Source organism: Nuphar pumila, chromosome 6 (genome assembly GCF_984573655.1).
Source record: "Nuphar pumila chromosome 6, dmNupPumi1.hap1.1, whole genome shotgun sequence".
NCBI classification, from domain to species: Eukaryota; Viridiplantae; Streptophyta; class Magnoliopsida; order Nymphaeales; family Nymphaeaceae; genus Nuphar; species Nuphar pumila.
This window is the reverse complement of record NC_143254.1, coordinates 28,755,900-28,900,078: the sequence shown is the minus strand read 5'-3', so window position 1 is coordinate 28,900,078 and position 144,179 is coordinate 28,755,900. Positions and strand designations below refer to the sequence as shown.

Below are 144,179 nucleotides of genomic sequence, written 5' to 3'. Positions count from 1 at the left end.
GATCTCCAATGTGTAGCAGCTGCAAAAGGTGCTGTTTTTGGTGAAGTCCAGCATCCTCGAACCGTTTGGGACGTCAAGATCAAGCCACGGTCCGCTCTTCTTCATCCCCCCGGTCGTCGGATCTTCCAAGAGGTAGGTCTTCTTCTTCCTTCTCTTCTAGCTAAAACCGAAATTGTGTGTTTGATTTTAATTTTTTATTTTCTGTGTGTTTCTTCTTTTTCTTTTTGTTTCAACCTTAGAATAGATTTCGTGCATAGGCCAGCACGTTAGCTTAGGTTTATTTGTTTGATTGATTCATTTGAATCTTGTTGTTTTTGGATTTTTTTTTACCCAAATCATTAAAATCGGCTAGATCTTTATCTAGCCGATTCTTCCAATCTGTCATAGGCGTGTTCTTGGGTCTGTGCGACTGAAAATCCAATAAAAATTTTCATTTTGATTCATCTTAGTCGTTTGGTGGTGTGTTGTGGTTTTTATTTCAATTGAAAAGCAAAATACAAAAATCGGCTAGACTATTTCTAGCCGATTCTTGGTTTTTACAAAAATATTCTTGTTTTTTTTTTCTGTAGTGTTGCTATGTGTTGTGTGTGAGTTTTGTTTATTTCACTACTTATTACTTTTCGTTTTAGGGAAAATGGATTTCTTACATGTTGCATGAGAGTTTTTTGCCAAAAATCATGAATGAAGTTTGAAATCATGCAAGTGTAGGTGAGTCTTTCGTGTTATTCGTGTGATTTTCTGTTTGTGTGTTTGTTAACATTCTCCTAGAGTTAGGTGTGTCAAATTCATCGTTTTAAAAGTGTCTTAACACTTATTTTCTTGGGGTTTTCAAGTTTTAGGAATTTCTTTGTATTGAAAGAAAAAAAAATTATAAAATCGAGTTTTGTTTTCTTGGTGTATTGATGGATGTATTCATTCGGCTGCATGTGGGATCATTAGTTTAGTTGTGTTATTGTGTTCGTGATGTATTTTGGTCTTGAAGTTAGATAGATTTAAAAAGAGATTTAGTCGTTTGCAAAATTTTTTGTTTTGTTTATTAGAATAATGTTCATGTAATTTAGTGTGTTCGGTATTTCATGAATTTCAGCATAGTGTTATTCGTGTTTGCAATTATGTAATTAGGAGTTGTCGATTTCATATTAATTTAGTTTTATCAAAATATTGGGTACTTAGTTTAATCGGTTTTTTTTTTTAGTCTTCTTCTTCCCCAAGGAGGGGCGGCAGCCATTAGAGCTCCAATTGAGCTCTAGGTCGATTTTTTTTGAAAGTATTAATTGCAATTAGGTAGGTTAGGAAGGTGTCTAGGTTCAATGTATTAGGGTTTATTGCCTTAGTCGTTTTTAGGGGTCATTTAAGTAAGTTTTGGGAATCAGGGTAGCATTTAATCCTAGAAAATCATTTTTCTATTTAATTCCTTTTATTCCCTAGGTAGTTTTAACTGCATTAGTTTAGAAAGTAGCACCATTAGGGTTGGCGATTTTTGAGAAGGAAGGTAATTAAACTAATTGAATTTGAAAAGTTTTTGGAAAGAGTAGTTTCTTCAAAAATCGTGTGAGGCATTTAAGGGAGATTTAAATTTTGAGTTTGCATTAAAGAAGGAGTTACTATTTAGCTTTGGAAAGTGTTTTTGAAACTTAATTAAACCTCCAATCTAGGCTCCACGATTTCCATAAAGCATTAAAAGCAATTTAATTCTATCTTGAAAAGCAAACAATCGTGGGTTTCTAGATTGAACTTTTCATTTTTTCCATAGTGAGCTTTAAAGATAATTCAAGAGTGTAACTCCCTCATTAAGTGGGGCGATTTTTGAGAATCCAAATCATTTCAAAGTTTGAGCATTGATAATTATTACTTTATTTCCCCAACCTTCTACATTAAAATTGTTAGCTTTGAGTTAATTTTAGGATAATTAATAGGTTACTAATTTAGTTGACCTAATTAAGTGAGTCAAACCCTAGTCTACAAACCACCTGAGTCTAGTCAAAACCGAGCCTAGCCTAAGTCAAGTCATAGACCAAGACCTAACCCTAGTCAAGTCTTAGTCCAACCCGGGGTAAGTCAAGACCGAGCCTAGGTCGAGTCAACCTTAGTCCAAGTCAAACCTAATCTAGGTCAAATCTAGGTTAAGTCAACCGAATCTACCTATTGAACCTAACCTAACCTAGTCAACCTAGTTGACTTAGTTAGGTGTGCCGTGTGTCTAAGTCCACTCGAACCTTAGCCCATGTCAAAACCCTAGGTTAAGCCTAGTTGAGTCAAACCTAATCCCTACTTAACCTTAGTCCGAGCCTACCCAAGCTAACCCAAACCGAGCCTACCCAAGCTAACCTAACCTTAGCTAAGTCAAAACCAATTCCACCTAAGTCAACCGAGCCTAGTCGAGTCGACCCTAGTCCTAGTTCAACCCCGTATTTGATTGTTCACTATTAGTCTCATTCTTTTTAGATTTAATCCATAGTGATTTTAGAATAGCTAGTATAGTTATTTATTTAATTGTTTTAGTTAAATTTTATATTTGTTGATTTGATGTGTGCTTGTTGATTTGTCGTATGTTAATAATTTAGTTAGTATAGTGCATTTAGTTTATATTTGGTGCAGCACTTAGTCATATAGTTAAATGCATGATTTAGTGCCTTAGTTGTAATTGCATTATTATTTCATTTAGCTTATAGTTATAAAATGCATGTCATACTTCATTTAGATTTCATTTAGCTTCATCATAGTTAATATCAGCATATAATCAGTCATATAGGATCATTTAAGTTTGCATTACATTTAGATTGTATTCTTAGTGTGTAAAATAGATTCATAGAGTGAATAGTGAGTTGAAAGAAAAGACTGATTTTTGCTGCATCACACTGTCGTAATTTCATAGGCATAAATTCTGCGTTTTTAGCAAATTTTTGTTCTATTCACTTTATCAATGTGTTATCTGACTTCAGACCAAATTTCAGCTCTTTCGGAGTTGATTTGGTCTGATTTTTAAGCGTTTTGCGAAAACCGCTTTTTCTGGTTTTTAAATTACAGGACTTTCGATATCCTGATTTTTCCCAGTTTTGAAATGCTTATATCTGGAGTTCTAGATATCTTTTTTCCATTCTGTAAAAACTGTCAGATTTTTTAATCTGTCAGTTACAGAACAGAACAAGTTTCGGGAAAATCGGATCTCGTTTGCTCTGTCAAACAGTGGTTTTCCAATAACCTGTCAGAAATCTATTTTACACTAGTTAGGGGCATTTTCGTAATTTCCTTAGTTTCGGCATTTTAGACCTGTTTTCAGTAGTTTCTGCATTTTAGGAGCTGCATAATCATCATACAGCAGTAGTAGAATTAATTTCGCTAATTTTAGAATTAGTTTAGTATTTTATTTAATTATTGTCTGATACTTAGCATTTGTTTTATTAAATTCGTAAAATTAGACTTAGTTTTATTTATCATTTTCATTGTTAGAATAGAATACTAACTTTGTATTTTTCTGCATTTTAGGTTGAAAAGCATCTTCATTTTTTCCAGGATTCTTTGTTCAAGTGCAAATATCGTTTAAGTGGTGAAAAGACCAAAATACCCCCTGGCGTGCAACTGAAGACTGAAGTGCTATTTCAAGTTGTTTTTAGTGTAATTTAATTAGTTGTGTAATTGTATATTGATATTTGTAAGTAATAAATTAAATTTTAAGAAATACTCTCATTAATTCTCGTTCCCTGAGGATTCGACCCGTACTTACCACTTTGTGGAAAGTCGGTTTTATACTTTTGGTTGACGATTTTCCAAAGTTTTATTGAAAATAATTGTTTTAAAAAGATCATTTCAAAATATCAACCAACATGGTATCAGAGCAAGGTCGGTGGATGTGTATTGGGAAGCGTGCCATGCAACTACTCTTCAAGAAAGTGAAGTCTCTTTGAAGGAGTGCTCGTGTGTAGCCTTGAAGGGCGTGGAAGGCTACTTATTTTCGATCTTTGTGGTTAAAAATATTTCTCTTCCCATTTGCTTTTCTTCTTCCCCTCTCATTCCCAAGCTTGTAAAATGGATGACAATGGTTTGGGATTTAGGTTTTAGGGTTTTATATTGTAGGGTTTAGGGTTTAGGTTTTGGGTTTTGGAGTTTGGGGTTTAGGTTTGAAGTTTTGGATCTATCTAAATTTCAAATGGATCGTCTTAAATAAATAGAATTTGGGTTCATTTGATAACCAAATAAATTTAATTAAAATATATATGTAGATATATATCTCTATATATTTATACATAATAGTTTAGATTGGGTTTGGATTTCATGAGAGCTTAATGGGTCTCACAACCAACCCAATCCAATCACTCCTCACCTAAACCCATCACACAATCGAATACATCCCATCCCACCAAATCTTAAACCCATCACACAATCGATTTACATAATGACTGATTCATAAAAGGCATAAAAGAAAAACAATAAACAAATAGAGATGATGTTTAGACTAGATAAATTAAAAATCTAGGTAACTTGTTATCATTGCAAAATTTTACTTTTGCAAGTCAAACTGACCTTTGAATTTTTTTTTTAAATAGCTCGCCTCCATTTTAAAATGCAGGATAATTTCGAAGAATGATACTCACCTGTCGGTATGAGGTTCAACCGTTCCTGGCACCATAACCAGGGGTAATCGAACCAGAAATCAATCTTATGCTTTGCTTTGCTCAACTTGTCTAAATCGATGTTCTATTCCTAAATGCACAAAGAATCAGGCATATGCTATGAATTTCAGAAAATGCAGATTTGAAAGTATGATGTTTGCTTGAAATAATTGGAAATATTTGAAAAAAGAGACACTTTGAAATCTTGAATTGCATTGGAAAATACTTTTGAAGAAAATGAAAATCGGTTTCTGAAGAAATCCTGAGGTTTTGAGAAAATCGATTTTGAAGAAATTAAAATAACTTTGAGAAAATTGATTTCTTTGAATTCTGAAATTAAAAAGTTATTGAAACTTGGAAAATCGATTTTGGGACATAGAAAAGCATTTGTAAATCCCTTGAAAATCATTTTTAATGAAAAAGAAACCTTAATGTTTTGAGAAAAATCAATTTCTGAAGAAATTTTAGGATAACTTTGAGTAATCGATTTTCTTGAAATTGGTTTCTTGATTTTATCAAAAGTGGGGTGCGTAGCCTTGTGAAATCCTTTTCATGATGCATTCTAATGTTTTCTTAACAAAAAGAGCAGTGTCAGTATAGCAAGAAGTAAATCCTAAATTGATTAATACATTACTAAACTTATCATACCAAGCTTTAGGAGCTTGCTTAAGTCCATATAAAGCCTTTTTTAATTTCAAAATTTTACCATTTAAATTCATACCCAAAGGTGGTTCCATGTAAACTTCTTCATTTAAATTTCCATTTAAAAAGGCAGTTTTGACATCTAGTTGAAAAATTGGCCATTTTTTAGCAAAGGCTATTGCAATAAGTGCTCGAACACTAGTCATTCGAGCAACAAGGGCAAAGGTTTCATTATAATCTACCCCATACTCTTGGGCATATCCCTTGGCCACTAACCTGGCTTATATCTTTCTAAAGATCCATCGCACTTAGTTTTAACTTTAAAAACCCATCGACATCCAATGGGTTTCTTACCATTGGCTGGATCAACGATTTCCCAAGTTTGAGCCCTCTTAAGTGCATTAAGTTTCAGTTCCATTGCTTCATTCTAATAAGCATATTGTCTAGCCTCTTGGCACTGTTAAAAAGTGTATATACACATAAATATAATTATATATAATAATTATATTCATTTATTTTTCCTTCTTTTTTCGGTATTTTTAGGATTGTCTAGTTTATATTGAACTAGACTCAAAACTAGTCAAGTTTGACTAGTTTTGAATAGTTGTCGGAGCTAGTCCGTTGGACTAGCTCCAACGACTCTCTTGAGTCCTCTAAAAGCTCCTCTTTCTCTCCCTCTCTCAATGTATATAAATAGGGGTAACTTCGCTCTCCTTGTAACAATGCTTCTTATGCATTTTATGTGAATGAAATAAAGTTTATTATGTTTTTCTTTTGAGTTCTCTAGTTTATACCCTTTTGTGGGTTATGATTAAAGTGTCTTTAATAGACACTTATTACAAGCATTTGTACTTTCATAGAAGATTTGCATTTCCTTACATGGTATCAAAGTTTGGAAGCTTATAGATCTTGGAGATTTGCCACCTCATTTTCAATGTCATTCTAGCAAAAGTCGATTTGTCTTCTTGTTCATGATTAAAATGCTCTTATGCCAACATAGTTAAAGAAAGAAGTCGTTTGAAGGATCGTTCACTACTCAAAGATAATGATTGTGTTCTTGCTCTTTTTTCTTTCATATTTTCCTTTTTTTCCTTCTCATCTTCTCTCTTTCTTCTTCACCCTTGTAAGAATGGATGACAATAATAAAGTCACCATCATGCCCATAAAACTAAATGATAACAATTATGTGACGTGGGTTTCAATTATGAAGCATCACATTTGGGGAAAGGGGTTGTGGGGGTTAGTAGATGGTTCTGATTCGGAACCAAAACTAATTCTGATAAAGATTGAAAATGAGAAAGTGGTACCTCTCACGGAAGAAGAGAAAACTAAAGTATTAGTTACCTATGAGAAAAAATGAAAAGAATGGAGGATGGGGCATGCCAAGATCATGTTTTAGCTAATTAATAGCGTAGACATCAAGAAATGCTCTAGTCTTGCAAAATTTGAGCATGCCAATAAGGCTTGAAAATATCTTACAAATATGTATTCCCTTAAAGACATTGCACATGTGTGCAATTTACAAGATAAGCTGTGAACTATGACCCAAAGGAACAAAAGTATTAGAGAATATTATAATGAGTTGTCCGAACTTTGAGAAGAGTTGGCTCTTCTTGATCTAAAGTGGCATTGTCTTGAAGATATCAAGCTTTGTCAAAAACAACTCGATATGGAACACTTTTACCAATTTATAAATGGTTTGAGTCCAAAATTTGAAACAGCCAAATCGGCCCTTCTACATAGAGAAAAAGTTTTTTCTATTGTTGACACTATTGAAGAATTAACTACGAAGGAAAATAGGCTAAAAAAGAATACTTTAAAGAATGAAGAGGATTTCTTTCTAGCCGTATCTAAACCGAGGAATTATATGCATACTTATAGGCCGCCTTATTTCTATAGACAAGGCAATGATTATCACAAAAGGAAAGTCATTTGTCACCATTGTTATGAACCGAGTGTTTCACAAAGATGTAATTTTTTGCAAACTTTACTTTTGACATTCTTTATCTTTTGAAACAGACAGCAGCTTTTGCCAACATTTGACATGCGATTTTCTTGAATCTCATCCGCTATCGGGGTATCTACACGCCTCGCATGACTCGATACCAGCCTCGATAGACAGGATACAGGTTTCTCAACAGAACCCCAACTCGTCTGCAAGTCTGCGTACTCGAAGAGCCAGGATCCTTGCGAGGTATCCCTCTCCTTAGATGAGGATATAACGCTAGCTCCCAACTCAACTCTCGTCGTAAAAGAGAGAGTGGTGAATGCCCGAGGATGCCTTTAAGGCATATGCAAAGAGCGAAAACCTGCGCGACATCTGCAATAGCAAAGCAGTAACAACACATATACAAAAGCAATAGTCTAGGCGCAAAGTGCGACGGCAGGTAAAAACTGTAAGCAGGATTGCAACGCAAAACCTCAATGCGATACGCGACGGCAAGTAAAGACTGTCTGAAGGTAAAGGACACAACAGGAAGTAAAGGGCAAGGATCGCGAAACCGCGTCTTTGAGTTAGGTGCATACCCGTATATATATATATATATATATATATATATATATATATATATATATATATATATATATATATATATATATATATATATATATATATATATGGTCGCTTTTAGTTAATTAAACTTAATTCAATTGTCCAAGTCTTCCGTGCTTACTAGGAATTCCTCATTGAAGACCAACAATTGTAATGATCTATCCCCATCACGATGTAGTTTTCGAAGATTACTCGGGCCTATCGGCCAAGGGTATAAACTCGTGCACAAAGGGCAAGGGGGCATCGGCCCCTGCTGGAACAGAAAAAAGAAGCAACGGCCTTCGGCCCCTGCTGAAACAATAAAAAGGGCAAACAGAAAAAGGAACAGGGGCCTTCGGCCCCTGCTAGAACAACAAAAAGGGCAGGGGCCTTCAGCCCCTGCTAGAATCATCAAAAAGGGGCAGGGACTGATGGCCCCTGCCAAGAAAATGAGCAACAGGAGAGAGGCGCAGGGGCCAACAGCCCCCCTGCGGCTTTTGGAAGCGGAGGCAGGGGCCAAGGCCCCCGATCGGCGTGCTAAGTAGGGAAACGAGACAGGCCCATGTCGGTTTCTCAGAAGAACAAGAAGCAGAGAGGAGGGGCTCGCCCCCTCCCCTGCCGTAACGGAAGCAGGGAGGGGGCTCAGCCCCTCCTCTGCCATAACGGAACCAGGGAGGAGGCTCAGCCCCCTCCCTTGCTAAAAGGGGGTCACAGGGAGGAGGCTTTGCCCCTCCCCTGCAACCTAAGGCAGCAGGGAGGTGGCTCAGCCCTCCCCTCCCTGCGTAATGGAGAAACGAGGGGGAAAAAGAGAGAGAAAGAGAGACGAACGAAAGAGGAGAAGAAGAGGAGGAGCGTACCTGTGGGTCGCCGGAGGAATTCGTCGGAAGGAAGGGGGTCGCGGGTGGCGGCGCTCGGCAACGCAGAGGGAGATGGGAGTCGAGGAGAGACGAGAGGGCGAGAGGCGGTAAGGGGGTTTTGTAACCCTCCTACCGCCTGCCTCGTTGTCTTTAATGACAGCGAGAGGCGGTGGTCTCGGGTCGGGTCCGAATCCGGCCCGAAGCAAAACAATTTTTTTTCTATTGCGTTTTACATCCTACCCTCCTTAAAATAATTTCGTCCATGAAATTTCTATTGCATATATTGGTCAAAATACAAGTCAGGGTATTTCTCCCTGATATCAGGCCCAGGCTCCCATGTACATTCATTTATTCCATGGTGTTGCCAACGTACTTTTACAAGAGAAATCATATTCGATCTGAGCACTTGGTCTCGATGATCAACGATTGCCACAGGTCTTTCCTTGAACGTTAAGTCTTTTTGGATATCCACATCATCATAATGAATGATGTCAATTGGTCGTGAACATATCTTCTCAACATAGATACCTGAAAGACGTTGTGGATCTGAGCGTACTGAGGCGGCAACGCAACACGATAAGCCACCTCACCGATCCGATCTAGGATCTCAAAAGGTCCGACGAACCAGAGACTCAGCTTTCCCTTCTTCCCAAACTGGAAAACGCTCTTTGTAGGAGATACCTTAACAAAAACCATATTTTTCGTTGAGAACACGAGCTCTCTACGTCGACGATCGGCATAGCACTTCTGTCGACTTTGCGCGGTACACAAACGTTCCCTGATTATCTGCACTTGCTGAGTATAGTGCTGCAACACTATAGGTGAATCTAGCATTCGCTCACCAACCTCGTCCTAGTAAACAGGTGATCTACAAGGCTTCCCGTATAAGGCTTCGTACGGGGCCATATCGATGCTCGCATGATAACTATTATTGTACGTAAATTCTGCCAGCCCAGTATGAGAGTCTCATTCTCCCTTCCAATCTATCATGCACGCTCGCAGCATGTCCTTCAAAGTCTGAATCGTGTGTTCAGATTGTCCGTCGGTCTGAGGGTGGAAAGCGGTGTTGAATTTCAGTTTCGTGCCTAAGGCCAACTGGAGCTGCCCCTAAAACCTGGAGGTGAACCTCGGGTCATGATCGAAGATGATTGACACAGGAACACCATGCAATCTCACAATCTCTGTCAAGTTGTCCAATGACTGCCTGAGCCGTATAGGGAGGAAATGCGCCGATTTAGTGAGTCAATCCACAATCACCCAAATCGCATTGTGTTTCCTCCGCGTCCTCGATAAACCGACGTTGAAGTCCATCGTGACGTCCTCCCACTTCCATTGGGGAATCTCCATCTGCTGCATCACTCCGCCTAGTCGTTGGTGCTCGATCTTAACCTGTCGGCAAGTCAAGCACTTTGAAACATACTCGGCTACGTCTCGCTTCATTCCGCTCCACCAATATCTGCGCTGCAAATCTTTGAACATCTTCATGCCGCCCGGGTGAATCGTGTACTTAGACTTGTGGGCTTCTGCGAGAATTTCATCTCTCAAAATAAGATCTTCTGGTACCCAGAGACGATCCTTATGTCATACACCTCCTCCCTCACTTAGACGGAAGGGGGTATCGGCCCGCTGTGCTGAAGCCTTCAGCTTTTTGTATCGCTCATCGATCTTCTGACTGACAAAGATCTTTGACAATATCTCTGGTTGAGCTACCATGATGGAAAGACTGATCAAATCTTGAGTGACCGCAAACAGTTCCTACGATATCAGATCCTCGATCAGCTTTCACCCAGCGAATAACAAGATAACGAAAATGTTGGGAGACTTGCGACTCAGAGCGTCGGCCATGACGTTCACCTTTTCTAGGTGGTAGGACAAGGTAAAGTCGTAATCCTTGAGAAATTCCAGCCAACGTCGCTGCCTCATATTCAGCTCCTACGAAAATAAATCTTTTAGGCTTTTGTGATCTGTAAAAGCCTCGAACCGCTCCTCGTACAAATAGTGCCACCAAATCTTCAATGCAAAGACCACCACAGCTAACTCCAAATCATGAGTCGGATAATTCTTCTCATGAATTTTAAGTTGGCAAGATGCATAGGCGATCACTCTATCGTTCTGCATTAAGACGCAACCCAAGCCTGTCCCGGAAGCGTCGATGTAAATCACGAAACCACTTTGACCCGAAGGTAAGGCCAAAATAGGAGCTGTGGTAAGACGTTCTTTCAACATCTGAAAAGTCGATGAGGACGACATTGAGCAGACAAATAAGAATGCAAAGCCTGATGGTTCCAAGAAGAAAGGGTGGTTTTCGTCCATGTTCCAAAGGTAGATACAGTAATTCACTAGGTCTGATATTTCTACACGAAAAAAATTTCTTTCAAGGTAGTCACGGTAATTGTTCTTTTTGGTTTCAGTAGCATCTTAAAGATTTAATTGCAGTTAAACTATTCCTTGAGGAGAATCTAGGATCTTTGTGTTATATCATATGTCTTGTTGACAACATATTTGTGCATCACAGGATGCTGGTTTAAATTTTTTGTCTGAAAGAAGTATGTCTTACATCAGATTGGGTTTTCTTCCTTTGAGATCTTAAAATTGGGATTCCTTTCCATCCTGAACATATGTTGGAGTCTTAATGTAATGCCTTAAAAAAAAAAAAAAAAAACGTTGTCAGACACGTGTCTGACACATGTCTGGGTCGGCCAACCTTACCGGATCCGAGCCAGACCTGGATCCGGTTTCGTTACACCCCCCTCTTTTTAAAGGGTTCGGATGTATCGAGCGAGGGCATTTGCCCTCGTCCGATCTCTCTCTCTCTCTCTCTCCCCGACGCCGGTGTTTCCACCCTCCGACATCCTCACCTCGCTTCTCCGACGACTCGCCGCCGGCCACCAGGTAGGTACCCTGATCCCTCTCTCTCTCTCCCTCTCCCCGTAGCTCTGGGTGTTGGCAGGGGGTTCGGCCCCATGTCGACGGAGGTTGGTCGGCAGGGGTTTCGGCCCCCTGTCGACAGAGGTTGGTCGGCAGGGGTTTCGGCCCCCTGTCGACGGAAGTTGGTCGGCAGGGGGTTCGGCCCCCTGTCGGCGGTGCTTGGGTCGGCAGGGGGCTCGGCCCCCTGTCGACGGAGGTTGGTTGGCAGGAGGTTTGGCCCCCTGTCGGCGGTGCTTTGGTCGACAGGGGGCCCTGTCGACGGAGGTTCGTCGGCAGGGGGCTCGGCCCCCTGTCGCCGGTGTTTTCGTCGGCAGGGGGCCTGGCCCCCTGTCGTCGGCGTGTGCCGACAGGGGGTTCAGCCCCCTGTCGACGGCGCTTCGTCGGTAGGGAGCCTGGCCCCTTGTCGCTGACGTGGGTCGGCAGGGGATTCATCCCCCTGTCGACGGTGCTTCTTCGGCAGGGGGCCAGGCCCGTGGAGTACCTAATCATCACCTGTACCCATAGAATCAGTTAGTTCGCAAAAAAACTAGTAGATGCACAAGAGAGACTACAGAAAACTGAATTATGTACATTTAATCTAATAGGTTACGCAGTTTAAAGCAAATATGCAGTTAAACAGGTAAACAATGCAGAACGTAAGCAGTGTAAAAGGGAAGTAGCGCAAGCGAGTAAGCAGTGCAACTGTCAAACACAGCATGACGATTCATTTGATCGTAAGTTGTGTACTATTATGCAAAAAGTAAGTCTCTCGACCAAGCAACCAGTGTGAACAAACCTTATGTTTCGATATTACTGTCCTGCGGGTACGCGCAGGCAAAACGTAGAAACAACTGAGACTAGTTCGGGCATCTGTTATTCTATGTATTTTCAATAACCCGAATAGCTAGTTGAGTCCACTCCAAAGAGGACGACTTTAGCCGAGAGAGGATTCCCCAGTGGCAGGTAAGCAGTGTCACGGATGCATCCAACTTCTGCAAAAGTGTTGAGCTAACTAATGTAGCCCCTTTCCTTTAACTCCAATGACCAGGGAGGCCGGATCATTGCCCGTGAGGTGGTTGTTAACAACCTGTCCATTGGAGTTTTGTACCGCTCTGTCCTCTCCTTTGACAGACAACAAGAAGCGAATGGGTGCGTTAGGGGTTGCTTAACTAACGACCCATCCTATGCTGTGGTCTTTAAATCAATCAAGCATCTAGCCTGTGAAGGCGATCAGTCACCATTTAAGTGATTACAGCATTGTGCATTTAGCACTATTCGAGGTCGCACGACCGTCTCATCCGATCACCGCAGTACTAGCATGTAGTGCACGACTACAAGTACTCTAGGATGAAAGGGTATAGCTCCTCAATAGAAGCCTCAACAGAAGTGTTTCACAAAGATGTAATGTTTCACAAGCTTTACTTTTCACATTCTTTATCTTTTGAAACAACCAGCAATTTTTGCCAACATTTGGCATGCAATTTTCTTGAATCTCATCCGCTATCGGGGTATCTACATGCCTCGCATGACTCGATACCGGCCTCAATAGACAGGATACAGGTTTCTCAACAGAACCCCAACTCGTTTGCAAGTTTGCGTACTCGAAGAGCCAGGATCCTTGTGAGGTATCCCTCTCCTTAGACGAGGATGTAACGCTAGCTTCCAACTCAACTCTCGTCGTAAGAGAGAGAGTGGTGAATGCCCGAGGATACCTTTAAGGCATATGCAAAGAGCGAAAACCTGCGTGGCATCTGCAATAGCAAAGTAGTAACAACACATATACAAAAGCAAGAGTTTAGGCACAAAGCGCGATGACAGGTAAAAACTGTAAGCAGGAGTGCAACGCAAAACCTCGACGCGATGCGCGACGGCAAGTAAAGACTGTCTGAAGGTAAAGGATACAACAGGAAGTAAAGAGCAAGCATCACGAAACCGCGTCCTTGAGTTAGGTGCATACCCGTATAGATATATATATTTGTATATATATATATATATATATATATATATATATATATATATATATATATATATATATATATATATATATATATATATAATGGTCGCTTTTAGTTAATTGAACTTAATTCAATTGTCCAAGTCTTCCATGCAATCTTCCCCTACCTTGGAGAGTTGCGAGCTTGCTGACGTTTGCGGGTATAAGCGATAGACGTCTCGGGTCGCGGAGCGCGAACGGGATCCATCGTACAAGTTGCAAATATGCAATATTAACATGCAACCCAGACAAAAGCAAAAGTAAAAGCAAGGAGAAGACTCGACTTCTCTGATACATAAGGTTGGAGCTAACCGTTCCAATTGACTCTAAAAAAGGATAGGGCAGGGACAAATGACCCTTGCTGCCAAAAGAGGAACGTAGTCAATGCGAGCTGATGACTCACTCTTACTAGGAATTCCTCGTTGAAGACCAACAATTGCAATGATCTATCCCCATCACGATGTAGTTTCTGAAGATTACTTGGGCCTATCAGCTAAGGGTATAAACTCGTGCATAAAGGGAAGGGGCCATCGGCCCCTGTTGGCAAGCAAAAAGGGCAGGGGCCTTTGGCCCCTGCTGGAACAGAAAAAAGGAGCAAGGGCCTTCGGCCCCTGTTGAAACAATAAAAAGGGCAAGGGCCCCTTGCTTGAACAGAAAAAAGGGGCAGGGGCCTTCGGCCCCTGCTAGAACAACAAAAAGGGCAGGGGCCTTCAACCCCTCCTGAAATAAATAGGGTAGGGGCCTCCAACCCCTCCTGAAATAAATAGGGTAGGGGCCTTCAGCCCCTGTTGGAATCATTAAAAATGGGCAGGGGCCGATGGCCCCTGCCAAGAAAACGAGCAACTGGAGAGAGGCGCAGGGGCCAACAGCCCCCTGCGGCTTTTGAAAGCGGAGATAGGGGCCAAGGCCCCCGATCGGCGTGCTAAGCAGGAAAACAAGATAGGGGCCAAAGGCCCCTGTCGGTCTCTCAGAAGAATAGGAAGCAGAGAGGAGGGGCTCGACCCCTCCTCTGCCGTAACGGAAGCAGGGAGGGGGCTCAGCCCCTCCATTGTCGTAACGGAAGCAAGGAGGAGGCTCAGTCTCCTCCCTCGCTAAAAGGGGTCGCAGGGAGGTGGCTCGGCCCTCCCCTCTCTGCGTAACAAAGAGAGAGAGAGAGAGAGAGAGAGAGAGAGAGAGAGAGAGAGAGAGAGAGAGAGAGAGAGAGAGACGAACAAAAGAGGAGAAGAAGAGGAGGAGCGTACATGTGGGTCGTCGGAGGAATTCGCCGGAAGGAAGGGGGTCGTGGGAGATGGGAGTCGAGGAGAGACGAGAGGGCGAGAGGCGGTGAGGGGGGTTTCGTAACCCTCTTACCGCCTGACTCGCTGTCTTTAATGACAGCGAGAGGCGGTGGTCTCGGGTTGGGTCCGAATCCGGCCCGAAGCAAAACAAATTTTTTTTTCTCTTGCGTTTTACAATAGGCCTCGAGTCTTCTCAATTTCAGGCATTGCTTATGTTTGTTTTTTTTGGATAACAGGAGAAAACAACCCTGTTCACTGATTTCACTGGTGTAAAACCTCGAGTCCTCCTTGCCCACCAGGGAATGCACATAGCCGTAGCCTCGGGGCAAGGGATACACACCCATGTGTTTCAAATTCGTGACGTCACATCAACTTGGTGATGTTCATGAGTCTCTCCTACTGTACGATTCTTACCCTTGTGGGCACTGCTCATGAACTTTGAGGATAGGTGTGTATGAATCCTGTATACTCTTGGACGAACAAGCGGAAACCTTGATGTTAAGTTGATCCTTTGCAGTATTGTTTAAGACCATTGTTGGCTTGTTGGTTGCAGGATGAATCAAGTGAATAGAATTGACCAGTACGTGGAAATGCATAAGCATTGAGCACAAGCAATGCTCTGACCAAATTTGTCATACAATGTTGTGCTGAATGTGGTCGACTGCTGTTAAATTGAGATCTGTAGGGAGCGTTTGTTTCATGCCTTTTCCTATGAAAGTGTCTTTTTTTCTTAGAAATAGTGAAACAAACATCTCTATAGAGAATATGTAAGGGATCCGTGTGACAAATGTAAAAAGACTATCTTTTTTGTCAAAATGGGTTCATACCTCCCCTTATGGGGAAACACTTGCTCCCAAGCATTCTTTCTTTCAAGGGAAAGTAGCTTCCCTTGGGCAGGTGTATAACAAATGACCCTTTGGATGTCTTTGGATTCAGAGAATTGGGTGGGATTGGATTCCGGTTCCACTAAATTCATTGGCTATTCAGCCACAAAGAAAAGAATCTGGAAGTTCTACAGAATTTTCCGAATTTAAACAAGGTTACTATTGTGACATAGCGTCATAGCTGCCACCAACATGGCAGCACAGTGACTAGTTGACTTGTTTTCAATCAAGGAGGATTTGACATTTTTAATCAAATGTACACAGATTGGGTCGGATACCCGATCCGTATTACAAAATCAGATAATAATTCTGTTGGGTCGGTTATCCGACCAGACTTTATATGTAACATATTCTGCACCCGACCGGGTTTCAAAAGACAATCCCAGATCAGACCATTCTCATGTTCGGGTCTCTTTCAATTTTTCCAGAACTGGTAATTTGATATCGGGTCGGGAGGGTATCAGGACCAAGACTCGACCCGTTGACCGATAATGCCTGTCTTAAGCACAAGCACATCCTAAAATTTCCAAAGTACAAAATCCGATATGAAACCGTAAATACTTGAGTTTAGAACCAAAAAGAAAGCACGACATAAAGATTGGTAGATACCGCGTTTTCATATAGGAACGTCGTCGCCGCCGGTACTCTCTCTCTCTTTCTCTCTCAAGCGGGAAAAGGAGGCCCTTTTCTGGCTTAGTAGTGTGGCTGGAGAACCTTCTCTAACCGCCGTTCCTTCATCTCTTCCGGCGAGAATATGTCCCATTTTCATGGGGATTGGTGTGTTTGCTGAGGTTTTGATGGATCAATGTGGGTTTTTGTCTATTGAGATGTCTATATTCATGCGTTTGGGGATGGATCAGATGGGATTTAGTTGTGGAACGAATGATCGGTGATTATAATTTTCTTCGTAGTTTTGGTTGCCAAATTGTGTGTGTTCATACGTTTCTTTTGTAAAATGAAAGTCTTCTTGATGCAATGCTACGATGGGCTCGGTACACACCGATCCACGATCCACGATCCAAGATCCAAACGCACGCAAAAGCTGAAATGATATAGAGTCTGAACAAAACTCTGGAAAACTGATTTTCGGGATCTATGCGCTCTGTTTTGACAGAGGAGATCCAAATGAAAGTTGCGCGCGATTCGCACAGCTTTCCAACAAATCCAAAAATACTAGATTCGGAGCAGGAACGACCGCTCCACGGACTCGACACCGAGACTGCTAAACAAGGCCAACAAAGATTATCAAAATTCAGGGGTAGACTGTTTGAAGGGAATTTTGACCCTTCAAACGTTGGAGTTTGCAAAAACTCACAACTGACGAAAGGAAGATCAAATCCCATTCTTTCCAGAACCCATATCTTCTTCTCAATAATATCGGGTTCGCGATGTTGGAGCAACTTTTGATCTTCACCCGAGGGGGATTGATCCTGTGGGCGTACAGGGAGATGGGTAACGCCCTCAAGGGTTCTCTCGTCGACGCCTTGATCCTCTACGAATTCTCTATAATTTTTGGAATTCCTCTACGAATTTTTGAATTTCGGAATGGTATGAGTTATTGTTTCAGAAAATAAAATTCAAAGATTCGACAGTAGCATAAAAGATCAATATTTTTGAAGCAACTAAGCAACGATTCAATCAAAACCAAAAACATGAAAGTTGTAGGTCTAGATTATAACTTTCCACAGAATCAAAAAAATCGAAATTTCATTTAGGGAATCTCCAGATAATCAGAAAATACCGAACACTATTTCAAAAGTTCTGTAACAGAAATGCAATAATGGACTTCTGTCAGTCCGACACCTTGACAGACAATTTCCGAGATCGAAATGGACGAATCTTAGAAAAGTTTAAACTACAAAGTTGTAGACAATTGTCTCAGCTTTGCAGGAAGCTAAAGAACGCAAAAATCCGCTCAGTATTGAGTCCGACACTGATGTTTTATCAGGGACTTTTCTGTTATCTCGTAACAGCGTTTTGGTCCTTTTAAAAGAATCTGAGTTCATTCACACACATCAACAACCCGAAATAATTTAAGATCAAATGAGACAAGTTTTAACATGAAAAAAATACTTCTAACATGCCTTCGCAACTCTTTAATGGTCTAATACAATTTAGTAATATCAAATCATGAACAATCGCAACAAATGCGAATAAAAGTAGCTAAAGAAATAGAACGAAGAACCGATAGAGATATCCGGACTGAAATCGATAATGGTCGTCGTTGGGAAGCAACCGATGCCACGAGAGAGATACGAACAGTAGGGATGGATGAGTAACCACCACGAACAAACTTAAAGCAACCACCACGAATAGAACCTCTTCACAAGAGCACCTTCAACCCAAAAATGAAGTTCGGTTTTTCTTTCACACCAAGATAGCTTTCTTTTTAGCACCAATCACACCAAAAACTTGATTTTTCTCACTTTAGAACCAACAACACTACCAATTTCGAAATTGAACAAGACCCCTCACCCCTTGGTGTACCTCCCTAGTTAAGGGCTTAGGTTGCTTGGGAAGAGCCACAATAAAGAGACCTTGGCCTTCCCAAGCCTTGCACAAAAAATGTGTGTGCAAGTCTTGTTTTTGTCAAAAGCTAATAACTCTACCAACAGTCCATTTTTTACTTTGGGCTGGTCAACATGAATTCAAATGAGGTCCAAGATGGACCATACTAAAGTGGTGCCACCTAGGACCACCCTCATGAAGACGGATCAAGATCTGGATCCAAATAGGTTGTGAATTGGATCATGCACCAATAATAAGAGAGAAGCGAATTTGCGAAAAAATAGACCCAGGTCTAAGTGACCCGCCGCAACCAACTGGTTTGATGATCTTCAACAGGAGAATGATGCAGCCGTCGTTGCGAAGGAGCAACAGCAGCAAGATGAGGACACCAGCATCCTCGACGACATCCCCATCACAATCGGGAAGGAACTTACCCAGAGACGATTCAAGGCACTCAGGCGGGGAAGAGAGAGGCTTATCGGCTGGAGACCTCTCCGAAATCCATGGGCAGAGCGTGGAGGAAGGGGGGAATCACCGGCGGCACAATGAACTAGGGGGAAGGAGAACCAGCATTCACACGACTCTCCGTCCACGGATTTTTTTCAAGAGAGTTTGCAAAGAGGTAGCTTAGACGGAGGCATGCTGTTTGCAGAGAGGGAAAGAAGAAGACCCGTGCATTTTAAAGGAAAATCAGCATTCACGCGACTCCCGAGCCCAGCATTCAAAGAGAATTTGCAGAGAGGGAGAGAGTTTGCAGAAAGGGAAAGAAGACTCGTACATTTTAATTTTTTTTTTAATATTTTTTCATTCAAAATCGACGGAAAACCAGCTCCGTTAAATGCCATGTGTCATTCACCCGAAAAGTATAAGGGGGACGGTCTGCTAATTTCCAGCATGACCTGATCTGCTTCCCTCACTCTTGTTAGTCTTAACTCTAATTACCTAATATGATATTTTAGAATTTAGATTCATTTTATTCTCTATTCTATTGCAACTGAGTTTTGTTGGCGAAAACCGAGTTTCACTAAAACCTATAGGCGAAACTCAGTTTTGCTGGCAGCCTAGTTTAGCTGAAATGTTAAGTTTAGACAAAACTATACAGGCTAATCTTAGTTTCACTGGTGACGAGTTTTGCTGAAATGGTGAGTTTCGCTAAAAAATAGTATAGGTAAATCTCAGTTTCGCTGAAATAGTGAATTTCATTGTTTCATGTTTTGCCAAAGGGTAAAATTCATTAGAAATGCCCTTATATTTAGCTAAAATGGGTGGATATTCAAGGAATATTGCGATATCTTGAATCTATTATGTAAAATAACTTTATTCTTAAAGGTAGTATGGTTATTTTTCATCAAATCAATTACTCATGATACAAGTTACACGAGTTAAACCAAGTTTTATACTTTATAACTAAAAAGAATATATGGCACTTATAAAAAACTGGATGAGCGTTACAACTAATGTACAGATAGTGAGTAACATAACATCATGCGCCCCATTACTAAGTGTTCAAAATGATGACAACAGACAAAGGGAAATTACAGACGGCTTCCTTAACAACTTTGGATACCAAAAACCAAGAACTCATACTTTTGCTAGTAGGCTTTTGAAAACAAGAAAACGAATCCATTATAAGACATGAGAAAAAGCAATATTCTTGCAACCCACGGAAGAAAGTTGAGAGTACCAACTTGTTTCATGGATCTGATGTGATGAGAAAAGTTGTGATACACTCTCAGCAGAAGTGTGTTTTTATCCTACAGTCTTAAATTGTGTGAACTTCTAATGATTCATGTTACCAAGTATAGACTCACAAAGGCTCTGTTCCTCTGGTAGGGGCGACTCATAAAGATCATCAAGTTGACAGGATGCCACGAGTTCGAAACTCACAGGTGGTTTTGTCTTTTGTCACGAGGTTGAAGCTGAGTGTACTTCCTCGTGGGAAAGGAGGACCATCTAAGATTTTTTAAAGCATAAAAACAGTAAAATTAACTTATTTGAAATGCCCTCATTCTATATAATTCTAAGCATTTGAAGTTCATAAACCAGTCTTTTATCCTCCTGGGTTCCCCATTTAAGGATAGCCAAGTGCAGGAGGGTTTGAACCTGGCACCCCTCAGTGTGACTAGTCCAGCTATCTTGTTTAATTAAACCTCAAGTGGGCTGCAAAATGAAAACACACATTGTATTTGGTCAGACTTCCGATCTGAATCTGACACATTATTTTCAGATATGGATTACTAACGCAAGATCCAAAAGGGTGTTCAAGTTGAATTCAGATTTACCCATTCAGATTGCTTTCAAAATAGGTTCAGATTCAGATAAATGTTTTAAGTTGGATCTATGTTCGGATTCTGATCTAATCTAATATGTCCGCATTTTACCTACTGAAACCTTGATTTTGGTCCTTTTTACTGGATTCAGTACATATTTTGGAACCAGATTCAGCTTTACATCTTCCGGACTCACCCAAAATCCAGTTCAACTCATGTTTAGACAACATTTGGACTCAGAGTATGATCAGGCAGGACCCGACCCACGATCTGTTTTGCAGCCCCAGCTTCAAGGCAGCACATTTTCTTGAAACAAGTAAAAAAACTAGTATGCTCCAGTGTTGATCAGGATTTGCATTTATTTTTCCTCTTTTTTTGTTTTTGTTCCCTGTCTTTTCTTCTTACAGCATTCCTTGCAGCTTGCCTCTCTTGTCTTTTTCATGGTGATTACCATGAAAAGGATACTGAGAATTACAAATATGATATAAGCCACTTGTGGTATATCAATAAATTAGGCATCGTTGGTATTCATTTGCTGAGGCCATCTGACAGGATCCAGCTAATTTTTAACACAAAAAAGTACTAGTAGGACCCAAGAAGATTGAGCCGAATCTAGTACTAAATCTATTGGGTTTGGCCTTTTTCATAGTCCTAGATCCAAGGGCACATGCACTATGGTGTGCTTATAAAAATCAAGAAGGGATGCTTAACATCAAGGCCAATAAGTCTCTCACTGTCTCTCTCACATCTATGTTATAGGCCAGACCATTTATCTTCCATCTGTCTCATTACCTTTTAAAAAACAAACTTGGATATGCTTTTTGCTTAATCTAAACCCATAGATGTGATCTCTAAGCTGGTAGAAAACAATTATTAGTTTAAATATTTTTTTGTTTTTAGATGTGCTTTTATCTCAACAAAAACATCAACGCTTCATATTATACCAAGAAATTCATTAACTGAAAATCAAGAATTCTTGCTAAATTGATTTAATCTAAAGCATAGTTTTTAATAAGTAATGATAAACATAATTTAAAAAAAAAACACATTCAAGTATGTTTTTTTATAAGGGGTTGGGATGGATTAGAAGATAAATAATATAAAGCTACACATTCTCTCTTACTGTATATGTATGTATATATACATACATAGAGAGAGATGGTCTACCCCTTGTCCTCCCTTTCAAATATGCAAGTTAAATAGTTTTTTTGGAAAATCAGATTCTATGGAAACATATGAATAAACTCTTGGATCAAAGTTTTTTGATGTGTAGGTAAGATTTTATAGCATAAATTTTTTATAAAATTTCAGAACAATTGATTTTGAAACCTTATAAAATCCTATGTATATATTAAAAAAGTATGATCCAAGAGCCTATTTATATGTTTTCAACCACAGCTATCACATCCATCACATCCTTATGAACAGATTTACCAAAAAACAGATTTAACATACAGATTTCGAAAGGGACGAGAAGGGTTCGACCATCCCCCTTCTCATATATATGTGTGTGTTCGCAAGTGCGCATGTGTGTGCATGCGCTACATTCGATTGTACCTACAATTTAGTTGGTATCACATGATGCAAGTCATTTTGGCACGACCTAACCATCGTAGGTAGGTTCGAGATAGTTGATTTACTGGAAAGTGTCTCTTGTATTGTTTTTTTTTTTGATAAAAAAAGACATGCTTTTTTAGTCAAAGATTTGATGGGTTTATGGTAGGGGTGTCAACCGGCCTAGTTTACCTGGAACCAAACCCTATAAGGTCCGGGTATGGTGATAAATAAGAAGACCCGATTAAGACCCAGGTCCGAACCCGAAGGTCCAAATTAATACATAGATCCGGGTATAATTTGTAACATTTTATACTAGACCCGGATCCGACCTGAGTTCGATTAAGACCCGCAATTTTTCAATGTACAAATAATAAAAAATATGGTTTTACCGGGTATGGTCTCGACCCGACTTGAGTTTGGGAATGTTTGATGGCTCGTTCCACGCATCACGCGGGATGATAAAGACCAGAGAACAGTTATGGAAGCAGTGAATGGCGGAAGGTCATCTATCGTGTTAAAAAGTAAGGGTTATTTTCGTTTCACCCCCTCCTCCCACCCAACCCCTGTTAAAAAAATATGAACACGAGGAACATTAAAAAAAAAAAGGATTCCTCGATGGTAATGCCCGATAGGGGACTCTCTCTTGTGCAATGGCTAAAGGGGCGACTGGCGGGAGGGTGACAGCGAGGCCAGCAGAGGCAAGGGCCGGTGGAGTGTCTTTCATCGAGCTTTCTCCCCACCTTTTCTTCCTCCATTCTTCTTCGTTCTTCTCTCTTTTTCTTCCCCCTTCTTCGTTCTCCCCCTTTCCTCTTCTTCTTCTTCCCCAGAGCGATCACTCCCCTCACCAGAATTCGTTGTCGATTTGGCGGCCATCCTCCCTTTGGTGAAGCGATTGAAGGCATCAGTACACTCTTTCCCTTCTTTTCATCCACGCTTGACATGAGTTAGAGTTTAATGGAGGGTAGGTGTTAAGGACTCTCATATGAACGGACGTCTCAGGATTATCAAAACTCTCGTCGTTAAGGACTCTCATCGTCAAGGTCGTCTCAACATTTTAGATAACCTTGTAGTGTTTTAGATAAACCAATATTGTGTTTTAGATAAACCAATATTGCACAATGTTTTAGTTTTTCCTAATCTCTTTATGTATAAATACCTGTATGTATATGATGTATGACATAAGTGAAAGAAGCAAGTTTTCCTCAATCTTTTCTCTTCTTTGGGCACCAATTTTCTCATGGTATCAGAGAAGGATTGGTTCTGATTGAAATCAAAGGTCTCTATGATCTCATTTTTCATTCAGGTGAAGCTTCATCAGCTCGTTGTACGAGATCGCCTGGTGAAACCTCACGTAAGCCTGTTGTTTTTGTCGCTTGATCACTTGCTGCTCAGCCCATAGGCCGCCTTCTTCGCATCCTTCGAGTCCACCGAGTATAGTTGTTGTGTGCAGACGTCTTTGTACAGCATCTCTGTTGTGTGCAACTTACTGCATTATTAATCTAGTTGGCTGGATAGTTGCAGTTGCACTCAAAGTTTTTTTTTTGTTGATTGGTTCAATCGCCTCTAATCTACAACACACAGATTTTCCAACATCAGAGTGTGCATTTTGCTCTAAGACTAAGATCACACTCGATTCTTCATCAACCACTAAGTTCAGTCTTCTTCATCAGCCGAGGAGTATTCAGGCTGATCTGCTTCCAACATTGGTGCTTCCTGCATTTCTCGCTATCCTTGTTGCTTAAGCCTCATTGTCGTGAGGAGCGACATTACCAAAACTGAGTTTTTTTTTTTCATTATGTCAATGGCGTAAGAAGAAGGAAGTTCAAAAGATATGTTTCTCAAGACAGAATCAGGTTAGAATGCTTCTAGTCTTTTTTTTATTCATCACTCTGATAACCCCAGCAACGTTCTGTTCTCCCAACAGTTGATCAGGGATAACTATGACACTTGGAGTAGAGCCATGATGATGGCTCTTAGTGCAAAAAATAAACTTAGTTTTATTGATGGCGCTATCATCAAACCTGAAGAAAGAACAATTGATCACCCATCTTGGGTTCGCTGTAATAACATAATATTATCCTGGATTTTGAATTCGGTAAGTAAAGAGATTGTCAATAGTGTAATCTACATAGATCACGAGGTATGGAAAGAGCTGCAGGAAAGGTACACTCAAAGTCTAGCACCATAGATCTATCAGATCCAAAGCTCTATTTGTCGCCTGCAACAAGAAACCATGTCAGTTGCTACTTATTTCACCAAAATAAAATCTCTATGGGACAAACTGAGTTCGTACTCCCAAGTGTCAATGTGCAAATGTGGCTCAATGAAGATATTTTCTGATCAGTTACAAAGGGAAAGGGTTATTCAATTTTTCATGGGACTAAATGATTCCTATAATGCAATAAGAGGGTAGATCCTCCTACTCGAACCCTTACCCAACATGACTAAGGTATATACACTAGTGCTTCAAGAAGAAAAACAACATGAAGACATGTTCACAATGTTGATCAATGGCCAGATAGGTACGACCTTAGTCATACCCTATAGAAATAACTTCAACCAAAAACCATCAAATGGGGTCAGACGAGAACTGACAACCCGATTTCAAAAATTCAGAGGCAGTCATCGAAATCGACTCGTGTGTAGTTATTGCAATGATGTCGGTCACCTCAAAGAAAAGTGTTTCAAGTTGATAGGCTATCCTCCAGGTCATTGGCTATATGACCCAAATTTTAAACCCAACACTGTTGTTGTATCTTTTTGTAAGGACCTCCAGGTCACTTCAATGGATATACATAATGTTACTGGTAAGGATGATAGGTTAAGTAATATTGCTCCTGCATTCACTGTGGATGAGTATCATAAAATCATATCACTTGTAAAAAATCAGCCAACGTCGGGCAACTTTACAGGTATGACTTCTCCTTTCACGATTTCTTCTAATCATGTTTAGGTAATTGACATTGTTGCTAGTCAACATATGGGAACCAAATCTCTGAATTTTCATAATCTGGTTCCTTGCAATATACCTATTTCACTACCTAACGGTAAACATATTTTTGTGTCATATCAAGGGTCAATTTCTCTTTCTCAGTTTAACATGGATCATGTTCTCTGTATTCTTTCATTCAAAATGAATCTACTATTAGTAAGTTAATTGACTAAATCTCTGAATTGTTCAATAACTTTTTATCCTAATTATTGTGTTATTCAGGACATGAAATCGAAGATGATGATTGGACAAGGTGAAGAAAGAAACAGGTTGTACTTCCTACAACCAAACAATAATATTCAAGCATGTCTTAACATCAGAACCGACCATAAACTATGGCATAGACGATTTGGACATCCTTCATCCTCAAGAATGAAATTAGTAAAATCACATTTGAATTTAGCTTTTAAATTTGATGAATCTCAATATTGTGATACCTGTCATAAAGCCAAACAAACTAGATTGAAGTTTCCTTTAAGTAAAATTAACACAGAAAATGCTTTTGATATGATTCATTGTGATACATGGGGACCCTATTCGAAGTCCACTTTTTCTGGTGCACACTATTTTTTAAGCATAGTAGACAATTTTACAAGAACAACCTGGGTTTGTCTTACGAGACATAAGTATAAAACTTTTGCCATTATAAAAGATTTTTTTAATCTTGTCAAGACCCAATTTTGTAAACAAATCAAGATCCTTCGTTCCGATAATGGGTCTGTTTTTTTTTCACATGAGATTCAAGATTTTCTTAAAAGCAATGGTGTGATACATCAACATAGTTGCGTTTATACTTCTCAACAAAAAGGGGTAGTTGAACGTAAACATCAGCACCTTCTTGAAGTAGCTCAGACTCACTGTTTTTAATCAAACTTACCTATACAGTTTTGGAGTGAGTGTGTTCTAGCTGCAATTTATCTAATCAATCAAACACCAACACCTAAACTTGAGGAAAAAACTCCTTTTGAAAAAATGTTTTATAAACAACCAAATTACAAACAACTTCGCGTGTTTGGTTCATTATGTTATGCAACTGACACAGGCCAAAATAAAAGCAAATTTGACTCGAGAGCCCGATGTTGTGTATTTCTTGGGTATTCAAAAGTGCAAAAGGCATATAAAGTGTACGATTTAGAAAATCATCAAAGTTTTACCAGTAGAGATGTGATTTTTCATGAAAACATATTTTCTTATAAATCTATTAAAGAAAAGGAGAATAAAACTGTGTTACCTAAGTCTATAGATCATGCCAAAGACCAAGGAACCATTTCCATCTCACATCTATTACAGGACCCAGTACCTGAAGTACTAACCCACAAAACTTTGGATTCTTTCATGGAGCTTCAATCAGAAACCGTGAATGAAAATTTTAATAATGTTGAACTCGCATCTTCTGTACCTCCTCTCTAGAGTGGCTTTAGAAGATCAATTCATCCCAGAAAACCCAATATGTGGTTAAAGGAATTCTACTGCTCATTGATTTCTTCACCAAGTCCAAACACGTCTTCCATACAAGGGTCCAAGTTAAGTACTCGATTTCTATTGTCAATGTTTGTCTCCTTAAAAAAAAATTCAAGTAAGCATTCTTCTTTTCTAGCCTATGTTGCCTCTACTCATGAATCTGATTCATTTGAAGAAGCAGTTCAGTATAAAGTTTGACAGGATGCTATGCACTCAGAAATATGTGTTTTGCAAGAGAATAATACTTGGATCATCGCCACTTTACCTAACAACGTGAAACTTATAGGTTATAAGTGGGTGTATAAAGTGAAACATAAATCTGATGGGTTGATTGAACATTATAAGGCACGACTAGTCACTAAAGAATACTCACAACGAGAGGGCCTCAACTATAGTGAGACTTTTGCTCCGGTGGCAAAGATGGTCACAGTAAGAACTTTACTCGCTATTGCAGCTGCCCACAATTGAGTACTTTGTCAAATAGATGTTCAAAACATGTTTCTTCATGGAGATTTGCAAGAGGAGGTTTATATAGAGATCCCTTTGGGATATGCCCAACAGGGGGAGAACCATGTGTGTAAACTACAAAAATCCTTATATGGTTTGAAACAATCATCGCAGAACTAGTACCACAAACTTTTCGATACTCTTGAAAGTTTCGGGTTCAAACAGTCTCATACAGATTACTCCATATTTACTTATATCCAATGCCATATCTTTGTGGCAATTTTAATCTACGTGGATGATCTAGTCATTGCAGGCAACAATCTAGGAGAACTTGATAAGCTAAAGTTATATCTCTCACAATTGTTTCACATGAAAGATTTCGATGTTCTTAAGTATTTTTTGGGCATTAAGGTTGTTCGCTCAGGTAAAGGAATATACTTATCCCAACAAAAGTATGTCTTAGATATCATAATCGAGATTGGCCTTCTCGATGCCAAACCAGTTTCCTTTCCTATAGAGCCAAAACATGGACTAAGTTCAGAACAATGATCCCTTGTACATGATCCTCGTCACTATCGTCGTCTAGTTGGATGATTAATATATTTAAGCGTTACATGATCGGACAGCCAATTTGCAGTGCATGTTTTGAGTTGGTTCATGCAACAACCTCGACTCCCACACTTTCAAGCTGCTCTTCGAGTAGTTCAATATTTGAAGTTACAACCCGAACAAAGAATATTGTTGCAAAACAACAATCCTCTCCATCTTAGCGTATTTTGTGATTCAGATTGGGCAGCATGTCCCCAAACATGACACTTTGTAACCGGGTATTGCATATTTTTTGGCCCTTCTCCTATCTTCTGGAAAACAAAGAAGCAAGCCACAGTTTCTCCTTCATCAACCGAGTCAGAGTATCGAGCTATGACAAATGTTGTATGTGAGGTTATATGGATTAAGTTATTATTAACCGACTTATGTGTCGAGCACACACAACCAGTTATTGTATTCTGTGACAATCAAGTGGCTTTGCATATCGCTGCAAAACCGATGTTTCATGAGTGCACTAAACACATAGACATTGACTGTCATGTTGTGCAGGAAAAGTTGGCACAAAAAATTATTCAGACCTGTTACCTTCGCAGTCAAGATCAGGTGGCAGACCTCTTTACCAAGGCATTGAGAAAAGAAGTGTTTCTCCATCTTCTCGACAAACTTGGTGTGTGCAATCTCCACGCACCGGTTTGAGGGGGGATGTTAAGGACTCTCATCTGGACGGACATCTCAAGATTATCAGAACTCTCATCGTTAAGGACTCTCATCGTCAAGGACGTCTCAATATTTTAGATAACCTTGTAGTGTTTTAGATAAACCGGGATTGTGTTTTAGATAAACCAATGTTTTAGTTTTTTCTGTTCTCCTCATGTATAAATACTTGTATGTATATGCTGTATGACATAAGAGAAAGAAGCAAGTTTTCCTCAATCTTTTCTCTTCTCTGGCCGCCGATTTTCTCAGTAGGGTTGGGGTTTGGAGGATGGTTACAAACAAGGGCAAGTGGTCCAAGGCCTCTGAACCTGTCGAGGAGGATGGCCACAAGCACATTGACAAGGAGCACATCCTCTCCATCAAGAAGCTGCAGGAGATACAATATGAGTTGGAGAAGGCAACCTCTCTCTCTCTCTCTCTCTCTCTCTCTCTCCCTTACTGTTGATAAATGTATGTGGCCATTGCCAGTAGTTATTTTTTCTTATTCATTGTGTTGCCACAACACAAAAATCGCAATTGTTTGTTTGTACTTGGCTTTGCACATTTCTGAAGTGTCTACATAAGTTTCTTTATTCGTTTGGCACTTTGATGATCAAGTGCGAGTATTTGGTAAATTTTGAGCTTGTTTTTGGAGAATTTCTGCATTATTTGTGGAGGAAATCAATTCAGATGTAATGGGTTTTTACATAGGATGATTATGTGCAAACCCGTCTAATTCGTCATCTTTGTGAATGCCCGTCGATTCTTAGTGTGGTGCTCCATTGTGTGAAATTTGAGAAGTTGGTATATTATTGGTTGCACATATTCACGTAGCATAATTCACATAGTGTGATGCCAATTGTAGCTTCTCCGGCTGGACACTCTCACCGAAAAACCATCAAGACGAGGACATGAGGCTGGCAAGGCACGGCAACATCAAGCGGTTCCTCTGTATCGCTGGTCCAAACCCGCGGATGGGTCAGAAAATCGTCGGAGCGAGAATTTTATCATTTTTGTTGGTAAATGATTTGGTGGTTTTATTTTTTAAATTTCTCAATATTTTGTTGATAAATGATTTTAAACATTTTTATTCATGACTGTCCAAATTGTCCACATATAGTCATCAAACAACCAACATTTGAAACACAACATCCGAAGTTTGATCCAAACAAACATTTGACTTGAAACAGTTGTAACCAAATGAACAAAACTATGTTCAATCCGTTCTTCTGTTCCGCAATGTCATGGACAAGCCATCAAACAAACCCTTGCGGAGCTGACTCCTACAAGCTCATTAAGTAGTGAAAAATATATTTTAGTTATATTTTACTATAACATATTATTGAACTATTTGATTTGCAGAAAATAGGTTTAATGGTAAAATCTTATTACTTCTAGCTCCCAAACAATGCATTTTTCCTAATCCTATTTCTTCCAGTTCTAAAACAAGTATATATTTTTTGTAATCAAGCCATCTTAAACTCGGCTCAGGCTCATTATGAGCTCAAACTCGACTTGGATTGCCACAAAAACTTATCTAAGTCTGAACACTTCAATCTCAGCTCATTTACCAGCCCAAACTAACTAGGGTATCACTGGTGGGGCCTTTGAATAACCTGGTGGTCCAGGGACACGCGGATCAATTAGGTGCAGGCTCCATGCTTTGATCCGGCTCGATCCATCTTAAATGAGGGATCTCATATCTGTTTGTCTTAACCTAAAAAAGTTCCCAAATCTGTGGACTTGTCAATCGGCATATATATATATATATATATATAAAGAACCCAAGTGAGACCCATGACCACCTTGCCTTACGTGGCTCACTTTCCACACACCGGTGTGCCAACGGGGTTTGATCCGGTACCTTGAACTCAGCACTCTCACAACCAACCTGCTGGCCATGCAGGCGCCCCAGTGGTGGTTGGTCTGATATTTAGCGACTCTAAAAGTATGACAGCAGCCAAACAGTCGTTTAGCACACCTATCTACCGGCATCATATTGTAACATTGACTTCCTTTTCTTTCTCTTATTGACTTCCCTTTCTTTCCTTCTTTTCCCTATAAAATAAGCAAAAGAAGAAGGGTGGATAAGTTTGCTCCCTATAAACAGTCGTTTGTCATGTTGAATGAAGAAAAAGAAGGGTCCCATGATGTGGACAATAAGAGAGAAAGGGTCCCAGTATTTTAAATTTACATGTAAAATTGTCAAAACCAGTATTACCAGTATGGGTGCGGCCTGAATCGGTCGATACATATAGTATCGCCAGAAAAATCGATACGATACTGACCTGAATCGGCTACTTTTTACTAAATATAAAAAACAATTAAATTTAATTTTTATATATTATTTTAATAACTTTAACATGTGTCACATTCTGATTGACACTTAATATTTTTTAATTCTTTTTGGCCAATATTCAGAACGATTCACTTGAGAATCGGCGGTATCCGAAGACACACTTGAATCGTTGGCCAAACGAAACTATACATGTCTGATTCGGATACTGACAATATTGGTCAAAACTATTGGTGAACTATGAACTCTTTAGAAAGAAGATTTGTTGGGGACAACAGAAAGAAACCATTGTTATGGTTCAAACATCCTGTTGTAGGTTGGGAAGTGTCATGTTGACCACATGGTTCTGTTTGAGTGTCTGCAGTGTAAAAACTCCATGAGTACTCCTCTCCTCACTCATTGCTCATTGGCTTCCATGGCAAGGAAGGCGCTCTTTGGGTATCAAACTGACTTATGTCTACCCACTACCCAGACCTCAATTCAAACCCTAATTAAAACCATGGGCATAGTTTAAAGGAGCATGACAAGGTCCAATCATAGTGGAAAAAGTTTAAAGCAGCAAAATAATGGCAACCAACTTTTTTTTTTTTGCATTTTTATTAACTAAATTAAAAAAAAAAATTAAAGACAACCAAATATATTTATAAGAAAATTAAAAAATGCAAAGAATAAGTCAGTATTTTTCCACTGAATAACCCATATAACAGTATCACAACAAAAACGTTTTATGAAAACATATTGTGATATTTTGACTATTTAACCAACAACTAAAATAAAAAAATTTGTGTTTTTTTTTCTTAAATATCACCGATACATTTTTTTCACTATGGGTCCAATAGGGTTGGAAATAGACAAAGGCATGCTTTGGTTTTGCCAAAATGAAACTTCTTAGTGCTTATTTGGAAGACAAGGTTCAAAACCAAGTTTTTGAGAAACTTGGTTTTTCCCTAAAACCAGGTTTAAGGGATTTTAGATGTTTGGTTTTCCAGGCTTTTTGGTTTACAAAAATTCAAAAAAATAAAAAATAAAAAAAAATCCTAACCATTTTCTTGTCACACTGGCCGGAAAATGGTCAAGATGGTTCTGCCCTACAAGGTCAGATCCTTCCTAGCCATTTTCTAGGTGAGTGCGCAGAAAATATTCAAGAAGGAAATTAAAGGAAAAGGTTTCCAAAATGGACCATTTTTCAGCGACCCACCAGTTGGTTTCAACCTACAATTTATGGCCACTTATTGATTGGAAAATAGTTGGGAATGGGCCGGATGGCTCTGCCATGAAAGGGCTTGAGCCATCTTGGCCATTTTTTGGTCAGTGGGTGGCTAGAAAATGGTCAGCCATAGAAGAAAATAAAAAAAGAAAAAGGTTTCAAAAGTTGGTAATTTTTGGGGCGGAAAATGGCCAGCCATGGCAAAGCAACAAGAACAAAAAAAACCTTAATTCTCGCTTATCACCGATTGGAAAATGTAGAAACTAATATATATATATATATATATATATATATATATATATATATATATATATATATATATATATATATATATATATATATATATATATATATATATATATATAGGGGTGGGGAGGTTTGAGAGAGAGAGAGAGAGAGAGATTTTTCCTAACCAAGTTTTCACTGAAAACCTGGTTTTGGCCTCAGCTAAACATGGCTTGGATTTACGCCCATAAAGCAGTTTTATCAAACAGTCCGTTTAGGGTTGTCATGTAGATTAAGACCCCAAACCTAAACTACATTGTACTGCACACTGATCTAAGGGACAATAATTTACTGTTGAAAATCAATGTGAATTAACATAAAGAAGCAAAATAAAAGACTATATTCAATGGCCAATTTCTGTCCCAAATCCATCTAATCCTTTATTTGCAGAGAAAATGACCTAGACAAAACATGATTCTAAATATGGATCTCATATATATAGTATCCAAATACAATCCAAAAAATGGAATAAAAATCTGAATATAAAAAATGGATCCGCATGGATGTGCTACCTCAAGTCAGGCCTTGTATGTGATCTATATCAGGTTGCGAATGGCTGCACTGAGTTTGATATAACTAACCTTATCCAATGTGGTTAGGCCGGTTGGGGTTTCCAATTCACCAATTTTTGTGATTTTCATAGACCACATACATATGAGTAGGAACTGGATTCAAATAGCATATGCTTAACTATATATACACTTTGTCCCTATGTCACAGGGACACGATTAGACATGCTTGGACACGACGTAGACAGTAACACGTATGGATATTATTTTAATATTTTTAGATAATTGTAATTATTTTAATAATATTTCATTAAAAATACTTTTATGTATAAATTATTACAAACATTGTTTAATCATATCCTTTTTTTTTGGAAAAAGTTCTCAAATTTGTGCTTCATACTTGTGTTGCCTAGGGCTAAACAAACACGACCTTGACGTGCTTGAAGTGTTCAAGTTTGGCTCATTCGTGTGGCAAGTGAAGCTGAGTTCTAGCTGGCTTGTTTATTGAAAAATACAATGTTTAATAAGATTTTACCACTAAACCCATTTTTTGCAAATCAAATAGTTCAGTCTTATGTCTTATGATGTAAAATATATCTAAAATATATTTTTTACTATTTAATGAGTTTATACAAGTTCAGCCAAGCAGAGTACCTATTGTTCATATTGAGCTTGCTGAGCCTATTTTATGAGTTTGAACGAGCTCTTTATGAGCCAAACATGAGCCTAGCTACGAGCGGTTAGACTTGTTTTCCAGCCCTAGTCGTACCTATATCTCTGTGACATAGCTTTGTCCGATTAGGGTAGACATGTTTGTCCAATCCATAGCCAACGGCATAATTACCAGAATATGAGAAGCATTATGTGAAGCGGAAGCAGTGAAGTGTTAGAAAATATGAAGAAAGCCAACAGGAAATGACATGAAAGCAAGTAAAAAACCATGAAGACAAGTAACAATTGATATAAAAATAATACACAAACAAGCATGTTCTAGTAAAAAGAAAAAACATAATAAGCTGGAGAAACGAGAGGGAAACGAAGAAGTGATGGTGGAAGCGAGAAAGAAGCTACTAAAAAGTGAGACAAAATCGAGTTGGGAAGCAAAGGAAGAGCACATTGTCCTAGAGGGAATTGAATTGCATACTTCATTGTGCTTCTCCTACACTATGCCACAATGATTTGTGAGAGGGTGTTGCGTGTGCACCCCCGAACATGCACTGCCCCTGGAACAAGCACTGTAGCTACAGTACATATTTCGGGGGTCCCCATTGAGTGCCGCGTGGTATTCAATGGAGTGTATGGGAGAGTCTAACACTGCCGTACATCAGGTTGTACGGCGGTATATGACTTTCTCGTACATCAGCCTGCAGGGTGTATTGTTCTCCCGTACACCCTATTGAGCGTCATGAGGCGCTCAGTGGGGACCCAAGAACACGCACTGTTAGCTACAGTGTGTTCCTGGCGGAACATATAACCTGCCCGCATGATTTGTGGACTGGAGGATGTGAGATTAGGATTTGACTGAAAAAGTTTGAAATTTTTTGAAAAATGGGACATGAGGAAACAAAATTTTTAATCAATAAAATTTTATTTTTTTGAATATTTTAATATTAAATATAGTTTTTTATTGAACTAAAATTAAATATAATAAATTATTATTTAAAATTACTAAAATAATGTTGTAGGTGTTGGTGTTTGTGTCAGCACGTCGGAGCTTGTTATTAGGGGACACATCCTATTTCAAAGTACACTTCTCTCTCAATTCCTAGGCACCTCCAGTTAGGGGTGGGCATCTGGCTGGGCTCTTTTTAGAGCTTGGCCCACTGGGCTTTAAGTGCAGCCTGGCCAGGAGACCATTCAGCCGCCCAGTGCTTAACGGGGTCGGGTTTGAAGGGCAGCCCATGACTCGGCCCATTAGCCTCAATGTGAAGCGGGCTCGGCTTTGCCCAAACCCAACTAATCAGTGTAGCTAATTAAGTAAATAATAAATAATTAACAGTTCTCATGTACCCAACTAATTATCATTTTAGTTTTCATAAAATTAATGCAATTAATTAGGTAGACAATAATAGTTACCAAGTTACTATATAATTAATTGTTTTTTTTATTTTATATTATTAAAAATTAATAAATAGCTCAGGCTCATCTAGCCAGTTTGATAGCCCGCAAGTCGACCCTGATCTGGCCCACGTATATAACGGGTCGGGTTTCAACCCGATAGCTAATGAGCTCAAGCTTAATTAAAACCCTGATCCAAATCCGCCCCAGCCGGGTGAGCTTAGCTCATCGGACCATCCCCACCTCCAGTGATATATATATATATATATATATATATATATATATATATAGGGAGGGGGTTTTTATGGGCTGTTGACCACGAAGCTTATTTTAAAGAAAACACTGTTTATATCTCTACAAAACAGTGGGCCCCATTGTCCTTTTTCATGGTCAAGTCAAGGGATATGGATAGATCACTAGTCATGACTTTTATAATAAAAACAGAATACTGACCCCATGGCATGATGTGATGACGATGATGATGAAAATTAAACACCCAACGGTCACGTCTCTCTCTTAATTTGAGCGCTGGGAAGTTCCCATTTTGCATCTTCAAAAAACGCCTATTTTTTAAATTAAATGCAAGAGGTTGGCCCTTAAATAAAAAATTTCAAACAAAAAACAAAAGTTGAATGTTTTTTTTTTTGGTATTTTAAAGGATTTATTCTCCAGTAATGCCTAAAAACAAGGGTATTTTTTCCATGTCGGGCCCACTCAAGATGGTGACCAAAAGTCAAGGCTGCCAATGGAATAGGTTCATGAATGTTAGGTAGGGCTAACCCAAACAACCAAGTATTGACCCCAACTCGACCATAGTAACATATGAGTCGGGTTATGTATCCAACCTAACCAGGCTGATTAGAGTATTTATATATACTTTTAAGTAAAAGTTCTTATACAAAGAATAGTTAGATTATATGGGTTAAGGGTTGTTTTTCTTTTTACTCCGAGAAACCGCTCCGGACGCAGAGACCTAGCCATGCTGGATCAACCTGCCCTACTATAGTCATTGCCCATGTCGGCATAAAACTCCGAAGGCTTACCCCTCGACTTGGCTCACGCAGGGGGTGACGCCCATGAAATTTGTACCTAAACTGCTCATCAAACCGTCTAGGCCCCCATCCCACTACGCCAAACCCCTTGGGTCTGTGTTTTCTTTTTTCTTCAATAACCACATGAGCCACCTCATTTGGCCGCGAGCTTAATAGTGTAAAAATTCCAACTCTTTCTCATCCACTATGAAGTATATCCAGATTTGGCCATGCAACAATGGATACACTTGTGGGTTTCGAACTTGTGACAGTCCTCCCTTTGTTTGAATTCATGGGTCGCTCCTACCAAATGAGCAGAACCATATATAGTTGACTTTCAGTTTGAACTTCTATTTTATCTGCTCAATATAACCTAAATCTGGCTTATTGTTTGAGTGGGTCTGGACTCACTCTGATCGTGGGTCAAATACCAAACCTATTGACAGCCTTATGAACATGCATAAAGTAACGACAAGCCAAGTCCAAATCCAATAATAAATAATCTGGCCTAATTATATATAAAACACATCTGATTAGCTAATTGGATCTGGATTAAGCATTACTTTTTATCATTCGAATCCGAATTTAATTAGACAAGTTCTAACTAAATTGGATTCAATAATCCTTACATCCAAACTCTTTGACCCGCTGACATCCTGTGTGTGTGTGAGAGAGAGTTTATGCGTTTCCTTGCATTTCAAGCATTCATGGGTGATCTAAAATGCCAGAAAATATTGAAGAGAACCAACTATAAAGTAATGCCTTTCACTATGGCATGTATTTATGCAGTGCTGTAGATGGATCAGATGTGGTGGATCCAGGTCCGAATCCCTTCCGAACTGGAATTTGACCAGATCCACTTTTTTTTTTCATAAAGAAACAAAACGTTTGAACAGTTTCTGTGCCAGCTCTTTCAAACACAAAGAGCTTTAACAAAAGAAGGAATAATTCCAAGCCCATAGCCCTATGGAGTTTGGTGCAGTGGAATGGGCCTTGGCCACTAAACGGGTGGTCATGGTTCCATTTCCATGAGTATCAGCCCTTTGCATTAACTCCTTTGGGGCAAGGGGTGTGCCATGGGTTTACACCGTCGAGACCGCGACCATAAATATGGCAAGCTTAGCCAGTGTGACTAGGTCTCTGATTTTGAGGGTGATTTCCCCATCTTTCATGGAAGAGATTTCGGGGCCCTGGTTCATAAAATAAAAATTGGGATTGGACCTGAGCATCAACCTGAAGTGTATAACCTACCATTAATATATTTAGCTGGATATATGACTGATCCAAATCCACCTTAGTCATATCTGGTATGCCCCTACTAGATATGCTTACATAAATGCATGGATTATATATGCACGACCGTCAACAGGTCATACCTTCACAGGATCCAGTTGGGTTCAGACACAGATCTGACTCTGAGGTATTCGTATTGGGTCTGGACCTGGGTCTGACCGGATCTATCATAACAAATATTTAATCGAGTCCTTTAAGGATTACATAAACCAGTCCCAGTCCAGATCCAGTAAAGTAATATTTTTTTATGTTTTTTGTTTTACATTGAAAATTTGTGAATTGGACCCCCTCTTTTGTTGCCAAACAATAAACCTGCTAGATCTAGTACAGGTCGGGTCGGCTAGAACCATTGACACCCTTACTGATGACCATGATTCAAAATGGGTTTGTAGGTAAGATGAGACCAAGTTCACGTGAATCATCCATGACGTAATCTGAGCCATTCAATCAAATTTATTACGAATATTAATGTAGATGGCATTAATTTTTTATTACAAATACCATAGTGGATCAGGAAAACGGGGCTCTGCCCCACCTTGCCCCGTTTGGACCCTAGATGTTGGACATGAAACAGCGGTGGAGGTTAAAATCAAAACCGGTGCGGGGATGGAGGTGGAGATGGACTTACACTTTCCCCCACCCTACCCCACCCCACCCCATCCCATCCCCGATCTCCGTTGGTAAAATAACTAAAATACCTTTAATGATTTAATAAAATTTCATATAACTCCATTATATATATTCTTAATTTCTAACCTTAAAGCTAAAATGACCCTCTCCTTCTTTGGGTTGACGCTTCTCTGGTAAGCTCTCCTTCTAGTCAGTGTGATCGACCTTTAATTTTAGAGAGGATCTTGTTCAACCTTGTGCTGTAATTTTCTGTAGTGTTGTAGAGTTTACTAAGTGTGTTTTTGCTAAGTGTCCGTAATTCAGTCAATTGTGGCTCAAAACTTTCAAAGAGTCTGTACTATTGGTGTTCATAATTGTCTAATGCTCAAAACAAACAAGGAGGCCAGAAATCAGAGGAAAAATTGAGTGATAAGCATGGGCTTGGAAGTTAACATACAAGCTGCTCTCGAGAGAAAAGGTAACCAAGTGACGGCTTTCCTTTTTTTGTCAAGTAAAAGTTTGACATTTATTCTCTTCTTTAGTGTATATACCTTGCTTGCATTGCCGCCTTAAGCCCATCTCTCTTTTTAGCTTCACTGGCCTAACTTAGTCTGTCTTTTAGTAAATATATATAAGAAAAAATATATGCTATTAATGAAGGTAATGAGCCAGAAATCATAGGTTCCAAAGTTGTATCGACTCAATCTAACTACATGGTTTGTTTGCTAAGGATTAAGCCTTGGTGCTTTTTTGATGTAAAAATGTGATCTTTTGAGTTACCAAATGTTGGCACATTGGACGCTGTTGATTTTTGGAACCCTTTAAAAACCTAATTACTTGTTATAATCACATGATTTAAAACAAGTTTTCCGCTAAACAAACCATGTGGTCAGTAACATTTGGTTTACAAAAAAAATTGATTTTTTTTGAAGAAAAAGTGATTTAAGCTCATTAGTTTCTTACCTTTATTAGTAGCCAATATTTTATATAAGATTTTCACATAAAAAAGAGAAAGAAGTGGGAAACACTAGGAGCACGTTTGTAAGCGAGAAAGATATAGAAAAGTGATGCAAAATGGAAAAATCTGTACAGATTTTGCGACCCTTCCAAACGAAAAAGACTTTAGCTAAGAGAGTTTTTTTCTAAAAAATATATTTTTTGATAGGAAACATTCCTCCATGGAGAAGAAATGCTTCATACCCAGATAAAATTTATTTTTACACTCCCCACCACCCATTTCACCACATCTCACCACCACCCACCATTTTACCATCACCACCACCACCCTCCTCTCTCTCTTTTTTTCACATATTCTCACTCTGTATTTCACTCACGTGTTACACAAACAAGCAAAAAACTTTGTTTTGGAGAACTTTTCATATAAAAAACTCTTATAGGCAAAACTTTCTTTTCCTATGAGAGTTTTTCTCTCTTTTAAGTCAGACCTATATGGGTGCTTGTTTCACCTATGGTGGGGAGCACTTTCCGGCATCGCACTTTTCTCTGAAAACCATCTGAAACAAGTGGGCCCTAAGTAAATGAAGAAGTTAGCAAATGAGATGATCTTCCTTAAACTTTTGGGCAAGCTCACTGTCTCATTCACACCAAACACAAGTTTCTGACCATTCTATTTCATAGATCTTGCACCACCCTTGGTGATAAGTTTGAAAAAGACATGTAATTCCCATTTAGGTCCGACTCGAATCTCTTAGTTGTTTCCTTTTCCTCCCTCACCCCTTTACTTGAAGTAAGAAAAAAAGATGGCACACTTGAATCATATGGTTATTATTTTCCAAATATTTTTACCCTTACAATTACAATTGGTGATGGCAATTGCCGTACAATTTGATTGATTGATATGGAAAGGTTAGGTTAAAAAATTAATTATAGCTCTTGGTCCTGACTCTTTCACTTGATATTTACTCTTGTTCAGTTCTTTGTATGAATGACAGCAGTGGTTCTAACAACTTGCAAAATCCAACCATAAAACTTATGCAACTTTTCTTTAACTTCTCCAAATTTGATAATAAAGACCTAAATCAAGCTCTGTGTACCTGACCTCAAATGCAACCTATTGTGCAACGTATGTTCCCTAGTTGGTAAGTAGAAGGCTTCTCCGAGAAAGTGTTGAGATGTGTTTTCTCGTTTCCACTAGAAAGTGAGATGTGTTTCCTCAAAGACAATTGTCTGCAATGCCTTTGATTCTTGAATTTTCTCGAGATCCTATGAATGTAAATCACAATCACTACACTTTCTCAAGGTTAGTGAAACATGAGAAAAATACTTGTGATTGCAATTGCCAGCTGTCATTATCTTTGCTTTGAATCTTGTGAAAGTATTGTCACAAGATTGACCTTGTCACCAACAATCTCAGCTTTTACTTTCTCAGTTGTGATTATTCATCCCCCAACTGTAACCAAAACAAACATGTCCCAAGAGTAAAGAATAGTTTAACATGTATACTCTCACCTATGAAAATCGCTTGTGCTCTTTTGGTCATTTTGCATTGCCAAAACGAATCACATATTTGTAGGAATGGGTTGGGTTTGACCCAGACTTGATGGTACCAAACCCTATAGGGACATGGTTTGGTGATAAAAAGAAGGCCCGATTAAAATCTGGATCAGACCAAAAGTGTTCGATTAATATATGGAGCCAGGCATGGTTTGTGAAATTTCATACCAGACTCAGGCCCAACCTGAGTTCCAAATAAGATATGCAATTTTTCAATGTAAAAATGATAAAAAAAAATATTATTTTACTGGGTATGGTCTAGGTCTGGTTCATGTAATCTTTATAGGATCCGAGTATGGTTTCTCTTACGTTGGGTTTGATCATACCTGGGTCTGAACTCGTTTCCATCATCGCAAATCAGGTTTGGGTCTGGTTTCACCTGAGTCCAAACCAAACCTGACCCGATGATACTCCAAAGTATTTGCAGAGCATTGGAGAACGTTTTCACATTAGAGAAAATGGCCAACTATCTCAAATGAGAAAAGAGAGCTTGCAAATGTGCCAAATATTTCTTCTTGGGAAATGGTTTCATGGTTATTTGAGAAGAAAAACAAGTCCTCACAATTTCCTATTACCACGTATAAGAGCAATGAGGATAAGTGTTGTGATCAAACAGTGGATGTAATGCCCCAAAATTTTGAACTTTATGATTCCTTTGAAATAGTTGAAAATTTTCTTTTCTTTATAGAGTTTATTTTTAAAATCAGCGGAAACGATTTCTATAAGAGAAAAAAGGACAAGTTTGACAATTTTGGACACGTTAGCAAGATGACAAGGATTTACCATGGACGATCTACAATAATACTTAGGAAACCATTTCTTCTATTAAAAGAGAGTGTTAGGTTTGTACAAAATTTGGATTTCCTCTAGGAAAACTGTAACAAAAACCAAAATGTCCAGGAGAAGAACTACGAGTAGAAATAGTGGATCCTGAATTCATCTCACAGTCGCGTCATCGCCAGTGATGCACCTATTCATCACCTGTACCCATGAAATGGGTTAGTTTTGCGAAAAACTAGTAGGTGAGAACAAAAACAAAAAAAACTAAATTAGGCATAAATAATTAATGCAACAGGTAGTAACGAGCAAACTAGGCAAATAAGCTAATTAAGAAGGTTTAAATAAGCATTTTATGTAAGCAAGCTAAGCAGATCAACCGGAGAAACAAGCGAGGCAACTACGTCTAGCATGAAAGCTAACATATGAGATATCTGCATGCAAGCTAAAAGCTAGAAAGCTAAGTGCAACAAATTGAAAGGTGAGCATGTTCAATTTAGTTATTACTTGTTAACCGACCATGCGGGTACATATATGGCACGTGAGTCGAAACAGTTGAGACCAAACCGAGAGTTCATTATGTTATGTATTTTAAAATACCTCGGTTGTCTGACTGAATCCTATTCCTATGGAGACGACCGATAGTCGAGAGAGTAAGTCCCCAAGGCCTGATAGGGATGTATCCAACTTCTGCAGAAGTGTTAGGCTAACTTATGTAACCCCTATCCCCCTAACCTCCGATGACTGAGGAAGACAGGTCTTTTGCCTGTAAAAAGCCATAAATGGTCTGTCTATCGGAGTTGATACCCTTCGTTCTTTCTCTTGACGAAGCCAGGTTGAATCGAGCGCAATGGGGTTTCTTAGTCGTTGCCTCATTTTTCATGCTCTAGTCCATTAGACCAAACGAGCATCTTCCCTATGAAGGCGATCCCATTTTTATATGTGTTTTCAACAATGTGCACAAAGCACTAATCGAGGTCATAAGACCATCTCATCCAATCGTCATAGTACTAACATGCCTCGCATGTTCAAGAGTACACTACGAGGAAAGGGTATAGGTCCTCAATAGGAACCTCAGGAGTGTGTTTCGCAAAGATATAATATTTTAAAAAGTTATTTTAACGTTCTAAATATTTCGAAACGATCATCAACTTGCTTACATATGGCATGTGATTTTCTCGAATCTCGTATCTGATAACGCAGTGTCTGGGTGCTACGCAAGTCTCAACACTGGTCTTGGTAAATGGGCTTCGCAAAAGAACTCATCACCCAACAACTTGATCTTGTCCTAGATCAAAGATTTTTCCGAAACATATCGGGTAAACAAAAAATACTGGAAAAGGTATTCCTCCCGAATACATTGAGTCGGGGGCTTAGATGCAATTGCGCATTACCCCGAAAAAAGGGGGGGGGGGGGAAACTTGACCGACAAAACTATGCAATCGAAGAATGAGGAACCTCGTTAAAGACCCAATTAACTTCAAGGTTGCACCATTTAAGCCTCGAAACCACCATAGTTGCGAGAGCGAGAGTGGTGGAGGCCGAAGCACATTCCATGAGGTCGAAACCATGGAATTCTATGTGGAGAATGCAACAGGGAAAAAAGCATGTGCGATGGCAAGGCAAAAAATGAAAGATGGCAAAGCGAAATGACATAAATAAGAAGTGCAACAACAAAAGACAAAGATCGCGAAACCGCGTCCTTGAGCAAAAGACATTAAGTAATAAATACGAAAGCAAAAGTCTGGGCGCAAAACGCGACGACACACAGAAACGGGAAATGTGAAAGCAAAGGACAAGGATCGTGAAACCGCGTCCTTGAGCAAAAGGCAATAAGTAGTAAATACGAAAACAAAAGCTTGGGCGCAAAGCGCGACGACAAATAGAAACAGGAAATGCGAAAGCAAAAGACAATGATCGTGAAACCGCGTCCTTGAATTAAAAGTGTACTTATATACGTATATATACATAAATATGTAATTAAGTCATTTCAATCTTTAATTATTTAAGCTCGGTTTAATTATTTAAGTCCTTGTGCAACTTCCCCCACCTTGGGATATTGTAAGGAAGAAGTCGTCTACGAGCGTAGGTGATCGTTGGTTTAGTTCGCGGGGCGTGAATGAGCTCTATTGCGTAAACTGCAAAAGATATGACTTTTTAGAGGGCATATAAACGAGCAAAGGTAGAGAGGAGACTCAGCTTCTCTGCAATACAAGGCAGGGATCAAAGGTCCCTGCCGACTAGAAACAGAACGGGGTAGGGTTCAATGACCCATGTCGCCAAAGGAGACAGGTGCAGGGGCCATCAGCCCCTGCCAGATTTTTAAAAAGAGGGACAGGGGCCTTCAGCCCCTGCCAGACAGATAAGACAGGGGGCAGGGGCCATCGGCCCCTGCTAGGTTTTTCAAAAAGGGAGGCAGGAGTCGAATGCTCCTGCTTAGTTTTAAAGGAAGGGCAGGGGCTATCGGCCCCTACCAAAAAGAGAAGGGCAAGGGTCGATGGCCCCTGCCGAAAAAGTAAAAAGGGCAGGGAGCCGATGGCCCTTTCCGGGAAAATGAGCAGAGAGAGAGAGAGTGTAGGGGCCAAAGGCCCCCTGCGGCTTTCAAAAGAGGAGGCAGGGCCAATGGCCCCTGTCGTTCATGGAGAAAAAGGGTAGGGGCCATCGGCCCCTACTGGACTTTGAAAAGAAGAGGGACAGGGGTCGATGGTCCCTGCCAGAAAGTAAACAAAGAGAAAGAGAGTCACAGGGGCCTTTGGCCCCTGTCTACCGTTATCGAGAGAGTAGACAGCGAGAGGGAGGGGACTCACCTGAGGCTGTCAGAGAGAAGGGAGGTCACCAGGGAGGTGGAAGATCATCGGGTGGTGGTTGCCGAGATGGGAGCTCATCGAAGAGGAGGAATGTCACCGGCGGGGCTCGTCGGAGAGAGTGAGGGAACGAGGGAGAGATGGAGTCAGGGAGGGAGAGCAGAGACAGAGGGGGAGAGACGAGAAACGAGAGAGAGAGAGAGAGAGAGTCAGGGGATCAAGGGAGAGGCTCGTAAGCCCTCCCCTCTCGCCCTTTTATAAGGGGAGGCGCACATAGGGCCCGCCCCCTATGTCGTCAGCGATCCCCAATTAACTTCAAGGTTGCACCATTTAAGCCTCGAAACCACCATAGTTGCGAGAGCGAGAGTGGTGGAGGCCGAAGCACATTCCATGAGGTCGAAACCATGGAATTCTATGTGGAGAATGCAACAGAGAAAAAAGCATGTGCGATGGCAATACAAAAAATGAAAGATGGCAAAGCGAAATGACATAAATAGGAAGTGCAACAACAAAAGATAAAGATCGCGAAACCGCGTCCTTGAGCAAAAGACATTAAGTAGTAAATACGAAAGCAAAAGTCTGAGCGCAAAACGCGACGACACACAGAAACTAGAAATGTGAAAGCAAAGGACAATGATCGTGAAACCGCGTCCTTGAGCAAAAGACAATAAGTAGTAAATACGAAAACAAAAGCTTGGGCGCAAAGCGCGACGACAAATAGAAACAGGAAATGCGAAAGCAAAAGACAAGGATTGTGAAACCGCGTCCTTGAATTAAAAATGTACTTATATACGTATATATACATAAATATGTAATTAAGTCATTTCAATCTTTAATTATTTAAGCTCGGTTTAATTATTTAAGTCCTTGTGCAACTTCCTCTACCTTGGGATATTGCAAAGAATAAGTCGTCTACGAGCGTAGGTGATCGTTGGTTTAGTTCGCGGGGCATGAATAGACTCTATTTCGTAAACTGCAAAAGATATGACTTTTTAGAGAGCATATAAACGAGCCAAGGTAAAGAATCAAAACACTAGTTGCAACCTCCCCCACTTAAAATTAGGTACAGAAAACCTGCTTTGTTTTTTCAAACACAACCAAGTCACAATCAAATTCACCTTTTTTTTTAATGCAAAGGAAGGAGATAGGAACGTTCCCACAAGCCTCTTGACTTTTAGAGAGAGAGAGAGATGGGGGACAGCATCATCAATCGTGAGAGAGAGAGAAATGGGGACGACAGCATCATCAATCATCCACCAGCTCTCTCGTGCTTTCTCACCTCAGCCCCTGAAGATACCGTGACGTTACCAAACACGTCACCAGCGCATCATCACCACCCCCCTCTCACCTCAACGACACCAAACCATACGTGTGCGCCTGTGCCCCCCTGACCCCATCCCCTCCCCCCCCTCGCGATGTTTATTGAATAAAATATTGAAAATATTGCAGACTCGGTGTTGATTTCGTACAAGAACATGCACACACACGCAACAAATTAAAAATTATTGCTTCCGTTCAATCCATTGCCGTGGCTACGAGTTCGCCTTTATATCCTTTTTCTTCTCTCTCCCAACCTTTTCAAACCCTACGATTTGACCCTAGATCAACGGACCAAGTCCTTTTCCTTCCTTTATTTTTATTTTTTATTTGTTTTTCGTTGTGTTCATACTTCCCAACAATTAGATCTGAGGATGGTTTTGGACTGTGAATATAGAGGCCGTCCTTGGTCCTTTTGGTCTTCTCTTTTGTAAAGTCGTGAGATATTTTCTTTCTTCTGATTGGATAAGTTGGTGGTTTCTTTCACCCTTACTGTCTGAATGAAATGTTTTTTTCCACCTTGAAAAAAAAAGTATTTGATGACCTTTCCTGGATTTTTATGTGAGAATTCCTGATTTTGTGAGGTGGATATGTTGGGAATCTTGATGGGTGCGCGTTCCTTCCCTTTTGTGTTTTTGGGTTGTGGATGTTGAGAATTGGCGCAGAAAAGAGGTGGGTTTTGCTGAAATCTGAATTCTAAGAAATTTTGGTTTTAATTTTTGTTTTGGTATGTAATTGATTCTTGTTTGGTGGGGGGTTTCTTCTATTTTTGTGTTTTATGCATTTGATTTTGATTTTAGTAATGATTTTTTAAAATTAGCAACACGAAAAGGCAAAGAAAGAGGTACAGAATCCTGATATCAGGACTTCTTTTGGGCCCTTTTCTCTGCAAAGTGTCTTAGGAACAGTTTGCTGATTACTTGTTTTTTTTTTGGCTGCGATTGTTGGATTATAAGAAAGAGGCGAGTTTAGTTCAGATTCTGTTTTTCAGAATTTTTTTTGCTTGTAATCGTTCTGGGTTTTCAGTTTGATCATGTTATGGTTATTGACGTATAAGCAGAACCAGGGTATTTATCCAGAGATTCAAGGCCTTTTGATCTTGAGTTTAGTTGTATAGCAGCACCAACAAATGATTTTTCGGCCGCAGCTTCATCGTTCCGGATCGGACTCGATCTGTACCAAGTTTAAATTTATTGCTGATTGGTTTCTATGATTTGGGTTGCTCGATTGTGATCAATGAGCCAGAGTTGCTTGTTCTTTCCATATGTTTTTGCTGTGAATTGACTTGATCTGCATGAGCTTCGATCAATCGAGGCCTATGTTACACTTAATTGGAAGTAGAAGCTTCTTGGTCTATAATTTATAGAAAAGAATTAAGGCTTCTACAGATGGATGATATAGCAGAGCCAGCGAGTCCTTTGAATTTTGCTTCATCGTCCTACGTGTCCAATGGCAGTGGTAGCTATAGCGTGTCGATGTCCAGTAGCTCCGAGCAGGGAATCCACTCAAACCCTCGTTTTCTGACTGCCAATATGGAAGCCATCAGTTTGTTCCGGCTTAGCTCCAATTTGGAACAGCTCTTGCTGGATACAGAATTCAATTGCAGTGATGTTGAGATAATTGTTGAAGGAATCCCTGTTGGTGCCCACAGATGTATTTTGGCCTCGCGAAGCCCGTTCTTTCATCGCCGTTTCTCTCAAGGGAATTCTTCGTCCCGGAAAGAAGGGAAGCTGAAATATGATATTAAGGAATTGGTCCCTAGCGGCAACGTGGGGCATAATGCCTTTATGATCTTCTTGAATTATTTGTATACTGGCAAGCTGAAGCCATCTCCTGTGGAGGTTTCCACCTGTGTGGATGCTGCCTGCAACCATGATTCTTGCCGTCCTGCTATTGATTCTGCAGTGGAGCTGATGTATGCATCGTCTACCTTTGAGATAAAGGAGATGGTTTCACTATGGCAGGTTGCTAATCTTCTCTAATGGTGCTGTTTCTTTTGCTTTCCTTGAAATGTTTTTGTATTTCGGTTTCCAATTTATGCTTGGTGATGGAACTAATATAGCTGCTATGGTAAGTATAACACTTGAATTCACTGGGTCACTCAAAATAGTTTTGTGTATCATTGAATTTCAGACCATTAACTAATATACGGTAAAATATACCATGGGCAAAGTTCTTTTGGATTATCTTCTATTGGTCATCGTTGTTCTAGGAAATTATCAAGAAGTGATAGCATTTCAGAATAGGTATTAGGGTTTGCATCTGCGTGATTATTCTGGTGGAGAAGAATAAGGAGAAGAAGGAGAAGAGTGAAGGTTGTAGTAAATGGGCATATGCATGTATAATAGAAATGGATATGGAATTGCGAGTTGTTTGGGGTTTAAGTTTCCTGCTGAACCATTAGATCACCATGTTGTGGTTGTGGTTTTCCCTTATCATTTGTTTTCTGGGTTGCCTGATAGCTGAGGTGTCTCCTGTGCTTCCAGTTGGATTCGCTTCTCAGTTTTGTTTATAATTTTGTATGTTCAAAATGGTTGATTGTCCCTTGTATGGAGGTCCAACTGGGCTTATAAAAGTTAGATGTGATCATTAAATGCTTACCAAAAGCTAGGCATATTTACTTGTTAGAAAATATATCTTTAAAATGGTATTCGTTTATATTTGCACATACAGTATATGTTTTGTTATACAACATAATAAAGAAGATGTATAGAGTTTCTGTCAAATTCTCACATAAAAAATAATGTTCTTGTGGTACTTAGGTGGGTTTGCATGAGGAACTCAAGGATTCAATTGTTATAGTCCTTTTCTTTTCTTTTCTCTTCTTTCTTTAATTTAGTATGTTTGATAAATTTTTAAGTATAAGTTGGCTCAAGCTCAAAGTGCCAAAGATGAAAATAACTGTACTATGTTTATGCGAAGTTTGGGCCAGATTGAAGCTTTAACAACCAGACTCTAGCTTTTGGCTCGGTGAGTATCAAACCAAGCTTGAAGAGCCCATGCTTGTGCTTGGCATAACTTGTTTATACGTCTAGACATTTCACTAGTGCCAAAAAGAAAAAAACAAGGATCCTTATTGTAAGTGAAGCAGAATCCCTACAATTACTGAGTCCTGTTTCTGGCAATTTAATGTCTCCTCACAATAAAAAAACACACATGGAAAGAAGGCTTCCAAAAATTGTCATATTTATCACTTTAATGTACAATTTACACTGCTCTAAAGCAAATAATGTAAAAGCTGGTATTATGGTTGCGAAAATTAATAAGTAAATAGAAAAATATATGCTTTTCAGATCCCATGTAGTTACTCTGAGATGCGTGTTTCTATGTAGTTCCGTTTGCTGAAGTGATTAGTAGGTAGTCAATGCTAATTCCTCTTCCCCCTTCCAAGAAGCTTGAATGTGGTCTCCCCTTCTTTAAAATTTACTTGTATCTGATGCATTTCCAAAGCCATTGATTGACTGATTTCACAGATTTTCTTCCTGTGCTTCCTTGAATTGCTTTTATAGCAATTTTCTGCATGGCAGAAAACTACTAATGTTGTTGTGGGGCTTGGTAAATCTTATACTGTGATATTCAAAATGTTTATAGGCTCAAGCATGGACATTCTAAAAAAAATTCAGAACACAAAAGTGAAGTTAATTTTACTCAGTCTCTTTGTAGATATATGTTCTGGATACCTTGTATTATGCTGCCAAATACCATCATGCATTTTGTGTTCCATGACCGAAACACGAATTCTTCCATAAAGAGTATTTTACTTTTTTCTATCTCAAATCCTCTTCACATGTTGCAGTTTCATGTTGTGAGCTCAAGTCACTTTTTTTGGGTTCATTGCTATATATGTTAGTTTTAGTTGCTATATAACAATAAGCTAATGCATTACTGGCTAAGCATTGCTGTTTTTCACCTGCCTTCCGTTACCTGTTTCTTCTTTTCTTTATGGTTACAATGTTCAATGGAAGTTTTATTATGTGCAGAGGCACCTATTCAACTTTGTTGAAAAAGCATTAATTGAGGATGTCATACCTATTCTTTGTGTTGCTTGCTCCTGCAAACTGGGCCTTCTACTCACTAAATGTATACAGCGGGTTGCACAATCTGATCTTGACCGGGTATCAATTGAAAAGGAGCTTCCATGTGAAGCAGCTGATGAGATCACATCACTCCGTCACAAGCTTCAGCCAGGAGGACCTGATGCTCCTACTGTGGACCATGTTCGAGAGAAAAATATTAGGAGAATCCACAAGGCATTGGATTCTGATGATGTCGAATTGGTGAGACTTCTCTTAAAAGAAGGAAATATCACTCTGGACGATGCACTTGCCCTTCACTATGCAGCAGCTTACTGTGACTCTAAGATTGTTGCTGAGTTGCTGGAACTCAAGCTTGCTGATGTTAATTTGAGAAACAGCAGAGGATATTCAGTGATACATGTGGCAGCAATGCGTCGGGAACCTGCTATTTTAGTGTCGCTGCTTACGAAGGGTGCTTGTGCATCAGCAATCACAACGGATGGCAGGAGCGCAGTCCAGATATGTCAGAGGCTCACTAGGGCAAAGGACTATTATGCACGAATTGAGCAGGGAATGGAGTCAAATAAAAACCGGATATGCATTGACATTCTTGGGCGAGAGGAGGGACGAAGCCCACTTGTAGGTGATTCGACTGTCTCCTTGATGGAAATGACTGAAGATTTCCACATGAGGCTGCTCCATTTGGAGAACAGAGGTGAGTTTTGGCAGATTTTCTCTGTATGCTGAAATATGTGTATATTATGTATATGCAGGGTAATTGAATTTATGGCTAAACTGTTATTTATTTTTAACTGGGTAAATATTTGATACTAAAGGTACGGAACTATTGAAATGAAAACCAAAGGTGAAAGCTGTATAATTGCAATCTGGCCATGTAGAAGTCTTCAACATGGTTTGTTTACCAAGGATTGGACCTTAGATTGTGTTTTCCTGACGTAGAAACAATAAATTTTGGGTCATGAATTTTTTGTGCATTGTGGGCTGTTTATTTTTTAAGTTCTTGAAAAACTTGTTTACACATCATAATCACATGATTAAAGATTCATTTCCTAGTAACAAACCATGTAGATCACATCTGTAAGGTTCAATCTAAAAAGAACGAAAAAATTGTGAAAAGGAGATGATTTCTACTCAATAGTTCCATATCTTCATTATACCAAATATTTACCCTTTTTAAGTAGTCGCTTATATAAATGCTTCATATGGATGTTGCTGAAGTTTGGGCTGTTATGAAAAAGGTGCAGACAATCCATGAATCTTTGACATGATGCTCGAGCCCGTACATGTTTTAGCTTGATTTTCACAAAGTTGTGACAAGTATAAGCCAAGCTTTAGGGAACTTTATTCAATTTATAGAAAACAAAGTGCAAATAAAGTGCAACTGCCATCTATTTTAACGACGGGAACCCTCAACATGAAACATTATATATATATATATATATATATATATATATATATATATATATATATATATATATATATATATATATATATATATATATAAATTGTGGTGGTTATGGCTGACAGATTGGATAATGCTGCTTTAACCAATCATATGTTGAGTTTGCAGTTTCATTTTGAGATAATGGCAGTGTGTTCTGTTGTGTCATACTCTTATTGAACAAGCTTTGGCTAGCCATGTGTAATCATGTCAAGATTTTTTCTCATAATCATGTCAAGATTTTTTCTCGTTTTAAGTTTAATCTCCTTATCTTCATGGGAGCATGAAAATGCTGGATTCATAGTTTGGTTGTGTGGGTATAACATGTCACCACCCATTTTTAAATAAACTCTACTTTGCCTGATTACTTGATCGTGCAAGAATGCTCCTCAAGAAACCTAACATTTCAACCTGAGAATTTGCTTTTTTCTTTTATAACCTAATTGAATCTTATTTAATATCATCGTCTCCTTTTCTTTTTCTGGATAGTCTATTCGCATGCTTGTTGTAAGAGAAATATCTCTATATTGCATCTTTTACTCTGTCATCATGAAATTTGGGGGAAGCTTTGTGCTCTTTTACCAGTTATACCATTTTGAGATTGTTGTATGAGTCATGGCCTCTGTCCAACCTACTGTGGATTTCTAATTGCTGCTGTTATGCACGCCAGTTGCATTTGCAAGGCTGTTCTTTCCTGCTGAGGCTAAGCTGGCCATGGAAATAGCACAAACAGAGACCACATCAGAATTTGCTGGTCTTTCTGCCACCAAAAGACCTGCAAATTTGAGGCAAGTTGACCTGAATGAGACTCCTTCAATGACGGACAAAAAGCTCCATTCTAGAATGAATGCTCTGCTAAAAACTGGTATGTTCACCCTTCTTGTTGAGTGGTTAAATAGGAAAAAAATTGTTTAATAAGCATGTTACATCAATTTTAATGTTGATGATGCAAGATCTTTTTTCTGTTAGGGGTTAGGGGAGAGCAGGGTGTATGGTAATGGATGGGTATAGCTCTCATCCTTCTTCTGAGATGCCTTATTGCCCTCTACCACTATGACTATGTTAGCCTTTTATTGTTGGAAGAGAAATTCATGTTATGTCATCTGGTTAAACTTGCCTTTATTTTTCTCAAATAGTAACCTCACCTTGCTAACTAAGGGTATCACTATGGAACTTACTAAGGGTAACTAGGGGTGGCAGTTGAACCAGGTACCTGATGGCAGATCGGATACCTGGCCTGAAAAGAACCGGGTAGCCTGAGCCCGACCCAAACGGATAATAATTGGCCTGGGTATGTCCGTCCTGTTGGGTCCTCACTAGCCCTATTCAGGCCGTTCAGCCCTGCCCGATGGCGACCCCTTGGTAACTGTTTTTACTTGATCATGGGCCATTTCTGATAGTTATTCTCATCCCCGGCACATCCAATCTTCTGTTTTGTTTTTTGAGCAGTTAGCATGTTGGGGACTCGTTCGATATATGTTGGCTCTGTAGGAGGTTTCTCATACTACTACTGCCCCCTGTGATTGTACCTAAATGAGAAGGGCGGAATCTAGTGCAGTTTCATTAGAAAATAAATGTAGATTATAACAACGTTGTAGCCCATTTCTGGATTGCGTTCCAATCATGATTGGTGATTTAGTGTATTGAAATTATAGAATATGCAGGGTCAGTTGATGTCTTTGAATTGACTGTTTTGTTTCATACTGTGTATTCATGTTAACTCATGACAGGTCATTTTATGTGATAGATTTATGTGCATAACATCTTTCCTACTGTTGATTCTTGTCTGAGTCACACCCCTTACCAACTTTAATTTCTTTTTTTTGTGTCCTTCGATATATCCGCTGTGAATATTCTCACAGTTGAGCTGGGTAGGCGATATTTTCCACATTGCTCCCAAGTTTTGGACAAATTCGTGGAGGACGACTTGCCGGACCGATTTTACCTCGAGAAGGGCACACCAGATGAGCAGAGGATAAAACGTCAGCGTTTTAACGAGCTCAAGGATGATGTCTTGAAGGCTTTCAACAAAGACAAGGCAGGGTCCGGATTGTCTTCTTCTTCCTCCTCTTCATCCATGAAGGATCGTATGAAACGAGGTATGAGAAAATAGCCTGCCAGCATCATTTTGTTGTATGATTAGAAGAAAGAAACGCAGAGACCTGTACACCTTCTCCAGGAGCATGTATTTCTAGTACCAAATACTTCGGCAAACTTCCTAATTGCAGAGGGTTGAAATTGATCAATTGTAACCATATATTTGGAATCATAGTTCTCAATCATCTCCTGTTGTACATATCAAGCGTGGCGCTTTTTGTGTACAAAACATAATCTAGAAATAATCCTGCAGTTTGAGTCACCTTAGTTCTTGAAAGTATTTGTACATCTTGGCACAGCTGCCTGTTTTGTTTAGACATGGAAAACACCGGTATTTTTTTTGCAGGAAGGAGTTGTTTACCACTAGGTAGGTCCCTCCTTTGCTAAGGCCAAGGCTTCCCACCTTGCAGTTCAAAAACAGGAGTTTGTATACTCATTTAGCACAAATACTAGAAAATGGAGCCTACAACTTTTGCTACGATGCCTACAACTGACTTCTGCAAAGCGAAGTGAAATTGGATGCACAAAAGAGTACTCGCAGTCCCAAGGCTGAAATGTTCTATGTCGATGAGGTTGCTTTCAAACTGTGTTGTAGATGTTATTTTTTTCTAGTCAAGCTAGGGTAGCCCCTGTGGTATTCGAACCCGAGACCCCTCAGTTATGATATTGTGAATAATGGATTAGTGCAACATGGCCAGGTTCAAGAGCTTCAACCTTTACACATGGAAAACAATACAGTTCTCCTATGGATGAGCCATCCATGCAGAGCATCCAATATTAAGCATGGGATTCCATGATTTATGACCTTTTTTTTTTTTGCCATGCTTCTTATTGATGTCTGGAGCTCTGTGTGTAGAATGTTAAAAGACTTCACATTATATGCAGGCGACCTGCCTGATAGCCATCCATCAGTGTATTTCTCAAGATCGTGTCCATATCAAGAAATGTCGAGATATATGGTTACCAGTTAGGGAGCTGCATAACGTCAATTAAAATATGCTCTATATTGCTGCTTTCCAACTGAACTGTGAGCCTGAGCTTAGGTTTGAATTCGGCCATTTAAGCATGGTCTTGACCCCATATTCTGTTGGCTCTGAGAAATGGATCTATATGAATCTCATCCATTGGTCACAGGAACTTCATTATTGGAGTCGATGTGTTGGTAGCTTGCTCACAACAAAGCATTCTAGTAGCTAGGTCTAATTTGCACTAAATAATTCTAGAAGAAAACAAAAACCAAAAGAATGGGAATTGGGAAATGATATTACATCAAAAGACATTTCTCACGCCAAAATGTAAAGATTTCAAGTGTTCTGAAGAGAGCATTAAGATTTTAATCATTCTGATTAAGAAAGCATTACATTATGTTCTAAATTCGAGTTCTTTTCTAGTAGTGATCTAGCCTTTCTTTTGTTGGGTTCGGATTAAGTCCATCCTCATTCGGGTGGTTCAGCTCTCGAGTCGTCTCGTGTAGAGAATCAATCATGTACTTTGACTTACGGTGCTCTAAATTCTGTCTATGTTTTCAAATAATTGGTCTATTCATCTTTAACACTAAAGTCTTTTTCTTTTTAGAGGGACATAGCGTTGGGGCCGAGTCGATGCCTAGGTTCGGCTCTGATACCACTGTAGGATCATCCTGAAGTGCTCATCAGTAACAGGCAGAACGTAAAGAGAGAGGGTTTTGATAGTTCATGGCCTGCTTCAGGGGAGCTTGTTTTCACTGTCAATGTTGGATTATCCTTATCGTCAGTTATTTGCTCTTATAGAAAGAGCGGAGCATGAGACCATCCATGTGGGGATGCATGGCCATGCGGTTATGTAGAATAACCAACAAGAGACACATGAGAGTGAGATGTTCCTTCACATACATGGGTGTAAGAGAGAGAGAGAGAGAGAGAGAGAGAGAGAGAGAGAGAGAGAGAGAGAGAGAGAGAGAGAGATTACTCTACCACCAAAAGAGCATAAAAGAGGGATTCTTGTAAGCAAGGGAATTGTAGCTTCAAGTTTTTTTTTTTTTTTCGACAGAGAAAGCTGGGGTTAGGCAGACCCCTACCAGTTATACAACCATACCATTTGGTCTTCGAACTTGCAACGACCCAACACAAGGTGACGTGCACTAACTGCTCCTACCAGACCCGGTTGGTTGTAGCTTCAAGTTTGAGAGCTTAAGAAGAAAGCATTGTGACCTGAATTTCAGAATTTCCTGTAGTGATTCCATGGTTGTCTTTGTATTCTTTTGGATAGGTTTTCGTATGTAGGTGTGTAATTTTTTTGTTTTTGTTTTTTATGGTTTACTATTTTTATTGCATTTTATGTTCCTAGTGGAGGTTGTTGCATACAATTTGGTGTAGTTTGAGATGTATGTGATTGTGCTCACTAAGTGTTTGTTGATTTTCTCAAGAGATTCACAAAGAAGAGTACTTCAGCTACTCTGGGTTCCTTCCCAACAAGTGTCATAGGAGTATTTGTCATTAATTTTGATTGATATTTATATGAATTAAGAATACAAAATACAACACAAAAGATGATTGGTTTTAATGGAAGAAATTGACAAATATAGAAAGTTAAGATGTAAGGCCTTATATATGTGAAGGACTTGCATGCCTTCATTTAAGATAAAATTAAGATCACATCAGATGAAAATACAAAGAATCTTGATAGAAAGGACATAGTGACTATTTGACAATGGTTAGATGATGTAATATTCTGTCAAGTATCTAATGAACTTATGGCAAAGTCTATGAAAAAACCGACACGATTTGTATGAAAGGAAGACAGTGGCATATAAAATGTTTCTCATTCAACAGTTGGTGAACATGAAATTCAAAAAAGGATCTTCCGGAGCATCTTAATGAAATGCACAAGATTGTTAATCAATTGGCATTTGTGAAGATGATATTAATTAGACGATGAGTTGCAAGCAATTTTATTGCTTAATTCTCTGCCAAAAAATTATGAGATATTGACTAATGAAGATCGTGGAAGAACATCTCATAAAGAATCATACGTTGGAGAAAAGTGGAAGCCTAGACCAAATTCTAAAAGTAATATTATTTGCTGTTTTTTTTAGAGAAGGTAAAGCTAATTTTATTAATCAGAAAATCAAATCAAAGCTCAGGGCGATGAGGCATCGACCCCAGCTTAACAAGGTCAGGAAAACCAGAGAAGATAGGACGAATCCAGCTCAACAAGGTCAGGACTTACATTTCGCATGTTGTGAGTACCAATACCAATTAAGTTGTTGATTTGGATACTTTTTATCATTCTACACTATATGTGAATGTTTATTTCATACAAGCCAATATACTTTAACACTGTTTCATGCAAAGTTACCTTGCTAAATGTAAGTCTTATTTCATTTTTTTTGACGAAGAAATCCGGGGTTAGGTGGACCCTTACCAGTTTATTAAAAGCATAGTCACAGATATTGGAGATATTTTCAAAATATCATGTTATTATCGCTGTAAATTCAGTAAATGATAATATAGGTAAAACCACACTGCACACACAAAATCTTTTTTTTTTCTTCGTAAATTCAGTAAATGATAATGTTATTCGGCGAAGGCCTAATGATGCTCCAGTTAGAAGGATGGAGAAATGAGAAAATATATTAGTTAAAAGAGGTCGGGGTAGGCCTAGGAAGACATGAATGGAGATGATAGGAAAGGATATGAATGCTTTGAACCTCACCGAGGACATGGCATTGGATAGAAATGATTGGAGGATAAGGATTCATGTGGAAGACCCAGAATGATTTTCTTTTTTGGTTCATATCGCCGACCCCAATTGTTTTGGGATGAAGGCATAGTTATTGTTGTATATATATTATCAAGCTTAAAAAACACTTAAAATAATTTTTAAAGAAAATGAGCTAGCTCGTGAACGTCTCTTAACCATCTTGGGCTCGCTTAGCTCCTGTGAGCTCACGAGCTGAGCTCAAGCTGGGGTGTACCCTTAACGAGCCAAGCCCGAACTGCCCAAGCTCGGCTCATTTAAGGGCCCTACTTAAGGGGTCCAACAGGCTTATCAAGGTTGGTTAGTTATGCATGTTCCAATCTGGTTTTCTAATTTGTATACGAATTCAACCACATACTTGCCTACTCTAATCTGGTTCAAGGGGAAATCTGGAAGAAATTTGAGTCGACCTAGATGGACAGACTTTTCCCATGTCCAACTAAATTCTAATTCAGATTGACCCATCTACACCAGATCATAGAGACAAATGTTTGGAACGACAATTATTCGGCCGTGCATTTTTCATGAATACGTATTTTTTCAGGCTTTTATTGGGAAAATCATGGGAAAAAAACTTTAAAAATTATAAGACTTGGGAAAAAAATTAAAATTGAAACAAGCAAAAATGAAGAAAGTATTTTTCCTAGGATTTTGCCAATAAAAAAGTGATATTTGTCATTGATAAAAGCATTGATACTTTTAGTGTTTATTAGGGATGACAGAATACCATTTGCGATCTTTTCAGACCAAAGCAATCCTGCATGCATGGTCAGACTAGAACCTTTTCTTTTGTTTTGTTTTTTCATAAATTTAACCCCTTGGATGTGGTCTACATGGTCCTTTAGTAGGGATAAGCTTCTAAATCACTGAATTCCATAGTGTGTATAGGTTTTTCCAGTGATCTAAAAATTGACAGCCATAAATACACCAAAGCTACTTTAAAAAAACAACTTTTTTCCTCTAAAAAGCACAATCCAAAGGTCAATTCCAAATCAATCGACGACTATGGTGAACACATCTATGAGTCAGATTGAGTTAAAAACAACTTGCAACTATATAAGATCCTAGGTGTGACTCTACTAAGCTGTACTGTACCCTCTAGCAGAAAGTCAGGGTTGTGGTCCTTATCTGGCCAATCTGACCCAGCAGATTCTGCAAGGTTTGTTTGGAGTTGCATATTGGATTGAGTGGCTTTAACATAAAAACATGAATTTTTAAAAATCTTCAATTTTTTTGTGCATTGTGGACCATTGAATTTGGAAGCTCATTAAAGGCGTGCTTAGGCAAGTGAACAATCGATCTCAAACATTGATTTTCCTCGATGTTCATCAAGCTTAATGAAACATACTTAAATGTACCTTTTTGTCTAATATAAACATGTAGATATGTTTGTTTTCTATAAAAAATTATGCTTTGAATTGAATCAATTTAACACCAAGTAAACATAGAATGTAGCTGGAATTGCAGATGACAAAGCAAATGCCTACTGCATATGCTTTTTGAAGCCATTAAAGACAGCTTAGGAAATTATATGCATGTTAAATACATCTTTAGAGTCGGATTTGAAAAAAGTATAAAAATGCTTAGTTCATACAAAAGTTCATATTCTAATGTGTTATATATATATATATATATATATATATATATATATATATGAGAACCGAACAAATTAGGCCTCCTTTTCTCGTTCTGCCGCGTTAGGCTTCATAGTTTGAAGTGTTTTATGATAGATCTGAACCGTTAGATGTGTTGAGCATGCTCGATTTAGTGGGAATCAACTCTTGGATAACGTTTTTTTGATGAAACAATGTATTTTTATGAGCCAGAAAAAATTGATGTCTTCATAGCCATTGATTTTGGATCACCGCTGTATACAGGTCAGATTCTGGTGATTTAAAAGCCAGTTCCCACTAAACAAAACCTATAGATCACATCTATGTTGTTAGATGTGAGAAAAAATGCAAAAACCCATGATTTTTGAAAGGGCCTAATGCGGCAGAACGAGAAAAAGGGCAGGATAAGTGCATTACCCTAATGTTTTAGTAATGGTGTCATTACATATAAATGCCTCTAGATCTCCCTTGCACGTGTTGTTTTGATCCAATCCAACCCCATGGATGGATTCAGCATGTTAAAAATAGTGGAAACAAACTCTTGGATCATGTTTTTTCGATGAAAAAACATGATTTTGTGACCCGGAAAAAATATCACACATTGTAAATTGTTGATTTTTGAAGCCTTATAAAACCCTGCCTGTGTCATAGTTGAATTATTCAAGAGCTGATTCCCATTAAGTGAAACATGTAGATCACATCTGTAAGGATAGTTTCATGAAAAACAATCAAAAAAATGAAAAAATAAATAAATAAAGGCATTTGTAGGTAATGGGAACAGTCATATATAGGGATTGGTTGGTCAATGTTTGCTTTTAAGATAAATATATGGTTGCTAAAACATGCAATTGCTACATTCTTTCCTCGCAAAGATGGTAACATGTATAGGGATTGGATAGGCATCTCATTAATTGATACAGTCCTTTCTGCCCGTGTTGGGTTGCTCAATGCATCCAACTTGAAAGTTATCCAATCCACCCCCTTTCCTTCCATTTCAATTTTGACCAATGCCTTCCTCAACAATGTATTACGTTAGCCTAAATGAGAATCAATTAGGCCATTTTTCATGCAGCGGTGTGGCACGCTTAGCATGCAGCTTTGCTGACCATCCATCTCAACATTTCTTGAGATGGATAATGCACCACTCTCGAGAAATGCCTAGATGGATGGTTGTCAGGCAGGACCACCATGCAGCGATGCTGCATATAATGTGAAGTCATACACAATCACCAAAAAGATGGATTTTTTTTTCACGAAGAACGGGGAGTTAAGTCACTTTCTCGATGATATTAACCCATGGCTCACCCTGTCACGGGCCTATTTCCTTCAATGAGCCAGCGCGGCGCGACGGTCCTTCACACCGCCGCAAGCCTACTTGTCAGCTCGCTTGCCGATCGCGGAAGCTTGTAATCAGAGAGCAAGAGAGAATAGAGGGAGGAAAATTGCAATCACAAGAAGCAATCACAACGAGGGTAAACAAACGAAAGCTCAACGCATTTACTTCATTCACAATTTTGCCCGCAGGCTATTACAGTTCAAGTATACGGGTTGCCCCTTCGGGGTATTGATTCACCTGAACCGAGCAGCTTACATCAGACTCAACAAAAGCAAAACAGACTCTAAGCGTAATTGTACACTGTAAGTCGCAAGGGAACATGCTCTCCCCTTCAAATCATGTGTCGTCCTTGGCGCCATCTGTTTCGTGGTAAGCCCTGACTTCAACCGGGTAGCGGCTGTTCATTCGAAATGCAGGCTCCCACGTTGGTTTCGTTGTTTCCTCCCATTGTACCAAGTATTTCTTCGTTTGCCCTAAGTAGTTGACCTTATGGTGAAGGATCTGACTGAGGTGCTTCTCGGCCCATTGTGTTGTCGGGGCCCTCTGCATTATGGGAGCACGTTGTGGCACACTGCGTTCTAGGTCTCCATCATCTCGATGGAACTGCTTGAGGTTGCACACGTGGAACACCGGGTGCACCTTGAAGTTTGGGGAAAACTCCAGCTTGCTCACCTTCTTTGTGATGGTGAAGGGTCCCTCATACTTTCTGAGTAGTTCGCGGTGCCGCCCGCGGAAGATGCCTGTGCGACCAGGATATAACTTTACCAACACTTGGTCCCCAACTTGGAACCCTGCGGGCCGACGGTGTTTGTCCGCCCACTTCTTCATTCTCTTTGCCGCTTTGTGTAAGAATGCCTTTGTCAACTCATTTTGCTCGTGTCAGTCGCGAACAAACTGATAGGCGAAGGATGACCTTCCCTTTTCTTGTGAAGCAAGAGTGTGCGGGGTCAGTGGTTGCTGCCCCGTGGCTATCTCAAACGGACTGTGGCCTGAAGACTCGCTCTTCTGCAGATTATAACAAAACTGTACCATATCAAGGAGCTTCACCCAATTTTTCTGATTGGCACTAACAAAGTGCCTAAGGTACCGCTCCAGTATCCCGTTGATGCGCTCTGTCTACCCATTTGTCTGCGGATGGAAGCTTGTTGAAAACAGCAACTCAGAGCCAAGTAGCCGAAAGACTTCACGCCAGAATTTGCCCATGAAGCGAGCATCGCGATCACTCACAATGCTCTTTGGTATGCCCCAGTGCTTCACCACATGCTTTACGAACAACTCTGCAGTCTTCTCTGCAGGGCACTCCTTGGAAGCTGGGATGAATGTGGCATACTTTGAGAAACGATCCACCACAACCAAAATAGAACTGAGGCCCTCTACCTTTGGCAGACTAACAATGAAGTCCATGGAGATGCTATCCCAAGGACGTTCTAAAATTGGTAGAGGCTCAAGGAGACTGGCAGTCTTCTGGTTTGTCCCCTTATCTTGCTGGCAGATGAGGCATGTTCGCACATACCCCTCAACATTGTCTCTCATCTGCGGCCAATAGTAGCCGCGCTCAAGGAGTGCTAAGGTCCGCTCCTGATCAGGATGGCCGACCCATAGTGTATCATGGCACTCCTTGAGAAGCTCTCGGCGAAGGCTTCTCCACCGTGGCACAAAGATGCGTCCCCCTTATGTTACGAGGAGGCCATCCTGTAGCCAAAATCGCCGAGTCTTCCCCTGCCTACGCCAGAGAAACAAGGTGTTGTGCGGTCAGATCCTGCTGCGTACCTTCGCGGATGCGGCTCAGCAATGCACCCTCCAAATGCACTTCAGAAGACTCCGCGCGCGCAACTGCCAGTTCATCCCTACGACTCAGAGGATCTGCCACAACATTGGTCTTTCAAACCTTGTACTCCAAAGCAAAGTCAAACTCAGCCAAAAACATCTTCATTGAGCTTATTTAGGCGTCAACTTCTTCTGTGTCTGAAAATAGCTTGTGGCCACATTGTCCGTCTTGACAACGAACTCGACACCCAAAAGGTAGTGCCTTCAGGTTCTGAGGCAATACACAATGGCGGTCATCTCACATTCATGCACTGTGTAACGCCTCTCTGCATCCTTCAGCTTGCGACTCTCATATGCGATCGGATGACCATCTTGCATAATAACTCCGCCAATGGCAAAGTCTGAGGCATCAGTGTGGACTTCAAAAGGTCTTGAATGATCAGGCAGTCGCAGCATTGGCTCCCTCACTAAGGCTTTCTTCAAGCCATCGAAGGCATCTTGGCACGCTCCTGTCCAGAGCCATACCCGATTCTTCTTTAACAAATCTATGAGGGGCGCAACAATGAGGGAATAACCTTCGATGAAATGCCGATAATAGTTTGCCAAACCGAGAAATGACTGCAATTCTGGCACTTTGCTTGGCGGAACCCATTCCTGGATGGCCCTTATCTTCTGCCCATCCATACGCAGCACACCACGTCCCACAACGTGGCCAAGGAAGCTGATCTCTTCTTGTCCGAAGAGACACTTCTCTCGTTTGACGCAGAGGTCATTCTCCTTCAGCACTTGAAACACTATTCGCAAGTGCTCGACATGTTCTTCCATGTTGCTGTTGTAGATCACGATATCATCCAGGTAGACTACCACAAACTTGTCTAAGTAAGGGTAGAAGATATGGTTCATTAAAGTCGTGAACGTGGCTGGAGCATTTGCCAACCCAAATGACATTACTAGAAATTCGTAAGCACCATAGCGGGTGACGCAAGTTGTTTTTGGCTCATCACTTTCGGCAATCCTCACCTACCAGTAACCCGATCGCAGATCTAGCTTGGAAAAGATACGGGCACTGCCTAGCTGATCGAACAAGTCCGCTATCAATGGCAATGGGTACTTGTTCTTCACCGTGACCTTGTTCAAAGCACGGTAATCCACACATAATCGTTTAAAGACATCATGTTTCATCTGAAAACGGACCGGGGCACCAAATGGGGCTTTTGATAGACGAACAATGCCTGCATCCAACATCTCGTCTAGCTGCCTGCACAGCTCCTTCAACTCAACTGGCCCCATACGGTACGGAACCATTGCAAGAGGCTTCACTCCCGCGGTCAACTCAATCTTGTGGTCGACCTCACGTCTTGGTGGAAGACGCTTTGGCAATTCCGGGGGCATCACCCCCCGAAACTCCTCCAATAGTGAGGCTAGGGTCGGCGGCACTGCTGCTTTTACCTTCCCTTCATCTGCACGCACTGCAACTAAGAATGTCTGCTCCCCATGCTTGACACCCTTCTTCAGTTACATTGCCGATAACACGGAAGACTTGCCTTTCTGCGTAAGGCATTGCACTGTGTGTGACAGGTCTGGCCACATGATCGTCAATGTATTAAACTTTGGTAGCATCACAACATTCTGGCTTCGCAGAAACTCCATACTCAGAATCACCTTGAAATCGTTCAGGGGCACCACAGAGAAGTTGGCTTTGCCGACCCAACTCCCCACTTGAGTAGCCACATCTCTTGTTTCGCCAAGGATGAGCTTGGTCTCAGAGTTTACTATTTTGATAGTCCTCTGCTTTGGCCCAGTTTTCAAGCCCAACCGCTCTGCCGCTTCCCGCGAGACAAAGTTGTGTGTGGCCCCCGAGTCTACCATTGCTGAGATAGACTTTTCATTCATAATGACTTCTACGTACATAAGTTCCTTACTGACCTGCATGTTCTTAGCTGTGCAACTTCTAGCTACGTTAATTGATCGCATGACCCTCATCCTTGGTTGCATGGTCTCAGTGTCACTGCATTCAGTATATCGCTGCATTCTTCTTGTGCAGCATTGGCTTGCCCGTCGTCCTTTACAAGGCGCTTTGGGCACTGCCTGACGATATGTCTATCGCCGCAGAACCAATATGTCACAACCGCACCTTTGTTGTTGTTGTTATGCTTTGTGAAGTTCTGTTTCTTTTCGGATTGATGGTGTGTCGACGCCTCACCTTTATCATTGCGTTGCTCATCCTTCTTGCCTCCGTAGTCAGGCTTCTTCCCAACTTTGGTTGATGGGGTGAAAGGCTTGCGTTGAGTGTCAACTAAGCGCTCTACCACCACATATGCATCTTCCAAAATATGAGGGTTGCTCCTTTCTACTTTAGACTGTGCTCATGGTTGAAGTCCCACAATAAACCAATTGAGCATGTCGTCTTCTGGCATGTTAGGTATCTCCAGCATAAGCTTCTGGAATGTTCTGATATAGTCTTGCAATGAACCAGTATGTTTGAGCTCACAAACCATCCGGTAAGCCTGTCTCTGCGCATTTCTTGGCATGAAGTAGTTGCGCAACTCTACTTTGAAGTCATCAAAGGTGTCTATCACACATTGACCCCTCTCCATGTCATTGCGCTTCTGCCTTCACCAAGCGATAGCATCACCATCAAGTAAGGCCGTTGCAGCCTTAATCCTTAGATCTTCAAGGGTCACATTCTGGATATCCAAGTAGTCTTCTACTTGAAACAAGAACTTCTCAATAGCCTTGTTGTCACGAGAACCATTGAATTTTGCGGGTCTTGGCACATCAATCATTGATGGCCTCTCACCATTTATGTCATTTAAGGTCACCGTCCACTGCAACGTACGGTTCTTCAACTGAAGCTCCCCTACTTCAGTCTGCAAGTCGGCCACTGTAGTCGTCAACGAAGTGACCTGCCCCATTAATAAGGTTACATGCTCTTGCAGGCTCGCCACCACATCATTCAGTCCATTGAATGATTCACATGCACGTGAAATCGCTTCCTCATGCGAAGTCACCTCTTCCATCAGCTTGTTTACAGTTGCAGCCAGCTCTTCTTGGCCCCGAGGTGAACCCATCTCCTCAGCTTCAGCAACTGCCTTGCCTTTGGTGTTATGCAAGTTTTGATAAGGCGCCACGATGTCTTGCTCACAAATCGCAGCCTGTCGGCGTGTCTGTCGACACCGACTCTGGAGTCCCTTCCCCAGCACAAGAACCTGGCTCTGATACCACTTGTCACAGGCCTATTTCCTTCAATGGGCCAGCGCGGCGCGACGGTCCTTCCCACTGCCGCAAGCTTACTTGTCAGCTCGCTTGCCGATCGCGAAAGCTTGTAATCAGAGTGCAAGAGAGCAAGAGAGAATAGAGGGAGAGAAATTACAATCACAATGAGGGTGAACAAAAGAAAGCTCAATGCATTTACTTCATTCACAATTTTGCCTGCAGGATATTACAGTTCAAGTATACGGGCTGCCCCTTCGGGGTATTCATTCACCTAAACCGGACAGCTTACATCAGACTCAACAAAATCAAAACAGACTCTAAGCGCAACTGTACACTGTAAGTCGCAAGGGAACACACCTCTTGCCCTTAAGAAGTTGCCTTGTTTTGGAATAAGTGAGGGCATAATGCTCTGCCCTTTATTATATGCAAGGGCATGACACCCATGGGAAAGGAACATTGACCACCCATCTATAGAGGTGGCAATCGGGTTGGGTCGGCGGGTTGACATACCTCAACACGAACCCGGCCTGTTTATTAAATGGGTCGGTTGTAGCAAACACGAACCCGATCCATTTATTAAACGGGTAACCCAACACGACACGGTTAACCCGTTTAATAAACAGGTCGGGTCGGGTAAAAGGGTTGGCGGGTTATAAGCGGGCGGGTTGGAGGGTCGGGTTCGGGTAAACGGGTTGGAGGGTCGGGTTCAAGTAAACGGGTAAATGGGTTGGCGGCCAGGTCGGGGTCGGGTAAACAGGTTGGCGGGTTATAAGCGGGCGGGTTGGAGGGTCGGGTTCGGGTAAACGGGTTGGTGGGTCGGGTTCAAGTAAACGGGTAAACGGGGTGGCGGCCAGGTCGGGGTCGGGTAAACAGGTTGGCGGGTCGGGTTCAGGTAAACGGGTTGACCCGCCCGCCTAACCTGTTTATTAAATGGGTCAGCTAGGTTGGCGGGTTGGCATACCCCTAACACGAATCCGACCCATTTAATAAACGAGTTAGGCGGGTCAATCCGTTTACGATACGAACCCGGCTAAGAAGTGGGTTGGCGGGTTGGGTTGGTAGGTCGTGTCAGATTTTGCCACCCCTACCCATCTAGCAGCCAAGCCTCCTTCAGACTATGCCAAACCCGGTGAGGCTAAGAAGATGAAGCTTTGCTTAATAAGATCTTGGTTTACCATAGCTGATGACTAATTGTTGGAGAGAGAGAGAGAGCATTCATCATTCAACATTACCAAAATACATCCAACAAAATATTGGATAAGAGAGAAACATAGGAATAAGACAACCACAATCTAGATGGTGACTGTGCACAGTTTAGAGTACAAGCAGATCAAACCTCCCTCTCTACTATGTAATTTAAGAGCCAGATACACATCAGACATGACCCGTTGGCGAAGCTTTCTGAAATCGAATTTGATGCCCCTGAAGAAGATGTCATTTTTTTCAGTACAGATCACCCACCATGCTGAAAACAGCCATACCCACCACAATAATCTCCATTTTTTTGTGTGTCGTAAAATCATGGGACCAAGCAAGAGGTCTCAAATAACGGAACTCAGACGAGTTTGAACAGATGATGCACCCCAAGTTTGAAAAAATAAGTCTAGAACGATCGGGCAAAGCCAAAATAGGTGAGTCATGTCCTCTACTGCCTTCTCGCAAAGAACACGCATGCTGGGAAATTGAATCCCCTGTTTCCTGATATTAATCTGGGTTTGAATATGATCCAGAGCCATAAGCCACGCCAAAGCTTTTGCCCTTGAAGCGGGCCACTTACCCCACATATAATCATTGGGAAACCAGTCCATCCCGAATGACAACAAGGAATGGTAAACTTGCTTAATGGAGAACCTATCTCCGCTCGCCATAGCCCAGTGAAGCCATGGGTGGCCATGGACAAGCCTAAGATCCCTGCCACTGAAAGACCAAAGTGTCTTCCACCACTCCAGCCAGAGGGACGAATGACACACTGAATTGGACGTCGAAAGAAGAGAGTCAAGTAGACTACCATATTTTTGCCTAACAAACGTAGCCCAAGGAGATTAAGATGTGGAAGCTACCCAAGCTCACTTCAAGACTAAAATGATGCTCCTCTTTCTCAGAGCCGGAATCTCCAAGCTGCCTTGCTGCTTCGACAGAATGATCTGTTGCCAAGAAACAAGCGGGTACTTTTTGTGAGACACATTCCTAGACCAAAGGAAGTGTGAAAGCAAACAATTAATCGTTTGTTCTACTGTCGTCGGTATAATGGACATGCTCATATGAAACTCTGGTAATCGGGTCAAAACATGATGAATTAGCGTCAATCATCCCGCAAAAGATAAATATAGGGCCTTCCAAGACTGCAATCTCCATTGCACCTGCTCTATAGTAGACATCCAAGATGAAGTTTCCGCCGGCTGCAGTGAGTGCAACAATAGACCCAAGAAATTGAAAGGAAGGTCAGATATTGGGCAGTTGAAGATCCTTGTGGCAGCCGATTGGAGAAGAGGGTCAGCAGTGAGTAACACTACAAGAAAATAGGTGATTAGCGACAAAATTTAGCGACGGAATTATTTTGTCGCTAATTAGCGACAGATTAACGAGAGAAATACATCTGTCGCTATAATCAATGAAATTTACGAAAATAGCGACATAATATATTCCCTCGCAAAATCCGTTGCTAATTAGCGACGAATTTTGCGAGGGAATATTTTATCGTAATGGATACACCATTTAGCAACATCTTTTGCGATGAAAAATATTTTGTCTCTATTTAGCGACGGCATTGGCGACGGAATATATTTCGTCGCCATTTTCATTTTTGATTTACGGTGACTTAGCGACGAAATTAATCTGTCGCTAAATGCCGCATAACCCCTAATCCCAACCCTCTTTTTCTTTTCTTCTTTCACTGCCCTGTCCTTCCCATCGCCCTCTTCCTCCTGCCGCCCTATTCATCCCGTCAGCCTCTCTTCGGCCCCCCACCGTCCACCGTTCGCCGGTTGCTGATCCCTGTCAGCCTTTCGCCGTCGCACGGAGACGCTCAGGTAATTTCCGTTTTCCTGCAGGGGGTCGACTCCCTGCAGTTCCGGCAGGGCGTCGACCCCCTGCGGTTCTGATAGGGGGTCGACCCCCTGCGGTTCCTCCTCTGCGTTTTTCGGCAAGGAGTCGACCCCCTACATTTTTCAGCAGGGGGTCGACCCCATGTGTTTCGGTAGGTCATTGGGTGTTGGGCTTCTCAAGGCCTATGCAAGATGTTTTTATTTGCCTCATTTTTTTTTTCGGCAGGTGGTGACTTCATTTTAAAACAGTGTTTTTTGCAGATTTCTCAACGGAACCCGCTTGTGCTCAGTCACCCGTGGTAAGTAAGTGACAAAAACAATGCAAATCGGGTAAATACCCATGGTGAGTAAGTGATGCAAGTGCATCACATGTTATTTAATTTATTGGATGTAACACTTTATTGTTCACACACTCACTTAGTTGTTCATATCTAGGGCTACTTTGTTGGAGTTCAGAGATCATGTTGAACATGATTTTAATGTATCAGAATAGAAGTGTTCTTATTTTTTGAGTACAGATTCCATGCTAGGCATGGTAGTAGTTAGTGGAATAATAGAGTGTGCTTGCTGTAGGTACATGTTTGACATTTGTTTGATATGAATGATTTCGATGTATTGCAATGTTTAATGTAATTGTATCCATGCTTTCATGTAGTTACTTTCAATTTGATTATGGCTTTCATGTGAAATTGCATAATGAAAGCATGTTTCAAATGAATGTATCGTGCCATTAATAGTTTGCACATGAAAATATTAAGTTATCAATGCATGCATCATAATTCTTGTTATTGTATGACATCATATATTGCATGATAAATTTGATATTTTCTTCATCATAGCATTTTGATGGTTCTCTTTTAACTGGTTAGGTTATTATTCATAATATCATATAATAAAATGACTGCAAACCGTGAATGGATGTATCGTAGGATAGTGAACAATGAGTTATCGCATGAATATATGGATGGTGTTAAAAGTTGTATTGAATTTGCAACGACAAGTGTCAGTACAGTGGATCCCACAGGTCGGATTAGGTGTCTCTGCAAGATTTGTAAGAATAATCGATTTGTAGAACCTCATGGCGTTAGACATCACCTATACAGGAACGGTTTTGTGAGTGATTATCAGAATTAGACGTTTCATTGAAAAGAACTTAGAAACAATTTTGATGCACGGGTGAATATGGTGCACGATAATCCATATATGAATTTGATATTTGATGTTGCAGGAACAAAACTGGGTTTTGCTATGAGTCCTAATGATGTAAGAACTGCAGTAGATGAAGAATCACCAAACAATACAGCTAGTAGATTTTATGATTTACTTAGAGATGTTGATGAGCCACTTTGGAATGGTTGCGAGAGTCATACTATCTTGTCTGCAGTTCTTCAACTAATGAATTTGAAGTTCGAGTATAATTTGAGTCATTCATGTTTTGACCGTTTGTGCAAGATTGTGAAGAGTATGTTGCCCAAAGATGAGAAATTACCACAAAATTTTTATCGTGCAAAAGTTATGGTCAACGCTCTAGGTATGAGGTATAAAAAGATTGATGCTCGTCCAAATCACTACATGTTGTATTTCAAGGATCAGGAAAACAACATATCATGTCCGTCATGTGGGCATCCTCGGTTCAAGCCAATTACAAGAGACAATGGTAGCACGAGATCAAAGAAAGTTTCATACAAGTCGCTCCGCTACTTTCCTATCACTCTTAGATTGCAATGATTGTATATGTATTCAAGGACAGCTAAACACATGAGATGACATGAAAATAAAGTTCGACACGATGAAAAAAAGATCACGCATCCTGTTGACGCTGAAGCTTGGAAGCACTTTGATCGTACTCATCAGAACTTCGCAATGGAAGTGCGAAATGTTAGACTCGGTCTATGTACAGATGGATTTAATCCATTTGGGGGTAGATCAACTTCATACTCATGTTGGCCAGTATTTGTAACTCCATGCAACCTTCCACCAGGCTTGTATATGAAACGTCCAAATCTTTTCTTGTCTTTGTTGATCTCTGGTGTGACCTCACCTGGCCAAAATCTTGATGTATATTTAAGGTCATTGATTGATGAACTAAAAGTATTGTGGGATGACGGTGTTACCACGTATGATGCCCACAAAAAACAAAATTTTAATATGAAGGTCGTTGTTCTATGGACAATCAGTGACTTCCCTGCATATGGTATGTTATTTGGTTGGAGCACACATGGGAGGTTGACATGTCCGTACTGCATGGAGAATTCCAAAGCTTTTAGATTGACGCATGGAAGGAAGCCTTGCTGGTTTGAGTGTCATCATCAATTTCTACCCAGCGACCATCTGTTTCGATGACAAAGGAATGCGTTTAGAGCAGGCACAATTGAAATGGAAGGTTCATCCACAAGATTATCTGGCATAGAGATTTTAAGAAGATTGTGATACTTTCCAGATGTATTAACAGATGCCTGCAGTCCAACACCCTTCTGTGGATTTAGAAAGGATCACAATTGGACAAAGAAATATATTTTTTGAGAACTATCATATTGGCCGACCCTATTGATATGACGTAATTTGGATATGATGCATGGGGAGAAAAATGTTTTTGATAATGTGTTTAATACAGTAATGAATGTTAAAGGGAAAATGAAGGATAATTTGAAGGCCCGTATGGATTTAAAAGTAATATGTAAAATACCAGAATTGGAACTCAAAGAGTATAATGGCAAAGTACTGAAACCTAAGGCAAAGTACGTGCTTGGACCTGATCAAATAAAGCATGTATGTCAATGGTTGAGACAATTGAGATTTTCAGATGGATATGTCTCTAACATTGCTTGAGCTGTGAAGATTGATGATGAACAGTTATATGGGTTGAAGAGCCATGGTTGTCATGTCATTATGCAACGATTGATACCCCTAGCATTCTATGATATGTTAGACAAACTTATATGGGGGGTATTGTCTGAGTTGAGTGAATTTTTTAGAACATTGTGCACATCAAAAGTCGTAGTATCTGATGTAAATAATCTCGAGGACTCTGTCATCACCACTGTTTGTCTGCTAGAAAAGATTTTTCCGCCATCATTTTTTGATGTTATGGAACATTTGATTATACATTTGTCATATGAACTAAGGGTTGGTGGCCCTGTGCAATATCGATGGATGTACCCATTTGAAAGGTATATGTTTTTGTATATTTGTCTCTTTAATGACAGATATTTCAAATTTGAAATGTATATTTTAGACAGATGTATGTTTGACCTCAAGAAAAAGGTTCGTGATAAAGCAAGAGTAGAAGGCTCTATTTGTGAGGCGTACACTTTAGAAGAGATTTCAAATTTCTCATCTATATACTTTGAACCTCACATTCCAACACGTTACACATTCTTGCCTCGTAACGATGATGGAGAACAAGTAATTGTAGCTGACAAGCTGTCGATATTTCAACCACTTGGGCATGCATCTAGTAGTTGTCGATCAAGGCTCTTGACAGATTGAGAGCAAGATGCAACACACATCTATATTCTTTTTAATTGCTCAGCGATCGACCTATATATCGAGTAAGTATATGTAGACGCAACATAATTATAAATTATTTTATGTTCTATACATGCATACATGGTTCGGTAATATAAGTATTTGTGGTTTGCAGACGATTTGATCTGAAGTTGCGAAAAGAAGTTTCACATTTCACTGATGCAGAAGTACAAAAAGAACTTGAAACTAAGTTTATAGAGTGGTTGAAACAGTTGGTAAGGATGCTAACATAAATTTTGTACTTGTAAACAACACTAAGTTACTTAATTGGTCGTGATTACAATCATTGTTTATGTATGTGTGTAGGTCTGCCATGGTGATGTTAAAGATCAAGAAATATGTGATTTAGAAAATGGTCTGACCAAAGTTGTGCAATGCTACAACGGGTACATCGTAAATGGTTATCGATTCCATACAAAAGATTACAGTATAAACAAATCAATGATGAATAGTGGCGTGTGTGTCAAGGGTAGCAGCTACGGTGAAAATGAACATGATTACTACGATGTTATAGAGGAAATAATGGAGTTGTCTTACTTAGGCATAAATAATAGGGTAACTGTATTCAAGTGTCATTGGTTTGATCCAACTGCAACATGACTCGACAAAGCCTCAAGCATTGTGGAGGTGAATCATAAATCAAGGTTTAGAACATATGAACCATTCATATTAGCCTCGCAAGCTCAATAGGTTTATTATATTTCATATCCGAGTATAAAAAAGTTAGATAAAAATGAATGGTGGGCAGTTTGCAAGGTGAAGTCCAAACTATACCCTGAGTATGATCAGTTACAGGAAGAAAAGTTAGCTGAAGACAGTGATTACTATCAATCAAATGATATCTATGACTTCTCTTATGGTCACGATGTTTCGCATGATATGCATGTCATATCTTAATTGGCCGATGAAACATTCATAGAAGAATGTGATCCAAATGACATATAAAGTGGATGCGTAAACAATGAAGAAGAAGAATATGAAAGTCAAACAAGTAACGAGGAAGAATTCTCAAGCTAGTGAGCAAAATCTTGAAATACAAACCTCTATTTGAATGCATTGCAATACTTGATGTGAATGATTTGAATTATTTGAATGTATTGTAATACTTGATGTGAATGAATGAGTTGTATTGCAATACTTGATGTGAATGATTTGAATTATTTGAATGTATTATAATACTTTATACGAATGATTTGAATGCATTGCAATACTTGATGTGAATGATTTGAATGTATTGTAATACTTGATACGAATGAATGGGTTGTATTGCAATACTTAATGTGAATGATTTGAATTATTTGAATATATTGTAATACTTGATGCAAATGATTTGAATGCATTGCAATACTTGATGTGAATGATATGAATACATTGCAATATTTGATGTGAATGACTTGAATGTATTGTAATACTTGATGTGAATGACTTGAATGTATTGTAATACTTGATGTGAATGACTTGAATGTATTGTAATACTTGATGCGAATGAATGGGTTGTATTGTACATGATGTGAATGATTTGAATTATTTGAATATATTGTAATACTTGTTGTGAATCATTTAAATGTATTGCAATACTTGATGCGAATGATTTGAATGTATTGTAATACTTGATGCGAATTATTTGAATGCATTGTATGACATTTGTTATTTGTTAGAATATGGTTCATGGAGGTTACAGTGGTTGTTCATCCAGTAGTAGTCAGGTCCAGCCTTCATCTTCACGGGCTCTTGTGATAGGTATATTGGATGCTTGATTAGTTGAAATGCGCATTCCAAGAATTTCTAATATATTTTTTTACAGATGATGTTTCGCCTGTACACGACCCACCTACACCAGTTGATCATACAAGTCAGGAGCCAACATAGGATGCAGAGTCTTCTCAGTCTGGCACAAGAAGACTCATTCGAATAGTGTATATCGATAATCGACCGTAAGTATTTTATTTTTACTTATTGCATATCTTATAAATATTTTATGTTGATATTTACTGTGTACCAATTCATATACAACACGAGGTTTGAGCCAAAAGAAGTAGTACGCGAGATTAGAAATTCACTTCTTCAATATCTACCAGGGCCGATCGCTCAATGGAAAGAATATCCAAAAGAGGTGATAGACAGATTGTGGTCCTTATTTACGGTATAAAGTTATTTGTCATAGTTAATGTGTTTCATATTTAATTTTTTGTTATAGTCATGTCTACTAACTTTCTGAAAATATATATAGGCTTCGAATCGCTTCGCTACTACGATGGAGAAACATAATGCAAGGAAGGTGTGGCAGAGGGTGGTTGTCACTCGATTTGCAGACATGCTGCACAATATGAAGACTGCAACAAGAAAAGCATCTAGTGGAATAGATGATCCACTATTGTGAAAGGGTCATGGCCCTATTACTATCAGGAGAGATTATTGGGAGGGAATGCACGACAAGTGGATGGGGGATGCATTTCGAAATCGCTCTGTGAATGCTGCACAAAATTGAGCGAAAATACCCGAAGCCTATCTACACACAAGAGGATCTAAGACTTTTGGGAGCCACCTGAAGAAAATGGTAACTCATCAATATATAATATCATATTTCTAAGTATTGTTGCAAACTTGTTAACTAAATCTTTTATCATTTAACTTCGCAGGAAGCAGAAAAAGGAGACATTGTTCCATATAAGGATGTGTTTGTTGAAACATATAAACGAAAGACCACGGGAGACTTCGTATAAGAGAAGGCGAGAACGACAATGGTATGTATTTATTCTATTAATAATCATTGCAATATGCAAGTTATCATAATGTTATCATAAATTATTAATGCATACTATAAACATTATTTTGTAGGAGGCATATGAGCAACAAATGGTAGAGCGATATGGCGATGACGTTGCATCCATCATTTGATCCTACAGCATGGGTGACTGCAGCAGGTGAATCCAAAAAGGGTCTTGTGTTCGGGTTTGGAAGTAATATGAACACTTCACCTGTTATTGTTTCTTTTAGTTACGACTCATAGACTTCTTCCGTTGACATAAGCTCTAAGCAGCATCCTATTCTTTCTGATGATGATGTACGTCAGATCGTTAAGGACACAATGCGTGACTACTTCCATGAAACCGTCGCCGATGTTCTCTGAGCTAAGTTCAACAGTTTTTTGTTGAACAAGGGAACTTCGATTGCAGGTCCCTCTCAGGTATAAAAGTTTCATGCAATATATTGCATGTCGTTAGATTTCATGTAACTTTGATTGCCTTAACATATTCAGTTTTTTTGACTGCCTTAGAACACATATGAGCATGCTATAATCACATATTCAGTTTTTTGACTGCCGTAAAACACATATGAGCATACTAGAATCACATATACAACTTTTTGCCTGCCTTAGAGCACATATCAGCATGGTAGAATCATATATAGAGTTTTTCTGACTGCTTTAGAACACATATGCACATGCTATAATCACATATTCAGTTTTTTGACTGCCTTAGAACACATATGAGCATGATCGAATCACATATATAGCTTTTTGCTTGCCTTAGAGCACATATGAGCATAGTAGAATCACATATAGAGTTTTTTGCCTGCCTTAGAGCACATATGAGCATGCTATAATCACATATAAAGTTTTTTGCCTGCCTTAGAGCACATATGAGCATGATAGAATCACATATAAAGTTTTTTTGACTGCCTTAGAACACATATGAGCATGCTATAATCACATATTCAGTTTTTTGACTGCCTTAGAACACATATGAGCATGCTATAATCACATATTCAGTTTTTTGACTGCCTTAAAACACATATGAGCATGCTAGAATCACATATAGAGTTTTGTTACTGTCTTAGAACACATATCATTCATGATAGAATCACATATAAAGTTTTTTGCTTTGCCTGCCTTAGAGCACATATGAGCATAATAGAATCACATATAAAGTTTTTTTGACTGCCTTAGAACACATATGAGTATGTTATAATCACATATTCAGTTTTTTTACTGCCTTAGAACACATATGAGCATGTTATAATCACATATTCAGTTTTTTTACTGCCTTAGAACACATATGAGCATGATCGAATCACATATATAGTTTTTTGCCAGCCTTAGGGCACATATGAGCATGGTAGAATCACATATAGAGTTTTTCTGACTGCCTTAAAACACATGTGAGCATGATATAATCACATACACCATTTTTTTATTGCCTTCGAACACATATCATTCATGATAGAATCACATATAGAGTTTTTTGTCTGCCTTAGAGCACATATGAGCATGATAGAATCACATATAGAGTTTTTTTACTGCCTTAGAACACATATGAGCACATGATAGAATGACATATAGTGTATAATTTATTTCAATATATTTTGTTTATCAATACTGACTGTTTTTTTCTTGTGTAGGTTGTTGGCGATAATCAGCGTAACGGAGCTGAAGAGACAGATCAAGGCAATGAACAAGAAGACACACAAAATCTTGGCGATGATTAGATTAATGTGTTGAATTTGTTCTATTTTTTTTTGTTTTAAAAATGTAATTGTTGAATTGTAAATAATTAAACTTGTGAATTTTAAAGTGGAACGCTTAATTGTTTTAGTTTCCTTTTATATGTAATTTTATGTGTACTTTGTTTTTTATTTACAGGAAATATAAATTGTAGCGTTCTCGATATTTAATTTTCAAATATTTTTTTTCTTCTTTGCAACGGATTAGCGACGAATATATCCGTCGCTATACATATAATTTAGCGACGGTTGTAAATCTGTCGCCAAGCCGAGGTCGTCGTTTAGTACCGACGGATTTGCGACGTAATTCATCGTTCGTTATTCCGTCGCAATTAGCGACGGAACTGGCGATAGATTTATGCCGTCGCCAGTTAGTGTCGAAAAATTCGCATTGTAAGATATATGTCGCTAAGCCGGTTAGCGACGGATTAGCGACGAAATAAGGTCTTCGCACTGCTTTGTTGTAGTGTAAGACCAGAGCGCACTTACTTTTATTCAGGCGAAGGCCTGCAATTACAGCGAAGACTTTAATAATGAAGCACAACCTGGACATTTGATTAACATTCGCATAACCAAATATTAAAGTATCGTCTGCATATTGAATTGCGTGACCAACAAAACCAGGAATGCCCAAAGAATCCAAGAAGCCTGTTTGTTTTGCCCTTTTCATGAGAATAGGTAAACCATCTGCCGCGATATTAAAAAGGATAGGGGCTAGGGGACAACCCTGTTGCACACCTCTAGCCAACTTGAATTCTTCCGCTCTCAGTCCGTTGATGCAAACCGATGATACGAATTTTGTGACCAACTCCTTAACACATGCTATAAACCAGTTGTCAAACCCTATGTTTGTTAGAGATTCAATCAAAAAATCTCATGTCAGACTATCATACGCCTTGTGAAAATCCAATTTTAGCATGAAGTACTGTGCTTCAGTCGACTGTAAAGAGTGAAGAAGCTCAGTTGTACAAATAAAAGACCCTTGCAAACTTTGACATAGAATAAAAGCTCCTTGGTTCGGAGAGATAAGTTGATCAATGACAGCGCACAACCGATTAGCCAACACCTTAGATATAATGTGATACAGAGTACCTATCATCAAAATCGGCCTGAAGTTGGATATGTTTGATGCCTCTTGCCTCTTAGGAATCAAAGAGATGACTGTCACATGATATGGTTTAGGCAGTCTCACATTACGATAGAATTCATCAAACAAGTGGAGCAGGTCAGTTTTAATAATTGACCAAAAAGCTTTGAAAAAGTTGACGTGAAAATCGTCAAGGCCTGAGGCCTTCCATTCCGAGAGTTCGCTAATAGCATTTGAAATCTCAACTTCGGTGAATCGAGCCTGCAGAGGAACAGATTGGTTTACCGTCAACCACTTATAGACCATATCGCGGATGACCCCCTCGACGCCTAAGTCGGTCGAATACAGCTTGGAGAAATAAAAAGTAATAGCTGGCAGGCAATTTTGTTGACCAAACTGGCATCTATCGATCTCGACCGAGAGTAACAGGTTCTTACTGTATTTATTTGATGCGTTCATGTAAAAAAATCATCTATTATCATCACCATTAGTCAACCATGCAACTCTGGCCATCAACTTTCATCTAAGCTCATCTCGAGCTCTCTATTCTGCAACGAGGGGCAGAGAGGACAACGATATGCTTCTGCAACCGAAGCACTTGACCCTCCGGCACGCCAACAAGATCGACCTAACGTTGGGCTAGATATGAGACCTCAGTTTTCCACTGGCCGATGAACCTAAGCTTGTTCAGGTTATTAAAGTTGAGTTATTCCTTAATACGTTGCTGAAGACGAAGAAGTTTTGCATGGATACAGATAGCCGCCAAAGATTCCTATAGCAGGTTGAAACTACGCTTGTCTGGCCAACTGCTGAAAGTCTGGCACACGAAGCCACCACTCCTCAAAAAAGAACCTATGACACGCTTTGAAGCCAGAGGAAAAGAGTCGAGCATTGATCGTCCCCTATGGCTCTGCATGAGAGTCTGGGCTATGAATAGACTGCAACATAACCGATCATCTGAAAAGACCAGCTAAGCCCATCATTGATTTAGTCAGCTTCTACCTTATGGCAGTTTATTCATCGGTGCATTTCTTACTGATTGAAGTTCTTATCTTACTTTCTTTGGGTTGCTTAAGTGAATGTGAGGATTTCTTACTGATTAAAGTTCTTATCCTAGGCGCTTTTGGTTGCTTAAGTGACTATGCTGGGAACTACCATTTCTAGCCTTGGTAGCTGGGAAACCAAAAAAAAGTTAGCAAGTTTTGATCGTTTTTAGTGACCCACCAGCCAAAAAATAGTTGGAGACAGTGTTCATGTCAGACAGCATTGACCACTGATCACAATCTCTCTCCCCCCACTTAATTCTTTTTTCCATTAATTGATAAAACAAGTTTTAGCTGTAAACAAAAAGGGGTGTAAAACCGGGCGCACCTTTGGGCGAAAACATGCCCCCTTCACATAAAATTACAAGATCTAATTAATTATTATGGGTAACCCTGCTATGACTTGAATCCTTTCTATTTTCAAGTCTAAAAAAATGACCAAAACAGAACACTGCTTTAAATGCATATAAATGATCATATAAATAATTCAAGAAACGATAATTTTTCATACAAAACAAGAAAAAATACATACATACATATATATATATATATATATATATATATATATATATATATATATATATATAAGAGGCAAATATTATTGTCTCTTTTCAACAGAACATGGGCTCAACAAATACCTGGTGTTGGGATGCATGGGCTAGCTGTGCACAAAGGCCCGTACCATGTCATGGGCTAACTCAATGTATTTAATATATACAACCAATAAGTTGGATGGGCACTCAAGATCTACTCTCAAAGTTGCATGTGCTAAACATTATTGCAAGTAAGATGGGCAAAAGCAGTAGCTATCACTCAAATTTATGTCATCAGCCAAAACAACAATTAATGAAGTGTTTGGAGCGTAGTCACTAATATAACCAATGCTTTGAAAGAAGATTTTAACGTGATATTATCTCATATTAACTTGTATTCGGTATTTTCAGAAATTTTATTTTTATATTTATATTTTCTTATATGGTTAATATTTTTCCCAGAAAACAAATTGATATAATTTAAGAGATTTTTTCTCATCGATGAAATTCTTAGGCCTCATTTGCAAACTTACATGGGAGAATGCTGAGCTGGCAACCTGATACAATCCTTTGCCACCATGAATGAAACAAACATCAAATCATCATGCTTTTTGTGAGTAAATCTATTCATATCTACATTGGGTTGGAGATCATGAAGTCAGGTACCCAACCTGAGATGGGTTGGGTTTGAGCTGACTTATGCAGCCCAAAGTTCAGTAAGAATATATGGGGCTGGACCTAGCCTGTTTAGTAAATGAGCCGGGTTCGAGGAGGGTCAAAATGCCATCTCAGTAGAGCTTAGTCTGGTGCAGCCCATTTACTAGTCGAGTTTAAAGGGCACAACCCGTCATGAATCCAGCCTGACAAGACACGAACCCAACTTGAGTCCGATAAGTGTAGGATCCAGGTTTCAGTGAGCTTGAGTTTGGGTCATGTTCATTGAATCCTGGTGGACCCCGGGTTGGGCTGGGTTAAGCAGGCTGGAAGACCACCCACTAACTCTATACATTTGAGGAATGGTAAGTTGCCAATGTCATGACAAGAAGCTTTTTAAAATATGTTTCTTCTCCTTCACTAAGAGAAGTACATCAGCACCATGTGAATAGTTGAAGAAACTAACCTCGTGATGTCAACTGGTCGGTTTTATCTGGACCCACCAAATCCAAACCCTATAGGGTCCGGGTATGGTAATAAATAAGACGACTCGATTAAGACTAGAATGCAGGCCCGAAGGTCCGATTAATACATGGATCCAGGTATAGTTTGTAAAATTTTATACCAGACCCAAGCCTGACTCGGACCAAGCCCTATAGGGTCTGGGTATGGTGATAAATACGAAGACCCGATTATAAGACCCAGGTTCGGACCCGAAGATCTGATTAATACATGAATCTGGGTATAGTTTGTGAAATTTTATACTAGACCCGTGCCCAACCTGCAATTTTTTTTTTTGTAAAAATGATAAAAAATATATTATTTTACTGGGTATGGTCCGTTCTTAACAGGTCCGGATATGATTTCTCTTATAATAGACCCGATTAGACCCAATACCATACCCAAAAATTGGGTCCGAACCAAACCCAACCCGCCGACACTACTCGTGATCGCGTAGTTGAGTTTAAATTTCATACAGAGACTATCTGCTGCTACGTGTAAAGTTATCCATAGGCATGACAGAAACAAGGGATTTATTAGGTATGGCCTGACCTAGGGCTGGGAAACGAGGCTAGCAGCTCGGCTCGGCTCAGAATTGAGCTAAGCGAGCCAGCTAATTTAGGTAAATGAGCCAAACATGAACATGGCAAGCACAGCTCATATATGTTTGTTTTTCATCTTATATATTTGATATATATCAAACTTTAAAAAAAAACACTTGAAACAATTTTTAGAATTATCTAGCTTGTAATCAGCTCATACAGCTCAGCTTATAATGAGTTCAGGCTCGGCTTAACTCAGCTTGGCCCAAGCAAGGCTGTACCCTTAATAAGCTGAGCCCAAACAGCTCAAGCTCTGCTCCTTGGGCACATTCACCAGCCCTAGCCCTAGCCCTAGCCCTAGTCTGAAGACTCTAAACCATTCATGCATGTCTGAAGCAATTTACATCAACATTGTGTGAATGTATTTTCAGATGTAATAAGGGGCCCACAAGATTTGGGCTCACAAAGAGTCAGTGGTACACTGGTACTTGATTGGACTGTTAGGAGTTGAGCATTTATGAAGTAACACCTAAGCACACTGCCTTTCCAGAGGCACCACAAAAGTGAGATCCTTTGATGCTTTGATACGTTGGTCACATGCGGAAGGTGGTTGGTTGTCCTCGTTTAAGGCAGTCTGATAACAACTTTCTTGGAGATAGGTCTGCCTCACTGGAGTAGCATCGCCACATGACTATTCCTAGAGCATGCTCATGGGTCACATCTGCCCTGAATTCGACTTATTTATGTTGTGTTATTGTATTTGGACAACAACTAGCAGCATTTATATGATGACAGGATCCCATGTGAGTGAGAACTTGACCAAGAACTAGTGTATTCCTTAACAAGAGAGAGAGGGTAGAGGATCAACAAAGAGTTGAGCCCGCAAGCAAACAACATACCTAAAACAAATGGCTGAAAGCATGAAGGCAAAACAGAGAAAAAAAGAAGAATAAAAAGATCTTCCAAGGTCTTGAAGAAGAGAGGGCGACCGAAGAGGGTGGATAACATAGGAAGAGAGATGCAAAATTGCATACACATCAATCAAGGTGCAATGAATGAGCTTATTTAAGGTAACCAAAATTTGATGAAAGATCACAATGTTGCGAGTCATTCACACAACTCACCAAAAAGTAAAAAACCAAGTTCTCCAGATCAATCATCACCGCTTGTAATTGTGAACCTGTGGCAGGCCCCATAAAAGGTTGAGCATAAAGGATTCATGTCTCACGATGACTTCAGGTTGATTTCACGTACTTTTAAAGAGATCCACAAAGATTGGGCAGGCCCAAAATAGGTGGTAGGTGAATTCTTCTATCGCTTGGCAAAAGATGAACCTATTCAGATACTGAAAACCCACCTTCTTTAGGAAGTTATTTGTTTGGACCCTATCATACAAAATTAACTAGGCTAAGAACCGAGAGCGGAGAGTTGGACCATTAGCCCATAAAAGGCGCTCAGGAAGCCAATCAGCCTTAGGAAGAAGAAGAGACCATTTAAGAGTTTTGGTGCAAAAGTGCCGCTAGGCGCAATTGCTTAATGCAGAAGCTGCGAGTCAGGTCCGAAATCACTATCTTGCATGAGGACGAAAGACATGACCTTAAGACATATGCGACGCAGGTGCAAAAAATAAAGCCTGTTGGGACAACGATTATAGTGGATTGACTCAAGAGAACAATACTTAGCATGGAGCAGAGGAGCACACGAATTGCCTGAATGGTGTGTCATCTAGTATTGCTTCACGATGAGAGCAATACTCCTTAGTCTGGAAGCGACGATCCAAAGACCAGCCATACGCCTTGGTAACACCAACGAGTTTCATTCAACCATGTGGCACTTAGTCTGAGGTTGGCAGCTAGACCAACGAAAATCCGTCATCAAATGGGAGAACTTCTTCTCCACACCCAAAGGCATCAGAATCATGAACATAAAAAAAAATTGAGATAGAGGACAAGACGTGCCTAATAAGGGTAAGCCGACTGGCGATGAAAAGGTAGGAAGCCTGCCAGAAAAAAAAATTTGGTCTGGACTTTTTGGATAGTAGCAGTCCAAGCGGCTGAGGGAATGCACGTTATTTGAAAAGGGAGACCCAAATAGAAAATAGGTAACTCCGAAGTTGTGTAGCTAAAAACCACCTGTTCGATAGCCAGCAATGAAGGAGGGCATTGAACATGGACAAACAACATTTGATGTCATTAAGGGATAAACCCGAAAGAGAGAGGAAAAGGTGAAAGATGAGCTTAAATTTTAACATTTGTTGAACGAAAGCGCGGCCGAAAAGGATCATGTCGTCAGCATAGGTGAAAATATGATGGGGAAAATCCTGGATGCTGATGGGATCAATAATGCCTTTATCCGCATCCCTCTTGAACAATACCACGAAACCCTCGGCAATGACATTAAATAACAAAGGGGAGAGAGGGCAGCCTTGCCGAATACTGCGTTCAAGCTTGAACTGCCTACCTCTTGCTTCGTTAAGCTTAATCAAAGAGTGTGCATTTGAAATTAGCTCACGCACTCATCAATAAAAATGGTGACCGATACCAAAATTGGCTAGCATGTGGAATAAGAAATGCCAATGGATTGAGTCAAATGCTTTATGGAAGTCGAGCTTGAAAGAGAAGAAAGGTTGGCCGCTGATATGCAAAGAGTGAAGAACTTCTGAAACCAAGATGAAAGAGTGATGAATTCGTCTGGAGATGATAAAAGTGAACTGGGAATTCAAGAAGATTTGAGCAACAACGGCTCTGAGCCTATTGGCCAAAACCTTAACAATAATGCGGTAGAACGCACCCGAGAGAGAGAGAGAGTTTTGTCATCTGTTTTCTTGATTCTAAGGAAACAAAGGTTTGGACTGATATCCCCATCTTTTCTCTTTTTTTCTTTATAATTTTACTGTGGGGAGAAAAAAAATAACCTACCAAAATCAACTTTCACGCAGCTACATTTCCCAGCCTTAATTAAAAATATTTTTTTTAAGCAACCCAAAGATGTACTTGCTACATCAAATCATTTTGGATTTTGATAATCGTTCTTTTCTAATTTAGACCCCTCTAGTAAGAAAGTGTTTATAGCTAGCACATACATACAGGTGTTTGACCTACTTTACCTGTTCATCATAGTGGCTATTGTTTAAATCCAATCCATTGAGCCTTACTTTATATGGCCTAGTTTAGATTTCTTCTTCTTTTTCTTGAAAGGTTTTTGGTGCAATATCTCGTCCCCTGACCAGTGTAATCACTCTGTTAACAAAATTTTCTTTCATTAAAAAAATAAGTCTTACTCAGAACCTCTATGTATTCAACTTTCAACATTCTAGGTGACAATCTTGATGACAAATTAATGTCTTTTGGTACTCGGACTAGTAAGATTTTCATAAAAAACTTTGACATATTTCATGAGATAAAGGCAATCTACATCTCAGGATTTTATTTTATTTCAACCTTTTCTTGAAAATGTATTTATTTCAACCTTATACATAAAACTCAATGAATGGCTTTATTCTTATGTTACAAACAAATAAAAGCTTCGTTTCCGTAGAATTTATTGAATAATGAAGATGACACCTATAATAAAGTTAATGTAGGGCTTGATGCAAAATATGTTTGCTGTGTTAGCATAATGTCATTTAGCCTTTTTATTTGAATAAACTAATTGAATCGATCTTGAATCAGCCCCTTTTTACCATCAGTTGGCGTGTCATTAAAAAATAAAAATGATAAAAGTATTTTAAAATGTTAAAAATATTTAAAAATGAATTTGAATAAACCTTGAATTGGCCCTTTTTAAATCACCGTTGGGGTCAACCGACTCGATCTGAATTGACAGATTCAGACCAACTTCGACAATATTGCTTCAAAGCACTGCAAAGATGGTTTTGGAAAGAAAGGGATGGAGCAAGAATGGTCGGCACATATATATGTTGCAGCTGCCAAGTAACCATGGCATAGCGTGAAGAATTGCAGTATGCCAATAACTTGAAATTTGCTAACATTACTTGAAATTTCACAATGTGGAGGAGTTCATACAAAAGGGCTCACCAAAAAATTTGATATGACAAGTTTCTCATTTATTGGCAATCTTGATATAAACTTGATTTATAAACACACTTGATGAAGTTTTCAAAATCGAATCATTTCTTGGCTAAATTCTAATTTCCTCATGTCACATTCTAGGCCTTCCGTATAATTGACTCGACTTTCCTACGGGATGATCACTAAAAATCCATAGGAATTTGGATGTCTCTATTTTAACAAAATTTTAAAATACCATAATGGCATCTTTAATTGTTACCATTATGGCAACAGTTAAAAGCGGGAAAATAACACCAGCTTTTCTCATGTGAAAATGGATTTTTTTCATGTTTTTTTCTCAGAAAGTTATTGAAAAAAAAAATAAAAATAGAAAAAAACAAATGTTTATAAAGGAAATTATTAGAATAAAAAATGTTTTCTGGTGATTTTCACCATTTTAATAGGTGGAAAATTTCACAATTTTCATGTTTTCAAAGAATTTCTTGTATTTAATTGTCATTATGATTGCATACCAATAATTTTATTTCAAAAAAATATTTTATGCATAGCTTTTTTAATATGGTGACACTTACTAAAGCTGATGCAAAAGCAGTTCATTTTTTATAAAAGATATAAAAAATGGAATAAGAAATTTTTAAATACAAGTTTATAAACACCCTGTGATTCTTGGATTTTCTCAATATCTTGCGACTGCAAATCACAAGCACTCAAGTTTATGGAATATAAAAAGGTGCACATCTGTAATTGTGATTCTTACTTAAGAATGCTTATCCCTTGAAACCTGTGATTCTTGGTTATAAGATTGACCTTGCGACTGTTGGGTTAGGTGATATCAATCACCAATTTTTTCTATATCGGGGTTAGTAAGTTCTTTTGCTTTTATTTGAGAGGTATTTTGGTTATTTGAGCCTTATTAACAAGAGGAAGAAAAGGTGAGGCGTCGTCCTTAAGCTTAATGACAACTTTTTCTAATTGTAGAAGTTGAGAATAGATGGGGTTTTGCTTGGAAAAAGCTTTCCTATGTCTCGAAGATGTTTTTGAGGGTGTTTGCTGTCACTAATCTCAGTGTTTTTAATATGTCTCGAAGGTGTTTGCCGTTATGAATCTCACTGAACCATGTATATATATATGATGGTAGGAATAGGTTGTGGCCATCTCTTTTGGTAGTGTTGTTGGTAGACTGCTAGATTTTCTGAATCATGAGTCAAGCACCGAGGCTAACTTTCTCAAGAAATCTTAGCTAAAGATGCAAATGGGTCAAAGCTCCAACCTGATTTTGAACTGGATCTGACCTATATTGTCAAATTTAAATAATATATATTTGTTTAAACACAACGTGCTCTAGTAAGTTCCATGTAAAAAACGAGTAAATAATAAGTCTGGAACTGGACCAACTGTGTCTAATCCGACCAACTTTATTATTTCATATGAAAACCAATATATTTCAGCAGATATAGCTTTATAAGAGTTAGACCATATCCAGATACAAAACTCTACTATGAGATCCAAGGTCACCAATTTTCTCGATATTTTGAAAAAAAATTGGATATTAGTTTTTTTTTGTACAACAATGAGTAAAAATGTGAAAGTAATGTGATATTTAGACATTCAAAAATTTATTATATTATCGTTGTAATATCATGATCATATCAGAATAATTTGCAAAGGAATTCTTATTTTTATATAATTTAAGCATATTTTTTTCATACTTTAAAAGTTTATTTACCTGTTTACTTATATATTTTTTTTAAATACTCATAAAACTTAATAGTTTTTTACCTTTTTTATTCTTTATATGTTTTTTTTAAATATCAAAACTTTTCCATTAAAAATGGTACCCACATGGATAAGGAACCTCCAGTTGGAACTTATAGTGGGTTGGTAATTCTTTGTATGTAATCTGCATGTTTGGGTTCGTAGAAACATGTGTTTGGATCATGTTATTCCAATGTGTAAGTAAAATTTTATGGGGGTTGAAAAAACAGGAACCTACAATGTATCAAATTTTCAATCCTCACAAAATTGTACTTTTTACATTGAAAAAAATATGATGCAAGAGTCAATTCCTACTATTTTCTCTAAGTTAAACACATTCATGATGTTATATTTAGTTAAAACAATCTCACTATGAATTCCAACTAGGGGTTCCTTACTCTCTAGGGTACCCAATACTTTTTCACACACACACACACACACACACACACACACACATATATATATATATATATATATATATATATATATATATATATATATATATATATATATATATATATATATATATATATATTTACTAATGAAGGTACGAAACTAATGAGTCAAAATCACTTTTTAATTCAATTTTTTTTAGTTTTTTGTAGATCAAATGTTACAGATGTGATACACTGGTTTGTTTAGTAGGAAACTTGTTTTGAATCATATGATTATGACAAGTAATTAGGTTTTTAAAAGTGTCAGAAAAATCAATGGCCCACAATGTGCTAAAATTTCAAAACTCAAAAGATCACATTTTTGCATCAGAAAAGCTCGATCCAAGGCTTAGCAAACAAACCATGTTAAATGTTGAACACGTCGTCTATGTGGTTGGATTGAGTTGATACAACTTACACTTATGATTTCTAACTCATTAGTTATGTACCTTCATTAATAGCCAATATTTATCATATATATATATATATATATATATATATATATATAACATTAGATGTTTCGCCATTGCTGATCCCACGTCCACCGATAATGCACAAAAATCAACCAAGATGAACAAACGAGGGGTCGTTGGATGCCGGGCTCGTGTGTGTATATAGTGTGTGTGTGTGTGGATCATGTGCTGTGATTTTGCTCCACAAGTGGGCTAAGAAAGCATTGGAAAGTTGCCCACACAACTTTCTCATGATCAATGTGATCATACTCCCACTTTGCAAACATGCCCTAAATTTGTATATAATGTGAAAAGTTTTGGGGTCAGGAACACCCAAACCAGGCCCAATCGGCAATATGGTCCTGCTGAATCCACCTAGTAAGCTTGGTGGGTCTACTTAAGTAATTAGGTCCCAGTGTCCAACTAATTAGGTTCTTGCATAATTGAAGTTTAAATTGAAATTAACAAATATCAAAATCATCGGTAAATCTTCTTGTTTAATCCTTTGGGGGGGGGGGGGGGGGCAATGTTGTCAGTATCGGCCCTGAATCGTTGGCCCACCGATTCAGCTGCATCGGCCCATATGAATCGTTCTGTATCGACCCAAAACTAATAATAAATTATTACATGTCATTCATAATGTGACACGTGTTAAACCCATTAAAATAAATTTAAAATAATGTCAAAAAAATATTTTTGGTATTTTTTACATTTATTAAAAATAGCTGATTCAGGTCTACAGCATATCAAATTTCTGCACGCGTATCGCCGATACGCACCGATACTGATGACATTGCTTTGGGGCTTTGGGCCGCCCATTTTGTGTTGTACATCATACAGACACTTATAAATATCGGCATTTTTCTCAAAATGCAAAAAAAAAAAATCATGAGAAATTCCCTGGTGGATAAAAACGTAAATATCGGCAAATATCACCAGAAATTAACTTTTTCTTTTGTACAAATTGGAGAAATGTTTGCTGCCCTTGTGAGTTCCAAAACCCCTAGTTAAAATTTTTTAATTTTTGATATTTTTTATTTTTTCACATTTGACCCTCCAGATGTGATCTATATCTTTGGTTTAACAGAAACTAGCCCTCATGTTTTTCTGATGTTTATGTTTGATTTTCCAGAGATTGAAAAATGAACGTCTTATAATGTATCGAATTTTTAATTTAAAAAAAAAATCATATTTCATATCGAAAGAATGGGATCCAAAGATTGACTGTCACTGTTTTGACCAGGGTGAACAGATCCATGGGTCAGATTTGATCCAAATGATCTTCCCCATGAGTTCTATCCAGCGGGTTTGGAACCCGGAGGGTAGCCAGTATTTACCCGTAAAAAATACTTTTTTATTTTTTAAATTATATTTTGCCCCAAAACTCAAGAAAAATACAAGTTTTTAATTTCTCACGAGAAAATAGATGACGTTTTTTTACCGTTTTAAACTCTATGATCCCACACGAGACAGAGAGACAGAGAGAGTCCGTTTTTCTCGGGGGCGTCTCATTTGGTTGGTTCAGAAACTTACCATGCCTATAACTTTCGGCTCTTGAAGGAGTCCCATGCAAGCGTACGCCTCCAGAAGCACGCATTGAGGCTCTCCAGAGGTACACGCCACCCCTTTCCTACCTTCCTTTCATGTGATGTGTGCTTTCAATCGATATCATAATCAAGTTGGTCCTTTTTAATTTTTATTCTTGCTGAATGGTTTGCATTCTCGTCACGAAACCTCTTGTGTCAAGCGTTTTTATGCATGGTTTGTTGGTCTCATCCTTGTGGGATACTCTTCTCTGCCGCCTTTATCCTGTGGCGATTGGTTCTTGGAGGCTCTTCTTCTCTGGTTTTCTGAAGATGGGTCTTCACAGAAACAGTGAGTTTTGTGATTTCAGATGGCTGGCAATGGTTTTCTGTTCGTAAAACATTTTGGGGTATCTCGTTTCTGGTGTTTGGCAGATGTCCCGGGAAATTGTTTCCTTTTTGGGCCTTGACCATGAATTTTTCTACTTGGGTGGTGTTTTTTTTTTTGTGTGTGTGTGTGTGTGGGTGGGGTGGGGGGGGGGGGGGGGTGGGGCGGGGGGCGGCAGAGGAAGGTTGTGGTTTGCTTCTATTGTATATTCTCTTTTGTAATTCGTGCTTGTGTGGTTATTTTCTCCCCTGTGGGTTTGGTGCGAACCCATATTTTACAATTTTTTTTTTACTTGGTCATTTTCATGATCATGTATTATATGATATCCAATATTTGTATAAGTTTTTATACAAGCTAAAAACTATAAGATCACTCATGAACTTGGTGAGTCGAAGAAAATTTACTTGTGACACGAAAGGAACCATTGTGGTGAAACTAATGCAGCTAGAAGTTTTTCTTTCTTAATGAACTTTTGGGGCATGAAGTACCAAGAATATTAATTTTCTGATGATGAAATTTATCATATCTAAGATCTAAAAAAATATAATAAAATCATTTTTATAGTATATGCTTGAAATTTCATAAACATAAAAAGTTGTATTCTTGGAGGGTTTGTAAGGCCAATTTGCACAGGTCTAGGCAGATTTTAATTGTATCTAGGTTTTAGAATATTTTGTTTTGTGTTTTTCCATGTTCAAACTTGTAGATATACTGATGGAGTTTATGGATCAAGGAATGCATAATGATGCAGATTTCTAAAACGTCAGTTATGGCAATCAAGTCTTATCAATACCAAGCAAAGTTGCTGCTTAAGGACTATCTGCTAGCAGATACTTTTATTCCATATACTTCTGTCATTGGTGGAGTCATCTTATGCAAAGTGGTAAACCTCTTTACTAATTTTAATATAAATACGCTACAAGATTATTTGTAAATTATTTATTCACTCGTTATCACTAGATATTGGTTATTCGTGTAAGTGTTAAAAATTTGTTATTATTGTCCCTTTGTTGAAATAAAAAAATATATATGAAACCTGGATTTATATGCTGGTGAAGATTAAGCACTCATACAAATGATATGTTCTTTTAATGTCATATGTAGTCATTGCTTGTCTTATAAACAAAATTTTGGAAGTCATATAAAAAGATGTTTGGATGAAGACATAGTGACAAATGTCATTCTTAGGAAAATCTTATGATATGTTCAAGAATAAAAAATTTCTAAGGAAAATATCAGAAAAATATTGGTGTATATAAAGTTATATAAATTATGTACAGAAATAAGCTTATGGACAATATAAAAAATGCAAAAATAGTTCTTTATCACGTTAATGAATGGGTTACATCATGTTAAAAATGTGATATTTCCAATATAGGTGTTTTTTCAAAATATTGCATTATTTTGGTAAGATATTGGCTACTGAAACTATCATGTTAAAATCATGATATTTTTCAAAGTATATATGATATTTGTCACATAAGATAAAGGGATGATGTCAAGGATATGAATGCTTTGAACCTCACCGAGGACATGGCGTTGGATAGAAATGATTGGAGGAAAAGGATTCTTGTGGAAGACCCAAAATGAATTTCTTTTTTGGTTCATATCGCTGACCCCAATTGTTTTGGGATGAAGGCGTAGTTGTTGTTGTTTGTTGTTGTTGTTTTCCCAAAATCAAAGGTCTAATTACTCTGCTTTCATGCTGAATGTATACTTGTTGCTGTGTATTTCATTTTTGTTGGCAACTAGATAGGGATAATTTCCATCTACACTGGCAGCTCATTTGCAATAGAAATAACTAATAATTCGGGTTTAGTTTGCTCCTTACTGAAAAGGAATGATCATTTTACATGATATAAAAAAACAAAAACTAAAAAAGAGTTTCAATGATGCTAAAAGCTCTAAAATAAGCATGTATAGATAGGATGCATGTTAGCCTGTGCTACAACCAGGTAAAGGATATCATATCAAAGCTTCACCAAATATATCCCGTTAGGAAAGTGTGCAAATTGTTCATTTGTTTTACCCTTTATTTTTTGAATTTTTGTCCAATATTATGGGCTCATGAGACGCACAATCAAAGAGCCAGAAGAATTTAGGAGCATTGGTCAACAGGTGTCTTGAGACCATTACTGCATTTAAGTGGAATAATTTATCTATCATCATTCAGGAACTAGCGTTACTTTTTCTAAATATTTTACTGTGAAGGGGTAGGCCTGGAATATATTTCTTTATGGTTTGGATTGTTATTAGTCAGATTTTATTTTCTTTCAAGCAGTTGAGTTTTGTTGCTTTTAGTTTGGAATTGCCGCTTTTCTTTCAAGAATCTCTTCTCATACATGCCCACGATTCTGGCAACTATGGGTAGTAAACTTGTAATGCAGGCACACTTAACTCTGGTCAAAAATTTGGGTGCTCATATAGCAATTCTACGTATGATAGAGATAAATATTATCTGCAAAATAAGTGCATAACTCTTGTGGAGAAAATAGTCGTTGGAAAACCTTTGCCAGTTGCAAATGGAGACAATCGGATAGAATTCACTACCATTTCTAGGAAAAAATTCAAGTTATTAAATTTAGAAGATGATTTGAGCAGTTAGTCATGACGGTTTTCAATTAATGGTGTTTTCCTTTTAAACAATCCCTTCGATATAAAATCTGACATTAAAAAATATTAGTAGGGGGAAATTTTTTATGCTAGTTGAATAATCACATCCTGGAACTGGATAGAATCTGCTTGGTCTGGATCCACATACCACATTTGTACTTTTCCCTTCCTTTATTGTCTAACCTGAATCAGGAAGCCCCAGAATTCCACTTGATGTGTAATCTAAACAATTCATTGTGAGGACTGTAACAAATATCTCATTATTATGTGCTATGTTCATGGGAAAATGAAAACATTAGCATTTGGTGTATAGCCCCTTGCTGGTTTTAGTTGTTCATTTTGTTTGCTAACTATTGAAATGTTTATTTTTCTTCAGATATATGATCTTACACAGCTTTTCACTTCTTGGTATTACAAGGGCTATGCTAGTCTTGCAAAAGTTCAACGTGTTGAATGGGCCAACAGGTACTATTTTTTTTTCTTCATGATTCTTTGCATGCAGTCTTTTAGGTTCATTCTTGATAATCATGCAATTTTTTGTTTATTTCTGTGTTTTTGTGGAAAACATATGGTGCATGTTGGCGAGTTTTTCATGATTCCTTTATCATTCAATGACTCAGGCAAGCAATTGGGGTGATAAAAATGTGTTTTTAAGAAAATATTTTGACAGCTTGAAGATTCGGAACGAGGAGATATGGAAGAAGGTAGGCGTTGCACCCATTGAAAATAAGATGAGAGAGAATCGTTTACGGTGGTTTGGACATATTCGGCGAAGGCCTAATGATGCTCCAGTTAGAAGGATGGAGAAATGGGAAAACATATTAGTTAAAAGAGGTCGGGGTAGGCCTAGGAAGACATGGATGGAGGTGATAGGAAAGGATATGAATGCTTTGAACCTCACCGAGGACATGGCATTGGATAGAAATGATTGGAGGATAAGGATTCATGTGGAAGACCCATAATGATTTTCTTTTTTGGTTCATATCGCCGACCCCAATTGTTTTGGGATGAAGGCGTAGTTGTTGTTGTTGTATTTTGACAGCTTGAACTGCATCTTCATATGTTTTCTTTAAAGATCTTGTTATTTCAAAGTTGATTGTAGCTTTTGTAAATACTCATTGCATGTGCATTTTATGTTTCTTTTCAACAATGTGGAAAGTTATTATCATAGCTCTATCAGTTTCTTATAGAGTACTTTCTTAACATCCTCTCTTTCTACTATTACATAGCTGTATCAATTTTTTTGTTCTGATTTTCTTGGGTCCTCTCTACCATAATATAGTTCTATTATTTTCTCATAGCCTGCTTCTCATCATGTTAAGAGACCCTATCATGTTGTGGTAGGATCATATAAATTATTCGAGTCCCCAGTCTAGAGCATGCTGCTATGGATCACAGCCCGGTACGCATAATTGAAAATAGCTCTCACTGGGGTACCTAACCTTGCATAAGCCAAATGGCCATGGTCATGACACAACCAATGCCAGATAGGGCACGACTTTTACGCAGAATGGTCAACACCATCTCAATCACTTCATCCTTATTTCCGATAGGCAAGCTGGTGGATAATCCCTTTGGCATTCAAACCCAGACCCCTTGGTTGTGATAGTGCAATCTAACCATCCAGCTACCTCATTCACCCCTCCATCCATATTTCCTTTATGATCTTGAATCTTATATTTTGCTTAACATTATTTTTATTTTTATAATGTGTTATTGGCATGATTGACGATCTTCATTTTCAGCTTGCTCATTTATAATTGTATGCTTGCATAGGCAATAAATATACCATATATCATAAATATATACATGCATACGTACATATATATGCAGAACATGCACACACATTTATACTTATACTTTTTCCCTGCTAATTCATTTGTTATTGAAATACTCTTCAGGGGGATTTCAACTGCTCATGCTATTTTTATCTCAACCATGGCAGTATACCTAGTGTTCCTCTCAGATCTATTCTCTGATGGCGAAACTGGTGGCCTCATCATGTTGCATAGATCCTCCATTTCTGTTTTTGCTTTGGGGGTAGGTCCCCATTCTTGTTCATTTCGTGAAGATTGAATAATATGTCCTTTTAACCAATCTAAGATGCACTGATATATGCTTCATGTGTTTTTTGGTTTTTAATCTGATATAGTGATATGTGTACGGTTAAGCTAAAACTTGAAGGTATTTAGTTGATATATTTTTATTATGGTTATATGTCTATGATTTGAGGATTTTGAATTCTTATTTTTTATCATGTTCTAGATTTATTTCTTGTTCTTTGGTTTTTGCCAAACTATCTTCTACATTGTTTAATATTCATCTTTGTGATGAAGTCTCATGTACCTCTTTGCAGATATCAGTTGGCTATTTCATCGCTGATCTAGGAATGATAATTTGGTTATATCCTTCTCTGGGTGGAATGGAGTATGTAAGTCCATTGTTTATGCTCTTTCTCTATGTTTTTGTTGGACATAGATCTTAAATGCTCCATGCATGCAATTATTTGCCCTGGCTATTGGCTATTTGAACGTGAATCCCACTGAGTTAAACCTTAATCACTGAGTGAAACAGTACAAAGTCAAGCTTTTTCATTTAAAAGATTTTTGTAGCCAAGCTTGGCATAGCCTTTGATATTGTGGAATAATTTTATATCCTTTTTGTTAGAAGTGTTCATTTTCCAAGTGTTGTCTTGGTGGGTTTCATGTCTTTTGGGGTGAAACAGAGAAATTTACAGCTGTTCAAGTAAACTTTCATCGAATGACTCAGTTTTCATTCAAAAGAAACTAGTTTATTTATGTGATGAAATTCTTGTTAACAGTCCCTGTAAAGAGATTAATATATTCACATTTCAATGTTTTAATGACAAGTTAACTGTATGTTCAGATTGTACATCATTTGCTCTCTGTGGTTTCGGTAGCTTACTCTATGTGTTCGGGAGAAGGCCAGATATATACACTCATGGTTCTCATCTCTGAAATGACAACTCCTTGTGTCAATTTGAGATGGTAATCTTGAAGAAATTCTGCATTGCTTTCTTTTAACAAGCTTTCTTGGTTCTCTGGTTTGACAAGGCTTGCATTTCAAATGTGAAGGTATCTTGACACAGCAGGTATGAAGCGGTCAAGGCTATACCTTCTGAATGGAATCACATTGTTTTTCACATGGCTGGTATGGCAATTCTTTAATTTTTTTGCTCACTTGATGCATATATATATATATAGGTAAATATTGGCTACCAACGAAGGTAAGGAACTAATGAGTATAAATCACTATTTTCTTAAAAAATTACCAATTTTTTGTAGATCAAATGTTACGGATCTGATCTACATGGTTTGTTTAGTAGGAAACTGTTAAAATGTCTCTCTCTTTATGTAAATATATTTACATATATATATAAAAAGAGATACATATACATATATACATGATGTATATATGTATATGTATCTATCTTTATATATATATATATGTAAATATATATATTTCCTTTTTCTTGTAAAACCAGCAAGGGTATTTTAGTCATTTCTCTTTTGCGCATATTCATAATTATGAATATGTTGTAATTCTTTTTGTATTTTTTACTTTTCTTCTTTTTTTTCTTTTTGATTGTTGACTCAAAGTCAACCTTGGAGGGCTCAACACTAGCTGTTGAGCCCCTCCAAGGCTCCTTTTCCTCTTATAAATAGGGGAGTTCCCCCTTTGTAAAAGATACTTCTTGGAGCTTTTGTTCTCCATTCCTCTCAATAAAATTCTTTATATTTTGTATGCCTTTGTGCATTTGAGTTTCTTTATTGTACCTTTGTGTACATTTGTTCTAAGTGTTCTTGTGCATTTGTGCACATTGGTGGTGTTGTGCTTATCGCACACTTTATCTCATTTTTGAGATATTTTCACATGGTATCAGAGCTAGGCTTGAAGGAAAAGAAGATCGTGCTTTTTTCTCTCTTCGTTGGAGTACCTCGTAAAGCATGCCATTAAGTTGTGGTGGTTGGAGTGAAGACTCGGCTCTTCATTCTATATTTTAGAAGCTTCCTACATCAAGAAGGGACTCATTTCGCATTGTGGTACGCATTTATTTCTCTTTGTATCCTCTCTAACGGGCGAAAAGGATTCTCACTTCTCTTGACTTCAAATTGAATGGAACGAATTATCATGTATGGGCCGGGAATATGGAGGCCCATATAAAAGGAAAGGGTCTTTGGGGATATGTTCAAGGAACTATTCCCGAACCCGAACCAAAAATTACTACCCTTGAGAGAGAGGAGATCAAGGTTCTTGAGGGAGAAGAAAGAGAAAAGGCTTTTGAAGATTACAATAAGAAGCATGAAGAGTGGGAAATGAAAAATTACAAAATACTCTCATGGTTCTTCTCTTCGGTTGAGACCAAAATTAATGCCAACATTCTTAAGTTCAAAAAGGCATATCAAGTATGGGAATATCTTGAAAGAATGTATACTTCAAGAGATTTGTCTCATAAATACTATCTCCAAAAGAAGACTTTAACCCTTCAACAAGGAGAAATGTCCGTTAGAGAGTACTTCGCCGAGTTATCCACTATTTGGGATGAGCTTGCCCTCCAAGAACCTAAATGGAGTGGTGAGGCTATTGAATTAAGGGCCAAACAACTAGAAGAGGATCATTTCTTTAACTTTTTAAATGGGCTTAGACCCGAGTTTGAACAAACTAGATCCTCTCTCTTATCTTCTTTCTCTTCCCTTCCTTTGGAAGATGTGCTTACCAAATTAAGTGGAGAAGAAACTAGATTGGGAATAAATAAAACCAATCTAAGTGTGTTGGCCGTTCCCTCTAAAGATGAGGATGAGGGTGCTTATGCCGTCTCAAGACCGGGGAACAATGTTAAAACCTATAAACCCCCTCATTTTAACAAAAATCAAGGAGGAAGAGAAAATGGTGGGCATTATGGAAGAAGAGATTATAGTAAGATCATATGCCATTTTTGCAAAGAACCGAGTCACATTAAACCGGTATGCCCTAAATGGAAGAAGATGGTGGCTATGTCTACTACTTTCCAATCAACCAAGGAGGAAGGTCCTTCTACTTCCAATCATGCTACTTTGTCTCTCAATCAAATCATGGAAGCTCTTCAACCACTCCTCAAGGGATCCGTTTCCGGAGCCGCCATGACCACCTTCTCTCCTCCCGGTAAGACTCTTTGGCTCTTAGACTCGGGTGCATCCTTTCATATGACTCCAAATGTTTTTTCACTTTCTAAATACTCAAAAAATTTGTCACCCTCTTTTGTCTCCACCGCGGATGGGGCTTCTCTTGAAATAAAAGGAATTGGTGATTTTGAAAGACAAGGTTTTTTTATTCCAAAAGTTAGATTTATACCAAAACTAAATTTAAATTTGCTTTCCGTCTCTCAACTATCGGATCATGGGTGTGATATCAAATTCTCATCAAATAAATGTTGGATACAGGATCGCCGGTCCGGGAAGTTAATTGGGGAAGGCTCTAGGAAGGGAGATCTTTATCTCATGGAATTTCTTCAAATTCCAAAAACCTCTTTTTGTAATGTTGCCCAACATAAGGATATAAATGTTTGGCATAAACGTCTTGGGCATCCAAATATTGTCAAGCTTTCGTATTTACATTTTGCTAAAACCTTATGTAAAGACAATTTCAATTGTAATGATTGTATTCTTGGTAAAATGAGAAGCTTACCTTTTGGACAAAGAACTATGTTTTCAACTAAGCCTTTCGAAATTGTGCATTCGGATGTTTGGGGACCGGCACTCGTTGTGTCTAAGGGAGGTTTTTCGTATTATGTTATTTATGTGGATGATTTTTCAAGGTATAGTTGGATATACTTCCTCAAACATAAACATTAGGTTTTCTCTACTTTTAAGGTTTTTCACATGTTAATACAAAATCAATTCAATAGTAAATTACAAATTCTTAGAACTGATTCCGGAGGAGAATATCTCTCAAATGATTTCAAAAGTTATATTGAAAATAATGGGATTGTTCATCAAAGGTCTTGTCCCAAAACTCCGCAACAAAATGGGTTGGCCGAACGAAAACATAGACACATAATTGAAACTACAAGAACTTTGTTAATTTCTCAAAAAATTCCAAAAAGATTTTGGGCCAAAGCGGCTCTTGCATCGGTTTATCTCATCAACCGACTTCTATCCAAAAACTTGAATCAAATATCTCCATATGAAATCTTGTATAAAAAAGAACCCGATTACAATAGGTTAAGAATTTTTGGTTGTAAATGTTTTGTTCTCACCGATAAGAATGATAAATTATCTCCCAAAGCTATTCCTTGTGCGTTTTTAGGATATTCGGAAACCCAAAAAGGTTTTAGGTGTTATGATACTAAGAATGATAAACTATATGTTTCAAGAAATGTAACCTTTTTAGAAAACATAAGTGGTTTTGAAGAACACAAAACTCATGAAGATAATGCCGATTATTCTTTTTTGTTTGAACTATTATCTAGAAATGAAGATTTTTTTAGTGATGATGAATTAAATGAGAATGAGGATATAAGTGAAAGTATTCCTCAAACCATTCATGATGAAGAAGAAATGATAAATGAACCAATTACCTATACTCATAGAGATAAAAGCACTTTTAGAAGTGCAATAGAAAAATATAGTGACCTTAGTGAATCTTCCAACAACTCTCGAAGAACTGAAAGATCTAGGAAAAATCCTTCTAGATTTATATCCTATGAGTCTTTTTCTCCAAAGCATAGGGCATGTCTTAGTGACATTCACTCATATCAAGAACCTAGAAATTTTAAAGAAGCTAAGGAAATAATAGAATGGAGGGATGCCATGGACAACGAACTTAGAGCCCTCAACAAAGCCAAAACGTGGGTTTTTCAATGTCTTCCAGAAGGAAAGAAAACAATAGGATGTAGATGGGTTTTTAAAGTCAAAACCAAGAGTGATGGCACTCTCGAAAGATATAAAGCCCGTCTTGTCGCAAAAGGATATAGTCAAGAATACGACATCGATTACGAAGAAACCTTTGCTCCTGTTGCACGAATGGTTACTGTAAGGTGTTTGATCACCATTGCATCTATTAAAAAATGGAATATTTACCAAATGGATGTTAAAAATGCATTTCTAAATGGGGACCTTAATGAAGAAGTTTACATGGATGCTCCTCCTGGTATGAACGTACCAAAGGGGAAAGTCCTTCGTTTGCAAAAAACGCTTTATGATTTAAAACAAGCCCCTAAGGCTTGGTATGATCGATTTAATGATGTGATGGTTCAAAATGGTTTTTCCTCATGCTACACTGACACTGCTTTGTTCGTCAAAAAGTCTGATGCAGGAATTGTGATTTTACTGTTGTATGTTGATGATATGTTGATAACAGGTAGTGACATAAAGGGCATCAGAAACATTAAACCCACTTTAAAAGAAAGGTTTGAAATGTCAGACCTGGGGTATCTGACTTACTTTCTTGGTATCGAGGTAGCCTACTCTCATAGAGGCTATTTTTTGTCTCAAACTAAACTTGCCTGTGAGATTCTTGACAGATCAGGTATTACTGATGATAAAATCTGTGAGACCCCTGAAATTGTGGGATCAAAAATGAAGATTGATGATGGGAAACCTTTGGAGGATCCTACCCCCTACCGACAACTTGTGGGATCTCTAATATATCTTAGCATCACAAGGCCGGACATCTCTCATGCCATGCATACTGCAAGCCAATTTCAGCATGCTCCTACATCCGTTCATATGAGTGTCGTTCTCCGAGTTGTCAGATACTTAAAGGGAACTTTAAACATGGGAGTTTTCCTTTCCTCATCTTCTGAGTTGAATTTAATTGCATATACTGACTCTGATTGGGGAGGTGAACCAAATAATCGTCACTCCACTACAGGCTTTTGCATTTTTTTAGGTGAATCCCTGATCTCATGGAGATGTAAGAAACAACAGAAGGTGTCTCTATTATCCACCGAAGCAGAATATCGAGCCATGGCGTCTACAACTATGGAGATTGTCTGGATTCATCAGTTGCTGCAAGACATGGGGATTCCAATTCAAGAACCCACAAAGTTGTGTTGTGATAATAAGAGTGCAATCTATATTGCTAAGAATCACATGTTTCATGAGCGGACAAAGCATATTGAGATGGACTGCCATTATGTCCGAGAGGCCTATCTACAAAAAGTCATCGATCTTCCTTATGTAACTTCAGAATATCAGTTGGCAGATTTCTTCACCAAGGCACTTTGCTCTCCAAGATTCAACTTTCTCCTTAGCAAACTTTCGGTCATTGTGCCCTAAGTTTGAGGGAGGGTGTTAAAATGTATCTCTCTTTATGTAAATATTTACATATATATATAAAAAGAGATACATATACATATATACATGATGTATATATGTATATGTATCTATCTTTATATATATATATATATATATATATGTAAATATATATGTTTCCTTTTTCTTGTAAAACCAGCAAGGGTATTTTAGTCATTTCTCTTTTGCGCATATTCATAATTATGAATATGTTGTAATTCTTTTTGTATTTTTTACTTTTCTTCTTTTTCTTTTTGATTGTTGACTCAAAGTCAACCTTGGAGGGCTCAACACTAGCTGTTGAGCCTCTCCAACGGTTAGAATTCTAACCGTTGGAGGGGCTCCAACAGCTAGTGGAGCCCCTCCAAGGATCCTTTTCCTCTTATAAATAGGGGAGTTCCCCCTTTGTAAAAGATACTTCTTGGAGCTTTTGTTCTCCATTCCTCTCAATAAAATTCTTTATATTTTGTATGCCTTTGTGCATTTGAGTTTCTTTATTGTACCTTTGTGTACATTTGTTCTAAGTGTTCTTGTGCATTTGTGCACATTGGTGGTGTTGTGCTTATCGCACACTTTATCTCATTTTTGAGATATTTTCACAGAAACTTGTGTTGAATCATGTGATTTTGACAAGTAAATAGGTTTTTAAAGAGGTTCAAAAATCAACAGCCCACAATATGCCGAAATTTTATAGCTCAAAAAGTCACTTTTTTGCAACAGAAAAGCATGAACCAAGGCTTGATCCTTAGCAAACAAACTATGTTGAACACATCTATATGGTTAGATTGAGTTGATATAATTTGCACGTATGATTTCTAGCTCATTAGTTCCTTATCTTCGTTAGTAGCAAATATTTTCCCTATATAGTGGTAGCTACCTGCCACTTTTCTAGCCTACTGCCTAAGGCGAGCGATGGGTGTTTTCATGTTATTTTTCGCAAATCTGACCCTTCAGATGTGTTCGGCAGGGTTGATTTGCTAAGAAAAGACACTTGGATCATATTTTTTTCAATAAAAAGAGTATGATTTTTTAAGCCTTGAATGTTTATGAAAATTTTAGATTTTTTATTTTTAAACCTTATAAAAATCTACCTCAGAATCGCGTTTCTTATAAAATCAAGCATGTAAAGCACATCTGTACTGTCAGATTTAAGGAAAACATGGAAAAACCTTTCAAAAGCCTTGTAGGGTAGCGGTAGGCAGCTACCACCTATATATATATATATATATATATATATATAGAGAGAGAGAGAGAGAGAGAGAGAGAGACTGATTTTGAGCATGAACCTGCATTAGATTTGATGGTGCTCATCTTGCCCCGAACAACTTTTTACCATACATGATAGCAAAAAGACTTTATAGGACCATACTCTTTAGTGTTATTATTTTAGTGGTAAGCCTTCATCTCTTGGTTTCACCATGTTTGCAATCATTTAATCATCCCCATTTCTACACCAGTACTAGTACATCATTTGGCTCAATGGAATTAAATAAAAAATTTGCAGGTAGATCGAATCCTTTTGTTCGTTTACATTTATCACCATATCTATTTGCACTATGATCAGGTAATATCTGCTAAAAAGGTTTGAGAATTGTAGTCATGGTCATTGTCATTATCATTTGTTTTCTTTACTCTGTTGATTAAGTTCCTCTTTATTTTTGACAGGTCAAGCATATTTCTGTCTTTGCTTTGTGCCTGGTATTTCTGGTTCCTTTGGCGTTGGCCATCATGAACCTGATGTGGTTTGGGAAGATAATTAAAGGATTAAAGAAAACATTAGCAAAGCGGCAATAAAATAATTAGCTTATGGCCCTTTTGCCATTTTTTCACTTCTGTTCCTTTACCATCTTCTTCTACGGCTCTCTCTCTCTCTCTAGATTGATGGTTGGGGCAGGTTAGGTTGGAAACAGTTGAATGAAAACTGATAGCCGTGCTTTGGTATTTGCTTTGTTTAGATGCAAAGGCTGTACATGGGAAGAATATATATATATATATATATATATATATATATATATATATATATATATATATATATATTTTCTTCCTTTTGATGTAAAATATTTTCAGTTATAGTAAAAGCATCGTACCTTCTTTCTCAACTCCAGTTCACAGAGCACTTGACAGTGGTGTGTGTGCTCAACTTTTGCTTGTCATCAGATTTAACACCTTCTGGTTGACATAATTTATTGGTTCCCCGACTAGAAATGGTGCTTAGCCATTGGATTAACTACAATGTTCAATTGGTTGCAGCCTCTTTGAAAGCCAAACATATATTTAAGCATCATTGGAGTCTTTTCTATAGGAATAAGCATCATTATAGTTTATGTAATTGTTGGTTTGTGTGTTAGAAGCACCCGGCAGGGTAATCATCCGGCAGGGTAATCATCCAGTTACGCATGATCGATCGACTATGTTTTTTTGAGATTGACTATTATTTTGTTTGGCTTATTTCTAGTCATGTATGTTTTAACAATCTCAAGGATTTTGAAATATAGTTGTGTGTGTGTGTGTGTGTGTGTGTGTGTGTGTGTGTGTGTGTGTGTGTCACGTGTGTGTGATAATTGCTAGGATTGGTTGAGAGACATGTATAGCTCTCAGGTGAAATGTATAGCTCCATACTTATCGGTTAATCACTTGACTGTTTGCCTTTGCCACCATGGTCGTTAATATATTGACAACTTATCGTTTGCTACTCATATCGTGTATCGGCTATTTATAGCTTTTATATCGTTAATTTATCAGAAACCTGCTACTATTAAAATATAACCATAAATCAATAAATTTGAGTAATTAAATCATTTCTATTGGTGGCAAAACATTAATTAAACCTTAAAGAATAATATAAAAAATTAAGATAATCTACATACAAATAAGTTATATAGATTAAGACCACCCTTACCAGTTGTTACCACATCAATGATCAAACCTACTGAAGATTTTTTTTTAAAGAAAAAAATACTAAAGAAAATAGCATGTGTTGCTCCAAATCCTTCCATTGATTTGGATTGTCAAATTGCTTGGCAACTGCTAGGGAGATTGAGATATTTAAGACATGAGCTTCTCCAAGTAGTCAAGCACAACCAGTCTAATTGAAACGTAAAACTTAGAAAAAAACAAGATAATAAAGGAAAATTAGAAGAAAAAAAAAACTTTCTATATAATGAGTTAGAAAATGTCAAGCAATTTGAGGATTGGTGGACTTCCCCAACTGAATCCCTCATAAATAGGTATCTTAATCTGCATCATTTGAACATTGAAATCTCAAAAAAACAGAATAAAAAGGCAAAATATCGTGGTATTAGCTCAAAATATATCGTGATATATCACAATACCTATTTTTAGTTGATATTTTAGGAAATATACAGGTTCAACACTAATTGCCTATTTATCGTGATAAATCGGCTATAAATATGCGATACCTTTACTATATTTGGCACACAACATGAGTTATAGCAGGATGGTAAGATCACACTGTCATACCCGACGGGTCTCGGCTTTGAATTCCATGGGGCACCCCCCCCCCCCCCCCCCCCCCCGCAACGCACACACACATACCACACACACAAAAAAAAAAAGACCAACATTACAAGCTTTGGCTTTCATCCCCTGCTGATGAGCTTGAGCGACCAAATTCCAATTATGAATTGTTGTGAAAAAGTATTTTACAAGATATCTTAAGTGCTCTTGTATTTTTAAGTATAATATAATCTGCCAATGGTGAAAGTTCTTAGCCACAACTTGAAGAACAAGATTTAAGTATAATATTATCAGGTGATCACCTGTTAATCTTCTCCCCATTGACAAATCCCTATCTGTTGAGTGAAAAATGGCACTAAGTTAGCATCCATAAAAGACGTGAAAATACAAAACCATACCCTGATCCTATAAGGATCGTGTTTGGTTTGGACTCAGGTAAAACCAAACCCAGACCTGATTTGAGATGATGGTACTGGGTCTCAACTCGGGTCCATTCAGACCACCATAAGAGAAACCATACCCTGATCCTATAAGGATTATATGAACCAGACCCGGACCATACCTGGTAAAATAATATCTTTTTTACATTAAAAATTACAGATCTTAGCCGGGACTCAGATTGGGCCTGGGTCTGGTATGAAATTTCACAAACCATATCCGGCTCCATATATTAATCATATCCTTTAGGTCTGATCCGGATTCTAATTGGGCCTTCTTATTTATCACCAAACCCTGACCTTATAGGGCTTGGTTGACACCCCTATGTGTGTGAGCTCATGCTTGCGCATGTTTACGCACATGGGTTGGCTCAAAGACGAAAGACCTTAGGGATTGGCTGACATTATTCATGTCTAAGGCCTGTCAAATAGCGTCATTAACAGGTTGGACCTGGGTCTGACTTTGAGTTGCTAGTACCAAGCCCTAGTGTAGTTCAACTGGACCTAGCATAGGCAGCACTATATCTGGTTCAGACATACATAAATAGTGTAAACCATGCCCTATGAAATTCTTTTCTTTAAATACTTTTATGTTGGAAAATCACGAATCTTAATCAGAACAGGTTTGGTTTGAAATTTCATCACCAGACTCGGATCCATATATTACTTGGATTGTATGGGCTGACCCAAAAGTGAATCACTCATAATCTTTGTAACATAGCCTCCGGTACTCATGTCATACCTCGAATCATCTGGGTTTTGGCTTGGCTAAACTCATTTTATCCATTTTATGATCCAGTCAACGTGTAGTCGGTACTGATCCAGTCAACGCATGGTAAGATCAATAGCTTAATTTTTATAAATTTAAGGCTCATAAAATCAAGTTTGATTGTTTTTTTTTTATGAAAAAACATGATTACCCATGCCCATACCTAGGGGTGTCAATGGGTTGGGTTTGACCGGGACCCACCCGTACCAAACTCTATAGGGTCTAGGTTTGGTGATTAATTAACAAGGAGGTCCGGTCAGATTCAAAGGTCTGATTAATATATGGAGCCGGGTATGGTTTGTGAAATTTCATGCTGGACCCTAGCCTACCCAAGTTTCGACTAAGATACAAATTTTCAATGTAAAAAATATAAAAAATATTATTTTACTGAGTATGGTCCGGGTGTGGTTCATGTAATCCTTATAGGATCTGGGTATGGTTTCTCTTATTCTGAGTCTGATTGGACTGCATCCGAACCCAATACCAGCATCACAAATCAGATCTGGGTAAGGTCTTACCTGGATCTGAACCTAACCTGACCCGTTGCCACCCCTACCCGCATATTTCATTATGCCCAAATCATGGTCCATTAAAATGCAATTCAATTCAGAAGTGAGTCATACATAGGGGTGTCAACTGGTTTACCCGGACCAAGCCCTATAGGATCCGGGTATAGTGACAAATAAGAAAACCTGATTAATACCCGGGTTTAGACCCAAAGGTCTGATTAATACATGGACCCCGGTATAGTTTGTAAAATTTATACCAGACCAGGCCCGACCTGAGTTCCGATTAAGACCCACAATTTATCAATGTAAAAATTATAAAAAATATTATTTTATGGGGTATGGTCCGGGTCTGGTTGGTGTAGTTCTTATTGGGTCTGGGTATTATTTATATTAGACCCGATTAAACCCAGGTCCAGACCCGATACCATACCCAAGTCTGGTTCCACTTTGGCCAGAACCAAACCCGACCTGTTGACACCCCTAGTCATACCCGACTCATGGACAGGGCTTCTCTCGGCTGATAGATGCAGCTCTATACTCTAATTAACAATTACTTGATGTGTTGATCTCCAAAATTTACTTCGTCATCTAAGCAACTCACTCATTGGATTACACGCCCCAATTAATAAAACTAAAAAAGAAATAATATGTGTCAAAAAATATGCGGGTACGATCTGTCACTAGGCACAGAGTTTGTAAAAATTTTGAAAAATGGGACAGCAGGCATGGATTTTTAATTTTATAATCAGTTTATAAATATTTTTGGATATTTTAATATATATAAAAATACACCATGTATTGAAACATTTTTATAATTTACTAGATATTTAATGGCCCATACATATGGTCGGGCTTAGATAAATCACGTTTATATTTGTTTATGATAAATAAATAAACAAAGACATACAAATGTGTATATGTTTAAATGACGTCTCCATGACATAAACAGTAATTTCTGTCTTGTACTCTCTTCATTTCTAGAGTTCTAGAGTTTGGCAGAAGGCCGTAATTTGTGCCAACATCTGAACATGTTTTTCACCCAAGCATGCAACGTACCTTGTTTTTTTTTTTTATGACAAGAAACCCTCGCCCAAGAAAGGAAAACCCTGGGTGAGACCCTACGACCACCCTGCCTTACGTCGCCCATCTCTGAAAGCTAAGGGCACACCGTGCATCAGTGGGGTTTGATCCAGTGCCTTCATCTCAACACCCTCACCAACCACCACATGGTGCATGCAAAGTACCTAGTTAAACATGGGAATTTGGATTCCCAATCTTATTGGGGAAACTGGAGCTAATAAATGAAACGAGCCACATGTAGAACAATCAGTTCCACTCAGTTATGAGCTCGTTTGAAATGTAAGTGAAAAACTCTCTCTCTCTCTCTCTCTCTCTCTCTCTCTCTCTCTCTCTCTTGGGTCTGGTCTTCCTTCAGCGCAGTAAGCGGTGACGGTTAATCTGGAGGTCGTGGTTGTTTACCACTTGGTGGTTCGTTTGGATGGCGCACAACGATGCCGTTTTTGGGGAATCTCCGGTTCACATTGATCTTCTTGCGCAAAAAATTCTAGTGGATGTTTACGCGATTTTGCGTATTCATCTTCCCGATCTTACGTTTCCTCCTGCTGGTGCTCCGTTCCCTCAGGACACTTTTTGTTTTGCGGCTCCTACGTGAACGGCTTGTTTTTTGTTTGTTTTGCTCTTGCTTGTTTCTGTTGTTCTGCTTTTGTTCTCTTTGGGTTCAACTCTGTTGACTCTTTCTGTGGCTATGTTAGAAATCCTGTTTCCTCTCTCTCTCTCTCTCTCTCTCTCATATATTCACACCTCCAAAGAGATGGACTAGCTTGTGTTTGGGTTTTGGGCATTGCTTTGTAATTGAGTTGGATTGCAAGTACTTGTAGACAGCATTCTCACAAGACACAATAGAGGTACATTTGCAACACCTTGTGATTTTTGGATTTTCTCAGCTTCCTGTGATTGCAAATTAAGTGCACATGTTTTGGTTAAAACTGTGATTTCTCAGCCTGTGATTGCTGGCCACAGGTAGGTTAAAAGGTAACTTTCACAATTGAGATTTCAGAATCACAAGCTACACCTTTCCATGTTCGTGTAGCTTGTGATTCTTCCATGATTGCAATCAAGAATAATAGATAGCTCAAAAGGTTCACAGGACAATGCAAACATGACAATCACAACTCTTTCTAAAGTTAGTGATATGAGAAAGTGCAAGTTGTGTTTGTGATTCTCACTTGAGAAAGCTTCTCCCTTGAATCCTGTGAAAGTTCGTCATAACACTGACCTTGTGGACAACAATCACAACTTTTGGATTCTCAGCGGTGATTTCTTATCCAGCGTATGGCCAAAGCAAATACATCTTAAATGTCGAGTGTTGAGTTTGTGATCAGCTTTGATCATAGATTGATCTACCGGTTCTCTCTCAGTAATTACATCAAGCAAATGAGACTATTTTTGTCTGCAAAGTTTCCTCGCTTTTGCATTTAAATGTAGCTGACATATTTCTTATTTCTTGTTCACAACCATCATGCAGAAACAAAGAAAAGAAAAACCAAAATAATAATAAAAGCATTTCTTTATGCACTGCAGCAATAGAATGCCCCTCCCAAATCACATTTTTCCTCTCAACTAATCGCTAACAAAGTTCCGTGAGTTGCCTTGCTGATTGTCAAACACTTGAAACTGGAGATTACGCATAAAGAATATATATCCCAGTCTTCAAGGCACAGTCCTCACGCTTCACAAACCTTAAGGGGGAGTTTGTTACACGTCCACCAGCGGCCAGTGGGAACGTGCTTTCATTCAAAATGCTCACCATCAGAAAAAGCTTTCACATGGGGGCGGTAAGACTGCATTTTCATATGAAAAAGCTGTTTGTGTGCAACTCGTGGATCCACCCATGTTTTCCATGGTACCGTTCATTTTGTTGCCTGTGGGAAATCGGTATGAAAGAGGGCCTTTTTCATATGAAATACACTGAAATGAACGCCCCCTAAAAGACATGACTTTCTCTTGCTTTATTAAAAGATCAGTCTCACTTCATACCTTGTCGGCATGGACTGCAGCTTACGCTCAAGAAGGTGAAAAAGATAATCAAAATGAGTTCCAATCCAGTCAATACTAGCTTCGAAATCCCATATTTTCAATCTTGAAAATAAGATGGACATTTGTTCTTCACTTCTAACCATGAGCGGCAAGAAAGCCATGAATGATCCAGTGCTGCACCACTTTGAAAATTGGTTGCATGCTTGTTTGTTATGGCATCTTGTGATCTAAGACCACTGATTCCCACGGTGGGAGATGCATTTGTTCACAGGGCAGTTGAAATCAACAACCATGACTTTTAAGATGGGCATGCAGTTTTCCATACAAGAACAAATATACAATAGGGAAATGACCAAAAGGATAGTCCTTTATCAACCACAAAACTACTCCTTTATCAAACTGACCAAAATACTCTGGATGAATACAGAGTTTTATTTTAGGCAGGATAGTATTTTGGTCAGGAACGAGCCCATTTTGGATACCACATTATACACCCTGTTTTAAGAAGGCAATCTATTGATCAAAACAGGACAGTTAAATACTCGTTTTACATTGTTTCAGTAAACAAATTTTACCAACATAAGATGCGAGACAGCGCTTCCCTTCCATTTACAGATATGAAACAACGTAGAAATCTGATCTTCAGACGTGAAGTCTGCACATTTGCTAGGAGCAGCATGTTCCGCTAGTTGCTCTATCTGCCGGTCCATCCACAAGAACCATCCCGGGGTTCTGCATGGGTTGGAAACTTGGTAGCCTCTTTGCTGCATCAAAGAAGAAAACAATAGTTGGAATGGAAACCAACTGATATACTTGTTCCATGTACTTTTTTCTTAAGGAACTCCATGCTTTTAAATTCATTCAAGTTTTTGTAAGGGCTCCACTCATCTGGTGGGGACAGCTTCTGAATGTCACTAAGTTGACGGGATGTTATGAGTTCAAAACCCACAAGGTGTGTGTCCCTTGCTTCAAGATCAAAGCTCGGTGTATTCCCAGGTGGGCAGGGGGGCCAACAAGGGCCTGAACAATGTGTGGATGGTGATTTGGGGGGAGGGAGGAGGGGCTCCAAAAAAAAAGATTAAAAGTAATTACCAATTTCATAGAATATCTCATTCACATTTATGGCAGTCTTTGCAGATGTTTCTATGAAGAAAAGTCCACTCTCTCGAGCATATGCTTGGGCTTCCTGAAATAGTAAATCTATATCAATGTGCAGATAGGAGAAATCACTTAGTATTCAAAAGAAACTATATGAAATAAAAATGCCAATCACTAATGGTAAAAGTGGATTGAATGCAAAGGACTCATTCGAGTGATTCATATGTTTAAGTGAAACAAATGACAGCATTCAGATTTTAAGACCACATTTAGTGAAATACAAACTTAGATGGTCACTGTCACAATCATCAAAGAACGTAAGCCACTGATATAACATAGGCATGGACAGGCTTGCATGCCCATGTTCTTTTGTGAGGAATGTATGGTAGAGATCGACAATAAGGATCCGTGCGTTTAACAAAGTTTAGTGGACCAATTCAAACGTTCTCTTCCCATTACAAGCATATGGAATGTGTAATATCTTTAGCAACATAGATTATGCAACGCTAAGCCAAATGATCGTGCAACATTCATTTTTACAAGTATCATGTTTAAGAGTTCATGCAGTCACCTTTGACCCATCAAAGTTGAGGAAAAGATGGATACAGAATAGAGGAAATTGGAAAAAGAAAGCAGCACTAGCCAAGCAACCTCAAAAAACCTTACCTCTGCTGTCACCTTCCTCTGTTCTATCAGATCAACTTTATTTCCAGCAAGTGCCACCACCATACCTGGGTTACCTTTCCAACGGAAAAGGTAAAAATGATCAGAAGTATAAGAAAATTTGTGGATTATCAATTCAGAATTAGACCGCAAATACCAGAGATAAAATGTATGAATTACTGACAATTTGATAGAAGATGGAAGAAAAATAAAAATTCAGATGATAATAGAATAATACAACAACAACTACGCCTTCATCCCAAAACAATTGGGGTTGGCGATATGAACCAAAAAAGAAAATCATTCTGGGTCTTCCACATGAATCCTTCTCCTCCAATCATTTCTATCCAATGCCATGTCCTCAGTGAGGTTCAAAGCATTCATATCATTTCCTATCACCTCCATCCATGTCTTCCTAGGCCTACCCCGACCTCTTTTAACTAATATATTTTCTCATTTCTCCATCCTTCTAACTGGAGCATCATTAGGCCTTCGCCGAATATGTCCAAACCACCGTAAATGATTCTCTCTCATCTTATTTTCAATGGGTGCAACGTCTACCTTCTTTCGTATCTTCTCATTCCGAATCTTATCTTTTATTGTATTTTCACACATCCATCTCAGCATACGCATCTCAGCTACACTCATTTTTTAAATATGATATCTCTTGGCAGCCCAACATTATGTACCATATAGTAAAGCGGGCCTAATAGTCATCCTATAAAACTTTCCCTTCAACTGCAATGGCATTGTACGATCACACAACACTCCAGTTGCACTTTTTCATTTCATTCACCCAACCTTTATCCTATGATTTACATCTCCATCAATTTCTCCATACTTTTGAATGATAGATCCCAAATATTTGAAACAATCATCCACCGGTATTTCTTGTTCACCAAGCTTCACTACACTCCCATCACTACTTCGTTGCTTACTAAACCGACATTCCATGTATTCTGTCTTACTCTTACTCAACTTAAAACCTCTTGCTTCCAATGTCTCTCTCCATAATTCTAACTTAGCATTAACCCTAGCTCTAGACTCATCAATCAAAATAATATCATCAGCAAAGAACATACTCCACGACACATTTTCTTGAATTGATCTCGTAAGCTCATCCATCACTATAGCAAATAGGAAAGGGCTTAAAGTAGATCCTTGATGTAACCCAACCGTTATAGGAAAATTGGTTGTCACCCCTGCACAAGTGCGAACATTGGTTACTACTCCTTCATACATATCTTTAATTATACTAATGTACTTGAGAGAAACACCTTTCTTCATCATTGTCCACCAAAGAGCGTCCCTAGGTACTCTATCGTATGCCTTCTCCAAATCAATAAAAACCATCTGCAAATCTTTGCTCCTCTCTCTATTTCTCTGAATAAGTTGTCTAAGAAGATGTATAGCTTCCATAGTTGATCTTCCAGACATAAAACCAAATTGATTCTCCGATATCATGACAACCCTCCTCAACCTAGACTCAATCACCCTCTCCCAAAGTTTCATAGTATGACTCATGAGTTTTATACCACGATAGTTTGTGCAATCTTGTATATCACCCTTATTCTTATATAGAGGCACCAAAGTACTCTTCCTCCACTCATTAGGCATCTTATTTGTCCGCCAAATCTTGTTAAAAAGATTTGTCAACCATTCTAAACCTTTCTCTCCCAAGCATTTTCAAGTCTCGATAGGTATACCATCTGGGCCAACTGCCCTTCTTGATTTCATTTTCTTCAAAGTCTCTGCAATTTCTTTCTTTTGAATCTTGCGCATGAAGTTACGATTCATCTCATGAAAATGAATGGAGAAGTCTCCAAGATCCTGAGCATGACTTTCATTAAATAGCTTATCAAAATAATCTTTCCATCTCTCCTTAATCTCCTCGTCTTTAACTAAAACCCTTTGCGTTTCATCTTTGATACATCTAACCATACCCAGATCCCTCGATTTCCTATCTCTCATCTTTGCAAGCATATAAATATTCTTCTCGCCCTCTTTGGTATCCAACTTGTCATAAACCTCCTTATATACCTTATCCCTCGCGTTTCGAACTATTTTTTTAGCTTCCTTCTTTGCTATCATATACTTCCCCAAATTCTCATTATCACGACTCTTAGATTTTTATAACACTCTCTTTTAACCTTAATAGCTAATTTGACATCTTCATTCCACCACGATGTATCCTTACCTAGCGGTGCACCGCCTTTAGACAAATGATAATAAAATAATCCAGACTAAAAAAACAAATAACAGAAAATGATCAAATTACAGAATAAAAAGTGTTATAAGAGCCTACCTTGAACCTGAAGCTCTTGAACCCACTTCTTTGCTCGAGCAAATGAAACCTGCATAATCAATAGAGAATCTTCCATATCACAACAGATAAAAATAAAGCACAACCACTTATTCAACTAAAAATACACAAATAAACATGCTCATTAGACGTATGCACATGCATACAAATACACGCATGAAGATTAATCAGCACAAACTGAAACCACTTTTATTGACATCTTTAAAATTACTTCAAAAGTGCATTCCAAAAGCATTGCAATTCTCATACTTTTAACATTCTGTATATTGGAGTGCACACATATTTGTACTTTTACATGTTGGATATGTTGTATGACTGCCCATCTGGAGTAAATACTAAAAGTCAACCAATTTAACAGTGAGTTTGACATTTCTAGAAATGGAGCAACACCTCAGAGTTCTTGATGCTAGGAACCCAACTGCCAGCAAATTAATAACTGAAAAGTTGACTTCCAATGTCATAGTATTGAAGTTGGGGTAGCCCTTGAAGACTCCACCCCTGCAAGCATCAGAATGCAAATTTGGGCATAGCACAAGCAAACATAAATTGGAACTCGTCCACAGCGAGCCATTTTGAAACGATTGCTTATATCACATGCACATGATGCACGCATAAAGGGTGAAACGTTAAACTACAGTGTATAGCATAGTATTCTATCTTCTAAATGCTGCTTGGCAATACCAGGACATTCTCAAGTGTGTTTTCTAGGTGTCTTCAAACAAAATCTTGGAAAACTTCAACTAAGAATATTAAGCAAATATCAGATACAAAATTAATGCAAGAAATCACCTTTAGTGGGTACAAATATAGATGAAGCAGCAAATGGAGAAAGGCCAGTTATCAAGGGACACTGGGATCTGTCCTGAGAGGAAAATGTGTGCCAAGAATGATGTTGATGACAAAGAAACAATGTGTAAATGAATAAAAACTGTCATGGCACTCCAAAAGTTAACCGCAAGATGCAAACAACCACCATTTTAGTACTTATTTTTCTTACAAATACAACACAACTATTCTTTAAATAGTGCAGACGGAAAATGCATGGAACTGTAGCCACATCTTGCTTCAATGATGTGATTGTTATACCAAAAAGTCAATTTAGTTTGAAGGTGATTTACATCTAAGTACAGGTTGTTATCATAATGGATTGATGAGACACTTTTCATGTGAAACAGAGAAATTTCCTACTTTTTGGTGTTCCTAAAACATATTTCAAGCTTTGAACACAAGAAACCCACCATCAAACAAAATGCCTATAGATATTCAGAATCAAGACTATGACGTCCATCTACAGATCATGAAAAGTCCCCTTATTCTGACTACTACCTGTGTCTAGGGCTGGACAAACGGCCAGGCGGCCAGCGGGTGGCCCATGGCCCGGCCCGAATGGGTTGGGCTTGGGCCTAGTTTTTGGAAGAAGGCCCGAACCGGGCTTAAACCCAACCCAACAAAATCACAGGTCGGGCAAGCCTGCGGGCTACCCATGGTCTTTATATATATATATATATATATATATGTGTGTGTGTGTGTGTGTTCAAATTGAGTCAAGTATGTTATTAAGAAAATAGATCCCATCTCCTTTTGAATTTTAAAAATTTTGCTAAAAGAACTTATGAATTCAAGGAAAGCAATGAGAAATGTTGTGGATATACGATCGCTTGCAACCCAGCCCGACCCGGTCCGAATTAGGCCCATGGGCCTAACGGGCGGACTGTGGGTTTTGTATTAGACCTGGGCCCGACCTGGTTGGTTCACGCTTGACTAGACCCATCCCAGTCAAACCCATCCACTAAAAGGGCTGGGCTGGGCTGGGCTGGGCCGCCCATTGTCCAGCCCTACCTGTGTCATCCTTCTCTTGCTTTCATGAGGAAACTTCCCAATGCATGCCACTTTATTTTTAAAATAAAAACCATTTAGGTTGGTAACCCTAGCTACTTTAGTTTTTTTTTCTTTCAATTTGTTACTCGAAGAAAACACTTTTGGGATTGAAGATCTGGCTGAACAGGCCCAGCCTGGCATACCTATGGTCATCATTAATCCAAAGGCATAAAAGGGAACAAAAGATTTGTTTTGAGCGTGACCATAGTTGTGATTGGTTTGGAATACTGCAATATCCAACAATATTAAGTCTAGGGATTTTATTACATGAGCACCATGGAAGTGCGTGAACATGATATCGACCATCCAAACTTGGAAATCCTAATTCACCCACAACAGACATTGTTGCATGTGGCCAAGTTTTTTCATCTTTCTCCCCAACATGGCTACACTTCTATGTTTCTTGCACCTGATACACTTCTCTCTTTTATGAGCATCTTTATGCACAAAATTTGGCAAACACCCTAAATGAATTGCTCATATTTAGAATGTTATACCCAAGTAACTAGTTAAACAACTTACAGGGAAACAATAAAGATTCAGTGCAATACAAGTGTCCAGCTTATCTTCACACATGCATACTGTCAAAATAGTATAAACATGAGTGCACACACATACATAGAGAGAAGATTTTCAAGAATGGCATAAACACAAATGATGAATAGATACAGATATCCTTCATCCAACTTAAGCTAAATCAACAAGTCTTGACTGAGTCAACTCAAAGTCTTTGAACGACCTTCCTCCCAATCATTTGACCTGGAGTAATGGTATAACCAGAACGAACTTGTACAGAATGTCACGATAGGGACTTAATAGGGAAAGTTCATTGAGCTTATAATTGACAAGATCAACCCCTTGACTTGGACATTAATGGAAACTTTTACTATTTAAGCCAAGATTTCACTTGAATAAATATTAGCCATCTCTTTACACCATGCTTAGTTGCACTTGCTCACAAACTTGGACAAAACATATCCAGCGACTAAGTGCATAGCACATCACTAAAGTATGTCTTCAAAATAAATGTATAATTACAAATATATTATACATAAAGGGAGGGTAATCAAAATCACATTGCTAGGGGTAACTACATCATAGGTGTGAAACTAAAGAGCTTATTTTATTGTTGAACATCCAGTTTTTTAGATAAACAAATGCCTTGTCAGAATAGATACCTCAAATTCATAGCTGTATAGCCACATAGGTACAACTCTGTTTTGTGTCAGTTCATAAGAATGGTGCCACTTTTTCTTTTCATATTTGGCTATGCAATCAGTTATCATTGAGTGGTTCTTCCAGATTTGTAGATCACTTGATACTTTTTTGACATAAAAAAATGCAGCTTACAGGGGAAATAAAGATCATTATTTGCTTAGGAATTCTATACAGAATAAAAAAACATGCCATTTATAATCTTTGTTCACCAAATCACTATTTCCTTTCAATCAGAGCTTGGGAAGCACCAGGTAGTCTTTGAAGTTGAGGCTCTCTTAGCTAAGCTAATGCAATTTTATCAATCCAGGTATCATATTCAACTCCTGCACTTATTTGACATGGGAATTGAGAAAGACTACAATAACTTCTACAACCATATCCTTTTCTTCCAAAATAAATTTGGAAGAAAATGACAAACTAGTATTAGACACACTAAAACCCAACACCAAAAAGGCTTCTTTGAACCCTCCAAGTTCAAAAAATTTTGCTCATTATTTTCTATGTACATTCCCTAACCTTTTTTTCTTTTTTTGACAATATGATGTTTTACACAGCTTCCAGCAGTAGGATTCTTTTGATGGATACTTTGATATTTTTGAGACTTTTTTTTCAGAAATTATTTTTGAGACTACTAGTTCATACATATAGGAAAAGGACCCATCAGAACAGATACTTTTTTATCTTGAATTTTTCAATTATTAAAATTCGAATAACAGCTTATAGGGCAATAGAAGACATTGTTAGTTGCGACCTCCTAAAGCAATGTCTTTAAAAGACCATGCATCAGCTACAAAGAATTTGGAAATTACATGATGCAAGCATGACCAAGCTTCAATTCCTCCATGCCTTTTCCAGTATCATCTGACATTGGACTGGCTAGAAGGCTTTAGTCCATCCTACCAGTTTCGGAAAAATTGGAAGCTGGAATGGTGCTGTTCAAGAGAATAGGGTTTTCTGGTTATTGGGGTCTAAATTTGACCCTGTGTTTGGTGCCAAGGGTGCCTTCATGAACAGGTGGGCTACCACCTGTTTCGACAAGGCCAGTCTGGCCAGATATTCACATACATGTTACTGAATCCAACCATATCCATATTGTACCACATACCAGTGCATCCATATCCATGTGATATAGATGTTGCTAGAAGTTTCCTTGCCAGGCATATAAAACTTCACATACATAATCTCTATGATATGGTCAATGCTGCACTGCCAACAATCTATGGAACAAAGCACCAAGATACAAGAAGCAAACTCAAGTATGCATGCATGTCAGAGAACATAGAAGGGGGGTTATAAAAGTAGAACATCCTATAACAGAAGGTTATATGATTGGATACAATCATGCAACCATATAAGCATGGCAGATGTCTTTATTGGAACCAGATTCTCATAGCTGTGTAAGAGAAGCGACTGGATCCTGACCTACCAAGGATTTGGGCAACAAGAACTGGGAATGACCATAACTAACCATTTATCAGTTTTACTGTGTTGGATGAGTTCCTGTCATCTTATATCTTCTTATATTAATTGAATAAATTTTCCCTTTTTTCAAAAGAAAAAATCTAGGTGTTGATTCTGAAACCATCTAAAATTTTGACGAAAAATTTGTATACAAGCATAGCAGTTCCAAATAGAGAACTACCCATTTTTTCGTTAACCTGAATCACCCATTAATTTCAAAGACCAAAAATTGGCAACTGAGCTTGAAATTAAAAGGTATATGACATTCGCAAACACACAGCAATGTGAGCATTCATATTTCAATATATTTGATTGTTGTAACATTGTCAACACAGAAGATTAGAGACAATTTTCCACTAACCGGATTTGTTATGTCATAAACAACTATTGCTGCTGCTGCTCCTCTGTAATACATTGGAGCCAAGCTATGGTACCGTTCTTGCCCGGCAGTATCCCAAATCTCAAATTTCACAGTTGTATCATTCACAGCTAATGTTTGAGAGAAAAAAGCAGCACCAATTGTCGATTCCTTAAAATGCACGAAAAACAAAAGAAAAACTTCAATCAAAATATCATTAGAAAACAAACAAGATCAAATGCCGCAATCTTGCAAAGTACAACGAACAGACCTGGAATTCAAGAAACTGGCCTTTCACGAACCGCAAAACAAGACTAGATTTTCCGGCAGCAACATCACCGAGAAGAACCTATATGATGAAACCGTGATTGAACTCAATTAAGAACCAAATACCCCAAACAGAAAGGATTGAACCCACCAAAAATTCATAATCTTCAACCTTAAACGGAAATTAGGTGTTAAAAATATGATCACGATTATCAGGGAAAACACATCCACTACCAAAAAGAACAACATGCCCGACCAATATCATAAAGAAATATCCCCAACCAAATTCACAAATCAAAGAAGATAAATCAAAATAAAAAGAAAACCAAACAGAGGAGAACATCGTAAAACAAACTTTGGATTGAATAACAAAAAATCGATCACCCACCACACCCAATTAACCAATCGAATGAAAAACTTAAAGAAAACCCACAAAAAAATACCAAGAAAAAATCAAACCCCATCTGTAATTCGAGAAAAACAACCCGAAAAAAAACCATTAAAATCGACCAATCTCAAGAACACACAGAACCAAAAATTTCATGCAGAAAAAACCATAAACGAGAATATGGTAAAAGCAAACCAGCTTTGCACTACGAGCCTTGCTGCCGATAGTCGCCATCAGCCGGATTGTTCGAACCTCAAACCTTGCAAATTGAGAGAGAGAGAGATAGAGTTTATGTCGGAGAATTGAGTCGTTGGCACGTCTCGCCCGACAGTGTGCACTAACGAGGAACACGACAATCTTCGGCTTCCGATGGGTGTACCTTGGTCTGACTCGTCCAGAGATATAGCGAATCTGGACCGTCCATCTTGAGATAGACGGTTGTATGTAATGCGGCAATGAAATCATTGAGGAGGTTAGTGTTACGGGTGCGGATCGGATACCAACTGCTAACTGATTCGGATTAGTGAGCTCCTACCGGATCCAACTACATAAACAAGTGGAGTTGGAAAATCAGAACATGTTAAAGCTACTTTACCTGGAAATTTAGCAGAGGCCAGCTGAGATGGGATTTTTATTTTATATTATAAAAAAAATAACTTTATAAAATCCAATGGACGGTCAATTAAGTTGTAAAAAAAGAGTAATGATAGGGTGCTCCCTGAGCATCAACTCCCACCTAATAGAAGCTTTAGATTTTTAAATTTTCTGAACTTTTTTTTGTTGACCAGTCCACATAGATATGACTTATGAGCATTATTTAGTAAAAAACAAGTTTTGGATTATAGCATACATGTACATTTTTTTATAACATTAAAAATCAATGGCTCACAAATGTATCAAAATTTCATAACTTAAAAAATCATATATTTTATATAAAAAAACATAATCCAAAGCATGATTCCTATCAAATAACTATGTTGAGTACATACATAAAGACTTATCGAGAAAATAGAATCTGCAACTATGATTTCTAGTATGTGGGAGTAGGTGCGCCAGGGGAGCACGTAGCATTACTCAAAAAAAAAAAGGCTGCATATGTGGCATTCTATAGTTCAAATAAAGATAGAAATTATTAAGTTGATCTCGAGGTTCAAATCAAAGTCCCAATGGTGCTATCTTTCATGAGTTGATGGTAGTTGAGCTTCAATCCCGCCTCTTTTATTTCATTCTCTTGCCTTCTTAGCTCCTCTTTTAGATAGGAGTTAATAAGGGTTGGACAACTAGGAGTGCAAATGGTTCAGATCTTTGACCAGTTTTTGAACCATATTATTGTTTAGATAATCAATGACTGAATCCAGGGAACCCAAACTAAATAATGTCAGATTTAATCTGGATCAGAATCAGGTAAAGAAATAGGTTTTGAACCAGGTCTGGTTTGACGTGATTTATTTATTTCACATAAAATTTGATATACTTGACCTGTCTCATGTGGATCCATAATTAGCATGCAAGGCCTGATCCTCAGAAAAAAATTATGTTAAATAATTGGCTTTGAGGTTTGCTTCAAAAGAGATATTTTATGAATTGTATCCATCTGTATGCCGAGCTATGCCATTTTATAGGATTGTTACTCTCTTGGATTTCCTCAATCTCAGCGAACAGTTGCATCAAATGGGATCGAATATCGGTGGACCAAAGTTTTAGATAAAGATGGACTTTAGATTTAAAAACCAGTTTTGTAAAACGGTCCATATACATCCACAAACGGGCCCTTTTCGTGGATGAAGTTGAACTATGCGATTTATGGCCACATAGTCCAACAACTCTCACTTGAGAATAAAACTGCTAGGCTTGCTCTTACTTCTGTGGACTTCCCTCTAAAGATTATGGTTTTTCCTTTTAAGGATTTTCATCGTAATCACAAATATCTTAAACTCATATGAGCAACATGCTTTGTAAATAGATCCTCATGAATTTCTTTTGTAAGATGATCAACTATCATAATCAACAATTATATCATTTCGCTCAATCATGTCATGTATGTAATAGTATTTTATCATTATATGCTTGTTCTTTGAACTATCGGCTCCACTTTTCAATAAGGAAATGGCAGCCTGATTATCGCAGAATAATTATACATGTTCAACTTCTAAATTTAACTTTAAATCACTTATGAATCTACTGATTCATACTGCAAAAGTTGTGGTTGCATTACATGCAATATACTTAGCTTTCTGAGTATGTAAGGCCCACAACCTTGCTTTTTACATGACTAGGCTATTGCACTTCTTCTAAATAAGAAAATATAGCCAGAGGTGGACTTGTTGTCATCTTTGCAACCAGCAAAGTCTGCATCAGAATATCCAATCAAATCAAGTTTGTCGGACTGAAAACTCAACTGTAATCCCTTAGAGCATTTCAAATATCAAAATATTCTATTTACTGCTTGCCAGTGAGGCCAACCAGGATTACTTTGGTATCGACTCACAAGACCAACAATAAAGCTTATATCAGGTCTTGTACACAATATAAGATACACTAAGTTTCCAATAGCTTGCGTATATGGCACGTCCAATCTTTGTTGGCCTTCTCCTAAGCAGTCACTTTTACTCAGATTCACTCCTTTGGTGACAAGAGTACCAATGGGTTTTGAGTCATGCATTCTATATTTCTTTAAGATATAGTCAATATATCTTTCTTGACTCAAGCTGAGAATTCTTGATTATCTGTTTGGAGTAATTTTAATGCCTAGAATATATGAGGCTTCACCCATATCTTTCATTTCAAAGTTAGTATGCAACCAACTTTTTGAGTTGACTATCATTTCATTATCATTCCTGATCAACAATATGTCATCTTGGTTATTGCTTTATGAAAAGCCAAATATCATTGTCTTGGTGATTGTTTAAGTCTGTACAAGATTTTTTTTAACTTGTATACTTTGTCACTATTTGTGACATTTCCCTTTGGTTGAACCATATAAATGGTTTCTTTTAAGTCACCATTCAAGAAGGCAGTTTTTACATCCATCTGCCATACATCAAGATCGAAGAAAGCAGTTATGGATAACATTATCCGTATGGATGCAAACTTAGCTACTGGTATATAGGTTTCAGTGTAATCGATTCCCTCATTTTGAGACAAACCCTTAGCCACCAGTCTAGCCTTAAATTTTTCCATGGTTTCATCAGATTTGTATTTTTTCTTTAGAACCCACTTGCATCCAACAAGTTTTCTTCCTTCAGGAAGATCGGTCAATTCACAGATCTTATTTTTTTCAATAAATTGGATTTCTTTATCCATGGCTTTCTTCCATTATAATGCTTCATATGATTTTATTGCATCAGAATATGTCAAGTTATCGGTCATTTCATTCAGGTCTACAGAGTAGCATAGCTCCTCAGACAAATATACATAATAATCATCCAAATAGGATGGAAGAGCTCTGGACTTTTTATGACCACTCAATCTTTGAGAAGTAGAGGGATCAAAATAAGTTGGTTTATTGTCTAACTGTTCCATAATTAGTTCATTATCAAACTGTTCTGCAATTGGTTCATTGCCTAACCGCTCATCATCATCTAGTAAAACAAGGAACTCTATATCTCTGCTCTCGATCAGTCCCAATCTTTGATGATATAACCTATAGCCTTTTGATCATTTAGAATAGCCAATAAAAATGCATCTAGCAGATCTATTATCCAGTTTATCCATAGTAGGATCTAGAATCTTAGCATGTGCTACAGATCCCCACCTTTTGAGATAGGCTAACTCTGGTTTCATATCAGTCCAACTTTCATAGGGTGTAGTTGGGATAGCTTTGCAGGGCACACAGTTCATTGTATACATAGTTGTACTCACAGCTTCTCTCCAAAATACTTTGGGTAACTGTGCACCTACCAACATGGATCTGACCATGTTCAAGAGTGTTTTGTTACAGCTTTCTACAACACCATTTTGTTGAAGTGTTCTTGGCATGGTTCTTTGTCTGTCAATGTCAAGATCTTTACAGAACTCACAAAATTCATTAGAGGTGTATTCACCGCCTCTATTTGATTTTATTTTCTTTAGGTTTCTTTTAAGTTGTCTTTCAACTTCACTTTTATATATTTTAAATTTCTTGAGAGCTTCAGATTTTTGTCTGATAAGATACAAGTATCGATACCTCAAGAAATCATCAATGAATGTTATATAGTATAACATATCACTGTGAGTTTGGACCCTAAATGGTCCACAAATGTCTGTATATATTATTTCTAATAGTTCATTAGCTCGCACAACATTAGATGGAAAGGGTTTTCTTGCCATCTTTTCATATATACAAGACTCACATTTTTCAAAGTGAGACTCATCAAAAACATGAATAATACCTTGTTGGGCCATTTTTTCATCTTTTTAATACTTATGTGACCTAGTCTTTTATGCTATATATTTATATCAACACTAAAGACACAATCAATATAGACAGAAAGAGTTTCTTTATTGTTACATAATTTGAACATGTTGTGTTCTTTTACATACTTGCCCTCAAACAAAACTCTACCATGTTTACCCACAGTAACTTTGGCAGGAACAAACCTAACCTCAAACCCTTTCCTAGTGAGGGCTGGCACGGACACTAGATTCATTCTCGTTGAAGGTACATACAAAACATCATTAAACAAGACACTTGTTCCACTAATGTTCAATCTATAGGATCCAACTCCTAGCACATCGCAATAGGAGTTATTTCTCATATAGACTTTATATTCACCAGGTTTCAGCCCTTTCAGATCCATAGCTTCATCAGTGGTCTTGGCTATGTGACGTGTAGCTCCTGAGTCTACCCACCACCCTAAAAGCTCTTCATTCACAAAGTGACACTCCAAAACAACACAAACAACCTCTTTGTTGTCATTTTTCTTATGGTTGTCATTGTTATATCTGTTATTGTTTCCATAATTCTTGTTGTTTGAGAACTTGGTCTTGCAATTCCTCTGGATGTGACCTAATTTGCCACACTTGAAGCACTTGACTTGGGAGTCGTTGTTCCTTTGTGGTTTGCGAAAAACTGAGCCCTGTCCTTTGTTGAACTTGTCATTAACTTTTTTCTTAAAGTTGTTGGTTTTAAAAGGTACTCGGCTATTGGTGGGTGTATCTTGAGCAATCAACATCTCAGACTTTTTCTCTTTGTTCATATGTTCTTGTTCTATGGCTAACTGCATGGGCAACTTGGTTAGGTTAAGATTTTTGGAGTTTAACCAGAGGGATGTAGTTACCAACTTCCAAGAGGGTGGTAGGTTGTTCAAGATAGTGGATACTTGCATACGGTCTGAAATGATGTTTCCAGCTATGGCTAGGTCTTTAGCCATGACTAACATCTTATTAACATGGTCCACTACACTTTCACTTTCTTTCATTCTATATGAGTTATATTGCTTTAACAATAACTGGATGTGGACTTTGGATGTTGTATCATATTTTGCAGCAATTGCCTCCATCATCTTTTTTGATGAGGTGAAGTCTTTAAAAACCCTAATTAGGCCATCATCCTTGTAGGTTATAAGCATGACTGTCCTAACCATTAAATCATCCTTCAAAATTTTTTCATATTTATCTTTTTCATCTTTTGTTGGTAGTTCTTCAGGCTTAGAAACAAGGGCATTTAGGACATACTCTAGTCCTTCTAAGATAAGGGCTAAGGGGATACACCTTTTCTAAATAGCAAAGTTTATTTCATTCAACTTGTCAGTTTTGGCTAGTCCAGATGTACATACTCGACTGACCATTTTCTTAAAACTATTAATTTTTAGACAAGTTTAGCAATCAGACAAAAAGAAACAAAGGAAAAAGAATGAGTTAATCCACAAACTCAGAACCTTAAAAAAATGGAACAAAGAATGCACCCTTTTTAGAGATTTAGAAGAAAAATGGGTGTTTTTAAGGAATAAACCTCTTTCTATAATTTTCAGAAAGACCTGGGTACCTTGAAGCAAATTTTGTAAAAAATAAAATTGTTAATGAAATTTCAACTTACGCAAGCTGCTTTTAGAAATTTTGAAAAAGAAAAAGGTGGCAGGTTAAAAGTTTTTAAAACTTAACCCATTTTTTGAAAATGACCTAAAGGTTCAGGGGTAAGACAAACCTTTTACTAGGTCGGGGTATAAATACCCTTCTCAAGGGTTTCGGTCTTATTTTTCTTTGCTTTCTCTCTCTCCTCTCTCGATTTTCTTCAGGATGATAGAGTTGCCGGAGTCTTTTCTGGTCATTCCCGGTGACACCTCGGTCTGCAGATAGTTTGGGTTTGCAGATCTTGTCGCAGGCTACACCTAGAGAAGAAACCCAACTTCAGACACCTTCAGAAAAAAACTCGTTTTCCGCCCGTTTGAGGTTTTCTGGGTTTTTAGGGTCTGACATTATGTTTTTTCGATGAGTTTTCCTGTTCCTTTTTTTTATTTTTCAGGTTAAAGCTCAGTCGGTGATGTGTATGTCGGTGGTTGTCTTCCAGCCGGTCTCAGATGTTGATTTGTAAGGGAGGTACAAAGAATAGGTTGAGGAAAAAACCTTTGCCAAAGAAGAGGCACTGGTTTTAGGGTGACACTGGAAAAATCAGCGTTGGCTTGAGCATCTTCTAGCGACAGTATAACAATCTCTCTCTCTATATATATATTTGTATTTTCCTTCTGTTTATTGTGATACTTTTGTAACTTAACTGAGATTGTAGGGAGGAAAGTAAACGCATACTAACATGCTTATTTTATTTTTTTTTAAATGAAGCAAACAGATTTTATTTGTATGTTGGAACAGATTGTTGACCTCAGTATGTCGAGGTCTTCACAGAATAATGTGTAGGGATAAATAAAGCATAGGTGTGTCGATTCACACACACAGTTCAAGATTTTTTCTTTTAACCAAAAAAAAAAAGGACTCATCTGTATTCGCTAATCCAAGTGCAGGTATTTAGTCACTGAAGTGCAGAAGCCGACGATGGGTTTGTTTGCTTCAGGTCGGATCATATGCTAATTGTGGTTGAGGACCTAAACCTGGCGCTCTGATACCACTGTTGGCGTATGAAGATGGCAAGAACTCTAAAACAGTCTGCACAAGTCACAAAGAAGAAATAGCGAAAAAGGGAAAAAGAGAAGAGGCGATGTTGAATTAGCTTTGTGGTTTGCTTCAAGAGAGATCTTTTATGAATTGTATCCATCTGTATGCCGAGCTATGCCATTTTATTGGATTGTTACTCACTTGGATTTCCTCAATCTCGGTGAGCAGTTGCGCCAAATGGGAGAGAATCTCGGTGGACCAAAGTTTTAGATAAAGATGGACTTTAGATTTAAAAACCAATTTTGTAAAACGATCCATATACATCCACGAACGGGCCCTTTTCGTGGATGAAGCTGAACTATGCGATTTATGGTCACATAGTCCAACAGTAAGTCCCTTGGTATTGTATTGTTTTGCCAAAATGATGTTACATCCCCAAGACCAACTGAAAAGCTTGTTGATATATAAGCATTGTGCAAATAAATGTATATTGGATTCCTTTTCTTGCCCACATAAGTATCATCTACTTGCCATGTAGAAATCACAGTCCTTTATATATAGCTGAATTTGTTTGAACTTTTTCATTCAATACCAATTACCATTCAAACAAACTTGTTCTTGTATGTAGACCCAGTACCCACAAGGGCAAGTTTGATTATGTTTTAGGCTATTATTCTCATCACCATCACGGGCTCTTGGATAATCATGTGATTTTTAATCAAGTTTATTGTTCCCTAATTGTTCTAGCCAAGCTAGTTGTTGGCCTTCCTTCTACTGCGTTTGATTTTTTTTTTTATATGCAAAAGAGAGAGGTGGGTGATTTCAGTAGACTCAATTATGTTAGGTGTCTCTTTATTTCGCATTTCTACACTCTTTAATTAGCAGTCCCAATAGCATTAAAATAAAATAAAACCAAAATTAAAACCGTAAAAAGAACAAATAGAAAAGGAGTGACTTCATCCCATGGTCACCATGGTTGGGACTCTTAGGTCATGAATGCCCAAAGACCCAGTAAAATCAAGTAGGATAAATTTATCACAAATGTAACACCAAAATAATGACATCAAAAGAACATGCACTACTAAAGAGCAAAATTTAAGATCTAAAGATTCAAATCCAGTGAGGTCCTTTTTGTTCACAAGAAAAAGATTAAGTCCACCAACAGAAGGCGTTATTTAGTTAATTTTAATCTCTAATGTGCTTGCACTATATGTCAACCAATCTACCTAATCTTAATCTAATTTGATTTGTTGAACATGCTACAAACTGGCTGGACTTTTATTTAATTTATTTGTGTAATTATCAATTGCTAACCTTGATCATTTGTTGGACAAAAACTACACTTGACTACATTCCACTAAACCCAAATCTAATATGAAAGGTTCAATTTTTTGGTTTTATCAAAAACTTTTTTATTAAGATTTAATAATAAAAAACTGTAACAACCATTTTTTTTATAAGATGAACACAACTGCGATTGCCATACTGAGAGACGAGCCTTGCAAAAAGTTACATGATTGTGTTGCTTAACTAGGAACAATTATATTTCGTCATTCAATATAAATTATTCACTTCCATTGGTTGTAGAAGCTTTAAACTCTCCCTTTATTCTAACATCTCTCTCTTATACTATCTTTATCATTCTCGGCATAAACTGGCTGCAATCAATACATGAAGAATCTAAGAAACACAAACTAAAGGAATAATAAATCCAAGAAAATACAAATATAAATAATTGCATGTGGATAGTGACTGTTTACATTGATGAAGCATGGGCTCTTGATTTCCTCAAAAAAAGGAGACATTGCTTGCATGATGACGTGAGCAATATAGAAATACCCTTAAAAATGGTTTGATATCACATTGCTAATTAATTTGAATAACAAAGAGTAACATTATACATGTTTTATCCTATTGCTAACAACTCTAACCAGTGCTAGTTGATAATCATGTTGTAAAATACCCAAATAAACACTCAAATTTTCTTATAAAAATATCAAGAAAGATCTAAAACATTCACCTATAACAATGTCTACACCATGAATTTGCAAAACCACCAAACTTTCACAAATCCTAGCTCAAAATCACTATCACCAAGAAAAAATTGGAGTAGATTATGATCTACATAAAGCATAAAGCAAAATGTAACTGGTTCGTCCAACTTCATCCAACGAGCAACATATAGAAATCTAAAGTCCAAATTGGTCATTATTATAAAACATTCATGGAATTGTTACACCAAAGCACGACACACAACAACCAATTTGAGGTCCAAGCATGCCTTTTTAGACTGTGGAACTCACAAAAATTACGGAGTTCCAAAAAATTTAAAAATCTCAAAAGTAATGTTCTCAATAGGAACCCATCCATAAATGGGTCAAAAAATGATACTATTTAACCAAAAATTGAATAAAAATTTTGGTATCAAGAAACCATCTTGGCCATTTTCAAATGGGTCATTCCATACAAACCAGCCACCAACCGAAGAAACTCAAATAAAAGAAAATATCAATACATACAACAAAAGATACAATGTTGGGTTTTCAATGTATATTCCATAACTACCATGTATCAATGCATGAGAGAGAGAGAGAGATTAATATGAAATATCCACTCATAATATGAAACATGCCTAAACATGTATTTTATCATCTACAGTGTGAAATATTCTTCTCAAAATTGGCATTAATCTCTACATCAAAAGGATAAGGCCATGAGCAACATTAGAAATATTTCATTTAAGGAAGCAATCATAAATATATATTGGCCTGTGTGAGCGAGAGGGCATAATATAATTAGGTTAATTCAATTATTCAAGGTAAATCATGCAAAATAATTAGTCAGATAATAATCTTTTACACAAAATTTTATTTTGAATTGGGTCGTATGGGTAAACATCTTGAAGCTCATCAAACAACATATGCAGTCAAAAAACTAAATGAACCAATCTCATAGCATATTGTCCAAAGTGCTAAAAGTATTTAATTTCATTATTATCAGTATTGTCATCATCACAATATCTAGATACCTTCTTGGAATAAGGCATCTTCAGTTATGCATGGAGATAAACTAATGCTCTATAACTTATTCTTGTATCGTATATTTCAACACATATATGTGAAATCATTAAATGACAAGACAATGACGATTATACTCCTGACATTTTTTACATTTTTGTCCCCATTAATTTTTCTCCAAAAGCTCTTTAACTTAGGATAGAGCCACACTATTTTTTACACTTTTTATAAAATAATTCATGTCTTATTCATCTTCGGTCCTTCTATAAGGGCAAAAATGTCATTTTGCTACTTCTAACAGTTTCCATGAAAAAGGTGTCAGACAAAGGCTAAGCTCAGGGACTTTGTCAGGGATGGCAATGGACCGAGGCAGGTCTCCCGCCCCCGCCCCGTTATCCCCGTTTCATGCCCTCCATCCCCGGTCCAAACGGGGGCGAGTTGGGGTGGGGCCCCATTTCCCCTCGGTCTAGTGTCATTCCTTAGAAAGATTGGGGATTGGATGGATCGGGGCAAGGCTGGAATCGAGACGGGGCGAGGCGGGGGAAAGCATAAGTCCATCCCCGCATGGGGATGGATTTTAACCTCCATCCCTGTTTCATGCCCTTCATCCCCAGTCCAAACGGAGCGAGGCGGGGCGGGGCTCCGCTTTCCCTAGGTCCACTGCCATCCCTAGACTTTTTGCAAGGGTTAACTATTTTGCCAAAACTCATAAGGCAAGGGCATCTCTGCAAATCCCTAGCAAGGCAAGGACCATTTTGCAAAACATCCTAAAATTATACATCCAAATTTTCCATAAACCCTTTCGTAGTTATGTAAGATGAAACACCTGGTACAAAAATATTTACAACTTGTTTTAAAATGACCTAAAAAATGAAGAGTTTTACGATTTGAGCCAAATGAACATATTTTATGGTTTTAACGTTAGCTTTTAAATAAGTTAAAACATTGCTTGATTTTGAGTGGAGATATGACTCTTATAGGGTAATTGTATTAAAAGATCTAGCAACCTAAAGACAGATCTAAGTTAGAATTGTCATCCAAACAAAAAATATGTTTGTGGCCATGTAATGATGGACAATAAACTCCTTAATGGATATATAACAGTCAAATTTTAACGATCACTCATGTATATGCAGATAGTCTTGTCTGGTTAAACTAGGGTTGCCGAAAACTCTACTTACATGTAAAAAAATTGTTTCTTGGAAAACTGTTTTCGAGACTGGGAAACCTACTTACTTTATATGAAAAATTCATTTCACTTATTTAGGAAACATGTTTTCAGACATTTATTGCAAGTTTTTCTTAAATAAGATTTTTTTCAATGAAAAGTTAGATGTATGTGCGGTTCAAAATTTTAATTATTTATTTTATTTGTAATCAATATAGTCATATATTTTATAAAAAAATATTAATCTTTACTATTTATCACAATATTAGTAAAAAAGTAAAGTTTATGTAAACTTATAATATTCTTTGTCCATATTGTCAACATTTGCACTTTTGTTCCACACACACATATATGTGTATCATGTTTTCCATTTTACACAAACTTTAGAAAGTCTAGTTTCTCATTTTCGTTTCTCAATACGTTTCTCATTTTTGTTTCCCTTCCTAGCAACCTTGGGTTTAACTCAAAGCTATAGTTTGGTCATAATCATGATTAATTGATTAAACTCAGTTTCAAATGGACTCAAGTCAAGTTTAAGTTGGAGAACTTTTAAAAGTAGTTGTTGGTTGTCTAAAATTATTGTTGAAATTAAGGGCCATGATGGTTGCCATGCAAACCTTGAACAAAATAAAGTCATATACAAATAAAGAGAAAAGAAAGGAATAAAAGGAAGAAAAGAGGCCACCAAATTTACATTCGACCTCAGGCCTACGCCCATGAGTGAAGAAAGAACAGAAAATCTGCTAACAAAAGTAAGGAAGAAAATGACTACAAAAACTCTAAAAGACTCATAACCCAATACACACAAATCTCTCAACTCTCAAAAAGAAAGTTCTTTATAAAGAAAGAAACCTTAGAATGACGTGAGAAAATTACAAAAAACCTCATTAAAATTTCATGATCTTCAAAAAAATACAATAATGTCATGTATTGGAGTGGATCAAGAATTCACCCACAACAATGGTGGCACCATAGCTATAAAAAAATAGCCAGGCTTTTATCTTTTCTTTATAGGAATTTTTCAAAATTGCACCTAAATTACTGACAAAAAAATACACCTAAGGTTTTGACATTGTTAGAAACGCATCTAACTTATGTCAAGGTTAATTAAAAGGATCCAAAGTACTATTTCCACAAAGGCTGCTGTTAAGTGGGCACCTATCAATATTGATGAATGATCTAAACGAATTCCGATTGTTATGCACCAAGTGGGGTTGAAACCAATCGAATTTATTATTTTCTTGTAGCATGCGAAGAATAGGGACAGAAGGTGATCACCATGTTTGGAAGAGAAATACTCTCATAGGAAAAGAAAATTTTGCCTATGAGAGTTTTTGATACGAGAAGTTTCCCAAAATAAAGTTTTTCACTTGTTTGTATGGCATGAGAAAAATAGAGTGGGAAAATGTGAAAATTTATAGTGGAGGAGGAAGGTGGTGGTGAGATGGGTGGTAGGGAGTGTAAAAATAAATTTTCTCTTTCTAGGAAACATTCCTCCATCCCGCTTCATGAAGAAATGTTTTAAATCAAAAAGTATAATTTTTAGAAAAACTCCCAAAAGTCTCTCTCTTTTGGAAGGGTTGGAAAATCTGTACAGGTTTTCCATTTTGCATCACTTTTTCTACATCTTTTTTGCTTCCAAATGTGCCCTTAAGTTAACAATAACAAAAAGTTTTGAGGGTAAATTAGTACATTTACCATCAAAACTCAACTTGGGTTAATGGTAACCCAAGTTAAATTGACGGAAGTCTGATTTTGATTTACCGACCATAATTTTAGGTGTGTTCTTAACAAATTCAATAACTTAGGTGTGTTTTTAAATTTCTTTTTTTATTGAGATATTGGGTAATAACCTCTTCAAGTGTTCTTGCAAAGAGAGTTGTGGATTATTGTAGGTCCATTTCTTAGGACATCAATTTCAACTTTGGCTCCTATTGAGGGGTGTCAATGGGCCTGGTTTGACCTGGACCCGATCCATATCAAACCTATAGGATCAGGGTTTGATGATAAATAAGGTCTGATTAGAATTTGGGTCGGACCCAAAGAGTCCAATTAATAAATGGAGCCAGGTATGGTTGTTAAATTTCATACCAAACCCAGAACTAACCCGAGTTCTGACAAAGATCCGCTATTTTTTGTTGTAAAAAGGATATAAAAAATATTGTTTTATTGGGTATGGTTCGGATTCGGTCCACGTAATCCTTATAGGATGTGTTACTAAACCCCTAGAGAAGGGTGTCATTTTCCATGAAGCTTAGTGTAGTACTAAATTCAAGACCTGCATGCTTGTTTAACTCCAAGGCTTTGATTTGCTAGCACTTTTAAGGTTTAACTTGGATATCAAGGTCTTGCATGTATGTATCCTTAAAGGTAAATGGATTGGATATAGGACAGACGCTGCTAGATTCAGAGCCAAATCTGAGTTTTCGTATGAAGCAGGTTGCAAACAAAACAACAAAAACAATTTTGGACAAAACAATCACACACAACAAAGCATGAACTTTTACATAATCCAGTCAATGTGACCTACGTCCATGAAATACACTCTTTCTCTCTCTTAGACGATTTTGAGAGAGAGGTTTTCTTGCTTTATATAACAAGTTACACCATTTAGAGTCTTTGTCTTATCTTGAGAATGTACAATAATATTTAGAACTCTATTTGGATTACATTGAAGAAGATTAACTTGTTTTGGAGTCTCTCTATAGGATTTCCATATTGGAGTCTTATTCTCTTGAGACTCCTTATGAGATAGAGTTTGTTGTTGAGATGGAATTTGTTATTGATTATCAACCTCTTCAACAACCCCATTTGGATGATTTCCATGATGATCGAACTCCTCTATTTATGCACACTTCTTGACACCCCCCCCCCCCTCCCCCTTAAACCAACCTCCACGAGGTTGAGCTTGTCTTTGAAATGAGTGAACCTTGGACCTACTAACGGTTTCATGAGGAGATCTACAACTTAGTCCTAAGTTGGAACAAACTGAACTTTGATTTTTTTTATTTGCATTTTTTTCCAACCAAGTGGTGCTTGGTTCGAGCATGAAATACTAGGTTTGCTACCAGATAGGTTGCATCGAGATTATCACACCAAAGTATGGGTGGTTCACCAGTAGTAACATTTAGCTCTATTAACAATTGTTTGAGATACACTAGCTTAGAAGCAACTCCAGCAACAACTTTATATTCATCTTTAGTGCTAGATCTGGCAATTGTACGTTGTTTGGTTGAGTTCTAGGATAAGAGATTTGAAGCCAAAAATGTTAGATAGTCCCCTATCGATTTTTTATCATCAGGGCACCCTGACCAGTCAGCATCTGAATCAACACTCATCCAAAATGATATAGCCTTCCTAATTTGCAAACTCATATTTATGTTTTCTTTCAAATATCGAAGAATCCATTTAACATGGGCTCAATGGTCCTAACTTTGTTTACGCATAAACTGACATTCTTTGGTTACAACATATGCTATGTCAGGTCTAGTGAATGTAACATATTGAAGACCTCCGACAATACTCCTCTATTCAGTAGGATTTTCTAACATAACTCCTTCATGTTTAGATAACACGACATTAGAAGCAGCAGGAGTGTGTGATCATTGCAAAAATTTTCCTTTTGGTTTCTCTCTCTTTCTTTCTAACCTTTATTTTCCTTTTTTAAGGGGAAATAAAAGACAGAAAAGAAAAGAGAAGAGAAAAGAAAGAAGAGAGAGAGAAACTCTTTTACGAAGGTCTCACTTGACCTTGATTTTGAAAAGATTTTGAAAAATTACTCATCTTCGTTTTGAAATATTTGCGGGAAAAATGGAGAGACGAGATTCGCTCATCGGTACGAGGTTCGACCATTCCTGGTGCCTTTACCAGGTGTAATCGAACCAATGATCGAATTTATGTCTTTTTGCTTTGCCTTAATATTGTCTAAGAATTTATTCTAAGTCTAAGGATACACAAAGAATCATGCTTGTGCAATACAGATGCAGAAATGTATGCTTTTGAAAAAAATAGTTTAGGAATTTTGAGGGTTTTTTAAGTGATTTTAAGATAGGTTTGATAGTGGAATGAAGAAATGATTCAAAGAGTTGAACTTGGTTTTGAAGAAGTTAGATTTTGAATCTAATTTAGAATTTTAAAATAGATCTGGAAGAAGACTTGAAGTTCCAAGTCTTAGGTAATCAGAGACTTGCAAATAAATCTTGAATTTGAAGAAGTAAAAAAAAGGAGAGATTTGAGTATTGAGATAGAATTTTTTGAAATGAACATGAATTTTCAAAGTTAGAATGAACTTTGAGTTTCATTTTGAATCTAAAATTTGAATTTGAGATGGAATTTTGAAATGGGATTGAATTCTGGATTTAAAATATGAAACTAGAATGGATCCTGGATCTAGGTGGAATTTGAAATAGAATTGGATTTTAGATTTGGATGGAATTTAAAAACAGAATTGGATTTTAGATTTGGATGGAATTTAAAAACAGAATTGGATTTTTAGATCTGGATTTCAGGATGGATTTGAATCTGAAATCTGGAATCCTAAATGGCTTTGTATCCGAAGACTGGAATCCAAGATGGGATTGGATTTGAAGTCTGAAATCCTAAATGAAATTGGATCCAAAGTCTGGAATCCAAGATGGGGTTGAATTCGGAATCTGGAATCCTAAATGGAGTTGGATTCGAAGTCTGAATTTTGAATATGTATTTGGATTTCAAGATCTAGATTGAATTTGGATTTGGATCTTAAAATATCCAAGTTGAATTTAAAAGTGGAAAATCGGATTTTGAGAAATCCAGAATTGAATTTGAGAATCCACATTGAATCTGAATTGGATTTGAGAAATTCCCATGGAATTTGAAGATAGGATTGGATTTTTGGAAATCCAAACGGGACTTAGATTTTAGAGATCCTAGATCGATTTTTTTTAATTTGGAAAGAAGGATAGAGAATAAAACTTGAATTTTGAAATCAGGAGATGAATCTGAAAATTTCAAAGTTGAATCAAACTTTGAAATTAAATTGAATTTGAACTTGAATCTGTAAATGAATTTGGAATTTCAAAGTTGAATTGAACTCTAAAATTTGATTTGAATTTGGAAATTGAATTTTGAATATAAAAGGAATTTGGAATTTCAAAGTCAAAATGGGACTTTGAAATTGAATTATGAGATGAGATAGAATTGAGGAGATCAGTTTGAATTTACAAATAAGAATTGACTTGAGAAATGAAGAAGGTATTCAAAATCACTTGGATTTTGAAAAGAATTTCAAAAATATGCTGTAATTTTATCCTAAATGATGAATAAATAAAAGGAATTTAAAATTGGATCTTTGAAAAGCATATTTCATTCTTTAAATGAATTAAAATAAGATTGAAGATATAATACATTCCTGACTATGGCCATAAAATATATTATATAATAATCTATATTTAAATTCAAGTGAAGAATGAAATATATTTTGGTGCCTTCATAGAGTTTAAAATGAAATTAACTCTCAATATATTCTGACTATGGCCATTGATATATATTTTGAGTTAATTTTAAGTTGAACTTTGATAAAGGAAGAAAGTATTTAAAAATATGGTGATTTTTTTTTAAAAAAGATCCAGTGTGGATCCAGTGTTATTCTATAAAAGATGAAAACCCTAAGTTTTGTTCACACCTTGACTATGGTCAGTGTTATGCCATTTGTGTTCTCATTCATGAAATTTTGAAAGAAGAGAGCCAGATAACATGAAACAGGTATTTCTAGAAGATATGCATGCTCATACATTCTAATATGGTACAAGAAACGTAAATTTCTCATTATAATCTAGCTATTACAATTTTGGAATTGAAATTGGGATTAAAATTCCTAGCTTAGGATGGAAAGTAGCATTTCTCGTGTATTTCCTGCAAAAAGTGGGTTAATACGAATACAAGGAAAGATGACAATATCACATGAGATCCAGAAAGCAAATAGTGAAATGAATTTAAGATGCATGTGAGAATCCATATATACATGGAGAAATGGAATATACGTACTTAAAGACAAGACTTAGTCCTAATGAGAAAGACACATGATTATACTTACTCTATGATGGAAATACCCAAGTTAATGATGATGCCCAAAATCTAAGACCTATTGCAAGGATTGAATTCATATACATTTATCTAAATGTGATACCTAAGTTGGTGGAGGAATATACATGCAATGTAATAGAGGCATGTAGTGGTGTGATGTGGCTGTAATACTAGTAGGTATGAATGTAGGGAGTTACAGTTGTGCCAAGCACAATTGTATGTATGCAGGGGGTTACAGCAGTGCCAAGCGCTGCTATATGTACGCAGGGAATTACAGCAGTGCCAAGCGTTGTTGTATATGTGTGGATACTGTGGTAGGCAGCACAGTGTATGCATATGCAACATGTAGTATTCAGAAAGTAATCACCAGGATATTGAGAAATTGAGAAGCAGGGTTGAACCATCAACATAAAAAGCAAACGAGCATAGCTAGGGTGATGTTGTGGTGCTTGAGTGTCACAGCAAGTAAGTGAAGATGTTGGTGATGGCGAATGGAAGACTGGAGATGGTGTTGCGTACATATGAGGTGAAGAAGGGAGGTATGGCAGCTAATGGAGTGGAGGTTTAGATGACATGCCATAACAATCTTGCAATGAAGTCAAATGACCTATTGCAAAATCAAATGATCTATTACATGGCCAAGAATGATGTATTATGAAAACCTGATGATGGGTTGTAGGAGATCAACTAACATGCCATGGGTGAAGGTGCCTAAATAAGTGAAACATGCAAGGGACTGTGCAACAGTGTAGCTGTTGCAAGGGAATGAAGTGTACTCAAGTTGCTGCAAACAACATTGTAGCAGTGGGCAAGTAGCTGGAAGATGTTGACAGCAAGGTGCAGGTATACAATGGTATTGGGATGGTGCTATATAAACTGTGCAAATGCATTATTCAACCTACCAAATGTGAAGTGCCTAGTGGTACTGGTGACGCCCTTGCACGGGTGCAGAAATGCTGAAGGTGAAGAGATGTAAGGTGTTGTGGGGTGAGTAAGCATGATGGAACTATCAGGTAATAGGGGAGTTTGCAGTAACAGTGCACATTGTGGCAGCAGTGCAGATATACAGTGAACATATGGAAGGTGTAATGAGGTAGCATAGGGCGATGGTAATGGTAGATGTAGTGTAGTGGATAAGCAATGTGGCAGCTGTGTTGTATAGAAAATAAAGGGGGATATAGTAGGTTAGAATGGAGTTACAGGATTATGCAGGGAATGTGTTTTGAGGTACAGAATGTTATGCTGAAACGAATATGCAGATTCAACTTGAATCTCTATATGGTATGTGTATTGGGACTGCACAAAGGGGGGAAGGATAGGTAAGTTCACAGGTGTTGACGTGAACATATGAAGGTTGGGGTTATACTTAACACAGCTAGAGTGTAGGTGGGTGGGTGACATGCATAGTGAAGGTACTGATGCCACACGTACAGAAATGAAGGGGAGCCTAGCTTCAGACTGGCACTTATCCAGAAGGGTGGAAGTTTAAGTGGATAGTGGCAACGTGCATGGGTGTGCAGTGTAGTGAAGTTTCTCCTTGTTTCGGAGTTGAGCCCCGGTTACATCATTCTCAGAATTCACCATCTCCAGGATTTCTATGCTTAGCTTCCCAGAGATGGTTAGGGTCCTTCAGTTTCTCCAATTCCACACTCGCCTGGCTTGTTACCCACTATGAACTTGCTTAAGGTTTGAAAGCATCTTAGTTTTTCCATACCTGTTGGCAAGGATTTTAATGAGATGGTGCCCTTGGTTTGGGGATGCTTTAGGCAGGGCAGTTTGATCACTCCTTGAGGTAGCTGCCCTAGTTGAGTGCACTTTGCAAGATTTTATGCCTGCAAATTACTGAAAGAATCAATAGAGTTTGGTAAACCTTTGATATAAACATCAGCAAGGAGGAGATGTCTTAGATGCTTTGGTTTCTCCCGTTGGATCGGGCAAAGAAAGAACTATCTAGTAGCTATTGCCAAGTCCTCATTCATTTCTCTGGCTCTGAGTGAACTTTTCAAGCATCCATAAGCTTTTCAACTCAAGCTTAGAGACGTGGTGATCCTTGGGAAACATGGAACAGTATGCAAAATATCTTTTCAGTGGTGGTTTTGCAGAGAATCAATGATAAAACAGAGACTTTGTGCAACAATTCGGCTACAACAATAATGGGCTCATCCAAAGCCATCGCAAAAGATATGACATATTGATGGGGACATTACAGGAAACGGATATTGAAAGCCCAAGCATGTGTTTATGCTATAGCAGAGCATAAACACATGCTTACATCAAGATTTCAAGAAACGGATATACATATTCATGCTACAACCAGGCATAAAAATCTGCTATATGTGATGCATAAAAGGAACATTAAAGAAAGTCAATACAGAATTACAGAAAATACCAATGGCACATAGGATTAGCAACAAATCGAAAGGCATTTTACAACAATAAATGGTAAATTGAAGGTTCAAAGGAATAAATAAAATAAAAAAAAAGGTCTAAAGAAATATCAGACGGCATCAAATTTGATATAACCAGATATATGTAAATCAAAGTGACTCAGAAATGGATCTAAAGAAATGAAAAGAAAGAGTGTAGGGAGTATTAACCAGGAAATGGAAATGTGATTCACGCAAACGTCAGCAGATATTACAGCGTACATGCAATGGACTTTTATTAGAGTTCAGGAGCATAAATGAAAATGCATGAAAAATTAATATGATGAAGGCATATGCTAAGGGTCTTTATGATGATCTATGTGTTGCTGCTATGATAACACGCTGTGCAGGGACAAAGACAAAGGAGAAACCGATGCATAGGGGGAGGGGATTTATTGATGTGAATGCACGAAATGAAGGGAATTGAATGTACTAAACCAATTGCAGATCACAAGCATAATCGGTAAATCCAGATGATGATTCTAAACAAATTATATAAAACAAAAGAAAAACAAAAAGAAATAAACAAAAGACAATAGCATAAGCAGAAGTAATTGAAAAAAAAAATCAAAATAAATTATGAAAGAAGGAAAGAGTTGTAGGAATATTGATTATTTCGTTGATGTCGCAATATGTAGATCAACACTGCCATAAGCAGGTCGATCCTACAAATTATGCTTAAAGTGAATAACAGAGAGATGAAGCAAAGGAAAACAAAATTAACAAAGTATGCCGTAAATGGGAATTTGATAGGAAAGAAGCAAGGAAATTCTTACCTGCTTTTGTTGATTTTCAATTCAGGAGGAAGCGTTGTTGCCTTATATGCAGGTATAATGTGATGCCCCTTCCATTGATCAGGAAACAAGCAGCAAAAGGGAAAAAGAAAGGAGGAAGGGAATAGGGGAACAGGAAGGAAGACAGAGAAGGTGTCGATGTGGGGGTGAAGCGCGGTCTGCTGTGGGGCTCCCTTCAGAACCGAAATGAAGAAGAAGAGGGAATTTGAGAAGAGAAGAGCAGTGGAGAGGTGAATAGTGGATGCTGAAGGCTTCCCCCTTCGCACCCCTTTTAAAGAGGGAGAAGAAGAATCGGGAAGGGGGGGATGGTGGTTGGAGATGAACGGGAGAGGAAGAAGAGAGCTTGTGATCGGGAGATGGGCTTCTGCGGCTAATGGAAAGCCGTTTGGGATTTTACAATGGAGGTCCTAAAAATCCAAAAAAAAATACAAAAGAAGGTTTTCAGAAAAGGAGTTTTTAAAAAAGGGTTTTAGCTAAAAGGAGATTTCAGAAAAGGAGGGAAAACTAATTTTCTGAATTTTTGAAGAAAAGACCAAAAAATATAAGTGACATATGAGAATTTTAACAAGCGGGACCCAAATAAGGTCTTTGAAGCATTTTTACAAAATTTTTGCTTTAAAATTTTAAGATTTTTCTAAAATTAGGTTTTTTTAAGAAATACAGAATTTTTTTCAGAAAATATTGGGTTTGGATCTCAATTTAAGATCGAATCTAGATAAAACATCCGAGAAAATTTAAAGAATTGATTTTTTTGATTTTTTGAAGAATAAGAGATCTGGGATCCGAATTGGATTCAGATATTCGATTCGGATCAGAAATTGGGTCAGAAATGAAAGTTGAGTCTGGATTCCAGTGAATCCAAAAAATGAATGAAAATTTGATCAGAAATTGGCCCAGTTCATTCAGAGAATGGGCAAGGGGCAAAAAGGAGATTTTTTGGATTTTTTAGAAAATTTGGGGTATTCACAGAGTGACCATTGGCTTGTAGTTTGTCATATCTATTTTTGCAAGAATGTTCAAGATATACTACCTCAGACACAAATTCATTCCACCTATAGAGTCTGGGACAACTTCAATTCCAAGAAAGTAATGAAGAAGACCCAAATATTTTGTAATATCTGCAATTTTTTTAGATATTTGTAAGTGTTAAAAATATAATTTATATTTAAATTAAGTAAAAAGTTAGGTATTTGATTTATGATAACTTGAGATTTAAGTTGCATAATTATTAGAAACATAAGTCAGTTTGATTCAAAAGTGAATCCAAAATTTTAAAGCTTAATTAGAGTTAATGTGGATGTAGGATTTAAATTAATTCAAATGAAATTTAATATGAATTTGGATTTTTATTTAAATATGGATTTTGATAATTTAGTATGGATGTGATGTGGGTTTCCCTAATGTGGATTGGATTCTCAATTGGATTTGAAATCCAAGATAGAAATTCATGAAAAATCCAAATGGGCAAATTTATTGAATTAAAATTTAAGAGAAATGAAATGTTAATTCTAGATGTAGAAGTCTAATGGGCTGGATTTCCCATCTTAGTGGGCCCTCCCATATGGGCTGGAGTTCTAATTCAAAAAGAAAAGAAAAACAAGCAAAAAGATAAGAGTAAAAAAAAAATCTAAATAGGTTAAAAGAAGAGAAGTGTTGAAATATATGTTCAGAAAACGTTTTTAGAAGTGTGAACAAGAGGAAACACCCCATCCTTATGCCCCCCACCTTTATGCTTAGTTGAAACCTCTTTAAACGGTAAACCAACTTATTCATGTATTGTAAAAAATATATATATGTATAACATGCAATATAATATATATGAGTGTTGTAAGATAGATAATTAGGAGTCCATAGAAAGAGAAAATAAAAATAATATGGAAACAAGGACTCCCTCCCCACTCACACTATTTTTGGGAGAGGACTCTAGATAGGAGAGAGATCTCCTATCTAATTTAGAAGAGAGGGTCTATAAAAAGATCCCCTCAATGACACCCCCCCCCCTCTTATCTTCTATCTCCCTCTCTCTCTCTCTTAATTTTTTTCCTTAGTGATTTATCTTCTTTGTCTTTACTCATGTTCCCTAGGCGAGGAACAAATTTAGTGTTGCGGCAGCTATCGCAGTAGCAATACGTAGATGGTGGAGGTGAAGCATCCCAAAGTCCAATGATTTTTTTATCATACACGATTTTCAAGTTGGGGGTTCTATCTGATACTCATAGGATTAAGGTTCGTATGCATGAGCATAATTCGAGTGCAATCAAGTTCAAACCTATACATCGATATAAATTTGTGCGAGTGTCGATGTAGGTTCAGACCCATCAAGCACCAAATAAGTCTCAAAGCAATTTTTGATCTCTTGGATCATGAGCATGTTTGAACTCAGATCAGTCCATGGCTGCACCAAGACTGATCGATGATGTCTAAAAAAAAAAACACGAACATATATACATGGTGAGGGTGGGTTTGTACGCATATAGACAACAGGTCCGATTTTGGGGTTGGGTCGATAAGGCATGTGCAATCACTGATCCACTCATGGATCAGTGTTGGCCAAATCACCAGAGACTTCGATCACTTCCTGCTAGAGCTGGTACTCATTGATCTTAGTGACTCGAATCAGACATGTTTTTAGGGTTTAAGAGGTGTGATACGGGTTTAATGGATATGTTTTGAAAAAGCAAAAATAAATATAAGCAAGTAGATGATAGAAAAATATAATAAAAAAAGATAATGGTATTTCATGTGATCTGATGTACGGTTTCTTGAATTAGGGTCCTTCCCAGTTTGTAAACATGATCCGCCATGCAATGTCATGGCCATGTGCATATAGTAGTTTTATCTTATTTAGTAAAGAGTGTTATACATTTAGTTTTATTTTATAAAAATCAAGTTATTTCAAAAAAAATCATATTCATCTTTTAATTAGTGAGTTTAACGGTATAATGCCATTATTATATTATCGTTGTATCCATGTATGAATCTACTTTTTTTTCAATGTTTTACTTAAACTGATTAAAAGTGGTTTATTGGTGATTGGTTATTTTCTTTATGGTTAGCTGAGGTTTGCCAACGCCCACCCATGCCACGCTTACCTTGAGCAGACCATGACTACCTTGACAAACACAACAAGCATGGTTGTTGTGATGGTCTAGGGGCTGACACTGCTGCATCAGAAGCAATATAGCACACTAGGGTCAGTCTGACCCTAGTTCATTGGCTAACTTAGGTGGCCAGCAAGGTGTGACCTTGTTGGCGTACCTTGGTTGAACTGTAGAAAGTTGTAGGGATGCCCTATGCTTGCCACACTTCAGCTACAGGTCCCTACCCTAAGATCATAAAATAAATAAATAAATAAATGTTTTATATTGCTTTATGTAACTATCTGTAATTATGTTTGCATAAAAAAAAACACATGTGTTGGTTAGTTTCCCACGTTTATGTTATTCTTGTCTATATGTATGAAATCAGACCTTTATCTTGTAAAACATTCTTATCTCCCTTATTTGGTGGAGTTTTTATGAATGGTTTGTGGTGTAAAAAAGTTGATGAAATTCCTCACGTTCTGTAGAAGATGGGTCTTTGTTCTCTGTCTATATACAGAATAGTAATTATTAAAACAATAGAGCAGATATAGGCCTAAACGGGTCCAGAATCGAGCAAGGATCAGTTAACCTATGCATAGAATAAATTTCTTATGTAAATACATTATTCTAAATATTAAATTAGATGCAGATGTGACATATGGTGTTGTGTAAATGCATGTTCTAAGTTTTTAATGAGCATGACAGTGAACAAGTTACTACAACATGTTTTGATTAAATGCACACTATTATCGAATTTTATATGCAGCGCATGATATTGTTTCATATGATTGTGTATGGATGCATGTAGTTAATTATGTTCAATGCCTACGAATGAATGTATAAATGAAATTGATGTGTTACAATTTACCTATATGGCATGATAACATCATTAGCATTGAATATTTCATCTATGTGTCCAAATGGAAGGCCTGTAGCTTAGATTTATTGTGTATGTGCATGAAAAAATAATAGAATTAATATAGTAAAAAAGTAATTATATGAACATTAATTTTATTCAGACTTACAATGAGAGGGTAAGCAATACTCCAAGCTTTGTGGAACAAATTTTTAATCATGAAAGGTTACTTCTTCATAACTACGAAGATAGGAGAAAGTCTTCATACTAGCCGCGAGGTGACAGGTTAAGAAACTCATGAGTGAAGTCTTATGTATCAAGATGGAGGTGTTGTGAGCTCACTCTTGACTAGGTCATCCCTCACCCAATATTGATGAAAGGTGTTCGTCTATGGTTATACCATAAATTATTTAAAATTAGCCAGAGTCATGGTCATGATTAAGGTTAATCCTGTATAGTACCCACAAAGCTAAGAAGTGAAAACCCTAATTGTTTATGTATTTATTTAAGCATGTCATACATTACATAAAAGGAAAAGTAAATAAAAGCAATTACAAGTCACTCATGCATTAAAAGGCAATTTGTTCTGCATCGGTAAGTGCATACATTATTTACCTGTTCATGCATAATATTATAATTGTTTATGAATGATATTTTTGTTATGTACTATGATATTATGCATACCTGAATTGGATACTTGCCTAATTAACTGTATGAATTTATCGGAATATGTTCATGTATACTGGTTTTAATTCACCGGTGTTGAATAACATCTCCTATTGGGGATTTTATGAGTATGACCTCATTATATCGTACAGGTATTGAGTAGATATATAGGTCTTGTGATGGCGGGATGTTGTGACAGGGCTAGAGCAAGTCTTTTTTTTTTCGATAGAGTTTTGGATTTGAACTTTTATTTATTATTTAAACATTTATAACTCTGATGTTATTTTCAAACTATAAGACCAATTTAAATTAATTATGTGATTGTTAAATTTGATTTAATTCGGTGAATGATTTAATAGATCTGTAATACGCCCAATATTTTTATCCAATTTTGTTCGTAAATGATTTTCGATGTGATTTTTAAACTATTAAAAAAAATTCTCATGATTTTTTTGTTAAAATTTTGGGGCATTACATCTTTAATAGAGAATTTAGATCCAAAGTTTTGTAATATATAATTGACTATGTCCTAGGAGTTCCCTTTAGTAAAGGTATTACTGATGAACGAACGTTGAGAAAAATCTAGTTAGAAGATGGGCATGGTTCGTACAAATCAGACTTGACAAAGTGGACCAAAAAGGGTGCTTGTCTAAACAGCAAGTTGGTTCAACTACGTACCCCAACATGAGTGGCAGTGTTGAGAAAGACAAGTCGTTTTCGTTCTGCCAAGGGCGTATCCTGCAACTCTTTTTGTAGATCACGTCTGACCTCATTCCTTACGTTATAATTCACGAGCCCTAGCTCCTCCTGAGGTATGGATGAACACATGATTCATTTATGCACCCCACCATGTTGGCCCATCTCAAAGTATACAACTCATTGAATGTTCTGCTGTAAATAATAGCCATGCATATTCACATCTGACTTACAATACCAGGCTGTCTTGCAACCTTTTGCCCATGTGACCTCTGTGAGTAATTGGGATGACCCATAGTTTTGATTGTGTTGAATCATTGGAAAAAACCAAAAAACAGCTGCCCAAGTTGCTAAAACACATGCCCGCAAGACCAGGCATGGTTAGGTGCTCGGGGGCAAATTCTTTATGTGTTCGCCCTTTGAAGAGGGAGGGCAGTACACTGGGTCCTCTTTCAATAGAGGGGGCACTCTCCTTTTAGTAGGGGGGCTCCTCTTTTAATAGAGGGGGTACACTCACCTTTTAGTAGGAGGCAATGTTGTCAGTATCCGAATCCGACCTGTATCGTGTGGCCAACAATTCCAGTGTATCGGCCTATACCAATACAATACTCAAGTGTATCATTCTAAATTGGCCAAAAAAAATTTAAAAATATTACATGTCAATTAAAACTATCAAAATAATATTAAAAATTTAATTTTAAGCTATTTTTTATATTTATTAAAAAAATAGTCGATTCATGTCGGTATCATATCATTTTCTGTCGATACAATACGTATCAGCCAACCATCTAATCAAGCTTTCCCCCTTGTTGCTCCATTCTTATAATTATACACCATTCTTACTGTGGTTAGTTTGATAATTGAACTATAAGTTTTAAAATAATCAATGCCCTCTTGTCGATTATAATACTTCTCTGCAAGTGTGTTTTATATGTAGGTATAAAACCATCTGCATGACTTTTGAATCTACATACCCATTTACACTCCCCACTATATTCTGACTTGTGTAGAAAATAATAAGAATATAGTTGTTATAAGGAGCTCTAATTTCCTCTTGCATAGTATGTTTCCACTTAGACTCCTTATGAGCTTGCTCAAAAGGACTAGGGTATTGTTCATCGAAAATTTCACTTAGAAAACCAAGATATTTGAGATGTTCAATGGCCATGAAAAGTCTTAGCTTGAACGTCTCATCTTGAGAACAGGTCACCATATGATGCATTCTCATAGGACACTGTTTAGAGAGATCGACAACAAGATCAATGCTTTGCTGACGCTTATCCAGATTGTTGATTCTCTTCCCCTTCTAAAACCTCTGGTTGGAACAACTCATCAGCAGTATGGCCATTATTGGGATCAGACTCATCCATTTCAGTAGGGACAACCAGGTCACCTTCAACCTGTCCAGGAGCCTTTTGATATTGCTGGCTG

General features: G+C 38.0%; 3 protein-coding genes and 2 long non-coding RNA genes across 8 annotated transcripts; 4 read left to right on the top strand and 1 right to left on the bottom strand.

The window, feature by feature from the left end:
* Positions 1-44,997: 44,997 nt before the first annotated feature.
* On the top strand, positions 44,998-52,732 carry LOC149834503 (BTB/POZ domain and ankyrin repeat-containing protein NPR1-like). Of its 3 annotated transcripts, none has more exons than XM_090011441.1 (5): positions 45,001-45,552; positions 45,947-46,844; positions 48,861-49,611; positions 51,029-51,223; positions 52,221-52,732. In XM_090011441.1, the coding sequence occupies exons 2-5, from the start codon at positions 46,269-46,271 to the stop codon at positions 52,469-52,471; spliced, it is 1,773 nt and encodes a 590-aa protein (XP_089867567.1). In that variant the 5' UTR covers positions 45,001-45,552; positions 45,947-46,268; the 3' UTR covers positions 52,472-52,732. The 3 variants fall into 3 exon arrangements, with proteins under 3 accessions (XP_089867569.1, XP_089867567.1, XP_089867568.1); XM_090011442.1 differs by having other exon boundaries at positions 45,941-46,844; XM_090011443.1 differs by lacking the exon at positions 51,029-51,223 and having other exon boundaries at positions 44,998-46,844.
* Positions 52,733-73,354: 20,622 nt separating this feature from the next.
* Positions 73,355-75,272, top strand: LOC149834502 (uncharacterized). Its single transcript, XR_016432540.1, has 3 exons — positions 73,355-73,441; positions 73,536-73,884; positions 75,099-75,272. It is a non-coding gene; the product is annotated as an uncharacterized LOC149834502 (long non-coding RNA).
* A 12,440-nt stretch (positions 75,273-87,712) lies between these two features.
* On the top strand, positions 87,713-100,975 carry LOC149834501 (uncharacterized). Of its 2 annotated transcripts, none has more exons than XM_090010159.1 (9): positions 87,713-87,844; positions 88,877-89,026; positions 91,175-91,221; positions 92,658-92,796; positions 93,113-93,187; positions 93,643-93,764; positions 93,852-93,927; positions 100,555-100,614; positions 100,716-100,975. In XM_090010159.1, exons 2-9 carry the CDS (start codon positions 88,886-88,888, stop codon positions 100,842-100,844), a joined length of 789 nt encoding a protein of 262 aa, XP_089866285.1. In that variant the 5' UTR covers positions 87,713-87,844; positions 88,877-88,885; the 3' UTR covers positions 100,845-100,975. The 2 variants fall into 2 exon arrangements, with proteins under 2 accessions (XP_089866285.1, XP_089866284.1); XM_090010158.1 differs by having other exon boundaries at positions 91,133-91,221.
* Positions 100,976-107,614: 6,639 nt separating this feature from the next.
* Positions 107,615-117,290, bottom strand: LOC149834500 (ras-related protein RABF2b-like). Its single transcript, XM_090010157.1, has 7 exons — positions 117,149-117,290; positions 116,570-116,647; positions 116,302-116,469; positions 111,366-111,414; positions 109,064-109,137; positions 108,392-108,485; positions 107,615-108,063 (listed from the first exon to the last, which is right to left on the bottom strand). Exons 1-7 carry the CDS (start codon positions 117,185-117,187, stop codon positions 107,966-107,968), a joined length of 600 nt encoding a protein of 199 aa, XP_089866283.1. The 5' UTR covers positions 117,188-117,290; the 3' UTR covers positions 107,615-107,965.
* Positions 117,291-123,163: 5,873 nt separating this feature from the next.
* LOC149834499 (uncharacterized) lies at positions 123,164-124,318 on the top strand. Its single transcript, XR_016432539.1, has 3 exons — positions 123,164-123,572; positions 123,710-123,801; positions 123,889-124,318. It is a non-coding gene; the product is annotated as an uncharacterized LOC149834499 (long non-coding RNA).
* The last annotated feature ends 19,861 nt before the right edge of the window (positions 124,319-144,179 follow it).

Excerpts from the sequence above, each read along its gene's own strand:
- LOC149834500 (XM_090010157.1), bottom strand. The coding sequence starts at position 117,187 with ATGGCGACTATCGGCAGCAAGGCTCGTAGTGCAAAGCTG. Across the intron at positions 116,648-117,148 it reads AGGCTCGTAGTGCAAAGCTG|GTTCTTCTCGGTGATGTTGC; the intron begins GTTTGCTTTTAC and ends TTCATCATATAG. Across the intron at positions 108,064-108,391 it reads TGAGATATTCTATGAAATTG|CAAAGAGGCTACCAAGTTTC; the intron begins GTAATTACTTTT and ends TCTTTGATGCAG.
- LOC149834501 (XM_090010158.1), top strand. The coding sequence starts at position 88,886 with ATGATGCAGATTTCTAAAACGTCAGTTATGGCAATCAAGTCTTATCAA. Across the intron at positions 93,188-93,642 it reads CTCTGGGTGGAATGGAGTAT|ATTGTACATCATTTGCTCTC; the intron begins GTAAGTCCATTG and ends CTGTATGTTCAG. Across the intron at positions 93,928-100,554 it reads CATTGTTTTTCACATGGCTG|GTAGATCGAATCCTTTTGTT; the intron begins GTATGGCAATTC and ends AAAAATTTGCAG.
- LOC149834503 (XM_090011441.1), top strand. The coding sequence starts at position 46,269 with ATGGATGATATAGCAGAGCCAGCGAGTCCTTTGAATTTTGCTTCATCG. Across the intron at positions 49,612-51,028 it reads GCTCCATTTGGAGAACAGAG|TTGCATTTGCAAGGCTGTTC; the intron begins GTGAGTTTTGGC and ends TATGCACGCCAG. Across the intron at positions 51,224-52,220 it reads GAATGCTCTGCTAAAAACTG|TTGAGCTGGGTAGGCGATAT; the intron begins GTATGTTCACCC and ends ATATTCTCACAG.